Consider the following 144,179-nt stretch of genomic DNA (forward strand, 5'->3'; position numbering starts at 1 on the left):
CTGCGTTTAACAGATGTGGCACTAAGGTTTCTTTATATTGTTTAACTTCACTATCTGTTCCATGTAATAGTACTACCCAGGGGTCTCTCACCACTTCTACTTTAGTGATTTCTTTTATAAAAAATAAGATCTTCGTCCAATAGCTTTTAATTATGGGACAATCCCACCAGAGATGAGCCATTGTACCAACCTCCTTGCAGCCTCGCCAACATTCCACTGATTTACCCCTTTGGAATTTACTGATTTTACCGGGGTTGTGTACCACCCAGTTAAACATTTGTAATTCATTTCCGCTGTGTTGACATCTGCTGCCGAACTATGGGCTAAACCCAAGATTTTCCCTATCGTGTTTTTATCTTTCTGTGTCCCCAATTCCCTCTCCCATTTTTTAATATATGGAGGGACCTCCACCTCGTCCACCATCAGCACCGATTATATATTATATTTATATATCTTAGATATAGTACTTTTTGTGTCATCTGCTAAGCACAGCCTCTCCAATCCTGTCAGGTCATCTCCTGATCTTATTGGCTGGGGTAAATTAGTGACAAAGTGTCCCAACTGAAGGTATCTCCATTCATCCATCACCCATACTTCCTTATTTTGTTTTAATTCTAGATATTGTAATATCTTCCTCTTTTAATAATATCCCTTAATTGTACCCTATCATTTTTAATCCAATTTCCCCCAATACTCTTTTTTCCCGGTGCGAAGTAATAATTTTCTTTTAGCGCTATTAAAGGTGAATTATCTGTCTTATTAATCTGTTTGTACATTGTGTCCCAAATTCTAAGTACCACCCGTGTCAGTATATGTGTGTTTTCGTCTAAAATTCTATATTTAGGGGGATTCCACACCATAGATCCCAGTTGTGATTTACTAAATTCTTTTTCAATATTTACCCATCTTTTCTCCTCATTATCTCTAACCCACTCTATCACTCTTGACAATATTATCGCCTTATGGTAATTTTGTATGTCGGGAACTGCCAACCCCCCTCTATTTTTTTCCTGTTTTAATGTTGAGATGGAGATTCTTGGCTTCCTGTTCTTCCATATGGTATTCATCAATATCGATTTCAGCTTTCTAATATAGAACTGTGGGAGCGCAACTGGCAACATCTGAAACTTGTATGTAATTTTTGTGAGGAGAACCATTTATATGGCATTGATGCGACCTATCCAGGATATAGGTTTATTTACTAATCTTATACTTTCAGTTTTAATTTCGTCTAATGGGGGATATAGTTTACCTTATAGATCTTCTCCAAAGAATTTGCTAACTTTATTCCCAGGTACTTTATTTCTTTCTTCCACGCGAATTGGAATTCCTTTTTCAACTTCCCCACTTCTATTTTGCTAAGGTTTATATTTAAGATTTCCGATTTCGCTAAGTTTATTTTAAAGTTTGATATTTCTCCGTATTGTCTTAAAAGTTTTAATGGGTTGGGCATTGTAATCCTAGGCTTTGTTATATAAAATAATACATAGTCCGCAAACGCTGCGAGCTTGTGTTCCTCTTCCCCTACCTTAAATCCACTAATGTCCGGATTACTCCGGATTGTTGTAAGCAATGGTTCTAAAGATAAAACGAAAAGCAAGGGGGACAGGGGGCAGCCCTGTCTCGTCCCTTTTTTCATTTCAAAGGAGGCAGATGGAAATCCGTTGACTTTTATAGACGCCATGGGATGGTTGTAGAGCGTTTTGATCCACCTGATCATTCTCGGACCCATTCCCATGGTGTCTAATGTCTGTATCATGAACCCCCAGTCTACCCTGTCGAATGCTTTTTCGGCATCTATCGACAGGAGTAGACCTTGGGGTCCCTTTTCTTTTATCTTTTGGAGTAGGAGTAGAGTTCTAACCCCATTATCCTTCCCCTCCCTTCTTGGGGTGAATCCTACCTGATCGGGGTGTACTAATGTGTTCATCAGCCCCTTCATTCGCCTAGCCAATACTTTGGCAAATAATTTAGTATCCGCATTTAGCAATGATATTGGCCTATAGCTGGAACACCGCAGACTATCCTTCCCCTCCTTCGGTATGACTGTAATTGTAGCAGACAAGGCCTCTCTACTCATCTCAAAATCTTTGCCAAGGCCATTCATATATTGACATAGCTTTGGCAACAATATATCTTTAAATTTTTTATAGTATTTATAGTAGGATGTTGTAAACCCGTCCGGTCCAGGGCTCTTTCCCTGAGCTGAGTCTCCTAAAGCTCTATTTATCTCCTCCTCCGTTATGGGACTCTCTAGTGTCTCTTTAATACTTTCAGAGATTTTTGGCAGTCTAGCGTTTTTTAAAAACTCAGTTGTCTTTTTTCTTTTCTCCCTTATCTGCCCCCCTTCTAGTCTACCGAGTATAGTCCTTTAAAATATTTTTTAAAGGTTTCCCCTATTTATTTTGTTGTATATACCATTTCTCCTTCCTTTGTTTGCATTTTATCAATGTAATTTCTGGATTTCTTTTTTCGGAGCATTCTGGCTAAATATTTATTGGTTTTATTCCCCCTTTGGTGTCTTTCTTTAGCTATCCTATAGAATTTTTTTTTTTACTTCTAGTTCAATAAGGTTTTTTAGCTCATCTCTTTTAATAACTAATTTTTGGTATATCTCCTTATTTTGACCTTTATGTTTTTTATGTTCTTGCTCCAGTTTAAAGATTTCTTCAGTAAGATTTTTAATTTTCTCTTTTCTCTCTTTTTTCTTCTTTGCTCCCATTTTTATCAGGATCCCCCTAATGTAGGCCTTATGGGCCTCCCATAGGGAAGACCCCGAGATCCCAGTTGTTTAGTTTGTTGAGAAATAGAGTTCCAATTCCTTTTCTATACTCTTTACTCCTATCTCATCATAAAGAAATTCTTTGTTTAATCTCCAAGTTCTTAGAGACTTGCATCTTCATTCTTACTGGGGCATGATCCGACAGGGTAGTTATCTCAATTTTAGGTTCGACTATCCTGTCTAGAAATCTGTGATCCACTAGAACATAATCGAGCCTGGAGTACGTCCCGTGCACAGGGGAGTAGAACGTGTAGTCTTGAATTCTAGGGTTCATTACCCTCCATGTATCCACCAGTTGGCATGCGTGTAATTTCTGTGTTATCTTTTTTAGTTGTACGTTGTTTGTCACCTGTGCCCGGGACGTACTATCCACACTCGGTTCCATGCAGAAATTCAGGTCACCCATCGCTATCAGTCCCCCGCTTCTAAAGTCCATTAACTTCTCCAAAATACCATTCAGGTATTTTGTCGGATTCTTATTAGGGGCATATGTTAGCATATATTTGCTAATGTACATTCCATTTCCCCCAGTATACCTTTCAAAAAGAGAAATCTTCCCTCCGGGTCAAGTAGCCTTTCCTCTAGTGTAAATTGTACTCCCTTCGTGAACCCCGATCGCCACCCCCCCTAGCTCTTTTCGTAATTGTATCCCCATAATACCAAGTTGGAAAATTATTAGACCATAGTTTAGTATTTGATGTATAAGATAAGTGAATCTCTTGCAGGAACACTACTTCGGCTCCGTACCCCTTGAGTTCTTTTAATATCTTGTGTCTTTTGGTGGGTGTGTTTAGTCCCCTTACGTTATATGTCATAAAGTTTAATTCTATCATCTATATACTAATTCCTGTGGAACTCTTGCTCTACTAATCTGCAACAGGTTTTTTCCACTCTTTTTGTACATTTTGTATGGAACACACAGGGTATCTAATCCTCCCCCTCCCTCCCCCGCCCCCCCATCTCCATCCCCCCCCCCCATCCCACCAGCCCCAATGTGGCCCATGGGTCATTGAGGGCCATGCAAACCATAGACCTCTCTGACTCTCTTTATCTTGAGGTGAGACTACAAGTGTGTCACTCTGCCCCCCTCCACTTGATGGAAAATGTGGAGGGGTAGGCCGGTTGTAGACCGGCACCCTCCCCAGCCCTGCTCTTACCAGCCCCCATCCCCAAACCCCCCCCCCCAGAACCCCCCCACATTATATCTTATATAGAGTCACTAAATTTTACTTCTTTCCCGGCTTTTCCTATTTGGCCTCCTGTTATTTATCCGTCCAGCCAGGTAGTTCAGGTACCTGTAACCCTAGTTTGTCACAAAAATCCTGCACCTCTTCAGGGAAACGGAGTCTAGCGGATCTCCCATCTCTGTAACCAACTAAACATGCTGGAAATCCCCAGCTATATTTTATGTTTTTATTCCTCATCAGTTCCAAGATGGGTTTCTGAAGTCACCTTCTTGCTAGTGATTCTGGTGCCAGGTCGGTGTATACCTGTATCTCTGATCCTTCATATTGCAAATGCGGATTTCCTCAAATTTTTTGCATAATTTCAGCCTTCTCGTCATAAAATCTGAATTTTGCTAATATATCTCGAGGCCTGGTAGGCTCCATATTATACATCCTCCCAACCCGATGCACCCTCTCGATTTTAGGAAATTCTTCTGCTCTTTTATCTAACAGGGGGCCGAATAGTGTAGATATGATAGTCCTTAAATCTTCACCTTTTTTTTCTGGAACAGATCGAATTCTGAGATTTTGCCTTCTGCTTCTATTCTCTTGGTCTTCTAGTCTATATAGAATTTTTTCCTGATTTTGTTGTGTTATTTTTATTTGCTCTTTGAGGTTACATATCTTCTGTGCTTGTTCACCCATCTTCTTTTCCGTCGTTTCTACTCTCTCCAACAGATTACCCAAGTCCCCACTCAACATGCTAATTTCTGATTTTATTGAGTTTTCCAGTCTCTGGAACATTTCCATTATTTCTCCTTTTGTGGGGCTTTGAGCATTGTCTCTCCTCTCATCAATTCTACTTATGTCCGGCTCGCTTTCAATTGTTAAGTCATCCCTCGAGTGGTCAAGCGTTTCTCCTGTTTTCCTTTCCGCTCCCCCCTTCCTCCCCACCTTAGACGACCCCTGTCCCTCCTGGTCTATGTTCCTGGGGCTAGCCCCCTGAGACATATATTGTTTAATCGTACTACCTGTAGTCTTGTCTTTCGGTGTTTTAGGGGGTCCCCCTTTTTCTGATTTGGTTGCGACCTTACTCATATTTCCTCTCTTTTTTTGTCCCTCTTGTTTGCCTCCCCAGTCTTAGTTCTCTCGAGTTCCTCCCTCCCACTCCGTGTGGAGATCGGGACGAAGGAGGACAGAAGAAAGAGAGGGTAAAGGAGGGAGGGGGGGCAAATATTCCCTCTCCAGGTGCGATATAGGATACAATATGATATCCCCCCCCCCTTTTTCTTCCCTCTCTCGCCCCCTTCCTGCTAAGCAATCTTGTCACCGCTTAAGTTAGACCTTCAGTTTACAACTCCAGACCCCCTTACATAGCATCCAGTTGGTATTTTTAACCACTACAATGTCATAGTATCATTGAATAAGCCGCGGGATTACACACACATTTTTACCCCATATGGGTCAGTCTTTATTTTATAAATGCTCAGCTGTTTCAAATGCAGCAATTTATCTAGTGTGATAGATGTTTCTATCTCCGCTGCTATCTGTATCTGCGTTATTTTCTCTTGCTCCTCTTATCTTGTTTCAGGGTACACTTTACTATGGATCAAGCACAGGTTACCAGCATTAATCTACTATGTTGTACCTACATCAATGTCTATTGGGGAGGGATACTTTTGTGTACAATCTCATATTTATCTCTGGACCAGATAATTCATAAATGCACAATCACAGACTCTGTATTTACCAGGTGAGAGACTCTCATTTAACATGCAAAATCCCCAATGGGGGTACCTCCTTTTTCTGCTCTTCCAGACTTTGTTTCAACACTTAGTGCTGTTTCTCTAGACGTCCATGCCTCCTTCTTACGGCTTCTCACTTCATAGACCACCTCCAGGTGATCTGCCATCTTTAGAGTGCCTGGGGATCGAGCTCCTGTGGGGGGGAGAATCAGGGGGGACGAAGGAGAGGGGGCGGGGGGACGGGCTCGCTGCTCACTGTCCCCACACGCCGCCTGCTCACCTACCACCTCAGCCACGCTCCCATCCTCCTTAGTACGGCACCGCTGCTACAGGCGGGTAAGCTCCGCATCAGCCGGCTGAGATGTCTGCAGCGGGTTTGGAGCGGTTCCTTCTCCTAATCTCCTTCCGAGACCGCCACTGCTGGATCCAATGGGACGCCCGCTCCTCCTTCCGACCTACACACTCGCGTCCCTCCCTCCTTGACGAACAGTATGGCATCATGCCTGTATTGATTGACGGTTTCCGAATTTAAGATCTTTCTGGGTCTTTCCCTCCTCATGGGCATAACCAAAAAGAGTGAGTTGCGGTCATATTAGTCCACTGACACAATTCGCCATATGCCCGTGTTCTCTGCTTCCATGGCCAGGGCACGATACGAGCAGATTTTGCGGTTCATGCACTTCAATGACAATGAACTCTGTCGTCTTCGTGGAGACCCTGGATTCGATCGGCTCTACAAAATTCGGCCCCTCGTAAACCACTTCAACCAACGTTTTGCAGACTTGTTTACTCCCCATCAAGTTGTCTGAGTTGATGAGTCCCTGATTAAGTTTTCTGGCCGCTTGTCATTCAAACAGCACCTTCCCAGCAAGCGTGCCAGATACGGGGTCAAGATGTATAAGCTCTGTGACAGGGCCACAGGCTATACATGTAGTTTTATGGTTTACGAGGGAAAAGATAGTCACGTAGAGCCAACAAACTGCCCTGACTACATAGGAAGCGCTGGCAAGATTGTGTGGGACTTGGTGTCACCCTTATTCGGAAAGGGGTACCACTTGTACATGGACAATTATTACACCAGCGTGCCACTTTTTAGTCACCTTTTTGATCATCATATTGGAGTATGTGGCACTGTGCGACCTAATCACCGGGGCTTTCCCCAGCGTCTTGTAGATTCCCGTCTTAGGCTGGGGGAGAGAGCCTGCTTGCAGTGTAATAATTTGCTCACTATGAAGTGGAGGGATAATAAGAATGTTTTCGTTCTTACCTCCCTTCATGCAAACACGACGGTCCAAATTACTATGGCGATCGGTGTTGTGGAGAAACCCCTCTGTGTCCACGAATATAACCTTATAAACGCGTAGGGCGTGGCCTAATCCTACGTTGCAGTATCTCCCAGCAAAGCTAAAGATCACTCTAACGGTTCTACTGAGATTTTTTTCTTGCCTTATATGAGCTACTAATTTGTGAGTACCGCTCTGTTACCTTTTACAATAAAACCTTTTATATGGTATTATGCTATGGATATCTCTTCTCTTCTATGGTTTACATCAATCCGATCCTGATATTGCTGATTATTGCTGCACAGTAGCACAGACTGTGACCGCCTAATACCCCTGCAGGGGTTAAGGAAGTTGGTGAGTGTGTACACATTAAGAGCACGGGATTTTAAACACTGTCACCAAGAAAAAGGATTGGAAGATTGCTTTCAACACACCTGCACTTTGAAATAATCAAGCTACCAGCACTTTTTCATCACTTATGCACTTTATTTGGACTTGAATTATCACAAAAGTTTATTTTTATTATCGGCACTTGTACGCTTTGGGATCATCCACACTTCCCTTGTCCCTTTCCTCCTCACCCTCCCTTCCCCTTTTTCCCCCCACCCCCCCCTCCCCTTTTTCTCCCCCCCCCTCCCCGTCTCAGTGGGTTTGATTACCATTATTTGTATTCATTATGCTAAACCTGGATTGTATTCACACAAGGTAGCAACATTGGGATAGTTTGGCAGCACGTTTTAACCCATTTATTTCTGGGATTTAAACTATATTTTGCTTTATGGTTGAGTACATTTGTATATTTTTTGAGAAAGATCTCTTTTTCACTCATGATCAAACAGATTGCACTATTAAGCCTTGCATATGCCACAGGCACACACATTCCAAATTTCTTTTGAACAGCGCCACACCCACACTTAAATTTTCCCTCATTCCAGCATCTGCCATTTCGGTGGCGCTTGCATCTGTGGGGGCAGCAGTTCAAGCTATAAAACTTTTTCATCAGGTTTTTTGCGTGGGTTCACCATTGTTTTTCTTACTCTCTCTCTATTCTCTCTCTATTGTTCTGCTCTTTTTTACTGTATTCTATTCTGCAATGTTTTATTGTTAATATGTTTTTTCTTTTCAAATTTTTTATTGAAAAGAAGACATAACGTATAACAGGTAATATTTGTGTGACAATAAACAATGATAGTTACACAATTTCTTTTCGTGCGTCTAATGCCGCGTACACACGGTCGGACTTTTTGTCTACAAAAGTCCGACGGACGCCAACAGACTAAAGCTGGCTGACAATCCGATCGTGTGTGGGCTTCCCCGGACTTTCAGCGGACTTTTCCAGCTGCAAATCTGACGGACTTTAGATTTGAAACATGCTTCAAATCTTTACGTCGTAACTACGCCAGACCCAGAAATCCGCTTGTCTGTGTGCTAGTCCGACGGACAAAAACCCACGCTAGGGCAGCTATTGGCTACTGGCTATCAACTTCCTTATTTTAGTCCGGTGTACGTCATCACGTACGAATCCGTCGGACTTTTGTGTGATCGTATGTAGGCAAGTCCGTTCGTTAGAAAGTCTGCCGCAAGTCCGCCAAAAGTCCGCCAAAAGTCCGCCAAAAGTCCGTCGAAAGTCTGTCGGACAGGCTGTCGGACTTTTGTAGCCGAAAAGTCCGACCGGGTGTACGCGGCATAATAAGTAACATAGACAGTAAGATCGTTATCATAACAGAAGATACAGAAGGTAAGCATTAAAGTAGTACGTGCGGATGCATTGAGTTTATCACAGTATGTAAGTAAAGATAAAACAGGAACAATATATCTATACGCTTACATGAAAGGTAAATCAGCAAACATGTAAAAGGTTAAAACCTAGTAGACTATGTGTAATCTCTAGGAAATATTACCAGCGATGTGTCTGTAGGTAGGGTGGTAGTTAGTAAAGAGAGAATAAGAAAAGAGTAGAGAAAAGGAGAGGCAGAGAGAGTCTAGAGAAAGGGAAAGTGGAGAGAGGAGTGGTCGGGGGGTCACATTGAGTATCGAACACCACTGTGTTAATCTGACGTTATTGTGGTCTAACTAGGGCTCTAGAAGGTGTTTGTCGAAGTCCAGGGGTAAAAAATGTTCAGCCCAAGGGTTCTAAATTTTAAGGTGTTGGGGAATTCTATCCAGAATTGTTGCTTCGATTTTACTATGAATCATGGCTTGAGTGAACCTATTCTTAACTTCGGTGAGATTCAGTTTTGGGGTTTTCCAGGCTCTGGCTATCGTCTGTTTAGCCGCTGTAGTAAGTTGAAGGAGGAGACGGGTCTGGGATCTGGTGTAATTTGACGGGATAAGGCTCAGCAATGCAATAGAGGGGTCAGAATCAATGGTATGTTGAAGTAAGGTGGAAGCCATTCGGAATATTGCAACCCAAAATTCTTGTACTATCGGGCATGTCCACCATATATGAACCCCTCTCACCATAGCCACGGAAGCATACTGAGGGGTAATTTGGAAGAAATTTGGAGATCCTGGCTGGAACCAGATACCATCTCATGAGTACCTTATAGTTTGCTTCTTGAGCGATTACATTGTGAGGTTAATTTTTTGTGTTGGACCAGATACCAGACCAGTCCTCCGCGTCAAGATCTAATGAAAGGTCTTTGGACCACTGTGCAGCGTAAGTGGGCAGGTTGACTGGGGGAGAGGTCAAATGAGTGTATAAACGTGAAATAAGACCCGGGGTATGTGGGTCCGAGTTGCAAATTCCTTCAAATATGGAGAAATCATCTAATGAGGAGTGTGAGCCTATAGTTGTGCAAACGAAATGGGCTATCTGTAGGTATCTAAAATATTCTGTCGAGGGTATTTCTGCTTGGTTTTGTAGTGATGAGAACGTCTTTATGGAGGTTCCAGAGGTAAAATCGCATATGCGATATAGTCCTGCTCTCAGCCAGATTTGAAATGATCTTGGATTAACGTGGGCCGGGTAAAATTTCGGGTGATCTAGAAAAGAAAGTAACGGGGAGTGAGCTGATATCAGTTTAAACGGGCCTCGAAGTTTGTCCCATAACTTAAGGGAGTGCCCAGTAATGGGGTTACTTATTGGACCACGGGTTGAGGAGGGTAACCACAATAGATTAGACACAGTGAGGGGGTAAAGGTCAATAGCTTCCAGACTAACCCATAGTGGTATTTCATTTTTTGCATGAAAGAGGGTCATCTGAGCTAGCTGGGCCACGTGAATTGTATCTCAGAAAGTAAGGTAGCCCCAACCCCCCATTGAGCTTACTACAAAGTAGTATGGCCCTAGACACCCTAGGTCTAGTGGAGCCCCACATATATTTGGACACTCGCGTCTGAGTAATTCGGTGGAAGTAAGAAGGAATAGGGATCGGGAGGAATCTATATAAATAGAGAAGTTTTGGAAGCAGAGACATCTTTACGGCCGCAATCCGACCTAGCCATGAGATACATAACGGTCGCCATAATTCTAGTAAGGCTGTTAAATGTTTTAACATAGGAAGGTAGTTGGCTCGAAATAGATGGGCTGGATCGCTAGTTAATTTAATACCAAGATAGGCTATCGAGGATATAGACCAGGTAAAGAGGAAGAATTCTTGTATGTGTTTGAGTTCTGATTGTGGGAGAGACACGTTGAGAGCCTTAGATTTGGACTGGTTAACTTCCAGGCCTAATATTAGAGCAAATTTGTCTAAGAGTTGGATAAGATTTGGGAGAGTAGTGCGTGGCGAGGTGAAAAATAACAGTGCATCGTTGGCGAATAAGCAGAGTTTATGGGATGTAGAGGCTATGTCTAGGCCTTTAATATTTGGGTTTTCCCTAAGCAGAGCCACTAGTGGTTCAATTGCTAGTGCAAACACTAGGGGAGAGAGGGGGCAACACTGTCTCATACCACGTTGTATTTGGAAACAGTCTGATCGAAATTCTGAGTATTTGACGTAGGCCTGCGGTTTATTGTAGAGGGAATTTATCCATTGCAGGAAGTCGGGGCCAAATCCCCAACGTTGTAATATAAAGTGTAGGTAAGACCAAGAAACCGTGTCAAATGCCTTATGTATATCGAGAGAAAGGAGATGCATGGGGAATTTCCGTGTTCGAGCTAGATGTTGGAGTAGGATAACACGACGGATGTTATCGCTGGCTTGACGTCATGGTATGAAGCCAACTTGGTCTTTGTGTATGAGACCACCTATAATTGGGTTAAGGCGTAACGCCATAATCTTGGCCAAGATCTTTATGTCCAAGTTGAGTAAAGAAATGGGCCTGTAGTTAGACCAAAGGGAATTATCCGTGTTGGGCTTGGGTATCATGGAGAGGTGTTAAAGGTGTTGGTAAGAAGGGGAGCCGGGATAGGAGCAAATTTTTTAAAGTAAGAGCTGGAGAATCCCTCGGGGCCTGGTCGCTTATGCGGTTTAAGGGTTTTTATAGCAAGAAGAACCTCTTCGGACGTAACGGGGCATTCCATTGACTCTCGATTGGCCTCTGATAGTTTAGGAATAGAAATATTCTGGAATAGAGTTTCGGCTTGTTTCACCGAGAAGGTGTTTGTTGAAGTGTATAGTTCAGCTAACCTTCTATGGAATTCAGAGAGCACCTTCACAGGATTGCTCGTGTGATTATCCTTGGCCAATTTGAGTCTGATGGGATTATGTACCCTTTCCGGACGGCGAAGTCTTAGTGCTAGAAAAGTATCAGGCTTATTGGCTTTAGTATAAATTGTATGATTGGATCTACGAATGGCTTTGTTCGCAGATTCCGCCAAGAGCAGGTCCAATTCTGTTTTCGTTTTTTCTAGTAAGATTCTGTGGGGTTCAGTTGGGGAGGATTGAAATTGGAGGAAGAGTCGATGTTATTATTTTTTTATCATGTTTGCTTTATAGGTATGCAATTTTTTTATACTTTACTGTTTACTGTGTTTTATTGTTAACCATTTTTTTGTTTTCAGGTACGCCATTCAGCTGCAGAGCGGATTTATTTATCTTGACAGCAACAGCGTTTGCTCCCACGATACATAAAGCCGTGACTCCAGCGCTGTCGGAGGTGATTTCACCACCACAGTTACATACTTCAGCATATATGCCGAAGCGTGGGGGCAGCAGTGGGTGGAGGAGCGATTTGCTCCTACCTTTTGCGGGAGGATGCCCCCATGCTTCGGCATATCTATATTTTAGGAACAGGTTGCGTTAAATGTTTTATTTTTTACTATTTTTTTGTATTTGCTTTGCAGGTATGGTAAGTCTTACTGTTATACTGTAATGTTACTTTGTTTTATTGTTAACCATCATTTGCCTAGCAGGTACGCCATTCAGTTGCAACGCGGATTTATTTATCTTGACAGCAACAGTGTTTGCTCCCACGATACATAAAGCCGTGACTCCAGTGCTGTCGGAGGTGATTTCACCACCACAGTTATATACTTCAGCATATATGCCAAAGCGTGGGGGCAGCAGTGGGTGGAGGAGCAATTTGCTCCTACCTTTTGCAGGAGGATGCCCCCATGCTTCGGCATGTATAAACGGTGCATGTATGCCCATCATTAGAAGTGGGTGGATGAAGGGAGGTATTCTAATGGTAGGCATACCCACCGATTAATATATTTTTTTCGTTCAGCCCACAGGCTGCATAAAAAAAAAGTTTACAATATATGCCCAACAAGGACCAGCAACGTACTGGTATGTTTCTGGACTTTGAGTGGTTATACCAGAATGATGCCTGTGGTTTAGGTATCATCTTGGTATCATTCTTTTCAGCCAGCAGTCAGCTTTCATGTAAAAGCAATCCTAGCAGCTAATTAGCCTCTAGACTGCTTTTACAAGCAGTGGGAGGGAATGCCCCCCCCCACCGTCTTCCATGTTTTTCTCTGGCTCTCCTGTCCCAACAGGGAACCTGAGAATGCAGCTGGTGATTCAGCCAACTGACCATAGAGCTGATCAGAGACCAGAATGGCTCCAAACATCTCTATGGCCTAAGAAACCGGAAGTTACAAGCATTTCATGACTTAGATTTCGCTGGATGTAAACAGCACCATTGGGAAATTGGGAAAGCATTTTATCACACCGATCTTGGTGTGGTCAGATGCTTTGAGGGCAGAGGAGAGATCTAGGGTCTAATAGACCCCAATTTTTTCAAAAAAGATTACCTGTCACTACCTATTGCTATCATAGGGGATATTTACATTCCCTGAGATAACAATAAAAATGATTAAAAAAAATGAAAGGAACAGTTTAAAAATAAGATAAAAACGAAAAACAAATAATAAAGAAAAAAAAAAAGCACCCCAGTCCCCCCCTGCTCTCACGCAAAGGCGAACGCAAGCGTCGGTCTGGCGTCAAATGTAAACAGCAATTGCACCATGCATGTGAGGTATCACCGCGAAGGTCAGATTGAGGGCAGTAATTTTTGCAGTAGACCTCCTCTGTAAATCTAAAGTGGTAACCTGTAAAGGCTTTTAAAGGCTTTTAAAAATGTATTTAGTTTGTCGCCACTGCATGTTTGTGCGCAATTTTAAAGCATGTCATGTTTGGTATCCATGTACTCGGCCTAAGATCATCTTTTTTTATTTCATCAAACATTTGGGCAATATAGTGTGTTTTAGTGCATTAAAATATTGAAAAGTGTGTTTTTTCCCAAAAAATGCGTTTGAAAAATCGCTGCGCAAATACTGTTTGAAAAAAAAAATGAAACACCCACCATTTTAATCTGTAGGGCATTTGCTTTAAAAAATATATAATGTTTGGGGGTTCAAAGTCATTTTCTTGCAAAAAAATAATAATTTTTTCATGTAAACAAAAAGTGTCAGAAAGGGCTTTGTCTTCAAGTGGTTAGAAGAGTGGGTGATGTGTGACATAAGCTTCTAAATGTTGTGCATAAAATGCCAGGACAGTTCAAAACCCCCCCCAAATGGCCCCATTTTGGAAAGTAGACACCCCAAGCTATTTGCTGAGAGGAATGTTGAGTCCATGGAATATTTTATATTGTGACACAAGTTGCGGGAATTAGACACATTTTTTTTTACACAAAGTTGTCACTAAATGATATATTGCTCAAACATGCCATGGGAATATGTGAAATTACACTCCAAAATACATTCTGTTGCTTCTCCTGAGTACGGGGATACCACATGTGTGAGGCTTTTTGAAAGCCTAGCCACGTACGGGACCCCGAAAACAAAGCACCGCCTTCAGGCTTTCTAAGGCCGTAAATTTTTGATTTCACTCTTCACTGCCTATCACACTGCCTTTACGCCCTTAGAAATCTCGAAGGCTGTGCTTGGTTTTCGGGGTCCTGTACGCGGCTAGGCTCCCAAAAAGTCCCACACATGTGGTATCCCCGTGCTCATGTGTGAGCAATATATCATTTAGTGACAACTTTGTGCAAAAAAAAAAAGTTTGTCATTTTCCCACAACTTGTGTCAAAATATAAAATATTCCATGGACTCAACATAACTCTCAGCAAATAGCTTGGGGCGTCTACTTTCCAAAATGGGGTCATTTGGGGGGGTTTTGTGCCATCTTGGCATTTTATGGCCTTCAAAACTGTGATAGGTAGTGAGGAGTGATATCAAAAATTTACGCCCTTAGAAATCCTGAAGGCGGTGCTTAGTTTCGGGGCCCTGTACGTGGCTAGACTCCCAAAAAGTCCCACACATGTGGTATCCCCGTACTCAGGAGAAGCAGCAGAATGTATTTTGGGGTGTAATTCCACATATGCCCATGGCATGTTTGAGCAATATATCATTTAGTGACAACTTTGTGCAAAAAAAAAAAAGTTTGTCATTTTCCCGCAACTTGTGTCAAAATATAAAATATTCCATGGACTCAACATACCTCTCAGCAAATAGCTTGGGGCGTCTACTTTCCAAAATGGGGTCATTTGGGGGGGTTTTGTGCCATCTTGGCATTTTATGGCCTTCAAACTGTGATAGGTAGTGAAGAGTGATATAAAAAATTTACGCCCTTAGAAATCCTGAAGGCGGTGCTTAGTTTCGGGGCCCTGTACGCGGCTAGACTCCCAAAAAGTCCCACACATGTGGTATCCCCGTATTTAGGAAAAGCAGCAGAATGTATTTTGGGGTATAATTCCACATATGCCCATGGCATGTTTGAGCAATATATCATTTAGTGACAACTTTGTACAAAAAAAAAAAGTTTGTAATTTTCCTGCAACTTGTGTCAAAATATAAAATATTCCATGGACTCAACATGCCTCTCAGCAAATAGCTTGGAGTGTCTACTTTCCAAAATGGGGTCATGGGGGGGGGGGTGTTGTGCCATCTTGGCATTTTATGGCCTTCAAAACTGTGACAGGTAGTGAGGAGTGAAATCAAAAATTTTCGCCCTTAGAAATCCTGAAGGCGGTGCTTGGTTTTGGGGCCCCGTACGCGGCTAGGCTCAAAAAAGTCCCACACATGTGGTATCCCCATACTCAGGAGAAGCAGCAGAAAGTATTTTGGGGTGTAATTCCACATATGCCCATGGCATGTTTGAGCAATATATCATTTAGTGACAACTTTGTGCAAAAAAAAAAAAAGTTTGTAATTTTCCCGCAACTTGTGTCAAAATATAAAATATTCCATGGACTCAACATGCCTCTCAGCAAATAGCTTGGGGTGTCTACTTTCCAAAATGGGGTCATTTGGGGGGTTGAGTGAAATCAAAACTTTACGCCCTTAGGAATCCTGAAGGCGGTGCTTGGTTTTCGGGGCCCCGAACGCGGCTAGGCTCCCAAAAAGTTCCACACATGTGGTATCCCCATATTCAAGAGAAGCAGCTAAATGTATTTTGGGGTGCAATTCCACATATGCCCACGGCCTGTGTGAGCAATATATAATTTAGTGAGAACTTTTTGTAAATTTTTTTTTTGTCATTATTCAATCACTTGGGACAAAAAAATAATATTCAATGGGCTCAACATGCCTCTCAGCAATTTCCTTGGGGTGTCTACTTTCAAAAATGGGGTCATTTGGGGGGGGTTTGTACTGCCCTGCCATTTTAGCACCTCAAGAAATGACATAGGCAGTCATAAACTAAAAGTTGTGTAAATTCCAGAAAATGTACCCTAGTTTGTAGACGCTATTTTGCACAAACCAATAAATATACGCTTATTGACATTTTTTTTTACCAAAGACATGTGGCCAAATACATTTTGGCCTAAATGTATGACTAAAATTGAGTTTATTAGATTTAACAAAAAGTAGAAAATATCATCTTTTTTCAAAATTTTCGGTCTTTTTCCGTTTATAGCGCAAAAAATAAAAACCGCAGAGGTTATCAAATACCATCAAAAGAAAGCTCTATTTGTGGGAAGAAAAGGACACAAATTTCGTTTGGGTACAGCATTGCATGACCACGCAATTAGCAGTTAAAGCGACGCAGTGCCAAATTGTAAAAAGTGCTCTGGTCAGGAAGGGGGTAAATCTTTCCGCGGCTGAAGTGGTTAAAACTCCAAAGGGAGGCAACTCCATATTATTGCCCACGATTTCGGAACGTCATGGTCGGGTGTCCACAAACTTGTGTCCATATTGTGTAATTCTGAAGCCTTTCACACGATCTCACATTTACTTTTACTGATCTCTGAACCCCTCTCCTGTTTCAAGTTACTCAGCAAAAAATTCTAAAAAGACATCCCCTAGACTAAGCCCGTATTGTCGATGTGCATGGAACTGTGCTTGTGACTGGCAGCCTCTGGAGTAGTAAGGGGGGCCTGGGCATATTCTCAATGGCCCCTTTGGGGGTGAGCACTACAGCTATGTTAATAGTATTGCTGGGGTGGATAAGTTAAGAGGAAATGAAGATCAGGAATGCGTGCGAATATTCTGTTCGATAAACAATCAATGCTGATCACATGAGCACAAGCGTGGGCAGTTTGGTCTTATGGTTTGTACTGTACCAATATGTGTACCAATATAATCTCTAATGCACTTTTCAGCAGACTTTATGGGATTAATTTACTAAAGGGAAAAAGACTGTGCTCTTTACAAAATGCAGTTGCAACCGCACAGAGTTACAACCCTCTCAGGACTTATCTCCTTCAAGTGGTTTCCCATGGATCACCGCTCAAGTTCTGCAAACCCTGCTGGTGACTCGTGCTTCTTTCTGCCCTATACCCTCTGTACAACTTCCAGGGGTATAGTGCGCTTAGCTGCAAGAGGAGTCGCTCTCAGCATCTTGCCCTCGGAAAGGTACATGACAGTACAATCCAGCCATGTCAGAGGCCGACAGAGCTGGTTCCCCACTCAAAGCTCTGTGCCAGCAGGTCACAGCTCTCATGCAGGCAGTTCAGAGGTTACAAGAGGTTTACATTCAACTCGAAGGACGTCTCCAGCACCTGTTAGTGTCTCCTGTTCCTGCAGAATCAGGTCCATCATCTTACAATGGGGCTTAAGCCTTCTCTTCACAGGTTCGGGCCAGTACAACATGGGCCCATAACCTTCTGGAACAAAAGATTCCCATAGTGAAATCTGTGGATATCCTCTTTGAATCAATGGCGCAACTCTAGGACGATCCACACAATGCACAGTAACCGCTGAAACTATTCTGCACACTCTGTCTCAAGGAAAACGCCCAGTAGAAGACAACACTGTCGAATTTCAAAAATGGTCTGCTGATACCGGGTGGAACGAGGCCACCCTTAAATATCAATACCGCCAGGGTCTTTCAGAGACTCTTAATAACAAGTTGGCACGAGTTGAGACTCCTACTACTCTAGAAAACCTAATCCAGTTCGCCATAAAACTGGATAGACGCCTGTGGGAATGGCGGCCTGAACGTTTTCAGACATCACGACCTACCTGGATGTTACCCACCAGCTCATTCTTCCTTACCGGCTCCCTCTTCTACTGCTGCCTCTGTAGATGAACCCATGCAACTGGGTCTGATCCAGTCCCCACTTACTCCTGACGAAAAGCAACGCCAGTGACAAGCCAATCTGTGTCTATACTGCGGAGGAGCTGGCCACTTCTTGCACAATTGCCATTCCATGAACTTTCAAGTCGCTGTTCCTTCTCTGTTTAACGTTGTCCTCCCTGTCTCCCTACAGGTGGCAGAAGAGGAGATCCGGCTTCTGGCCATCGTTGATTCAGGGGCATGCAGTTGCTTCCTGCACTTGTCCCTGGCCCAAAGACTCCACATTCCTCTTCAGGACAAAAAGCAAAGCCTTCAGATACACTTGGCCGACGGTTCCTTACCTTGATCGGGACCTGTTACTCAAGAGACCAGACCCATCCTCACTATTACAGACTCTGGCCACCAAGAGTTTATGTGCTTCGACATCATATGCTCACCCATGTTTCCCATTATTCTCAGACTTCTGTGGTTACAGGCCCATAACCCACAAATAAACTGGAGCAAGAAAGAAATATCCTTCTCCTCTAACTACTGCTTACAGCATTGCTTCGTTCCAGTCCCCAGTAACCTAATCGGCCTTATGACTGTCCCATCGAATTGTTGCCTGGCTCTAAAATTCCCTTCGGCCGTATATTCCCGCTGTCTGAAACTGACCTGGAAGCCCTACGGTCCTACATCGACGAGAGTCTCAAAAAGGGTTTCATCCACCCTTCCTCTTCTCCGGCTGGAGCAGGTATATTCTTTGTCGAAAAAAAAGATGGCACGTTAAGACCTTGAGTGGACTATAGAGAACTCAACAAGATTACCATTAAAAATCGCTACCCGCTTCCTCTCATCCCTGAATTATTTCAGGGATTCCGAAATGCCCGGATCATCACCAAATGCCTATAATCTTGTTCGGATCCACGCGGGGGAAGAGTGGAAGCCTTCAGATCTAAGTTTGGGCATTTTGAGTCCTGGGTGATGCCATTTGGATTATGCAATGCTCCTGCCACCTTCCAACACCTAGTAAACAATATTTTCTGGGAATTCCTTGACAACTTCGTAATCGTCTATCTGAATGACATCCTCATTTTCTCTGCCACATTGGAACTCCATCAGAGCTATGTAAAAAAAGGTGCTTACAATTCTCAGAGAGCATGGACTTTACGTTAAGGCAGAAAAATGTGACTGTGAAAAAATAGTCATCCAGTTCCTAGGACTCATTATTTCCACTAAAGGAATTGCAATGGTCCCACAAAAAGTAAAAGGAATTTTGGAATGGCCAGCCCCCCTGGATCTGAAAGGAGTCCAGCGATTCGTGGGCTTTGACAATTTCTATCAGAGATTTGTGAAGGGGTTCTCATCAATCATTTCACCCATTACCCAGTTGACTCGCTGGCAAAACCGGTTCCAGTGGCCCCAAGAGGCACAAATAAACTCAAGAACCTGTTCATTTCCGCTCCAATACTATAGCACCCAGACCCGTCCTTGCCCTATGTGTTGGAAGTGGATGCTTCAGAGACAGCTACGGGAGCAATCTCCCAAAGACAAGGACCTAAGGCCCTTCTCCACCCTGTAGCCTTTGCCTCTCAGAAGTTGAGTCCACCAGAGAGGAATTACGATATAGGTGATTGAGAGCTTCTAACTATCAATTTTGCTCTAGAAGAGTGGAGATACTTGCTGGAGGGAGCTGTCCATCCCATTATGATCTTCACGGATGATAAGAACCTGGAGTACAATACCATACCATCGATGGGCATTATTTTTCTCCAGGTTCAACTTCTATATCTCATAATGACCAGGTTCCAAAAATGGAAAAGCGGATGCGCTCTCTCAAATGTTTCCAGATGCCCCCGAGACAACTGAACCTGGTACCATTATGTCTGCACAAAATTTTTTACTTATTCAACCTGGCCTAAAGACTGCCATTAGACAAGTGTCCAGCCAGTGTAGGGAATCAGAGGTGTCTTCCTTGAAGAAGCAGAATGGGCTACTGTGGTTTCAGAATAAGATTTTCATTCCTCAGCAAGTAAGACTTTAAGTCCTAAGGACCTTTCATGATCACAAACTTGCAGGACATTTTGAAGTGCAAAAGACCTCTGAACTTATACAATGCCCTTTTTGGTGGCCAGGTTGGAGACAATACTGTAAGATTTATGTCAATTCATGTATTACTTGCCAACGTAACAAGGGGTCCAACACCAAATCCTGGGGTTTATTAAGACCCTTACCCAGTCCAGAACAGCCCTGGAGGAAAATCTCTATGGATTTCATCATAGAATTGCCCCCTTCTGAGGGGTTCACTACCATTCTGTTGGTGGTAGACCGCCTTTCAAAGATGGCACATTTTCCACCCATGGTTGGCACTCACTCTGCTATTGACACTGTGAATATCTTCATCAAAGAAATCGTCAGGCTCCACGGGGTACCAGATAACATTGTATCCGATAGAGGAGTACAATTTACTACCAGGTTTTGGAGAGACCACTGCAAGTCTTTGGAAATTGAAGTCTGCCTTTCCTTAGCATACCATCTTCAAAGCAATGGGCAGACAGAAAGGACAAATCAAAACTTGGAACAATACCTACGGTGTTTTTGCACCTGCTCTCAAGACAACTGGGCTTCTCTTCTCCCATGTGCAGAGTTAGCTTAAAAATAATTCCATACATACTGCCACTAACCAAACTCCTTTTTGGGCCAATTACGGTTTCCTTCTCGATTCTATCGTCGATTCTAAGCATCGGTCCCTGCGGTGCAGGATCGAATAAATTTCATCCAGACTAACTTACAACCAATCTGGGAAGCTATGCAAAAGGCCCAGAATAACTACAAGAAATACCATTACAGTGAAAGAAGGAGCAACCCGGCTTTCAAAGTAGGAAACAAGGTTTGGCTATCCGCTATAAATCTTAAATTGTCATGCCCATCACGGAAATTAGGCCCAAAATTCTTTGGCCCTTTTAAAGTCAAGAGAATGGTGAATCAGGTGGCTTTTGAATTGGCACTACCTAGCTCCTAGAAGGTGCACCCTGTTTTCCATGTGTCATTACTAAAATCAGCGGTTCCCAGTCCTTTTTCAGGAAGAGAGGAGTTGCCACCCTGTAGAAAGAGGGGGAGACAAGTTCAATATCTCATCAAATGGAAGGCATTCCCTCCAGAAGATAATTCTTGGGAGCACTCAAATAATGTACATGCCCCACGACTGATACAAGCCTTTTACAATAGATACCCAGATACACTGGCTAGGTTGGGCATCTGGAGGCTGCCCCTTGGGGGGGAGCACTGTCAGAGAAATGCCATAAACCTAAATTGCCGTTATCAGCATTTTCCCGCACGTATGCGTGGTAGAATGGCGCTTCGAAGCATGCTGGTGCACGATGGAACGGGATGGTGCGGGCACATGCACGGTGGAGCATGCATAACGTGAATTTAGGAATCCCTCTGCTGGCCTATAAAAGGCTGCTCATGTCCATGCTAAATTGCTGGATTGTCTTTCAGCTTCCCTGTGTTCCTGCGTCTGTATCCTGTTACCAAGCGTTTTCCTGTTGTGACCCAGATTGACCCCGACCTGCTCTGATCTCTCTCCTTTACTTAGACCTTGGCTTGCTTTAAGGACTCTGCCTACCCTGCCTGCTCTCCGTGTATGTCCCTGGCTTGTATTAAGGACTTCCCCATTGCTTCATCTGCCTGATTACCTGTGCATGACCCCGGCTTGCCTTAAGGACTAGTTATCTCCTTTCCAGGCTGATTACCTGTGCATGACCCCGGCTAGTATTTTGGACTTGCTTCTACCTTACCTGCCTGATTACCTGTGCTTAACTCTGGCTCTTTCCATGGACTCTTCTACAGCAGCTACAAGCCTGATCATCTGGGTTAGAGCCTCTTCCTAAACCTGTCATAAGCACTAAACACTGCACAGAGTTACATCCCTTTCAGGACTTATCTCTTTCAAGTGGTTTCCCAGTGATCATCACTCAAGTCCTGAAAACCCTGCTGGTGACTTGTGCTTCTTTGTGCCCTATACCCTCTGTACCACCTCCAGGGGTATAGTGCACTTAGCTGCAAGGGGAGCTGCTCTCAGCATCTTGGCCTCAGAAAGGTACGTGACACTGGTGCACCATTTTGTTCAGGTAAAAGATAACCATGTAATCACTTGTAATATTATATATTTGTCCATTCCAGCAACATTGTTTTAAATAAAAATTTGAGTATAGGTTCACCTAAAATCTGCTCAGATGTACTCTAATTATAGTAGAATCATTCATGTGCTGGAATGCATGTTTACCTCTAGTTGATAAAGGGAGCTTTGGGCTTCCAGCAGACTAGGATTTTAGCAGTCCACGGGTCCCTTTTTCCAATCTGAAATTCAAAAAGATACAACTAAAAAATTGTAAAACACCTGAAAAGTGAATACTCGTATAAAGGAACATGATCCATGGAAGTGAACCCATATTTACCTGGAGGGACCATTAGTGGAATGTAATTACCTTCTCTGCTAGTCCCACCATCCTGGTCTACTATCAGGCCACCCCTTAATGCCCCCTTTTTTTAATAACTCTTATGTTGTCTAGTATTATACTTTACAATGATCATGTCTTTAAAGTTATTTTTATGAATACCGCATGGCTGCCTTTCAAACTTAATATTTATAGTTATATTTTATATTATTTTAATAAGTATTGTGTCATTTTAGGGTTCATGTTCATGTAATAAAGCTGTCATCTTGACATTTATTACATTGCACAAATACAAAAGAGCACCAGCTCCAAAATAATTAATTTACAAGGCTATGAATATAAGGTAAGCCTCGTGTTTTACTAGCAGGTGTAGAAAATAATATAGTCACATTTACATAAATTAGATATTTACTTTCATCAGCTTCCTTACATTGTACTATCCATTTCATAGTCTTACAATATGTGGAAAGGGGGCACAAATGTAGGGTAGTTGACAATGAAAATAAACATATATTTAGCAAATTATTATTAAGAAGATTGTCTATTTTTTTTGCTTAAAATGTTAAAAGTACAACCCAGCCCAAACTTTTTTTTTTTTACTTTTGAATAGTATAAAGAATGATGAAATCCTCTGTCAGTCTTATTTAATTGCTGGTGGTTTCCAGCGAGGAGAATCGGTGTTACAATAGTTAATATTCATTCGCTATTGTCACCCAACTCGGTGGTCTTGGGGCGCAGTGCTCTGTGCCCCAAGCCCACCCTTTTTTGAAGCCTATTAGAGCCTCTGGCTCTAATCATGTGCTTCAAAAAAAAAAAAAAACTCAATTGGAATCCATGCGTCCGGCGCACTGCATGTAGTTCAGTGGGCCAGACGGATGGATGGGGGGCAGCACCCATGTGCCCCCATCCATGGACGGGCCGCCACTGGTAGTTTCCATACTAAGTAAATCTCTTCTCATTTCATGGCACAAAATGTTAGGGGAATTACTCCAACATGGACACAACAGCAATAAAAACATGTTTTTTTTTATGAGTATAGGTAGGCTGAAACTTCTTATCAAGCATCTATTGCTGGAAAGCACCGTAATATAACAAGAGCACCACTCCACAAATCTAGGGGTCAATAAGTATTTATTTATTAAGTCCAGAGATAACTAGCCAAAGATGTTTATTTTTTTTAATTCCCATACGGACTGCAGAGATTGACAAGCAGCACCACCTATCAAACTTGCCCGTTTAAATCAATGGGGCCGCATCACAACTGTGAGAAAAATGATGGCTCACAGTTGTGGCGCTGTTCCACAAAGAAAAATTGCTTTTGGGCAATCTAAAAAAAATGTAAAGGAGAAAAATAAATGCCCTCCGAAAAGCAATCGACCACAGAACATATTACCTTCGGTCTGAAAGATTTTGAAATAACCCAATGTTCTATATCCATTTAGTACTGTTCGGTCTCTGTAGGATATAGTTCAGGTCTGGTTGATGCCAAATTAATAGGCTACACATGTTTTTGTGATGATTTGACTAATTGTGTGGTGCTGACAGGTTATGAGTTCATTACATGAAATTTTATTACAACACGAAAATTATCCTGGGATTATTGCTTTTCTGTTTACACCCTTTGTGGTTTCTATGCACACAACATTAGTAGACTCTGCTTCTCTGATGATTGCACACTAGATTTTACTCCATTCAAAGTAAATTTAAATTAAAACCCAACTCCAGCCAACTCCACCCAAAGCCTGTTTTCAATTTTGGATCAAGTAGGCTGAAAATGTAATGGCACAATTCCCCACAGACCACCACTGTAACAGCACACTTTTTACCAGTCATTATGTTGAAACACTTCTCCACCAACTGCCACTGTACTGACATACGTCTCCATAGAGCACCACTGTACTTACTTCTCCATAGAGCACCATTGTACTAACTCACTTTTCCATAGAGCACCATTGTACTTACTCACTTTTCCATAAAGCACCATTGGACTAACTCACTTCTCCATAGAGCACCACTGTACTAACGCACTTCTCCATCGAGCACCACTGTATTAGCTCACTTGTCCATAGACCACCACTGTACTAACTAAATTCTCCATAGACCACCACTGTACTAAAGCCGCATACACACGAGCGGAATGTCCGACAGAAAAAGCCCCACGGAAGCTGTTCATCGTCTATTCCGATCGTGTGTGTGCCTCTGACAGACCTAGAAATAGAACATGTTCTAAATATTTCCAATGGAACCAATTCCTATCGGGAAAACCGCTCGTCTGTGTGCTGTTCCGACGGACCAAAAACGACGCTTGCTCTGAAGTAAGTACGAGATGGAAGCTATTGGCTACTGGCTATTGAACTTCCTTTCTCTAGTCCCATCGTACGGGCTGTACGTCACCGCGTTCTGGACAGTTGGACTTTGGTTGGACTTTGGGTTGACTGTGTGTAGGCAAGACCGCTTGAATGGAGTTCCGTCAGAGAAACCTTCGGAGTTTATTCCGACGGCAAAACCGGTCGTGTGTACGCGGCATAACTCACTTCTCCATAAACCACCACTGTAAGACCACCACTGTACTAACTCACTTCTCCATAGAGCACTACTGTACTAACCCACTTCTCCATAGAGCACCACTTTATTAACCGACTTCTCCATAGCGCACCACTGTACTAACTCACTTCTCCATAGAGCACCACTGTACTAACTCACTTCTCCATAGAGCACCACTGTACTAACTCACTTCTCCACAGAGCACCACTGTACTAATTCACTTATCCATAGAACACCACTGTACTAAATCACTTCTCCATAGACCACCACTGTACTAACTCACTTCTCCATAGAGCACCACTGTACTAACGCACTTCTCCATCGAGCACCACTGTATTAGCTCACTTGTCCATAGACCACCACTGTACTAACTGAATTATCCATAGACCACCACTGTACTAAAGCCGCATACACACGAGCGGAATGTCCGACAGAAAAAGCCCCACGGAAGCTGTTCATCGTCTATTCCGATCGTGTGTGTGCCTCATCGGACCTTCTGACAGACCTAGAAATAGAACATGTTCTAAATATTTCCAATGGAACCAATTTCTATCTACCTATCTGTACTAACTCACTTCTCCATAGAGCACTACTGTACTAACCCACTTCTCCATAGAGCACCACTTTATTAACCGACTTCTCCATAGCGCACCACTGTACTAACTCACTTCTCCATAGAGCACCACTGTACTAACTCACTTCTCCACAGAGCACCACTGTACTAATTCACTTATCCATAGAACACCACTGTACTAATTCACTTATCCATAGAACACCACTGTACTAAATCACTTCTCCATAGATCACCACTGTACTAACTTTACTGACCACTGTACCAGCTTACTTTTCCTTAGACCATCACTGTACTAACACACTTCACTGCTGACTGCCACTGTACCAACGCACCTCTCTGAAGATAGATAATCTGACACAATTCTTTACAGACCACCACTGTAACAACGCACTTTTCAAAAGACAGTCAATATATTGACACACTTCGCAGACAGCCACTGTACACGATTCTCTACAGATCGCCACTGTACAGACACACTTCTTCATAAACAGCCACTACACTGCACACTTATCCACAGAACACCACTATACCAGCACACTTCTCCACCAATAGGGTGGTGTGGTGCTTTAATTTCCAGTTTGTTTACATTACACTACAAGCCAAGGAGACTGTGGAGATCCCCTGAGGTGTGTAAATCAACCAGCCCAAGAACCAGATCACTTACATCAACATCAACATCAATACTCCAAAGCCCCTTACACACGGGGCAAATGCCCGGTTAAAAAAAAAAAACAGCTGACATTCAGCCCATGTGTATGTCGATCTGGTGGACGTGCATGCTGAAAAACCAGCAGCCGACTGACTCCCAAGCAGCGCTCTCAGCCAATGGCAGAGGGAACTGATCGGAGTGTTCTGGCGGGGGGCTGTTCCCCTGTCGTAACACAACAGCTCAGTGGGGGAGATGGCTGTACTAACCTCGCATGGTTAGTACAGCGGCTCCGACCGGAGCTGTCAGTGTAGTGTGTACCAGGCTTAAGATTTACTAAACTAAGCATTACTAATAAGATAACCTTAGGGGTCCAAAGCTATTTTTCCACTTTCATACCTATTGTAACTTACTAACACACTTCTACACTGAGTGCTACAATGTAACCAAGCATTTTTCCACTGACCACTGCCAATACAAGAGCACACCATGTACCACAGACTACTGCACTATGTACAATGTGCTACAGGGCATTGTACATTAAGGCCCCTTTCACACGGGCACCTCCATTTTGCGGAATCCGCTATCTCAAAGAGAGATCGCTCCGCTGATCCCCGCTGACCAAGCGGATGACAGGTCCATCTCCGCTCACTGTGCAGAAAGGAAACTAACCCAGTCCCACTTTCTCACCCTGCATTATGGATTGGTGCTAATTGGTGGTCAGGCAGTTGGGGTCTACAGAGGCATTCAAAACTTATAGTGATATATCATACCATCTATGGTATGGCGTCCTCTGTTGAATTTGTTACATGTACTGTAGTTATCTGGAAAGAGTTGGGATTGTCCCCGAGCCGGTGTGGTGTCATTATTGTTTCTGTTTTAACCACCTCAGTACCGTGCCTTAGCCGAAATATGCTTGCAGTATGGCTCTCTTGTTCTGAGTGGATGACTATGGATGTCCTCCCAGAACACGCCTCCTGCGCGCCTCCTCGGGTGCACATTGGGTGCGTTCTGTGACCACTGTGTCCTTCGGACTAAGCTGATCACAGATCTAGGTGAAGAGCCAATTACAGTGGCCCTTTACCATGTGATCAGCTGTGTGCAATCACAGCTGTTCACATGTAAACATACATTCCGGTTATTGGAAAGGAGAGCTGATAACCGGCAAGGCTGACAGGGCACATTTACACTAATTATCAGTGCAGCCACATCAGCACCATTCAGTGCCCATCAGTGCAGTTTATCAGTGACCATCAGTGCTGCCTATCAGTACCCATCAGAGCGGTCTATTAGTGCCCATCAGTGCACCTTCTTCAATGCCTTCTTAACAGTGCAGCTTACCAGCGCCCATCAGTGCCACTTCATCAGTGCCGCCTCATCAGTGCAGCCTCATCAGTGCACATCAGTGCGGCCTCACCAGTACCCAACAGTGCAGCCTCATTCAACAACTATGAACATGAATCAAAAACAATTTATTATTTTTATTGCATTTATTTTAATAAAATGTGTTAGTTTTTTTGCTCATTGGCCCGACTGGGAGTATAAATGCTTATATATTTTTTTCTTGAACTCACAATAGTTTACATTGCACAGAGGGTAGCACTCTAGGCCAAATTGCACTGATAGATCCTTTCTTTCATACTAACACCAATCACAATTAATTACACACACCTGCTACCTTTAAGCACCTAACGAGTGACTACCAATGATGCTTAAATACTCCCCATACGCATAAGTTCCATATCCCCATGACTAAGCTTCGGGGGATGGAGTGAAAAGTGTTGGGGGCGTAGCCTGGTCGGAGTCCAGGCTGAGGTTGCCACTCCATTCATTGCAGCAGGATACCATAGATGTGCAACTTTCAGGGGTCACCCTTCCTTCCTTGAACCTTTGCAAGAGCCAGGACAAGCTCCATCCCCTGTCAGCACTCTAGCAGGAGCTGCAGATGCACTGTCTACATATCCCCTCCCTATCGAGCCTGAGCGGCCCAAACTCTTTTTCCGGGTCACAGTGGAGCCTCATTAGTGCATCCTCATCAGGGCACATCAGTGCAGCCTCATCAGTGCCCCTCAGTGCAGCCTCATCTGCACACATCAGTGAAGAAAAATTACTTACTTGCTAAATTTTATTACAGAAACTAAGAAAAAGCATTTTTGTTTTGTTTCCTTTATATGTTTTTTTGACAAAACAATAAAAATACCCAATGGTGTACCACCAAAAGAAAACTCTATACAGTATGTCTAAAACAAAATGCTAAAACAATTGGTACAGTGTTACCGTGTTTGTTGACCGTGCAATTGTCATTCAAAGTGCGACAGCTCTGAAAGCTGAAAATTGGCCTGGGCAGGAAGGGGGTAAAGGGGGTGAAAGTGCCCAGTCTTAAAGTGGTTATGGAATGTTTTATATTTTGGTTGTTTTGTTAATACATGGGCAAAAATTTCACTCCAAAATGGCATTGATCTGATCATTTTAGATAGATCTGGTTGGAAGGATGTGGTGGTATAGCGGTCCGTATGGTGAGTGGCTTATGACATCTGCTTTGCCCTAGTCATGCTGATGCAAGATGTAACAATAGGCTGCATTTGATGCGCTTTGCTTGCAGTGTAAACGTATTTCAGTAGGATACATCCAAAGAAAAGCACCACTGTCATTCACACTGCACCATTGACTAAATGGAAATTTGCAGGAAAATTGCTTACATTAGTCCTTTTACAGTCTAATAAGGTGTATGTTCTTTTTCCTGCACTGCAATCTAGAGGGGGCATGGGGCCAGTGTTCTAGGTTACATGTGATCTTCCTATTTCTATGAGACTGTAGACTGCGACTAAGGTATGGAAAATGTAATACTAATTTGCATTGCTCATTTACTGATGATTGCAGCATTTGTTTGAAAGCACAATCGTGTAACAAGGGACAATTATAAGTTCACTTATCCTTTTTGCCCCCTTCCCAGTGGCAGCTGGTGGGCTTTTCTTTTGGGAGGTGCACTGACAGCACCCCCCCAGGCAGCCCGCGGCGCGGTACTGACACTTCACCCCCCCTGGAGGCCAGCAACGCGCCACTGACGACCCCCTCACACTCCCCAACTCGGCGGCCGGCGGTCAGACACCTACCCAATCTAGGCCTGGTGGGCTGTGGTGTCCTCTCCTCCTCTCCCCGGGTGCGGGCAATGGCTCCGGTGTCCGCTCCTCCCACAGCTTTCTCTTCCGCGTGTCTTCTCTCTGTTTCTCCTAAAGGCTAGGCATCCAATAGGATCGCCTGACGCTTTGGCCAATCATGACCTGCCTCCTGATTGGCGGGGAGGAACTTTAGTGTGAAAATATTGAAAATTAATTCGCTATCGCCACACCACTGGGTGGGCTCCGGGCGCAGTGCTCTCCATCCCAAGCCCACCCTTTTTTGAAGCCTATTAGAGCCTCTGGCTCTAATCAGGTGCTAAGAAACCCCCCCATTGGAAACTACAGTCTGGCGCCCTGATATGTAGATCAGGGGGCCGGATGCATGGATGGGGGGCTGCGCCCATGTGCCCTCTATGGACGGACCACCACTGCCCCTTTCCATGACCTAACCTACACAGCCCCTCCACAGATGCATACTTACCTTGATCCAATGGCCATGGTTCTGCTGTTTGTTTACATCTAGAGCCCCAAATCTTTATAAACCTGTGCAATACATCCCTGTAGACTTCTCTGGGGCCATCCCTGATCGTCTCTCGCCTTGAAACACAGTACCTTAGAACTCTATGGGGCACTAATACGTAGGCACAGCCAGGACGTTGAAGACTTACATGGCTGGATGCAAACAAACTGCAGCCATCAGATTGAGGTAAGTATGCATATGTAGAGGGGAAGGTGGGTTAGGGTGGGTCAGAGAAAGGAGGGAATAAATAATATATGCACTTTGTTTTTTTGTGGACTTATACTTTAAGCTAGTGGTAGCCAACTTGTAGCAATCTTAGTGTGATTTTGCAGGCACACACCTACAATATACTATGCCACTCATAGCTAGTATTTTTTTGTACAAAAGGTGACAACCCAACATAGGCTCAAAATACTGGATTGGATTGTCTGCAGATCTAAGTAAACATGTATCCATTAATGTGGTTGTAAACCTCTGACATGAAATATTAGCAAATCACATTCCTCTATACTTTTCAATTCATACTCTCAATTCAGAACACCAATAGCAGGAATACACGGTTAGAAAATTGATTGATCGATTGACCGCCGACCAGCGAACGCTGAAATTGTCGCCAACATTAACCAATCCAAAAAAATCTTTAAAAGAGTAATTGATTTCATACGTAGTGTTGACGTCTCACGTACAAGTGGGGTCGTCTACTAGTTCTGCTCATGCATGATAATGTTCAAGAGATGTTTTACGGATGACCTTCATACCAACGAATAGAATATTGTTCGTTCGCAAATGATACAACACAATTTTTTAATTTTTTCACTTTTTCAATCTGTCTTTTTTATTCACAATATCAAGATGTTGTATTACTTGCTGGGCATTAACGAGTAGAAAATTGAGCGATCGTTTTCAGAACGGAAATTTTCGCCCAATTTTCTTATCGTGTATTCCTGCCATTAGTTTCATTTCTGCTGTCTCGTTTCTCTGCTTCTGACAGGTTTTCCTGGCACCAATACATAAAAAGTTGATGGGAAGAGAGCTCTAGCACACAGGTTGTGGTTGACAACCACAGCTCTCACTGTTCCTGTGTGCTGTGTGAAGGGGGTGTGACCCTTCCCTCCAATCAGCTCTTACTGAGTTCTGCAGAGTGTAACTTAACCTGAATGTCAACCTGATTCATGAATTTTAAGCTGGGCACATATATCTGCAGTGTTTTCTTATCTCTCTCCAAAGCCCTAGGTCCCGTGGCTTTCTCCTGCTCCGTTCGTCTGTTATCAGCATGATAACTTCTGACAAGTTCTCCGTCAACTGTGATAAAACCAGCCTGAATTTTGTGTCAGGGTGGGTGCTATAAATAGATTAGCAGAGAGCTTGTCTATTCACAGCACAGCTCTCAAAGTCTCTGCCTATGTGGAGGGGGGTATGTGCCTTTCCTCCAGTCAGCTGTCTCACAGTGTTATCCACACCCTCTGGTGAATCAGGAAGAGAAAATTCTAACAGGACGTGCACTTTCTAAATGCTATATATAAAGCAGAAGACAGCAGATATACATGTAAAACTTATGTAGGGAGATTTGTTTCATCTCTGTGTATCATCTGAGGCTGTTCACTTCACTGGGTATATGTGAGGGTTTACATCCACTTTAAGCTCCCCACCCCATGCTTTGTGAAAGCTCATATAAGCTGTTTAAATTCTGCAGTTTGAACAGCTGTAGAGAAGAAAGGGCTGCAGGCAAACAGGTACAATTTATATAGTAAGATTTGTTTCATCTCTGTGTATCATCTTAGGCCAGTCACTTCATTGGGTATATGAAAGAGTTTGCAACCACTTTAAATGTTTGTGTTTCCACTGAGGATATTTTTTAACAGCTTGTAACTGGTGTCTGTGAACAACAGAAGATAAGTTCAGTTCTCTTCCTGTTGAGTACTGTATGTATTGTGTACTGTGTACACCACCAGAAAAGTAGTAGCAACTGCACTAGGGGTGCACGGTGATCTTTTTAGCTTTTTGTAAAGTGGGATTCTTCCCACTAACCACCAAGGTAAGGGGCATTCTTCCAAGTGACCACCACACTAATTTACCATGAGCTGTAGACTAGATATAGTGATTATTAGCAGGGGTTCCCTGAAACTGGAAAGTTATTTTCATTGTTTCTCTATATTAAAGAGGTTAAGAAAATCTTCTCTAGATCTTTGTACAATTGGCTTTGCAAAATTAATATTTTGATTGGGTGCCTTAAAAGCTCCATATACCCATAACATGTTCTCTGGTTATCCACTTCCCACCCACCCTATAGTGGATTGACGTCCGGGAAGTGGTTCTGTTATCCTGACTGGGCGTCATATGACGTCCAGCAGGATAACATGCCGCCGCGCGCCCCCAGGGGCGCGCATCGCGGCGATCGGTGGAGCAGTGTGTCAGCCTGACACACCGCTCCACCGATCTTGGTAAAGAGCGTCCGGCGGAGGCTCTTTACCACGTGATCAGCCGTGTCCAATCACGGCTGATCACGCTGTCAATGGGAAGAGCCGTTGATCGGCTCTTCCTCACTCGCGTCTGACAGACGCAATAAGAGGAGAGCCGATCGGCGGCTCTCCTGGCAGGGGGGGTCTGCGCTGATTGTTTATCAGCGCAGCCCCCCCTCAGATCACCACACTGGACCACCAGGGATCGCCACTAGGACCACCAGGGAATGGGCAACATGTGGATGGCCAGGTATGTACCCCATGGTCATCCACATGTGCCCAATGTGCCCAATCTCTGCCAATCAGTGCCCACAAATGGGCACTGATTGGCACCATTATGTCCAAGATCTGCCCAGCAATGCCTCCAATGTTTTATCAGTGCCACCTGTCATTGCCCATCGGTGCCACCTGTCAGTGCCCATCTGTGCCACCTGTCAGTGCCCATCTGTGCCCATCTGTGCCCATCAGTGCCCACCTATCAGTGCCACAAATCAGTGCCACCCATAAGTACCCATCAGTGCCCGCCATATGTACCAATCAATACCACCCATCAGTGTCACCTACGAGTGCCCATCAGTGTCGCCTATGAGTGCCCGTCGGTGCCACCTATGAGTGCCCATCAGTGCTGCATACCAGTGCCACCTATCAGTGCCCATCAGTGCCACCTATCAGTGCCCATCATCAGTGCCCGTCAGTGCCACCTCATCGGGTGCCCATCAGTGCCGCCGTATCAGTGCCCGTCAGTGCAGCCATATCAGTGCCAATCATTGAAGGAGAAAACGTACTTATTTACAAAAAATTTTAACAGAAACAAATAAAAACTTGTTTTTTTTCAAAAATTTTCGGTCTTTTTTTTTATTTGTTGCGCAAAAAATAAAAACCGCAGAGGTGATCAAATACCACCAAAAGAAAGCTCTATTTGTGGGAACAAAATGATAAAAAATTTGTTTGGGTACAGTGATGGATGACCGCGCAATTGTCATTCAAATTGCGACAGTGCTGAAAGCTGAAAATTGGCCTGGGCGGGAAGGTGTCTAAGTGCCTGGTATTTAAGTGGTTATACATAACTTCCGTAAAGTTAGCACCAATTTCATTCTTAAGTCACACTTAAAGTGTTAAAGCGTTGTTTTTGTTAACCAAAAAAATAAAGATCCTGTTCCCTTAAAGCATGTTATAAAGCACAATGCTTGTGCTGTGTCATTTGGACCCCCGTATTACCTGAAATACCTGGTTGATCCTGCCTGGCTATACCCTCCCCTCTGCAAACAGACCATGATAAACATGGCTGCTGAGCCCCGACATCGTGGTCCGTTTGTGTGCCTTCGTCATCCGCAGCCTGCAATCTGTCTCCCGTGTCCTTCTCCCCCCTCCTCGCCCCTCCCCTCTCTGCCTGTCTTTGCTCTACCAGTGCTCGCCACCCCCCACTCCTGCTGCTCTCATTTCAGCTATTACATGCTCCCATCCTCTCTGAACCATTATAATAATTGTCCCTGTGCCTGTGTTCTGTAAAATAAATAGACGATTATACCTGTATGAGCTTTGCTCCCGGCGCTCGGCTGATTGTCGGCGGCTGGGTGCTCTCTCTCCTCTCTCCTCCTTCTCCCCGGCTGACGTCAGCAGGAGAGCTCGACCCCGCCCACTGCAGCTGTGAGCCGAGAGAGAAGAGAGGAGAGGAATCAGCTGAGCACCTGGAGTGGAGCTCATACAGGTACAATCGTGCAGTTTTTTTTACAGAACACAGGCACAGGGACAATTAATATAATAGTGCAGAGAGGATGGGAGCATGTAATAAAAGTGGGTTAACAACCACTTTAAGGTATTATATATTCTTTGTACCTAAAAATCCCATATCTAATTTGTCTTTAAATTTTAACTGCTGTCTGTGTTTCTGTTGGGGAAGTTTCATTTCCTGTCTCCCTGTCTCTGGATATCTCTCCTGTGGGGCCACAAACAGCAATATAGACAAATTATTTTTACAAGGAGAGTTTCTAACCTCTGTCACGTTTAATTGCTGCCTCTAACTCCCTAAAATGATTTTCCCTTACTTGTCATCCTGGTAAAGCCCTGTATGTTCAGGCCAAAATCCAACACGTCAGTCCTTCTGATAATCTGATGACATTGTAGCACCCACTTTCTGTTGTAAGTATATACTCTATAGTTTTTAACATACTCCTTGGTTGCCAGCTTATGTACAGACTGGGAGATCTGGGAGTACACAGATACCAAAGAAACAGGGTGCCCTGGCCTTGTGAAGCATGAAGAATATTTATTAGCAAAATAAAAAGGATACGTACTCACAAATGATAAAATCCAGCATGTAAATAATAGTGTTGTTGATGACTCATCTACGGTTAGCAGGCATGTAATACATAAACTGTCTCCTACACCCATGACATGGCTAGACACAGCACTAGCTGAAGCCTTCCAGGGGTACCAGCCCTTTCCTTAGAACCCCACAGGCTGTCAAAATACTTAATTGGACGCAGTTTCATTTTTTAACCAACAGTTTTCTGGCCCGGCTTCTTAGATTTTCCAATCGAGGGACGTTGGGCCAACTTGTACAGTGTATGGCCAACTTTACATCCCGTAACAGTGATCACCTCCAGTAAGGGTTAAAAGTTTTGGAGTACCAAAGTAAACTTTTTTTAATGTACCCATATCTCGTCTCTTTCCTGTCTCTTTGCTCTCTTGGAAGATCATCCTTTCTCAACCAGTGTTCCTTCAGAGGCTGTTGGGGCTTCCTTGACCAATGACAAATTTCTACCTCTCAAATAAGTAACCACTGACACCAGTGAACTTTTTAGCTATCTGTAAGGTGGGATTCTTCCCACTGACCACCAATGCAAGGAGCATTCTTCCAACAGACCTCCACAATAATTTACCATGAATTGTAGACTAGATATAGTGATTATTAGCTGGGGTTCCCTGAAACTGGAAAGTTATTTCAAAGGTTTCTCTTTATTAAAGAGGTTAAGAAAGTCTTCTCTAGATCTTTGTAAAATTGGCTTTGCAAAATAATTTTGATTGGTTGCCTTAAATGTCCCATATACCCGTAACATGTTCTCTGGTTATACATAATTTCCGGAATGTTAGCACCAATCTCAGTTTCAAGTCACACTTAAGGTACTATATATTCTTTGTACCTACAAATCCCATATTTAATTCTTCTTTAAATTTGAACTGCTGTCTCTGTTTCTGTTGGGGAGGTTATACTTCCTGTTTCCCCGTTTCTGGATATCTCTCCTACAGGGGCCACAAACAACAATATATACAAATTATTTTTAAAACGAGAATGGCTAATATCTGTCACGTTTATATTGCTGATACTTACCCCCCCCCCCAAATTATTTTCCCTTACCTCTCATCGTGGTAAAGCCCTGTATGTTCAGGCCAAAATACAACACGTCAGTGCTTCTGATAATCTGATGACATTGAAGCACCCACTTTCTGTTATAAGTATATATTGCATAGTTTTCAACGTACTCCTTGGCCAACAGCTCATGTACAGACTGGGAGATCTGGGAGTACACAGAAACCTAAGAAACAAGGTGCTCTGGCTCTGCTCTGGCCTCGTGAAGTATGAAGAATATTTATTAGTAAAATATAAATGATATGTACTCACAAATGATAAAATCCAGCATGTAAATAATAGTGTTGTTGATGACTCATCTACGCTTAGCAGGAATGTAATGCATAATCTCCTACATCCATGACATAGCTAGACACAGCACTAGCTGAAGCCTTCCAGGGGTACCAGCCCTTTCCTCAGAACTCCACTGGCTGACAAAATACTTCATTAGATGCAGGTGCTTTTTGGTCAACAGTTTTCTGCCTGGATTTTTTGATTTTTCAATGGAGGGGCGTTGGGCCATTCTTTAAGCAAATTTCGCCCAGTTTTGATATTTGTACAGTGTATGGCCAACTTTACATCATGTTTCAGTGACCACCTTTCGTAAGGGTGAAACGTTTTGGAGCGCCATAGTAAACTTTTTTTAGGGTCCCCCTTATTGTTATTATTATGTTTTCATAAGTTTAAACAACAGATGTACAGTAATATCATATGTGGAAATACAGTATTTGACGGAATAGAAAATAATAGAAATTACGTTTCATTAGTAATAAACATTAAAATAAGCTATAACGTAAAAATTAGTAAATGATACAAAATTACTTAACGTAACATATATGACTGGAATTAGGATATTTCTTATTTCGGGAATGAGTATGGAGAATAGAAATAATTCAATAGAATATTGTACCTATGGTTTTGAGTGAAGAGCCAGGTGATTAAAATATGTATGAGATGGTACATTAGGAGTGTTACAGGGCAATAGATAGAAATAGGTATGTTTTCCAGGGCCAAGGTCCTACAAATTGGCTTGGCATTATCTGGAAATATGAGTAATATTTCAGATTATCCCGCAAGGCTCCTATTAGAGTAAAAATAACTAGTGTAAAGAGAAGGGGAAGCTTAGATAATGTTATGATGAAGGTCCCCTTATCTCATCTTATTCCTGTCTCTTTGCTCTCTGGAGACTCTGGGCAGGGGCTGGTCGACCTTTGATCATTGCCCCAGGTGCTGTAACCTTGCAATGCACCTGAAGCTGCTAAAAATGTCACAAGTAGCCGAGTCCTCATAAAATCAATCTCATCGTCACCATGATTTATTGGATAGTGAGCATGTAAAAATGTCAAACTGATGTGATAATCTCTGCTGTGTTGTAAAAGCAAAACAGAAATATTATGATCCTGTCACACAATCAATTAGAAAAATGTACTACCATCTGATAGAAGAGAGGGTGTAAAAACTCTAGCAGATAAAACCCTTGTATGACACAGCCCTTAGTTTTAAGTGCTCAAATAAATGTACGGTAATATTTTCTACTCCTTTAGTAGTACATGATTAACTTGAAAACTACTACTTGATTTGAAAAACATACTGTTTGCATAGCTGAAGTTCACCAATCTTAGTAAATAGGATTAAGCTGTGTTTACCTCAATCATCCACTTATGTGCAAAATATTATTTTTTAAATATGATTGGGTGATAAAAGTGGATACACCTTTACCTTAATTGCTAAGGTACTTTGCTAACTGAACAATCTCTACTCCTTTAGGGCCCTCATTAGTCTATGTTGATGTGAATTGTATTAAAGTGCTTGTAAAGCTTCTTTAAAAAAAATTAAAATGACAAACATGTTATACCTACCTGCTCTGTGCAATGGTTTTGTACACCGCAGCCCTGATCCTTCTCTTCTGGGGTCCCCCGCCGGTACTCCTGGCTCCACCACCCCGCCAAGTGCACCCATAGCAAGCCGCTCGATATGGGGGCACTCATGCATGCTCGCTCCCAAGCCCTGCTCCGTGTCTTCATTACACAAAGCAGGGGTTGACCCCGACCCCACTCCCTCATCACTGGATCTGAATGACAGCAGCAGGAACCAATGGCTCGTGCCAAAAGAAAGGAATCATTTAAACAAATCATCAATCATTTCAGTAAAATATTGATAAGGAAGGCAAATTAGAGAGAGATTATAGTGAAGTTCCACCCACTTTTTTCACTCCTTACCATGCAGTTATAATGTGCATCCTTAAAATAAATTGGCAATTTATTTTATTTTTTTTTCTGTTCACTTACCTGATTTATGCCTATATCTAATTTCACTTCCTCCTTTAGCTGCTGCTGCGCCGCACGTCATTTCTGGTTTTACATTGGCTCCTGGGAGATCTTGGCCAGCTTGGCATGGCACTGCTCCCGTAACATTTAACATTGGCGTCTATGGAAATTCTTGGTCAGCATGGCATGGCACTGCTCCAGTAACATTAACATTGGCGTCTATGGAAAATCTTGGTCAGCTTGGCATGGCACGGCTCCAGTAACGTTTAACATTGGCGTTTATGGAAAATCCTGGTCAGCTTGCCATGGCAAGCTGACCAAGATTGCACCGCATTGCACATGCGCGAGATTGGCAGGTGCATGCTGGGTAGACAGCATGCACGGAATACAGGAAGAAGGACACTCTGGCTTCAGATGCCCACACTGGAGATGACCGCGCTGTGCAGGAACTTCACAAAGTAAGAAAACGATGCTGCACAGATCGAAAACTGGGCATAGTTTACAGCATACCTTTGTTACATTGCACGAGGCATGAGTATTCTAGCGGTATTTTTATCTTAAAAGTCATATTTCAGCCAGAACTCCGCTTTAAGCTTCTGTTTTAAGTTTTGGATAGAGTAAAGAATGTTGTTTTATAGCTATTTATTGTATTTCCTCATTTTGGAGGATTTTGCATTTTAGCAGGAGTGCAAACAAGAAGGTTAGATGTTTTGCTGGTTGCAACCCCCAATGGGGAGATATTCTTACTTCCCACCCCCCACCCAGTGGTCTCCAGGACAGCAAGAAACAGTGGAAATCTCCCGAAACAGGGACACAGACATCAGTAAGAAGCTGTCAAGGGTTGTAACATTTCCTCACTTTATCCAAATAAAAAAGTTTTGTATGGAGTCTCTTTGAGGTAGGTTTCCTCAAAGTTGTTAATGGCCTAAGGGCAATTATCCGAGGGTTGAAAAAATGGTTGGGGGTCAAAAGAGGCTCAGTAAATGCCTAGGTGTTGATTAAAGATGCAAGGTCAATAACCGATTGGGATGAAATAATCTTTTGAGGTCTGTCGCTGCTTTAGTCTCTAAGATGACCAGTGGTAAAACAGTGTTATCCAGAATTGGATGGTCAGCTATACACCCCCACCTAACATTCTTGTGCAGATCTATGGCGTACACCCACCTTAAACTTTGTTGGGAAGCCAGTGAGTACACCTACCTCACATTCTGTACCTCCCTCTATAAGGCTAGGTTCATATTCATGCAAGTTGCAGTTGATGATTTTTACCTGCGTGTTTAGCGTTTATGAACATGCATTTTTGATGCATTTTTTTGCTAATAGGAAACTATGACAGTTCTGTTCATGTAGTGCGACTTTACACTCTCTGGCACTCAAGAAGCATCAAAGTTGGATCAAAGCCACATCAAAGTAGTGCAGGTACCTTTTTGTGTCCAAAGTTGCATGTTAGGGTTAGGTTTAAAAGCTAGGGTTAGTGTTAATGGCTAGGGTTAGGATTAAGAGCTAGGGTTAGGGTTAAATGTTAGGGTTAGAGATAGGGCTGGGGAAAAAATCGATTTGAATCTTGAATAGAGTTGAGAGGTCAAATCAATTCAAATTTTCAGCAAATCGATTTTTTACAGGTTTTTTTTTCACCAGGACCGGCGCTGACACCGCATCGGTCCTGAGGAGCTGTGGGCAGGAGTTTTTAGACGAGGCCGCAGCTTCAGCCTAGTCCGCGAGGCCGGATGCCACGGACTAGGCTGAAGCCGCGCAGGGGCGTTGCTCGGTAGCAAAAAGACCAGGGGCTTCAGCCCTTAATCCAAGGCCGGAAACGGAGGGGGGGTGTACACGTGGCGCAGGCCTTTTTTTTTTTTTGGCTGGGCCGTGACCTACCAACACTGACGGTAGTGAACTACCTACACTGACCTACCAACACTGACGGTAGTGAACTACCTACACTGACCTACCTACACTGACTGTAGTGAACTACCTACACTGACCTACCTACACTGACTGTAGTGAACTACCTACACTGACCTACCTACACTGACCTACCTACACTGACGGTAGTGAACTACCTACACTGACCTACCTACACTGATGGTAGTGACCTACCTACACTGACGGTAGTGACCTACCTACACTGACCTACCTACACTGATGGTACTGACCTACCTACACTGACCTACATACACTGATGGTAGTGACCTACCTACACTGACCTACATACACTGACGGTAGTGACCTACCTACACTGACCTACCTACACTGATGGTAGTGACCTACCTACACTGACCTACCTACACTGATGGTAGTTACCTACCTACACTGACCTACCTACACTGACCTACATACACTGACCTACATACACCATACACTGACGGTAGTGACCTACCTACACTGACCTACATACACTGACGGTAGTGACCTACCTACACTGACCTACCTACACTGATGGTAGTGACCTACCTACACTGAAGGTAGTTACCTACCTACACTGACCTACCTACACAGACCTACATACACTGACGGTAGTGACCTACCTACACTGACCTACCTACACTGACAGTAGTGACCTACCTACACTGACCTACCTACACTGACATTTACAGACAGTGACCTACCTACACTGACATTAACATACAGTGACCTACCTACAGTGACCTGCCTGACCCACATACACTGACATTTACATACACTGTCTGACCTACCTCAGCCGTGGTGTACGGTGTCACAGCAGCCAGGCAGTCAGTCAGAGGAGGAGGAGCCGAGGAGGAGAGGAGAGCGGCCCGCCCAAGCACCAAGCGGGGATGTGGCGCGGCAGCCGCATTCTAATTCCCGCCTTCTGGAGCCTGCAGCGCCTATGATGGACGTCACACATCCCACGGTCCCAGCATTGGACCAGGGGGACGTCCATCATAGGCGTTGCAGGCTTCAGAATGCGGGACCTGCTATGGCACTCGGCCAAACTCAGCGGCGCTCGGGATCAGATCGGTCCGGCGCTTGGGGCTTACAATTGTGAGCTGCATGCCTGAGGCTCGGGGCTTTTCGGGGGCACATTCGGGGGTTCTAGCCACCCCCTCCCGACGCCCTGGAAGCCGCGGCCTCACCTAAAAACTCCTGCCTGCAGCTCCCCAGGACCTGCGCGGTGTCCATCAAAAAAAAAAAAAAAACTTGATTCGAATAGTGAATTGAGTTTTTTTTTTTTAATTGCAGTTTTTTTTTTTTTGAGAAAATCGCCCAGCTCTAGTTAGAGACAATCATTAGAATAATGGTTAAGGGTTAGGGTTAGCGATAATCATTAGGGTTAGGGGTAGTGCTAGTCGTTAGGGTTAGCTTAGGATAGTTATAACCCTAACCATTACTGCTAACCTTAACTCTATCTCTAACCCTAGCCCTTAACACTAACATTTAACCCTAACCCTAGCCCTAACATTTAACCCTAATGCTAATATTTAATGCTCACACTAGCTTTTAACCCTAACCCTCGCTCTTAACCCTAACATGCGACTTTGGACACATAAAGGTTCCTGCGCTACTTTAATGCGACTTTGATGCTAATTTAGTGCCAGAGAGTGTAAAGTCACATCAAAGTCACCTCAAAGTTGCACTACCTGAACATAACTGCCTTACTTTCCTATTAGCAAAAACAAAATGCAAAATGCATCTAAAAGGCATAAAAATGCAACACTTGTGTTTTTGGTGCGGGTCTGCTGAAGTCTATTACACACAAAACACAACCTGCTGCGGGAAAAAGTCCCTGACTCTTTTCAAAAACGCAGTGGATGAAAAATGCATAGATGAGAACGCATCCCATAGGAAACCATGTTAAATTGACTGTAGTGCATTCTGAAAAATGCAGAATGCACTAAAACATGCATAGATGTGAACCTAGCCTTAGTCTGTTGGAGAACCAGTGAGTACACCCACCTTAAAGTGGTTGTAAAGACACAAGGTTTTTTACCTTCATGCATTCTATGCATGAAGGTAAAAAACCTTCTGTGTGAAGCAGCCCGGTCCACCTAATATTTACCTGAGCTTCCTCTCGATCCAGCAAAGTCCAAGAGATCATTGCATTTCTGGAGACTCGCACTCCTGATTGGCTTCTGGCAGCTGCGGGAGCCATTGGCCGCTGTCATTAACAGCCAGTGAGCCATTCAGGAGATGGAGGGGGCGGAGCCAGGCCACGGCTCTGTGTGTAAACGGACACACAGAACAGTGGCTCAACTCAGGTGCCCCCATAGCAAGCTGCTTGCTGTGGGGGCACCTGATAGGAGTGAGGGGCCAGGATCATCAGCGTGGGACCCGAGAAGAGGAGGATCGGGGCTGCTCTGTGCAAAACCACTACACAGAGCAGGTAAGTATAACATGTTTGTTATTTTTTCTAAATAAAAAACAAGACTTTAATATCTCTTTAAACTATTGGAGAGCCAGAGAGTACACTCACCTTAAATTTTGCTGGAAAGCCAATGGGTACACTTACCTCAAACTCTGTTGGAAAGCCAGTGAATACAGCCACCTCTAACTCTGCTGGAGAGACAGATGAGTACACCCACCTTAAACTCTGATGGAGATCCATTAGGTACACCCACCTCAAATTTTGTTGGTAATCCAGAGAGTACACTCTAGAGTTTGGGGACACTTGTTTTAGGCCCCTTTCACATGTGTGGATCCGTATTCAGACATCAGCCTGCTCAATAGGGATCGATCCGTTGATCCCCGCTGAGCCGGTGGATGACAAATCCGTCTCCGCTCACTGTGCAGAAATGGACCTGTCAGATCTCCGCTCTCCTCTATGGGGGGATCGGATGAAAACGGACCGACTGTCCGTTTTCATCCGATCCGATCCTCCAAACAGATGGTAAATAGAGTTTCCATCCATCTGGATTTAGCAAAGCGGATCGGATGTCAGCGGACATGTCACCGCTGACATCCGTCACTCCATAGAGATGAAAAAACTGACAGGGGGATCTGAATGGTCCGCACGTGTGAAAGGGCCCTTAGGGGTAAAGTCAGCAGTATGTTTTTTTTGTATCTCATCCTCCTGTACCAGCAAACTCTAGTAAACCATTATAAAAGTTTCCAACTAGGGCACTGGCTCTGTTACTGTAAGAACATTTTATATATTCTACGATTTATAATTTGCTAACAATTTACAGCTCCTCTCAGCACTGGAAGCCAAATACTGTGACATTGCCTGTAACACATTTTAAAGAGCTATCTGCAGAACCAATTTAACATGCTGAACCAGGACAACATTGTTGTTACAATGCAATGCATTTATTTAAAAAAATGCAGCAATGCGGATGGAGCAATAAAAACACCCGTCTGACATTACCCTAAATATCCTGATTAGACTTTTTTTTTTTTTTTTTTAAATTCTCTTATTTTTTTGGTCAAGGCAACACATTACAAAAAAAAAAACAAAATGCAATAAAGGACGTTAGAATTGTTTGGTAATGGCAATTTCAAAAAGATACCTCTAGATAATTTCATTTTTTGCATGCTTTATTTTTCTTTTCCTCTCAATTTTTTCCATGGTGGCCATTTTTACTAAGGGCAGATTATTCCATCTCCCTTTATTTCCTGGAACTCTGTGTAGAACTCTAAAACTTTATACACACAATGAGAATATTGGACGAACGATCATCCATTTTTTTTTGCTTGCTAGCCTCATATCGTAAATTAAGAGGTTACTTAAGTTACGAAAATTCTTGTATGACAGAGTACAGTTTCGGAATTGATGTAATGCCTTGTATTATAATGTATTCTTTCATTTCCAAGCATGCGTAGACTTGGTCTTTTGATTTTTTCAGCCAAATACTGTACTGTTTAAAGAAAATCTTCATTCTGGTATCGTACAAGAAAAAATGTTGTGTTTGTCCCTGCAGATAATATAGCATCAACTGTCATGATTGGCTCTCGAAAGCTGTGTACTAATGATCGGATTATCGTACAATCTTTTCAAAAGTGGTATTTTTCGTATGATTTTTGGATCGTGTGTACTAGGTTTAGGCCTCCTGGAACATGTGACAGTCAGGGCCGGATTTGCCATAAGGCCACCGAGGCCAGGCCTCGGGGCGGCAGTGGTGCAGGGGCGGCGCCGCTCCTGCGGCGACTTCGCGGCCGCCCCCCCTTTCGGGCTGCTCGTTAAAGATGATTAAGGGCACCGGTGCCCTTAGAAAAGATGGCCGCGAGCCGCCCACTACTGCGCATGCGCAGTTCTGAAGCGGCCGGGCTCGGGAAAACTCGTATGCACTCGGCCGGGCGGCGCATGCGCAGTATCGTGATTTCGTCGCCCGGCGCCATTTTTGAAAAGTTTAAGAAGTAATGTCAGCGGTGCGGCGGCGGGGGGAGAGAGATGACATCTCTCATTGCCAGCACCGCTATTCCGCCCTCCTTCCTCTGGTGGCAGACAGGCAGCATGGCAAGTGACATCAACATCTGGTGGCAGCATGGCAAGTGACATCCACATCTGGTGGCAGCGTGGCAAGTGACATCAACATCTGGTGGCAGCGTGGCAAGTGATGTCTCCATCTGGTGGCAGCATGGCAAGTGACATCCCCATCTGGTGGCAGCGTGGCAAGTGACATCAACATCTAGTGGCAGTGTGGCAAGTGATGTCTCCATCTGGTGGCAGCGTGGCAAGTGACATCCCCATCTGGTGGCAGCGTGGCAAGTGACATCCCCATCTGGTGGCAGCGTGGCAAGTGACATCAACATCTGGTGGCAGCGTGGCAAGTGACATCAACATCTGGTGGCAGTGTGGCAAGTGACGTCTCCATCTGGTGGCAGCGTGGCAAGTGACATCAACATCTGGTGGCAGCGTGGCAAGTGACATCAACATCTGGTGGCAGTGTGGCAAGTGACGTCTCCATCTGGTGGCAGTGTGGCAAGTGACATCAATATCTGGTGGCAGCGTGGCAAGTGACGTCTCCATCTGGTGGCAGTGTGGCAAGTGACGTCTCCATCTGGTGGCAGCGTGGCAAGTGACATCCCCATCTGGTGGCAGTGTGGCAAGTGACATCTCCATCTGGTGGCAGTGTGGCAAGTGATGTCTCCATCTGGTGGCAGCATGGCAAGTGACATCCTCATCTGGTGGCAGCGTGGCAAGTGACATCCCCATCTGGTGGCAGCATGGCAAGTGACATCCCCATCTGGTGGCAGCATGGCAAGTGACATCCCCATCTGGTGGCAGCCAGGCAGTGTGGCAAGTGACATCTCCATCTGGTGGCAGCGTGGCAAGTGACATCTCCATCTGGTGGCAGCCAGGCAGTGTGGCAAGTGACATCCCCATCTGGTGGCAGGCAGAGTGGCAAGTGACATCTCCATCTGGTGGCAGCGTGGCAAGTGACATCTCTATCTGGTGGCAGCGTGGCAAGTGACATCCCCATCTGGTGGCAGCGTGGCAAGTGACATCCCCATCTGGTGGCAGCCAGGCAGTGTGGCAGGTGACATCTCCATCTGGTGGCAGCGTGGCAAGTGACATCTCCATCTGGTGGCAGCGTGGCAAGTGACATCCCCATCTGGTGGCAGGCAGGCAGCGTGGCAAGTGACATCTCCATCTGGTGGCAGCGTGGCAAGTGACATCTCCATCTGGTGGCAGGCATAGTGTCAAGTGACAAGCGATGGTGGCAAGTGACACGCTCAGGGCTCCCAATGATTCTGCATTATGGTGAGTTGAACTATTTCATTTTACATTACAATGTAATGATAGAAATAATGTGTTTCAATCTTCCTGACACCATACCAACCATGGTGCCGGGGATGATTGAGGCACTAACACCAGCAATTGCCCTGAAAAATTGCCCGCGAAAAATTGTTACCCCGCGCGCTTACCCTGAAGTACAATTAAAGCCAGTTGTTTTCAGTGTTCTCGTGTGTGGAGATATGTTTTTAATTGATCTATTGTAGCAGTCATCGATAAAGGACGAGAATGGTGATGTGTGTGTGTGGGGGGGCGGCATTGAAGGACCCGGCCTTGGGGCGGCAAAGGGAGTAAATCCGGGCCTGGTGACAGTAAGTTCCCAAGATGCTGCTGTGAAGCCCTGGCTACATCACCAGTGACTTAAGAAACTAGAAAGTGAAAAAACAGAAATTGTAAGTAAAAGCAAAACTAATGAATGTAAGATGGTTGCACAATGCAGAGCTGTATGTTGCTGTTATTTTTAGTGACAGGGGGAAAGGTTTATTTTAAGGTCACATTCACACACAATTTACAGAGTGTTACCACAATGCACGTTATCACATTGATATACAGTATATACAGTATGTTGCAATGTGGTGATATTTATTTGGAATGCCCCCTAACACACTACATTGATCTCCATTGTAACACACCACAAAATACATATGCATTGGGATGTGTTGCATTGGGAAAAAAAGGGGCTGGGATGGTATAACCTGCCTTGGGATACACTGAAATCCAAACAAAATGGATGGGCAGCCTTAATGCATCGTACATCAGTGTGCAAATACACAAGTTTTAACATAGCTCCCAACTGTCCCTGATTTCGGGGGACTGTCCCTGATTTGGAATAATGTCCCTCTGTCCTTCTTTCCTCCTCATTTGTCCTTCATTTTTGTCTGACATATAAAGCTGTATATAAAATGCACTTTTTATCTTTCAAAAAGTGTTTCTCAGTGCTAAACCTTTCATCCAAATTCTAAATTGCTGCATTTGTAAATTTTAAAAGCCAATATAAAGGAATAGTAGTGGTAAAAAAAAGCCCTTGTGGATTTAATTAACCTTTTTTTTGGTTAATTCTCTTTTAAGGGGGTGTGACGGGGGGCGTGTCCTATGCCTACATACGTTTGCTAAAAGGTGTCCCTCATTCAAATCTCAAAATGTTGGGAGGTATAGTTTTCACACTACAACATTGTGGCTCCAGCCTTCGGCAGCAGCATGTAAATGCTTGACGCAAATCCAATGAAATAATAATATAAAAATAACTGTATATTATTAAGGAAAAAAATAGCAACAACAATAAAAGCATCCTTTTTTGGGGGATAAAAGGCATTGCAAGAGGCTCGGAAAGAAGATGACAACTGTGCAATATTAGTGAGGTTTTTCATTTTTGTTCTTGATAGAATACTGAAGGATTAGAACATCTGTTAGTTTCCTTTTGCTCCTAATGTCCCCATTAGATTTATTTTCTCTAACTTTATGTGCTTGTCTCACCAGCAGAGTACCAGCATGATGACACATAAGAAAAAAATCTCCCTAGCAGAGATACATGCAGCAATAAAACCCCCAAAACTATAGGCTAGAAATCACAGCTACAGTTCCTTTAAATGCTGGCCTATTGTCAGACAGGTATGCTCACAGATTTTTATGTAAAAAAACACAAGATGTCATTTTAGAGCCATTATAAAAATGATGGTGGTAGTGGTCATGCCAAAGAGAATATATCATCAACCAACAAATTGCTGGGTGCAAAAGACCAAGAAACCTTTCTAAGCAAACATTATGGAAACCATTCATTAGATTTGTAGGTTTGCGTGTTTATATTAATTGCTGTTCAGGCATCAAGTGTGCACATTTTTAAGATGTACTTAGTTCTTTTAAATTTATGGCATTCTGCTTGTGACACGTGTCTGGTGATAAGTCTGGTCAAGGACTTTTTTGTGCATGTGTTTAGTGCTAGAGAATTGAACCCATAAAGGATCAAAATCACAAGATGCAATTAAACCAAACCAGTACTGTATTTGTCCCATTCAAGGCAAAGGAAAAGGTTGGCCTAAATGCCACTACCTTTGCTGCTGATACCTTCTCTTTATTCCACTCCTCCTATTCACCTGCTGGAGCCCTTTACAATGCAATTTTTCAGTGAAGGACTGGGCTGGGAGGCTGTGGGGCATTTGCCCCCTGAGCTAGTATAAATAATTGGATTGTCTCTGGTGTCTCTGAGTAGAGATACACTATATTGTCAAAAGTATTGGGAGCGTGCCTTTACATGCACATGAACTTTAATGACATTCCAGTCCTAGTATGTAGGACATTCTGGACAATTTCATACTCCCAACTTTGTGGGAACAGTTTGGGGATGGCCCCTTCCTGTTCCAACATGAGTGCGCACCAGTGCACAAAGCAAGGTCCATAAAAACATGGATGAGCAAGTTTGGGGTGCAGGAACTTGACTGGCCTGCACAGAGTCTTTGGTAAAAGTGTCCTTCGCGCTAAGAGGATAATGTAGTGTAAAATGATGATGATAATAAATTGCAGCAAAATCTAAGTGTTCACAACAACACAATATAGTAATGATATCAAAAAAGTGATTTCGCGCAATGATCAATTGTGTAGAAAATGAAATGGGTCCTAATAGTGTACGTGCAGTGCACTATGGATAAAACAATCTGTGAACAACAAATCTGTGAACAACAAAAAAGTGCACTGTGTGATATATGAACGCTCACTATAGGGACATAATAGTCTCACATATAGCAAATGCTAGAAGTCATCACAAAATAAAAATAAAAATAAAAAATGTGCAAAAACTCCCTAAATTGTGATAATAAAAAACAGTGAAGGGTTATATCACAAAAAGATCTATAGGAAAAAAAGGTAGTTTAAATACAAATAAATATAATGTGAAACAATGGAGAAATTAAAGTCCATATAGCATATCCAATACTGCATAAAAAGTCTCTTGTATGTAAAATAATAGCTGATTAAATATTTTCTATTGAATGACTGGCTGTTGATGTAATTGAATTAAATAACCCATAAAGATTCCATATAGTGACTTCTAGGTATAGTCTCTCAGAACTCTCACCTTCCGGCTGGTAAATATTGGATTTAAAGATAACCAATCTAAAGATGTGATTGCTGATGAGTTCTGTCAGTGAAGCCCGTGGGTCTCTCTCTTGAATTCCTCCATCGTAATCTCCTAAAAATACTCCAATATTGCCACCCCATTGGCGGGGGAGAGAAGGGGGGAAGAAAAAGAGAGGCCTCCACTAGTGTGATAACGTTTAAACATTAAGGGGATGTTTATTAAATATCTAAAATTGGACTCTTACATAAGTGATAGATAAAAAGGCAGAGTGAATAAAATGACAGTCTGGCGTTCTCAGCGCCCTCTCACTTGTCTTCCTGATGTGTGTATCGCTCCGGCCACTCCCTATTCGTTACGACACGGTCACGTGTCTTCATCTGGGGAACCGGATTGGATGTTCTATGCTGATTTAAATAACGAAAAAAACTGAAGTTTTAAAGCCGCCATCTTGGTTGTGGTCAATGTTTAGTAGATGAAGCAGCCATTTTGCCTTAGACCCGGAAGTTTTAATGTCGTCCATTTTCTTGTAGATAATGCCTGATTTTTCTTTATTTGGTGTGTATTTATGGACACGGCCATCTTTTTGGTGGAAAGCTCTTAGGATAACATAAAGTCATTTACCAATAGCTTATTTATATTGTAAATATTGTAAGATAGTGATAGAAAACGGGTTAACGTGCTTTGTTATAACTAGTGTTATTAAACATTGCGATATTAAGATATTAGGTAATGTAAACCGAGTAATAATGAACATAGCAATAATTGGATGTCATAATAAAAATACACCGCTGATAATTAAATAATAGTGTGGGATCAATTGTCCCACATACATTAAGAAGGGGCTGGTTTTACCATACACATGAGAAAAAGGTATGAGAGTGCCCTGAAAAGCTACCAATATTACAGTTAAAAATAGAAATATACTATTTAATAAAAATCTACCAAATGCCAAATAAAATACATTCTAAAATGCTAGATATAAAATTGGCAATAGCAGGATTCACCTAAACATAATACAAATATGTGTATGTTTATGGATCCATAGCAGTAAACATCACAAATCAAAGGGGGGTGTAATGTTAAATCCCATTAAATAAGATCAATAAAGGAGGCTAAGATGAATGATGTGGGAGGATATTGGTTAAAATAATTATATTAAAAATTACTCAAAAAACAATTCAAATCGAACTCTACATTCAGGCCTCTAGGTACAAGAGTCCACAAAGTATGAATCCATTTGGATTCCTTTTGCCTAATACTTCTAACCATATGGCTTCCTCTCCAAGATTTTTTGTATTTTTCTATTCCCCAAAATTGGAGATGTGCGGGATCTTTATTATGAACTTGGGAAAAATGTCTCGAGACATTATGTTTAGGGAAGCCGGATTTAATATTTTGGACATGTTCTTGTATTCTTACTTTCAGTGCTCTTTTTTTTTCGGCCTACATATTGAAGGTTACAGCTGCATTGTAGTATATAGACGACTCCCTCAGTGTGGCATCCTATAAAATCCCTAATGCTGTATGTTTGTCCTGCACTAGTGGCTATAAATTCTTTGCGTATTCCTTGGAATTTTTGCGCATGTCTACATGCATAGCAATTTCGACAGGGGTAAAACCCTTTACCAGTAAAAAATGTATATGTGGGTATAGGGGGAGGTTCGACTACAGATTTTACGACTAGATCTCTGATGGTAGGTGCTCTTTTGTAAACTATATTTGGTCTTTCTGGCAAAATTTTTTTAAGGTCTTTATCATTCTTGAGGATGTGCCAATGCCTCTGAATAACCTTAGCTACATCCTTATGCTGTATATTGAAATCCAATAGTATGCAAGGAGCTTCCTGTTGGAATGTCTTTTTGGGATGGTCATGGAGCATTATTGTCCTATCCATTTCATTTACATATTCAATTTGGCTTTCTATCCAATGGTTGTCATATCCTTTCATCTTGAATCTTTCTCCAATCAGTTTGGCTTGGTTCTTGTAGTCCTCTTCTTTGGTACAATTTCTTTTTATTCTTATGAATTGTCCCTTTGGGATGTTGAATAGCCAGGGTTTGTAGTGACAGTTATCTATTGACAGATAGCTGTTGGCATCTACATTTTTAAAGTGAGTTTTAGTCACTATTTTCTGTCCTTCTAGGCTGATGTTCAAATCCAGGAAGTCCACTTCTTTTTCATCTATTTTCCATACCAAGCTGATGTTTTTGTTGTTCTCATTTAATTTATTTAAGAATATTTCCAAGGAGCTTCTGTCTCCATTCCAGACTATAACTAAGTCGTCTATATACCTTTTATATAGGGAGAGTTCAGGGTGGTGTCTGTATATACCGCCGTCTCTTGCCACTGTGCCATAAATGCGTCTGCCACCCCTGGTGCAAATTTAGCACCCATGGCAATTCCTACTGCTTGCTTGTAGTAGGTTTGATTATGCCAAAAGTAGTTGCACTTGAGGCAAAAATCAAGACACTTAATCAAATATTTTCTTTGTTTACACATTAAGGTACTATATTTTCTTAAAAGCCACTTGGTGGCTGAACATGCATCATGGTGTTGGACTATTGTATAGAGTGAAGTGACGTCCGCAGTGGCCAATAAGGTCCTTCCTTCTAATACTGGTATTGTTTCCAAAAGTTGTAATATATGTTTGGTGTCTTTCAAATATGCTTGGGTTTGTTGGACTGCCGGTTGTATAAAAAAGTCTATGTACTGTCCCATTCTAGAAATTACTCAGTATATACTGCAATATATCTAGCATATCTTTGATCTGAGATCAAAGTTTATTGTTATTCAACATGCACATAGTCAGTTATCACACATGGGGTTTAATTCATTTTTAATGAAGATTGATTATAATATCTTATATTTTAAATAAAAAATTTTTTTATGTTAATTTTATATATATATTTTCTATATTGAAATAATTTATTATCCAGCATCTTTCCATATATGTATGTGACTGATGTTTATAGTATATATGTGTATATGGAGTAGGTAGGCACATGTATATAGAAAGATATTTCTTTTTACGAGCCTTATCAAGATAGTTTACGTAGTGTGGATATTCATTTGCTTACACATATACATGTCTTTTATGTGAGAAACATAGGGGACTCAGTAAAAAACATGAGAGCGGCACAGGCAGTTAGTGTCAGTTCACTCCGCGGCTAAGGTTTACAATGTAAGTTTATGTGATTTAGTGATTGATGTAAGTTGTAACCATGTGTGTCATTTAACTACATAGAATGTATTTATTGGTGATAACATCAGTCCATGTCATTACTTTATCTGACCCCTGTTTTGCACCGCCGTCAAGTTCCCAGCTCAATCCATACAGCGGGGACCCGAGATGTGCGCATGCGCGAAGCGTGGCCTGATAGACGTAGGCGGAATATGCATATAAGGGGTGATTGATGGGGAATGCGGCCTATCCCATGAGTAAGTCAACTTGTGACGAAACATGTCGGGGGCGTGGCCGTGAGACGTGACACACAGCGCTGCTATCCTTACGGAGGGAGAGAGGTTGTGATTACACGGAGGCACGGAGGAACATTCAGGGAGGTGGTGAGATTGAACGCTTTGCGCCGACATACCTCGGGTCCGCCGTGACCATTTGTTGCAGTTTGGTTCCACTACACACAGTTTGATGTGATCTGCACCTTAATTTTGGCTGGTTTTTATCGTTTTAAATGTGAGTGAAATATTAGAAGATTGCAGTGATTTTAATAAAAATGTTAAATTGGTTGACACTATTGGAGCACTTATTATTTCTTTCATGTGGGCCTCATGTTTAAACAATCACCGTGGAAACAACGATTGATCCTATTACCCGGGGGTGGTAAATAAGCGATTTTTGCCGTGCATGAGAGTGCTGGCAAAACTAGTCGGTGAGTGTTATTCTTGAGGGAGTGGAAGCACCGTGCACCAAGGGAGAGGTGGAAGATACACGTTATCACCTGGTTGCATCAAGATTGATCACTTGTTTAGGACACTACCCATCACGTGTGATGTCATGTCATTTTTTTGGACTGATTTTTTGAAAGTGTTGTTATTTTGAATTTTATTTAGTGCATGCTTAGCATGAATATTTTGCACTTTATCACTGGAGAGGTATTGATATTTTTATTTAAAAGATCCACTCATTGATTGTGAGTATCATATACGGAGAGGGTCACACCATCACTGTTTTGCAACTATACATTTAGCACATTTAGTGTGTGGTTTTGAACATTTTTTTCTTTTTATAATTTTGTTTTCTTTCATCCTTTTGAATTTATGTAAATACGGTGATACCTTCAGGGGGTCACACCATCACTGGTTTGAAGCACAAGAATACTTGTATTGATTAACAGCGCCTCTTATTTTTTCTGTGGGTGCCTGTGGGTGGTTTATGACTATACAGGCGCACTAGATTAAATATTTTATATTGGATTTATTTTAAAGGGGCAGCTTCACATTAGCTGTGGTGAGTCGGTTCACCACACATTTTTTCATCTTTTTATACAGATATATGGATTTGTAATTACACCTTCATTTTTACTTTTTAGCAGGCGCGGTGGAGATATTATTGGGTGGCAGGGCGGTATCTCATAATATCTTTACATATACATGTTTTATTTTTACCACCCGCAGCCATGGATGCGTTTAGTTTTCTAGCCAATAGACAACTTAACCCTGAGTCAGTGTTTTCTAATGATCAGCCTATGGCTGAATGTGAAGAAGATTTTTCTACAGTATTTAAAACACTTGAAAACCTGCTTGAAAAACAGGTAAAGACATGGTGGGATTTGTTCACATTTGAACACTACCGTAGAGAAAACCTCATATTCAGGAGCCTAAGGTGGGAAGTTCCACCCCAGGATGGATTGAATGACCAGTCATTCATGAATGAATGGCTGGAATTCTTCAATAAGGTAGGTAGGGAATTACAGGGATTAGTCCTGAAAAGGAAACAAATCAAATTGAGCATGTTGAATGAAAAGATTAAAGTATTGCAGGATAAATTGGAACCCATTAAGGACTCCAATCAGATGAATGAGTTTAATACTAACATAAAGAAGAAATTGGATAAAATTGATAGAGAAACGCAGAAAAAGAAGGTAAAAAAATTTTATAGAGATTCTAATGATTTTAAGACTAATAAAATATATGCTTGGCAAACCACAGTGAACAGCAACATTGAAGATCCAGCGGCCAGTAGTAATGCGGCAGGTGGATCTGTTAATCCCCTATTAAAACCAGAGGTTACAAACAATAATAGAAAAGTGGTTAATAGGGGAGTGGCTGCATTGGAATCAAGAGCGAAAGAGAGAGACCAATATGTGGTGGAGGACCACTATACAGGTGGCCGATATCATTCACCCAGACCCCCCTCACGGGGAAGAGGAGGAAGGGGTTACTACCAATCCCCGAGACCACCATCACGGGGAAGAGGAGGTTACCCACTGGGGTATTATGACCACTCATCCCCCCGAAACTACAGAGGTAATACACCCCATGAGTATAGACAATGGCAACAATACCCCCCTCCTCAGAAGTATCCAGGAGAATATGGAGATGTGCCTCTCTATAATAGGTTCTCACCATTAGAGAGGCATGAACAACCGGAGTATGCTCCTTTTTTAGGACAACGGGGGAGGGGAGGAGGGACACCGATGAGGAATCCCAGTGGGGCGTATCAGAAAGGAGGAGGGAGACAGATGCCCCCCCGAGGATACAACAAAGAGAATATGTACCCCCGAGGAGAAGGAGGGGATGTAGGGCCGGAAGATCCAAAAAACCCAAGAAAAAGACCGAGAGATGTATAAATACGGGTATTTATAACCTTAGTAGTGTTGAGCTCAATCACAAGGAGCTCAACATATTAAACCTGGGTCTTAAATGTGCTCCAAAAAAGGAAATGAATAAATTTGATGTCTATATAGACACACATAAATTTATCAGATTCATGAACATCAAAAAATATTTCCTGAGTCATCCGGTGGTCTCTACAATGAAAGCTGTGATACCAACCAATAAAGTGGATACTGGGTTGAGGAATAGATCTATTTTTAATCCTCAGAACCCAAGCAATAATTTTATAGAAGTATTTAAGAATTTAGTATTTAATGACATTGAAAAATTGGCCCCACGCAAAGGAGTAAATCCCCAGTACATCAGGGAAGGCATTAAATCCTTGGAAGAAAAAAAGGACCTTATAATACGACCTGCTGACAAGGGTGGTGGGGTCGTATTATTGGATAAATCATTCTACCTCAATCAACTGTTAGAGCTACTTGGGGACAGTTCCACCTATAGGAGGGTATCCTCCGATCCCACTGAAGCATATAGATCGCAGTTAACAGCCTTGGTGGAATGGGGCTATAGGATGGATACATTAAACCTGAAAGAAAAAAGGTATTTGGTTCTGAGTGCCTGTAGGATCCCAATTATTTATACCTTGCCTAAGGTACATAAAAATGCACAATGTCCCCCTCCACGCCCCATAGTCAATGGGATTGGATCTGTCACTGCCAGATTGGGGGAATAATTGGATAAATTCCTGCAACCAAGTGTGAAGGCTACCAGAGCGTACCTGAAGGACACTGGAGACTTATTGTCCTTGCTCAATAATGTGCATTTAGAGGCTTCTTCAATGGTATATTTAGTAACGGCTGATGTAGCCTCTTTATATACCATTATACAACATGAGGACGCTGCGTTGGCCCTTAATTGGGCATTGAGCAAAAGGGAGGATATCCCGGTGGTCCAGAAACGTTTTTTGGGACATGTTTTAGATTTTTGCATGTCCCATAATTATTTTTGGTGCAATGACCAATTTTATTCCCAGCAGGTTGGCGTGGCTATGGGAGCCAAATTTGCCCCCAGCCTCGCCAACCTGTTTATGGCTGAGTGGGAAGACAGAAAAGTTTTTAGTCAAAGGAGGCCTCAATTATTATTTTATCGGAGATTTATTGATGACCTCCTGTTTATTTAGGAGGGCACAGAGGAATCTGCTATTGACTTTATACAGGAATTGAACACTAATAATAACAATATTAAATTGGAGCATCAAATTAGTAACCATTCGGTGAATTTTCTGGATGTTACGATAACAAGAGAAGGAAGTGGCCTGAAAACAAAGGTATTTTTTAAACCCACCGATCGCAACAGTTACTTGTCAATAAGAAGTGGTCACCACCCGACATGGATAAGAAATGTCCCGAAGGGACAAATGTTGCGAGTACGTAGGAATTGTACAGAGATAGAGGATTTTCTTGAGCAGGCTGGAACCTTGAAAAATAGGTTCATTCAAAAAGGTTATGGTGAAGAAATATTGGATGGGGTCATTCAGGAGGTGGCAGAAATGCCTAGAGAGCAGTGCCTGATTAAAAAGGACACGGTAGTAAAAGATAATCAACATCAGTTCGGATTTATATCTGGTTTTCACTGCCAATACAAGGATATTGAAGACATTTTTAAAAGGTATTGGCATATTCTATGCGGGGACAGACACCTGGGAGAAGTATTACCCAGCCACCCTAAGTTTATATATAGAAGGGCCCCAAGTTTTGGGGACCTGGTGGTTAAGAAAGTTCTAAACCCACCAGGGCAGAATGACCTGAGATTGGACTTCAAGGGATTTTACTGCTGCAGAAGATGTATTTGCTGTAGGACGGTTAAAGTGAAACACAGAGGGATAAAAAGTGTGACTAATAGGGATGGAGAATCCTTTGACATTAAGGAGTTCAGTACATGTAACTCCTCACACGTAGTATATCTTATGTGGTGCCCTTGTGGCCTTTTATATGTGGGGAGAACAAAGAGGCTTTTAAGGATTAGAATCTCAGAACACCTAACGAACATCAAAAACGGTTATAAGTACCATAGTGTTTCTCTTCATTTTAAGGAAAAACACCAACAGGACCCCTCCTTATTGCAATTCTGTGGGATAGATGTAGTTCACCCATCAATAGAGTGAGGAATCTGTCCCAGAGGGAAACTAGGTGGATATTTCTATTGAAGAGTCTGGCCCCGAGGGGGTTGAATATAGAACTAGACTTAAACTGTTTTATTAATGACTTTTAGTGGTATTTTATTCTTAATCATTTGAGGAGTGAATATTCTTAACTTTGGCTAAGGAATATATCCATATGATGTGAAAGTTTAGGGGGCGGATCGACTGGCCGAGAAAGGAGATACATGCATAGATTATTAGGTATTATTATGGATTGGATATGAATCAAATCTGAGATAGATTAGGATCTATGGGTAAATTCCCCTTAATTTTTATATGCGATTTCTTATATGCGATTATTTATTTATTATTTATTCTTTAGAAATTACTCAGTATATACTGCAATATATCTAGCATATCTTTGATCTGAGATCAAAGTTTATTGTTATTCAACATGCACATAGTCAGTTATCACACATGGGGTTTAATTCATTTTTAATGAAGATTGATTATAATATCTTATATTTTAAATAAAAAAAATTTTTATGTTAATTTTATATATATATTTTCTATATTGAAATAATTTATTATCCAGCATCTTTCCATATATGTATGTGACTGATGTTTATAGTATATATGTGTATATGGAGTAGGTAGGCACATGTATATAGAAAGATATTTCTTTTTACGAGCCTTATCAAGATAGTTTACGTAGTGTGGATATTCATTTGCTTACACATATACATGTCTTTTATGTGAGAAACATAGGGGACTCAGTAAAAAACATGAGAGCGGCACAGGTAGTTAGTGTCAGTTCGCTCCGCGGCTAAGGTTTACAATGTAAGTTTATGTGATTTAGTGATTGATGTAAGTTGTAACCATGTGTGTCATTTAACTACATAGAATGTATTTATTGGTGATAACATCAGTCCATGTCATTACTTTATCTGACCCCTGTTTTGCACCGCCGTCAAGTTCCCAGCTCAATCCATACAGCGGGGACCCGAGATGTGCGCATGCACGAAGCGTGGCCTGATAGACGTAGGCGGAATATGCATATAAGGGGTGATTGATGGGGAATGCGGCCTATCCCATGAGTAAGTCAACTTGTGACGAAACATGTCGGGGGCGTGGCCGTGAGACGTGACACACAGCGCTGCTATCCTTACGGAGGGAGAGAGGTTGTGATTACACGGAGGCACGGAGGAACATTCAGGGAGGTGGTGAGATTGAACGCTTTGCGCCGGCACACCTCGGGTCCGCCGTGACCATTTGTTGCAGTTTGGTTCCACTACACACAGTTTGATGTGATCTGCACCTTAATTTTGGCTGGTTTTTATCGTTTTAAATGTGAGTGAAATATTAGAAGATTGCAGTGATTTTAATAAAAATGTTAAATTGGTTTACACTATTGGAGCACTTATTATTTCTTTCATGTGGGCCTCATGTTTAAACAATCACCGTGGAAACAACGATTGATCCTATTACCCGGGGGTGGTAAATAAGCGATTTTTGCCGTGCATGAGAGTGCTGGCAAAACTAGTCGGTGAGTGTTATTCTTGAGGGAGTGGAAGCACCGTGCACCAAGGGAGAGGTGGAAGATACACGTTATCACCTGGTTGCATCAAGATTGATCACTTGTTTAGGACACTACCCATCACGTGTGATGTCATGTCATTTTTTTGGACTGATTTTTTGAAAGTGTTGTTATTTTGAATTTTATTTAGTGCATGCTTAGCATGAATATTTTGCACTTTATCACTGGAGAGGTATTGATATTTTTATTTAAAAGATCCACTCATTGATTGTGAGTATCATATACGGAGAGGGTCACACCATCACTGTTTTGCAACTATACATTTAGCACATTTAGTGTGTGGTTTTGAACATTTTTTTCTTTTTATAATTTTGTTTTCTTTCATCCTTTTGAATTTATGTAGATACGGTGATACCTTCAGGGGGTCACACCATCACTGGTTTGAAGCACAAGAATACTTGTATTGGTTAACAGCGCCTCTTATTTTTTCTGTGGGTGCCTGTGGGTGGTTTATGACTATACAGGCGCACTAGATTAAATATTTTATATAAGTCTGAAACATAGCTGCAACCATTGAAGCAGAATTAAACTGTTGTGTGCTTGATGGACTCTTTCCATGTTGTGCACCATATATTTGCACATTATAGTACACTTACATTACTGGTATGCCCTTCTCTAGCGCTTTGTTCCTCTTTTTTTTCTGCTACTATAAAATTCCTCTTCAGCAATTGGGAGGTCACTGATGATGTAACTCATTGTATGGCCACTGATGACGTTCAGTAACTCCTGTGCATAGAAGCTACATAGTCCCCGATACCTGGCTACATTCTCAACATCTTACAGATGCCAAGAGTGTAAACTGCACAATGCATGCACTCTAAAGTGTACATGGAAAATAAAAAAAATGCTAGGGAAATGAGGAAGGCGTTTTTTGTCAGAAGAGACTTTGCATGTTTCATCTGCCAAAATTCCTTACCTCCTAGCAATATTTAATTTGTAGAGTTTAGTTATGGTTTAACTCATAATGCTAACTTTATAGTCAACTGTCTAAGAGCCAAAAATTTAGCAGCATTAAAATATCAAGCCTATATGATCTACAAAACAACTGACAGACACATTTGAAGGCAAAACTTTTTTATTAATCCAGTTTTATTATTGTTGTATGTGTCCCTCTTGGGGATATTTACCCTCTCTATTTGCCCCGGTGACTGCTATCATTGAATGTGAAACTGAAGGAATATCCCATATTGGTGGATGTCGCCAGAAAAGGAATAGAGGGGAATAGAAGGGTCATCTTCCAATGGGTTCACTAGTTCTGGCAACCTTAGTATCCTCTCTTTGAAGGGATGTCCTCCCACATCCTGTTGTGGCTATAAGACAGGAATTGAAGGCTAATATCCCCAATAAGACACAAACGGCAAAAAAACAACAGGTGTTAAAACTCTTCCTTACGCTATCCAAAATAAAAAAAAGTTTTGGCTTCAGTTCTACTTTAACATTTCTGGATGCATCATCACATACTAAATGAAAATTTCAGGAACACCCAAGATCCCTTCTGAGTCTGGTAGTCACATTTTCTTTGTATCCCCCAGAGGTTTTCATAGGTTTTCATAAAACATGCTGGTGCAATTTCAGGTTTTTTCCACAGTACCACCTGCAGCAGCTGGTAAAATCTGACATTGCAGCAAAAAATGTTCAACTAAAAGCCACTGAAATGTTTTCAGACATCATAGGCTACAGCAAAGGAGTCCTCATTCATTCTATGCATAAACTATTGGTATTGTGCACCCAGAATTTTGCACCTTGTGGAAGGAAATAATTCTGTATCAATAAAAATACTAATGATCATTATTAACTGTAGTAGAAAAAAAATATGAAAAAAGAAAAACATTTTTATATCCCTTGCCCACTGGTGCATTTCCCTTCTGGTGGTATGTTCAAATACGCCGAGACTTGACAGACTCTACCACTCGTTTCGCTTATTCTCGTTCACTGATTTCTATTGAATCTCTTTGTTCTGAATGACACCCTCAGAGAAATGCCATTTGCTTTGTTTACAAATTCCAGTTAGATACAGTACTTATGAAGTCAGGACAGGGAGAGCTTGTGCATCATGGGAGAGGGATTTGGGCCAGAAGTTGTTGGATCGTGATTGGAGGACTGTCAACACTTCAATTCATAAGGGCACACTAGATGTCTTAAATCAAGAAAATGGATACAAGCTAGGGAAACCATGGTACAGGACAACTACTGTACTCCACAAGATGTCACCTTTGCTCTCAAATCGTTGTTGGTGCTGTGAGTAGGACAAAGGTTCCTTACTTCATATCTGGTGGTTCTGCCTGGTGATTCAACATTTTTGGAAGGTAGTTTATTATACAGTGGTTGAATTTTCCAGCCCAAATACCTTCTTCATCTCTCCTCTATGCCAATTTGATTATATCAAGAATCTTTAGCAATGCACATGACTAACGCTGCCGGGATGTGCATCCCAGTCCACTGGCACGCTAAAGTGATCCCATCAACTAAAGACTGGCTTCAGAGAATCAAGGGTATAGCTGGGATAGAGGAACTGATCCACATCACTCAGGACAAGGTTTCAAAATTCACGTCTATTTGGGCCTGTTGGACACACTTTCGAATGACACCTTCTAATCAAGCAATTACTGTGGACACAGGCTGCACTTTCAGTATCTGGTCTGGACATCCAGATGGCCCCCCTGATAATTTGCGTCCTCACAGTGTGTTGCCCTTAAGGCTCCCTCAACCTAGGGACATGCCCGGAGGTATGTATTCTGGCAGGTTTCTTAATGGCCACTTCAATTCATTCTCCATATCCCCCCACTGCTTTGGCCCCCAAGGGGAGAGTTTCTCTTCTCCCCCCGAACCCCCCCCCAGTGTGTTGCCCTTAAGGCTCCCTTGACCTAGGGACATGCGCGGAGGTACCTATTCTGGCAGGTTTTTCAATGGCCACTTCATTCTCCATAAACCCCCCCCCCTCCTACACATATACACACGCACCTTTGGCCCCTAAGGGGAGGTTTTCCCTTCTTCCCGCTCTCGGTTTTTTTCTCTTCTCCTCCTCCCCTCTGTCCCTCTCTTTTTTCAGACCCCTTCTTTCCACTTGTTCCTGCTGTCCTTTTCAGGCCCTTGAGATGGGTTGGTCCAGTTTGAGACCTGGCCTACATACAAGCTCCGTGTCTGGTTCTGGGAAGGTTGTGCCCTACACCCTCTTATGGGGATAGTATAGTTCTGGTAATAGGTGATTTCATTTTTTTATCAAAGGGGCAGATAGCCCTGTCAGATTGGCTGGGTAATTCTGATATGTTGCTGATTTGTTAGCCGAACGCAAACAGCATGCTCTTTTTCCCAACAGGAGCCCTGCTCTGGGAATGCTAGATTTCTTACTGCTATACTTTCTATTGATGGCTGAGTATATTTCACTTTGTACTCTTATTCTGTGTTATTTTGTGTACTCTGTATGTGTATTGATCTTTGATGGTTCTTTTTCTTCTTTTGAGTCTTACCTGCAAACTGCTGCGCATGTAGCAAAAATATATTCAGTGTTCTCGTTATTCTCCATAGCAAATATTTTTAGATGTTTTTCAAATACAGAACACTTACTCAGCATTGCTGTCAAACTGAAGTTCTCTATTGGTTGTCTGTACCCTAAAATCAACTGCCAAACTGCAGCATTTCAGTAATGTAGAGACCTAAGCAATCAAAATGGGTCATGTGACTCCTCTCAGTGAAATAGAAGTGTTTCATGCAACAAATGAAAGTCATTCAATCATCTGTCTGTAATGTGATGTTTAATCTTAGGATCTGTGTTACCTTAAAATGATCTTGTATCTATCTCTCCTGTCTAATAACCTACGCCTAATTAAAGTACTTTGATTCCTTTCCAACGTATTTACATTGTGATTAACTAGTAGGAGGAGAACCGGCTTCAGTTATAAATACAGCTTAAATCTGACCTGCTGTCATTTTGAACGCACATAGTCTGAATCACAGAAGGAATACATCAGAACAATGACAGGTGAGTACTGCAATAAATTCATTTGAAGATGTTTTCCTATATAGATCAATGACAGGTACAGAACCCGGATAAAGATAGACTTGGACTCAATTCTACCTTCAGTTGTGCTATTTCATTGTTTTGTTGATTGAACATTTGTATGTATGTTGAATGTTTATGTTGTAAAATATGTATTGTCTGATTGGAAGTTCATGAAGCTATATTCAGAATATTCATTACTTCCTTATTTATTCAAATTATACAGGAATCAAACGTCCTTTTTAGACGTGAACTGCAGTATACTCTGGAAAACTTTACAGTTTTTGAGCATCTTTTGTTTTATCTTCAGATATGGTTGTTAAGAGTTAGAACCTCTATCAAATGTTTATGGCTGTCTGTATCTCCTTTTGGTGAGCTTCACCCCCATCTATTTGTCCTGTTGACCATTGTCACCAAGACTGAAAGTGAGAAAAAATCCATATTACATAGCAAAAATATGGATACTTGTTCTGGTGACAACTTTTTAAGAGAAGATATGTCTTCATTGAAAGAAAATCCTCACTTCCTGTTGTGTCTTGAGACAGGAAGTGAAGGAAAATCTCCCCAAATGAACACAAGCAGTAAAAAAAGGGGGTTTAACATTTTCCTTTTCTACCTAAAACTTGAAAAAAATGGTTTTAGATGCTTTAAGAAGGACTATACATGTATCTATGGTCATTATGTATAATTTCATTTTTTTTTTACGTAAAGTCTGTTTAATTGCATAAAAAGTGGAAGGATAAGATCCTTTGTTTGTATTTTATTGCTGTCCGTGTCCTGGGTGGCCAATTTCACCTTACTTTCTGTCCTGATGAACAAATGTCGCATACACACAATAGGATTTTCCGACAACAAATGTTGGATTTGAGCTTGTTGGCGGAAAGTCCAACCGTGTGTATGCTCCATTGAACATTTGTTGGCTAGCAGGTTCTCAAATTTTCCGCCAACAAATTTTTGTTGTCGGACTTTCAGTCGTGTGTACACAAGTCCGTCGCACAAAAGTCCATGCGTGCTCGGAATTAAATACGAGCCGGAAGCGCTCGGTCTTGTAAAACTAGCGTTCGTAATGGAAATATAACATGACTATTGAACTTCCTTTTTATCCGCTTGTCATACGTCTTGTACGTCACTACGTTCGTAATTGTTGGCCAACATTTGTGTGACCGTGTGTATGCAAGACAAGTTGGAGCCAACAACCTTCGAACAAATTTCCACGGTTTTGTTGTCGGAAAGTCCGATCGTGTGTACGGGGCATAAGGTTTGTTGGCTGTTCAATCATACAACACAGTGAGCAAGAAGGATCTAAAAAAGAATAATGGTAAGGTGAAGGATAGCGTCATATACCCAGTATTGCAATTACTGTACTTCTAAATAATATTAGTACCAATATAAAATACTATTAATAATAGTAGTGGTAATAATGGTAATAGTAGTGTTAATAGTGGCAAAAACAGTAGCAGAGGTAGTGGTATATTAGTTATAGTTGCTATTGTTTCTTGTATTCAGGGTTTTTTTTCAGCAGGAACACGGGGGAATGCAGTTTCTGCACCTCCAGCACTAAATGTATATAATAGCAAGGGGTGTGCTAGAGGGTCAATTGATGCTGGCTGCTGGGGGATCTATTGTCACTGGGGGATCTGTTTTTGTGTGAGGGTATATTGTTGCTGGTGGAGGATCTATTGTTGCTGGTGGGTCTTATGTTGCTGGTTTGGATATACTATTGAGGGTGAGGTCTATTGTTCATGGCTGTTGGAGGGTCTATTGATTCTGGCTGCTGAAAGATCTGATGTTGCTGCTGGGGAGTCTAATGTTGCTGAGGTGTTGCTGTGTGTGTGTGTGTGGGGGGGGGGTGTCTATTGTCTATTGGCTTGAAGGGGCCTATTGTTGTTAGGGTGGGGTCTATTGTTGCTGGGGGGGAGATATTGTTGCTGGCTCCAGCGTATCTATTTTACTGCTTTTCTTGTTATTGGACAAGAAAGAATTTTATACAAATTGTTTAGCACCACAAAATGATATTTGGGACAGTACTGACAGGTGGGTAGTCGGTAGAGCCAAGGGACGGTGCTTGGAGGTGGGTAGGGCGCAGAGACAAGGGCGCACTCAGAAGGGGGGAGTTCCTGCACCTATTCTCTGAGAAAAAAGCCTTGCCTGTATTTATAAATGTTCCAGCAATTTGTGCATAGTTATACAGTATCTCACAAAAGTGATTACACCCCTTACATTTTTGTAAATATTTTATTATATCTTTTCATGTGGAATACGGCCCTGCGGCCCTGCAGAGACTGGGCCACAGGGCCATATTCCAACATAACGACCCCAAATTCACCTCTAAGACGACCACTGCCATGCTAAAGAAGCTGAGGGTAAAGGTGATGGACTGGCCAAGCATGTCTCCAGACCTAAACCCTATTGAGCATATGTGGGGCATACTCAAATGGAAGGTGAAGGAGCGAAAGGTCTCTAACATCCACCAGCTCCATGATGTTGTCATGTGGTGGAAGAGGACTCCAGTGGCAACCTATGAAGCTCTGGTGAACTTCATGCCCAAGAGGTTTAAGGCAGTGCTGGAAAATAATGGTGGCCACACAAAATTTTGACACTTTGTGCCCAATTTGGACATTTTCACTTAAGGGTGTTATCCCTTTTGTTGCCAGCGGTTTAGACATTAATGGCTGTGTGTTGGGTTATTTTGAGGAAACAACAAATTTACACTGTTATACAAGCTGTTCACTCACTACTTTACATTGTAGCAAAGTGTCATTTCTTCAGTGTTGTCACATGAAAAGATAGAATAAATCGTTTTAAAAAATGTGAGGGGTGTACTCACTTTTGTGAGATACTGTACACTACCTAAAGAATGCTCAAAGGCAAATCTTTGCAAAAAGCAAAGCAGGTTAAATTTATTAGGATGTATAAGGAAATTAATGAGGAATAAAAATCATACTGAAAATTGGATGCTCCATTTCCATAATTAGCTACAGTATCTCACAAAAGTGAGTACACTCCTCACATTTGTGTAAATATTTTATTATATCTTTTCATGTGACAACACTGAAGAAATGTCACTTTGCTACAATGTAAAGTAGTGGGTGTACAGTTTATATAACAGTGTAAATTTGCTGTCCCCTCAAAATAACTCAACACGCAGCCATCAATGTCTAAACCGCTGGCAACAAAAGTGAGTACACCTCAAAGTGAAAATGTCCAAATTGGGCCCAATTAGCCATTTTCCCTCCCCGATGTCTTATGACTCGTTAGTGTTACAAGGTCTCAGGTGTGAATAGGGAGCAGGTGTGTTAAATTTGGTGTTATCACTCTCACTCTGTCATACTGGTCACTGGAAGTTCAACATAGCACCTCATGGCAAAGAACTCTCTGAGGATCTGAAAAAAAGAATTATTGCTCTACTTAAAGATGGCCTAGGCTATAAGAAGATTGTCAAGACCCTGATACTGAGCTGCAGCACGGTGGCCAAGACCATACAGTGGTTTAACAGGACAGGTTCCACTCAGAACAGGCCTCGCCATGGTTGACCAAAGACGTTGAGTGCACGTGCTCAGCGTCATATCCCGAGGTTGTCTTTGGAAAATAGACGTATGAGTGCTGCCAGCATTGCTGCAGAGGTTGAAGGGGTGGGGGGGGTCAGCCTGTCAGTGCGCAGACAATACGCGGCACACTGCATCAAATTGGTCTGCATTGCTGTCATCCCAGAAGGAAGCCTCTTCTAAAGAAGATGCACAAGAAAGCCAGCAAACAGTTTGCTGAAGACACCCAGACTAATGACATGGATCACTGGAACCATGTCCTGTGGTCTGATGAGACCAAGATAAACTTATTTGGTTCAGATGGTGTCAAGCATGCGTGGCGGCAACCAGGTGAGGAGTACAAAGAGTGTCTTGCCTACAGTCAAGTATGATAGTGGGAATGTCATGGTCTGGGGCTGCATGAGTGCTGTTGGCACTGGGAAGCTACAGTTCATTGAGGGAACCATGAATGCCAACATATACTGTGACATACTGAAGCAGAGCATGATCCCCTCCCTTCGGATACTGGGACACATGGCAGTATTCCAACATGATAATGACCCCAAACACACCTCCAAGACGACCACTGCCTTGCTAAAGAAGCTGAGGGTAAAGGTGATGGACTGGCCAAACATGTGTTCAGACCTAAACCCTATTGAGGATCTGTGGAGCATCCTCAAACAGAAGTTGGAGGAGTGCAATGTCTCACATCCACCAGCTCCATGATGTCGTCATGGAGGAGTGGAAGAGGACTCCAGTGGCAACCTGTGAAGCTCTGGTGAACTCCATGCCCAAGAGGGTTAAGCCAGTGCTGGAAAATAATGGTGGCCACACAAAATATTGACACTTTGGGCCCAATTTGGACATTTTCACTTAGGTGTGTACTCACATTTGTTCTCAGCGGTTTAGACATTAATAGCTGTGTATTGAGTTATTTTGAGGGGACAGCAAATTTACACTGTAATACAAGTTGTACACTCACTACTTTGTACATTGTAGCAAAGTGTCATTTCTTCAGCGTTGTCACATCAAAAGATGTAATAAAATATTTACAAAAATGTGAGGGGTGTACTGTATGTGTGCATAATCAGGAAAACCAGCTGTGACGGCTTCATGGAAGCTTCTGTTTTGTAAAAGGGGCACTGGAGAACATAATTCACATACATATTCATAGTTGGATATAGGTGTAATGTGCAATGGTTGGTGATGAAGGGAATCAGTCCTGGACTGGAAATCCAAATTAGTTTATCTCCTGATATTTAAAGCAGACCAAACCATATCTGTGTACTTAAATGTGTTGAACCCTTCAGAGGAATACTATTTTATTTATTAACACTGCTGATGAAAAGTGTGCTGGAGGCCAAGTCAAGGGTTATGGGTTACAGCGAAGTTTCTTCTTGCATTCCATAAGAGATGTTTGAAAATGGGCCACCCAGAGGAGCTTTTTCTTACACAAACATATCCTAAATTTGGCTATAAATGTGGTGAGAGGCACCTAATACAACCATTTTCATATTTGATGGTCGATCAGCAGAAGCCTGTCAGTTGACTGCTCTGGAGTAAATAATTAATTAATTAATCCCTTACGCAGTGCTGGCAGAATCTGGCCCTGCCTTCTTCATCCTTTAGGAATAAACATGATCAAAAAGCCAACATCAATTGTGTTATCTCATGTTACTGTATGTTTATATGAAAACTATGTTGCTTCATGTTATTGTCAATATTGTGAACATTTTTATTTTTTCTGTTAGTCATTTATTCTCATGTTACTGTTCTTAATGAACATGCTTATATATGTTTTCCTTGGATTGTAAAACTTTAAAATCTTTAAATAAAAGAATACATACTTGCATTAGAAAAAAAAGCCAACAAGGGTGTCTAGGCAACTGTCGGTTGTGTCTTTTCCTCTGATGGCAATCAGACTTTGCCTGCATGGCAGAGTAACCTCTCCAATCTGTGGGTAGCTGTTATAGCATCTAGGAGAATATCCACATTACCAATCCAGGGCTGCAGAAGTCCGTACAAAATATATATCCAGCTTTATGGAGGTAGAGTTTTAATTGCCCCAATATCTTAACAAATGTCTTACGTTCATAAAAGGTATAAAGAAGGTAGTATTTTAGTCAAACACATTTTGGATTGGTTGTCATACATGATTTATAACCCTATTATTGAACAAAGAATTAAAGGATTGCATAATAACTGATTGCACAAAATCTGTTTGCATTGCACGATAATCATTAAACAAGCTGGCTGAGTGTTCCACTTATTAGGCAGGAGAATCACAATTATGGGTGGGAACAATAATATCCTAGAGCAATTAAATAGACTGCACACCTGAAAACAAAACTTTTAAAGCACCACATCAGTACACTTAAACAAATTATATATATTAAACGTAAAGTCTAACACGTTACAACTCCTCCCAAAGTGGATTGTTCACTTGTGATTAGGCTGGAAGAATCATTCAGCAAATGCAGACTATGTGAAGACAGAACTCTTGGGCAGTATTCTAATTTTTGTTCTCGTTACCTGTTGCTAGGGATTAGCAAAGCTGAGCATTTTCATTTACACTAAATTTCTGGAAAAATCAAGGAATTTCAGCAATATTTCATATTTTGCCAATACACATTGCTGTCAATGGAAAGGCAAATTCATGGTGGTTTCCAAGGTGCAATGGTCTTTAAATGGCTCTTGGAGTTCATTGAAGTTCCTGGGAAATGTGCATCAATACAGAAGCTTTTTATTCCTTAGGGAGGGCAATGTTATTTACAGATAAGATATAGTGGGAGATAGGGGCAGAGAGTTGACAACCTGCAACACAAAGTTCCCAAACAAGTACTACCAGCTATTAAAGCGTATATGAGCCTTTAGTGGGTGGGTATACATCTAATTTAACAACCTATGCATTAGTCCATTAAATTGCAGTTCTGGGGTACATGTTCTTATGTGCCCTGGTTGCGTGCACAAATATGCACACCCAAAATACTTTTAAAACCAATATTTATACATAACAACTGATTGCTAGCTAGCTTGTCAACACCTTACCTACTTTGCGTCTATTGTAATGTGGTATTTGTCTATTAAATTGGGTATTTTCCCTTTATTTAATTTTTTTTATTATAATTTTGAGCTTGGGGTGATTAGAGTTCATCAGATAATTGTTGCTAATTATATTCTGTTTTTAGTAACACCCAGGATGTGTTGTTTGTCTGTAGTAAATTTGTAGTGCCCTGCCCTAGTTAGGCTAAGTTTAGTTTTTGGATCTGCTGTACTCAGTGGAGTAGTGTTCTATTTCTTAGGTCTGGTCAGGTTTCACTAAGACCCCTTTCACACTGAGGCCCTTTACAGGCACTACAGCGCTAAAAATAGCGCCTGCATAGCGCCTGTAAAGAGCCTCTCCTGTCTCTCCAGTGTGAAAGCCCGAGTGCTTTCACAGTGGAGCGGTGCGCTTGCAGGACGGTAAAAAAAGTCCTGCAAGCAGCGTCTTTGCAGCGCTGTAGGAGTGGTGTATACACAGCTCCAAAAGCGCCCCTGCCCATAGAAAACAATGGGGCAGCGCCGCCAAACCGCTGCTGCAGCGCCGCTTTGCGGGCGGTTTTAACCCTTTTTCGGCCGCTAGTGGGGGTTAAAACTGCCCCACTAGCGGCCGAATAGTGCAGCTAAAACGACGGTAAAGCGCCGCTAAAAATAGCGCCGCTTTACTGCCGATGCCCGTCCGCCTCAGTGTGAAAGGGCTCTTAGCTTAGTGGTTGAATACTCCTGTCTGCCTCTTGAAGAAGCTTCCAGAGAATAGAGCAGAAAGGCCAGTCACTAAAGTTAGGAATATTTTTCCGCTCTTGGCCAGTTCCTGAGAGGGGTACCCAGAAGGTGCCCTCAACCACCTTCTAAGAAGATAAATGATTGGGAGGCTTGCTCAGGGTGTTCTTGTCCTGGGACTGCTGCCCTTGGGGACAGCCTGTGTATTGGAGAGCTGATGTTAGGACTCAGCAGGTGCTTGGCTGAGTGCCTGAAGGAAGGATTTAAAGATATCTGCCAGAGGGCATCACCTAACGAAGCCAACCTAAAGAAGGATCCTTTCATCACAGAAAACCGTTGAATTTAAGATGGTGGGTGACAGGTGTCCTTGGACATTGTGAGTAGGACCCTTGCTTAAGACTCCAGGTGTTCATGTGCTTTAGGGGTTAAATGCCCATATAAATACATAAGTGGTCCATATAGTGAACTTGATGTTGAGTTATTCACTTTAAGGTCATCACAGAAGACAAGGGGCACTCTTTGGAGGAAAATAGATTTAATCTACAAATATGTGAGGTTTCTTCACAGTAAGAGCTGTGAAAATGTGGAATAGACTCCCTCAAGGGCTGGTTCTGTCCAGCTCAGTAGATTACTTTAAAGGCCTGCATTATTTCCTAAATGTACATAATATAACTGGATACTAATATTTATAGGTAAAGTTGATGCAGGGAATATCCAATTTGCCTCTTGGGGAATGGCAGAAAATTGCCTTTTGGGGGAACAAGAAGGATTTTTTTCCCCTGCTGGAGCAAACTGGATTTTCCTTTTTTGGTTGAACTAGATGCTTTGTCATCTGTGACCTCCTAATTATTGTAGTAAAATTCCTGGCTGTACGGTGACAATCCTCCCTAATTAAAAATGTGCAGAGGTCTGTACAGCATGTGCTTTGCATGTGTTCATATGCCCAAGATTGACGGATGTTCTATGCAACTACTGCTAGCAGCCTGTTAAAAATCAATGACAAGAGTGGACGTACCAATCTTCATGCACATCCAAGCATTTACATGCATACAAAGCCCTTTCCTCAAAAAAAAAATAAAAAATTAATGTTTAGCTTCTTGGTTACAAATTCCCCTTGCTGCAGTGAAGGCTTTCTCTGGCATGACACATGCAGCAGGGTAGGCTAGCACCTCAAGCTCATAATGGGCCACTCCAGCCAGTGGTACATTCTTGAAAACCTGTAGTCCGTAGATAAAAAATAATAAAAACTTGAAAAAATTGTGTTGACAGGTGGGAAAATGGGTGGGTCTGGACAAGTGTTTGGCTCTCAGTCATTTTTCTGTTCATTCCACCTTGCTTCTGGCCTCTCACTCTGATCAAGAAGACCTAATTTGGTTCTCTCTGGTGTTGCTTTTTACACTCCCCTACAGGGTGAGATTGCTTGTAGCTATCACCCCTGTGAGGACAGTTCCTGAGCTGGTGAACATTTTTTTTGTTTTTGCATAAAAAGGTGGTGTTTAGGCCTAGGACTTACTTTTACTAACTAGAGCCAGCATAAAAAAGTTCTGCTAAATTCTCGTAGACCGTTGATGCTGCTATGGCAGGATTAACTGAAAAGGAAGAAGAGAAAAAGGGTGCATAAGCAACACTAGATAGGCAAGTGGCTGCTCTGTGCTAATGAGGAGAAGGAGGAGGAAAATACTGTATAAGCAGCACTTTAAAATTACGTGACTGCTCTGTGCCCTTGAGGAGCAAGTAGAAGGAAAAGGGTGCATGAGCAGCACTATAAAGGAAAGTGACTGCTAAGCCCCTTGAGGAGGAGGAGAAAGCAGTGCATTAGCTGCACTATTACTGTAAGTTAAGTGGTTGACACGTACCTGGTGGAGCTTGATCTGTAGATGGGACTTCTCTTGCGCCTCTTATCCAACACCCATGGTAGTGATTACAGGAGGTGAGAGGACACAGAGTGGCACAAGGGCTGGTATAACAGGCAGCACCAGTTGAGGTTTGCAGGATGCAGATGACTGTGGTCACTAGGCAAGAACCAGGAAATGGAATACGGTGAAGCTTGATCAGCTGGCAGATGCATAGCAAGGACAGAAGCCAAAGGTTTATCAACAGCCTGGCAGCGAAGGTACAGGAAAATAAGACAGAAGCAGAGAACAAGCCAAGGTCACAATAGGCAAGCAGGAATCCAGAGATTAGTCAAGGGCAAACCAGGTCAAGCAGGAGTAGGCAGAGATAGCAGGTCAAGGAGCAGGTTAAACAGGAACTAGCTGAAGACCACTCAGCAACCTGTTTATGCCATAGTTCAGCTTAAATAGGCCGTTTGGTGCCAGTACGCGTACGTGTGAATGCACATGTGCGCATGCTCGTGTGCACATTCCTTCTGTGTACGCACTAATACATTTACGTGTGAGTGCTAATGCCCGTTCTGTGTTGAGCCTTTGCTCATAATTTTGAGTATAAACATGTCATGGCCTTATGGTTCCAACTGAGCTTCTTTTACAGTGGTTGCTATGCGCCCTTGAGGAGGAGAAAGTAAAGGGTATTATAGAGTTAGCCAATTTCTATCAAACACATATCCTGAAGTCTGTGTTTAGATTACTTTGGGAATAATCGGGGATACAATGATGTGAACGTGTTGGGGAAATGTGAGGTTGTGTTTTTGAAGTGTTTTCACATTTTATCAAAGGTTTGGCAGTGCAATGTGGTACTGCCAAAAAATAAGTTTTTCAATCTACTATTAAACAGTTATGCCACTGGTAAATTTCTACAAAATGGAGAACTTTAGCTTTATTTTTTTAAGAATAAACTTTTCTGTAGCTTCTAGATGTGTTGTGGCTGCCACTTGTGTTGGTCAATTCAGACCTATTACCGATGGATACAAAATCAAGTGTAGCAGTAAAAATGTAAACTAAAAATAATTAGCCCAAACAATCTTCAGTAAAGTCTAATAACTGCAGCAGGACACTCAAGGCCAAGTACACAACACCTTCAAATAAGTTAATAAATTAAAATAGCGCAGCGCAAAAAATATTCATATATTAAAAAACATATAGATCCTATAAAATATGTAAGAGGAAGTCCAAATAAATTTCCATAAAAAGTAAAAAAAAAAGAGGTGGCGTCTCTAGATTGAACATGCAGGTGTCATATAATATGGAGCACCTCCACCATACACACAGATGGCCTCTCACCTTAGGACCATGACCTCCTGAAGGAACAGGATGGTCAAAAAAGCATTCCCATGAAAATATCTAATAGTCTCCCAATGGTCTGAGTAGATCCGAGGCAGCCAATTTCTCCGTGGGGTCCTGGATATCAATATAAAAGCAAATAGAAAGAATCTCTCTGTTACATAATCATTTATTCAATAAATGTAAAACCACTTACAATTCTGGCACTTGTCACAAGTGCACAAACGAGCGCTCTGTGTATACACATATAATCCAATAAGATCGCAGCAGGTGATGTCATGCGTGGTGCACAGACCGCCTAGGCTCTGAGGAAGGGGGCACACCCCTGAAACGCGCCAGCCGTTTAGCCGTTTGGAGTGCCATCTTATACCTCCCGTCATCAGGTCCTGTCTGCAGGTGCCAAGGGATGCAGTTTGACTGCTAAGAAAAGCCTGTATTCCTGCATGTTTGTGAGTAGTTTCATTGTTTTTATACTATTATTTAAACCTTTTATCAGTAATGCAATAGGTCGGTGCGCCCTCCTTTTTTTCTGTTTTCTCTTCAGTTGTATGAATACCCATTGTTCTGAGGAGGGCTGCAAGATTATAGACTTTGCTTTACATCAAAGAATGGACCACACCACCCGTGTCTAGCAAAACACTGGAGCACAGGAGATTATTGTTTTGTATGAGTCGCTCCTTCCCCATACACGTTACGTCCTGGGCAGGACTTTGTCAGCGCGGTTTTAAATTTATTGAATAAATGATTATATAACAGAGCGCACCAAATTCTTTCTTTTTGCTTTTATATCGATATCCACGATCCCATGGAGGAATTGGCTGCCTCGGATCCACTCAGACCATTTGGAAACTATTAAATCCCTTCATGGGAATGCTTGTTTGACCATCCTGCTGGTTCAGGAGGTCATGGTCCTAAGGTGAGCGGCCATCAGTGTATGGTGCTGCACATTATGACATATATATATATATATATATATATATATATTAGGGGTGCTGAAATTAATCGTTGCATCGATGCATCGCGATTCGGGTGTCCCCGATGCGGCATCGATGCATAAAAACCGGAAAATCGATGTCCGGTGACATCATTAGTAGCCCCGCCCCTCCCGGGAAAGCGATCGAGCATATTTTTAAAATGTCTTTATTTTAATAAATGTGTTACAATTGATGCTGTGCCCCCGCTGTATGTGCTTTTTAAAAAACAATGTCACTTCATACCGAACTTCGCCGGTATACGATCATGTGACTCCCGGCCCGCCCCGCCCCTCTCCGCTCTCCTCTTCGCTCTCCGCTTCCGTCTCCTGAGTCCTGACATCAGCGGGGATTTCTTAGTCCCGCCCGCCTCTCTTCTGATACGATAACTATAGTCAGCGGGCGGGACTGAGAATTCCCCGCTGACGTCAGGACTCAGGAGACACGTGAGCGGAGAGGGAAGAGGAGAGCGGAGAGGGGCGGACGGCCGGGAGTCACATGATCGTATACCGGCGAAATTTGGTATGAAGTGACATCGTTTTTTAAAAGCACATACAGCGGGGGCACAGCATCAATTGTAATATATTTATTAAAAGAAAGTAATTGTGGGGGGTCAGTGATGGCTGCATTTAATGGGCACAGGTGGCTGCATTTGGGCACAAGTGGCTGCGTTTGGGCACAGGTGGCTGCGTTTGGGCACAGGTGGCTGAGTTTGGCGGACACAAGTGGCTGAGTTTGGCAGGCACAAGTGGCTGCGTTTGGGCACAAGTGGCTGTGTTTGGGCACAGTGGCTGAGTTTGGGCACAGGTGGCTGCATTTGATGGGCACAGGTGGCTGCGTTTGACGGGCACAAGTGGCTGCGTTTGACGGGCACAAGTGGCTGCGTTTGACGGGCACGGATGGCTGCGTTTGATGGGGGAGGTGCAGTATTTTTCAGTTTGTTTGTGCCCCCCAAAAAAATTTTGAGCACCAGCCGCCACTGGTCAGCACAGAGACAGTACAGGGAACTTCACAGGGCTGTTTGTCATCTGTGGATTCTGTCCCTTCTGACCTCCCAGCAGCAGTGTGTGTGAATGTCTGTACCCTGTAATGCACCGGAGTGTACTTTTTAAGGGAGTGAGGTTATTTTTAATTCAAAGCGGAGTTCCAGTCAATTTTTGTTTATTAGAAGTCAGCAGCTACAAAAAAGTGCATCTTCTGACTTTTAATAAAAAGATACTCACCTGTCCCACAATCCAGCGACGTGGCCACCCAAACCCTCCCTTCTCTCCCCCGCCTGTCCACAGCGCTGGCAATACTACTGTGGGCATCCGGCTGTGACAGATTGCAGTTTCACAGCCGGGTGCGCATGTCTCTCTGCGCTGTCCTGCATAGCCGGGCAATCTTTTGGGAACTGTGATGTGTCCCAGAAGATTGCAGGGTGGAAGGGCCACCTAGGCGGCCCAAGCAGAAGTGGGAGCTCGTCGGTAATCGTGATGCATCGTGATGCATTGCGGAATCTAATCGAATCGTTGACCAGATAATCGAATCGAATCGAATCGTGAGACCAGTGAAGATGCGCAGCCCTAATATATATATATATATATATATACAGGGCTCAAAATTTCAAGTCCTGAGCTACTAGCCAGGTCTTAAGGGTTACTCGCCACCAGTTGCCCCACTCAACCCTTACCCTGCCCCGCCCCAATCACGGCATCATAAATTATCTCATGAAATGTTTTATGCAGAATTAAGTTACAAAAATAAACAATAACAACAACTTTATCATTTCCCCTCAGTACAGCCTCACCAGTGCCCATCAATGCAGACTCACCTGTGCCCATCATTTCAGCGTGACCTGTGCCTATCATTGCAGCGTGACCTGTGCCCATCATTGCAGCGTGACCTGTGCCCATCATTGCAGCGTGACCGTGCCCATCATTGCAGCCTCACCGTGCATTGCAGCCTCACCGTGCCCAACATTGCAGCCTCACCGTGCCCACCATTGCAGCCCCACCGTGCCCACCATTGCAGCCTCACCGTGCCTACCATTGCAGCCTCACCGTGCCCCCATTGCAACCTCACCGTGCCCCCATTGCAGCCTCACCGTGCCCCACATTGCAGCCTCACTGTGCCCTCATTTCTGCCTCACCGTGCCTACATTGCAGCCTCACCGTGACCCACATCGCAGCCTCACCGTGCCCCACATTGCAGCCTAACTGTGCCCCACGTTGCAGCCTCACTGTGCCCCACATTACAGCCTCACTGTGCCCCCATTGCAGATTAACTGTGCCACCATTGCAGCTTCACTGTGCCTCAAATAGCAGCCTCATTGTGCCCCCATTGCAGCCTCACTGTGCCCCAAATTGCAGTATCACTGTGTCCCACATTGCAGCCTCACTGTGTCCCACATTGCAGCCTCACTGTTACCCAAATTGCAGCCTCACTGTGCCCCACATAGCAGCCTCACTGTGCCCCAAATTGCAGCCTCACTTTGCCCCCATTGCAGCCTCACTGTGCCCCAAATTGCAGCCTCACTGTGCCCCAAATTGCAGCCTCGCTGTATCCCAAATTGCAGCCTCACTGTGCCCCCATTTCAGCCTCACCATGCCCCAAAATGCAGGCTCACTGTTACCCAAATTGCAGCCTCACCGTGCCCCAAATAGCAGCCTTACTGTACCCCCCATTGCAGCCTCACTGTGACCCCATTGCAGCCTCACTGTGCCTCAAATAGCAGCCTCACTGTGCCCCCATTGCAGCCTCACAGTGCCCAAATTGCAGCATCACTGTGCCCCACATTGCAGCCTCACTGTGCCCCACATTGCAGCCTCACTGTTACCCAAATTGCAGCCTCACTGTGCCCCACATAGCAGTCTCACTGTACCCCACATTGCAGCCTCACTTTGCCCCCATTGCAGCCTCACTGTGCCCCAAATTGCAGCCCCACCCCCATTGCAGCCTCACTGTGCCCCAAATTGCAGCCTCACTGTGCCCCAAATTGCAGCCTCACTGTTACCCAAATTGCAGCCTCACTGTGCCCCAAATAGCAGCCTCACTGTGCCCCCATTGCAGCCTCACTGTGACCCCATTGCAGCCTCACTGTGCCCCAAATTGCAGCATCACTGTGCTCCCATTGCAGCCTCACTGTGCCCCCATTGCAGCCTCACTGTTGCCCAAATTGCAGCCTCACTGTGCCCCCATTGTAGCCTCACTGTGCCCCAAATTGCAGCATCACTGTGCCCCCATTGCAGCCTCACTGTGCTCCCATTGCAGCCTCACTGTTACCCACATTGCAGCCTCACTGTGCCCCCATTGTAGCCTCACTGTGCCCCAAATTGCAGCATCACTGTGCCCCCATTGCAGCCTCACTGTGCTCCCATTGCAGCCTCACTGTTACCCACATTGCAGCCTCACTGTGCCCCAAATTGCAGCCTTGCCAGGGCGGAGGAAGTGAGAGGGTGGCCGGATCGTGACTGGAGTTAGAGGAGAGCCAGGATCGCAGATCGGTAAAAGGCGCTGTAACAGCTTACATTGAAACTGTCTCCGCTCTGCTCACTCTCACACAGCCCCACCTCCTCCTAACCCCATGCCTGTACTAGACAAAATGCATCCCAGCATTGGACCCGAGTTCTGTCTATTACAGGTGCGGGGTTAGGAGGAGGCGGGGCTATGTGAGAGTGAGCGGAGACAGTTTTACCGCTCGATGATCCCGCAGCTCTCCTCTAACTCCATGCACTCAATCTCAATCTAGAGACACCACTTTGCACCATCTGGGATATTTTTTATGAAGTTTTTATGGAAATTTATTTAGACTTTCTCTTATATATTTTATAAGATTTATATGTTTTTAATATATAAATATTTCTTGTGCTGTTTTTAATTTATTAGCAGTAAAAATTTACTTAAAAAAGCCTTTTACTGCCTCACATTGGGGTTGCTGTTGTACTTAAGACAAGCTAGAAGTAAAAGTTAAAAAATCAGTTACACATCCAAAAATTTGTTGCAAAAATAAGTTTTCACTGATGTTGTCTGTGTAAAACGCACTGTTATGTGCCAACCACATATAGCTAGCATAAAGGCATCTTCCAAGCATGTTATTGAAAGGATTTCTGTTTTCCCCATGTCACCCTCCAAGTCACATTTAAAAGTGAACACTTTCCTCTCTGTATGTTTTTATTTTTTTAGTTTTGGAATAGTATATGCCCCCTTTGGCCTGCTCAGCTCTTCATGCCCTATGTTGACAATTCCTTGAAATTAGCCTTGAAAATGTCTAGAAATTATTATACCAAATAACCCCTATAGACGTCAATAAAGTTCCGTTTTGGATTCACAATTTTTGGACTTCTGTGCAGGGTTCAAACCTGAAAGTTAGGCCATAGTTGGTTTTTGAAGCTATCCTGCTTGGTTAAGAAGGAAGCTGTGCAAAGTTTGAGAGGTCTGGTAGGATGCACAGAGACACGGGAACAAGGATCGAGAGAAGTCTGCTAACTAGCCAGCGGTACTATCTACAGTGTTACCAGTGTCAGCCTTATAATGTACAAGCTGAAAGCAAATTTGGAAGTTTATAAGTTTTGCTTGGGATATATGCAGCCAAAGGGTAACTGTCACCCAACCTTTTCTTAATCCCCTACTTTTAGCCATGGACTCAGCCCAGTATTGAAAAACGCACAATGCACCTGGAATATGCAAACTGCAACCTAGGGGCCACAAAAGATCCATATATCCAAATCACAAGGGGGGCCATATTAAACCGGAACGCAGGCCGCAATTGGGCCAGACTTTGGACATGCCTGCTTTACAGCATTTCTTCACACCTACCTAAAATTTCTGCACAGCACCCCCTAGCTTCTTCCCACAGTACCTAGGTGAGGATCATGTAATGAACCTTTCAGTGATGTCTCTGGGAATGATTATGTACTGTGCTGCATACTCTGCATTCCCCAGATTATCAAAGGTTGGTGACCTCACCCTCAGCTTGGGTAAGGTAAACATATTTGTAGCGCACTACTGACCCCCCCCCCCCCTTTATTTGCATAACTTGAACTGGGACAGGGAAAGGGTTTCTGAGATGCTCTTTCACTGCTTCATAATCTTTCCTTTGCCTTTCCGTGCAAATACTTAGAGCAATACAGATAATGAAAAGTCCCTCTGAATAACTTCTCATGGGAAGACTGGAGTAGTATGGTCTTTGAGAATAATTGAAGTGAATAGCAAAGAGCCACTTTGAATAACTCTTTGTATATAGGCGTTGGTAGATTTACTTTAGAGAATACATAAGCGGTTGTAGCAAAGAGTCACTCTGAATAACTTCTTCACCCGTAGACCTTTTTTAGAACAATCTATATCTCTATTTATGCTCGGAGCTCTACCTCCGCCTTTTGACCACTACTTCCCGTCTGTACAGTACTTCCAAGTTTGGCTAAAGAAGACATTACTCTGAATAATTCCTACCGCCTGACTGATTGGATTCCCTGGGCTTTGTTGAACCAAAAGTCACAGGCCATCATCACCTGTCTCACTGACTTGCGTACCAACATCCCTCAGCCTCTGGTAGTACTGCTCCCCTGGGCTTTCACTCATTTGATCAACAGTCCATGTGCCACTCACAAACGGTCGATCTCCCAGTCTTCTTCCGCTTAGTTGCTACTTCTTCCTGATGGTTCTTCCATCCCTCCTCTCCGGTCTGGCATGCTCCCCTCCCCGCAGGGGGCATCCAGCGACACCAGCAACTACATGCTGTGCAGTGTCTCTAACTCCTCTCCTCCGCGTGGCCTGGTCCCCCCCCTTCCCCGTGAGGGGGGGGCTCTGCTTCACTCCCTCCCCGCAGGGGGGCTCTTTTTCTGATCTCTCCCTCTCTGGAACTCTCCACCCGGAATGTGACCCCAGCTTATATGAGAGTCCCGCCTCCTACCAAACAAATTAATGATTGGCCAGAACTCCACACATGAGCTGCCTGCCACTCAGATCCCAAGTCCAACCTTTCTTCCAGAACCATTTCCACTGAAAGCACAAGGAGGCATCTTTGGGTCCAAGTACAGGTGGCCACACCCTGCACTATACTGACACTCCCATTTCACAAAATAAACAACCAGGCCTGAGATAAGAATACAGGCCTGCCTAAATTTACCTGAAACTGTACCTTGTCATTTAAACAGAGAAAAATCATCTACCTTAAGGTAGTGACCGCTACACACACCCCCCATTTAAATCACAACTTTCCCCCAGTTGTGGGGAATGAATTTAGAGTACCTCCTTAAGTTTAAGGAGGAAATAGCATCTCGTTAAATCAAGTTGGAATGGGAAAAAGGAAATAAACTTTAAAAATAAAAAGGATAGCATCAGTATCAATGTACAAAATGACACATAACACACTTTCTGTACAATTTACATTACCTTAATGTAGGTCCCTACAGCTAACATTCCATACAAGCAGAATCAGAGCATTGCTCCTGAAGGAGGAATACTCTCCTTACCGCAGGCCTTCATCTGTAAGATAGACAACCGTCACATCTCCAGTTCACCTAAGAGAAGACACAAAATATCTTTAACTACAACTAGCTACACATTACCAAACAGAGGGGGTTATTATCCTCTATTGGGTAATCAATCAAATATACAGATTTTCTTTTTTATGGCATGTATGTTTCTGCCAGGGTCGTCGCTCCCTCAAAAGGAGTCTAACAGACCTCTTGCAGAGCGCACCCTGAACAGACATGCCAAGCAAATGAACACATCTGCCCGTTGGCAAATAAACTTTCTGTTTGGCTCCTAAACAGGATCCTTTTAAAAGTACTTGCGGCAAAGGGATTTAACAGAGACAGCCCATTCTAGTGTCCATAACTTTGTCCATATTAGGCACACTGAATGAAAGTCTCCTGTTGAACAGTCAATTTTGGGAAAACCCACCCTAACCCATCTGCCTTCTCGCAGTCAACATGGGCACTTAAGCACACTTGTGACTACCTCTCGTGTAGTTCTGCTTACAAGTAATACTTTGGGTCAGGTAACCTTTTGCAACTATCCCCTTGTCCTTTCACTGAGATGGAGTAACTGCGAGTGTTTTGCCCTGCTTTTACCACCAACACTTTTTCCTTGTAAATTGCCCTCCCAAGCTTCCATTCACAGTGAATATCTTTGAATCGGACCCACACCTCACTATCAGGTGTCCGCTTGGGTTTAGGAACATGAAGATAGTCCCAAACAAGGTTATCCTCCCACGCTTCCAGGTATTTTCAACAATTTCCATGATCCATTCAGGAACGTAGGGGTAATCCAGGCCCCATTCCAGAGCAACTTTTCTTTGAACTTCCCGCTGGAACCTTGAAAGTCTAGGTAATTCTTTAGCCTTTCCTCGGCCAGGCAAAACACAGGAATCAGAAGCTCTGCTGACCCACTGTTGATATGTGGCTGCCCTAGTAGGAAGGACAGTAGCTGAGACATTGAAGGGGGGTACTGGGGGGTTTAGATGATCTGAGTGACCTTTCTGAAGCTCAAGTGGAAGCCTCCACTAAGGTAGAACTCTCTAAGAACCATTCTTCCTCATTACTAGATTCAGCCTCTTCAGGGAATGACCACTCAAACAAATTGTCCATAGATCCGTATTTCTCCAGAACTTGCGGCAACCCCCAATCTACAGCCCGGCCCTTGTTCACCCTGTCCGGCTCACCCGAGGGATCCCCCTCCTGCAAACTAGGCTCCTTCCGGACGGGCACAACAAGGGACTTACTGCCAGCCGGCTCCTCAGGGGTTTCTTCCAGAGACTGTCCACTGACTCCAACAGTCCCTGGGTCCCTGGCCAGGCTACAGTCTCCTCCATCAGATCCTACCTGGTCCTCCGGTGGCTCCGATTCACCCGAATCAGACGGGAGCTCCTCCACTACTACAGCAGGTGACATACGACCCTCTTCGGCCTTCCGAGTCACTTACATTTGCGGCAGACAAAGTCCGGTTGTAAGACTGGCGGAATAGTATCTGACTTCTTGTTGAACGGGTCCCAGGCGTGTTAGCTGAGCACTGCAATGCCCACACCGAGCCCATGCGACGACTCCAATCGTAGGCTTCCAACATCCGGGACACAACATACAAAATCTCTCTACTCCTTCAATCACTCCTAGTGCCAGTCCTCCGGTGAGCTCCAAATGAACGCCGGTATCAATCAGGACCCAGTCCTGCAACTCAGGTAACCGCTGCATGACGGGTGTATTCCGAACATCTTCCGCCATCTTCCTCCGCCTTTTCGGTCTGGCGCGTGGCGCGCTGAACGCTGACAAACTTTTCCTCTGGGGCGTGGCTCCACCCCCCACTTGTTGGTTCAGCGCGAGGAACTGTAGCTATACATTTTTAAAGTCCTCCCCAGCGACACCTGGCAGCAGGCACTATTAAACTGCAGGCTATCTCGCCAGCAGTCAGTGAAATGCAAACTCCTTTGCTATGGGAGATGACTAGTAGTCAAATGTGAAACAGATATCTCGGTGGGACCTCCATGTAGCGCACTATCCCCGTAGGAGCTGCTATTTTGTGTTCTATCCACCACTTAGCACATCGCAGCCCATAGAAATAGACACAGTCCATATTGTACTTTTTCTCTTGCTTTTATTTGCATAACTTGAACTGGGACAGGGAAAGGCTTTTCTGAGATGCTCTTTCACTGCTTCATAATCTTTCCTTTGCCTTTCCGTGAAAATACTTAGAGCAATGCGGATAATGAAAAGTTCCTCTGAATAACTTCTCATGGGAAGACTGGAGTAGTATGGTCTTTGAGAATAATTGAAGTGAATAGCAAAGAGCCACTTTGAATAACTCTTTGCATATAGGCTTTGGTAGATTTACTTTAGAGAATACAGAAGCGGTTGTAGCAAAGAGTCACTCTGAATAACTTCTTCACCCGTAGACCTTTTTTAGAACACTCTGTATCTCTATTTATGCTCGGAGCTCTACCTCCGCCTTTTGACCACTACTTCCCATCTGTACAGTACTTCCAAGTTTGGCTAAAGAAGACATTACTCTGAATAATTCCTACCGCCTGACTGATTGGATTCCCTGGGCTTTGTTGAACCAAAAGTCACAGGCCATCATCACCTGTCTCACTGACTTGCCTACCAACATCCCTCAGCCTCTGGTAGTACTGCTCCCCTGGGCTTTCACTCACTTGATCAATAGTCCATGTGCCACTCACAAACGGTCGATCGTTCCATCTTCTTCCGCTTAGTTGCCATTTCTTCCTGATGGTTCCTCCATCCCTCCTCTCCGGTCTGGCACGCTCCCCTCCCCGCAGGGGGCATCCATCGACACCAGCGACTACATGCTGTGCGGTGTCTCTAACTCCTCTCCTCCGCGTGGCCTGGTCCCCCCCTTTCCCCGTAGGCGGGGGCTCTGCTTCACTCCCTCCCTGCAGGGGGGGCTTTTTCTCTGATCTCTCCCTCTCTGGAACCTAACACCTGGCATGTGACCCCAGCTTATATGAGAGTCCCGCCTCCTACCAAACAAATTAATGATTGGCCAGAACTCCACACATGAGCTGCCTGCCACTCAGATCCCAAGTCCAACCTTTCTTCCAGAACCATTTCCACTGAAAGCACAAGGAGGCATCTTTGGGTCCAAGTACAGGTGGCCACACCCTGCACTATACTGACACTCCCATTTCACAAAATAAACAACCAGGCCCGAGATAAGAATACAGGCCTGCCTAAATTTACCTGAAACTGTACCCTGTCATTTAAACAGAGAAAAATCACCTACCTTAAAGTAGTGACCGCTACACATTTACAAATCTTTTTCCCCATAGCGTTTTCTTTTCACTTCAATGTGGCCATTTTTTTATGGGTTGGGGCCCTGTTGTATCAAGCAGACCTTGCTCTTTATCACAAGGTTTGTTTTAATAAAAAAATAAAAAATCACAAAAAATGCATTTTTAAGCCCAACTCCATACAAAACTTTAATTGGGGTACCCATAGCGTGTCTGCTAAGCAGCGCATTTCTCTGCATGTCAGGAAATCACGCGATTTTGTGCATGTTCCTGACAGGCATAGATGGGAAACTAGCCCCAACTAATCCATGCGTTTATTTATTTAGGCTCATTATACAGTGTGTAATTATTACTAGTGTGAACTCTGAACACCCTGTCATGCTTAAACTTGAAAATAGAACTGTATTATTATTACTGCTAAATATTATTATTGAAGATTATTATGGTTGTTATATCGGAGCCTAAACATACATGATGGAATATGAGGCATGCCATTAATCCACATAGTATACATTTATAAATCACATCAGATCAGAACATGACGTATTACTTTAGTGATGAATCAGCTTCCAAATTATATGCAGTACAACTGATTTTCCTGACACAACTCATGGATAATGTGCACTGTCGGTATGTGTTATACCTTGTATATGTTTTGAGAAACTTATCAATATACATTTAAAGAGTATGTAAACCCAAATTTTCATATTCCTGATATGTGCCTGCTGTGCCATGCACTTGTGTGTGAAAAAGTATCCTGTTCTCTTTGTTTTGCTTCCTTTGTGTAAAATTCCTGGCTGTACTGCCAGTCCATCTGCTTTCCAATTAAAAACTGACCACACTAAGCAGGAGAACACACTGTGGTTAGTTCTCTAGCTATGCTGAGAACTCAGCCCACTCTCCTCCAATGAACAGACTTGTCCTGACCCCCCTCCACCCCAACAGCCTTTCACTGGAAAGTTCAGTGTACTGCCATTTCTCCTCCCCAAGCTCCTATGAATCTGAAAACAGAGCTTATGTGGTCACTTATAAAAAAAGGTAAAAAGTGTTGATAATGGTGTTTTTTTTTTTATATCTATACACAAATGTGTTGCCTTTCATTTCTATTTTAAAGTGATTCTAAAGGCTAATTTTTCTTTTTTTTTATTAATAACAAACATGTTATACTTACCTCCTCTGTGCAGTTGGTTTTGCACAAAGAAGCCTGGTTCCTCCTCCTCTCGGGTCCCTCTTTGCTGCTCCTGGCCTTTCTCTCCTTTGTGTGCCCCTCAGCCAGCAGCTTGCTACAGGGGGCACCCAAGCCGAGTCAGAGCTCCAGGTATCCATTCAGACATAAAGTGACCTGGCCCCGCCCCCTCTCTCCCCTGATTGGCTGACTGACTTTGATTGACAGCCGCAGGAGCCAATGGTGCCGCTGCTCTGTCTCAGCCAATCAGTGTCCAGGATGGCTGAGGGGATCGTGGACATCGCTGGAGAGAGAAGGGGCTCGGGTAGGTAATTAGGGGGGTGCTGGGGGGGCTGCTACACACAGAAGGTTTTTTATCTTAATTCATAGAATAGAACTCCTTTAAGCCAAATGGGTTGTTTTACAAGGTTTACATATTCTTTGAAGAGATTTATCAGTTTTTGCTCTTTTTTTAATGATTACAAAGTCACATTTTTTTAAAATTAAAATAATAAAGAGGTTTATACAGTACTTACCTACTCTGTGCTATGGTATGGCACAGAACGGCCCCTTACCTCCTCTTCTGGGGTCCTCTGCTTGCACTCTCCACTCCTCCTCTTCTTTGTGTGACCCCATAGCAAGCCCCTTGCTATGGCAGCACGCATGTGGGCTCGCTCCCAAGCCGGGTTATGTGTTTCCAAATACACACACAGCCTGGCTTGGCCTTGCACCCCACACTTCCCCCTCACAGGATTTGATTGACAGCAGCCGGAGCCAGTCTTGACAGTGCAGAGATTGAATATTTGGGTGATGCAGGATGCTTATATAATGAAAGAAATTTCATTCAGATTGCTATTTAGCAATCTTCCCATAAAGGAAATGATGCCCTAAGAGTTTAGAGCAGGCTGTGAAGATTGAGCTAAAACATTGCAGAGTCTCAGGCGCAAACTTTATTACAGCACAGGGGGGGAGCAGTGTGTACGGGGGGGCAGTGTGTACAGGGAAAGGGGAGCAGTGTGTACAGGGAAGGGGGCAGTGTGTACAGGGAAGGGGGAGAAGTGTTTACAGGGAAGGGGGAGCAGTGTTTACAGGGAAGGTGGAGCAGTGTGTACAGGGAAAGGGGGAGCAGTGTGTACAGGGAAGGGGGGGCGGTGTGTACAGGGAAGGGGGGCAGTGTGTACAGGGAAGGGGGGCAGTGTGTACAGGGAAGGGGGAGCAGTGTGTACAGGGAAGGGGGGCAGTGTGTACAGGGAAAGGGGGAGCAGTGTGTACAGGGAAGGGGGCAGTGTGTACAGGGAAGGGGGAGCAGTGTTTACAGGGAAGGGGGAGCAGTGTTTACAGGGAAGGTGGAGCAGTGTGTACAGGGAAAGGGGGAGCAGTGTGTACAGGGAAGGGGGGGCGGTGTGTACAGGGAAGGGGGGCAGTGTGTACAGGGAAGGGGGGCAGTGTGTACAGGGAAGGGGGAGCAGTGTGTACAGGGAAGGGGGGCAGTGTGTACAGGGAACAAGGTAGTTGGAAAAGCGAGTGTGAACAATTTTTAAGCCATGCCCATTATTTAGCATAATTTAAATGTTTTGCCTTGGCGCACTACTCTGCAGGTGGAGATCTAACTAATGTGTCCCTCATTCTCAAATCCAAAAGTTGGGAGGTTTGCAGATATACAACTATGAAGCTGTAGACACAGAAATGCCTAGGCACTGAGGAAGTGCACTTCATGAATCAAAACAAAAGGTGAATTTTTCAGGTTAGTGCTTAGGCAAAAGAAAAATTTTCCCTAGAACATGGCAGATATTCACGTTTGGAATTCAGGTCTTCTTTAGTGGCATTTTAAGTAATGAATTACTTTAAACTCTTAGCGACGGCGCCTCCTGGCCCTTAAAGAGGTTTATGACGCCAAGGACGGGGCTTAATATCACGTGATTGGCGTGATTGGCTGTCACGGCGGACACGTGATCCGATAACTCCCGACTGCTCCTTTCGGTTAGGCAATGACACCAAGGAGTTAAAAAGATTCAACCTTTAGACTGTGCACACTAGACACAACCATAAAATATGAATTCTGATTGATTAACCACATGCCGACCAGCGCACAACAATGTTCGTTGGCACAATGGCACGACTGGGCAAATGGGCGTACAGGTACGTCCTCTTTAAATCACGGGTCCCACAGACTCGATGTCCACCGGGAGCCTGTGATCGTGTCACAGAGCGGCAGAATGGGGAGATGCCTATGTAAACAAGGCATTTCCTTGTTCTGCCTAGTGATATGACAGAGATCTACTGCTCCCTCCCTGTCATCGGGAGCAGTGATTGCTGTCATGTCAGTGGTAGCCCATCCCCCCCACAGTTAGAATCACTCCCTAGGACACACTTAACCCCTTGATCGCCCCCTAGTGTTTAACCCCTTCCCTGTCAGTGTCATTTACACAGCAATCAGTGCATTGTTATAGCACTGATCGCTGTATAAATGACAATGGTCCCAAAATAGTGTCAAAAGTGTCTGATGTGTCCGCCATAATGTCGCAGTCACAATAAAAATCGAAGATTTTTTTTTATTCATTTGTTATCATCTTTATCTTTTAGACTTACAGGTCATCAGCTATGACTCTCAACTCACTGCTAATAAACCAAATCATCACACCAATGCTTATGACTGTGGTGACCCAATCTTCAGACGAGGACAACCATTCACCATGACATTCAACTTTAACCGGCCTCTTCAGTCAGGAGAAAATATCATATTTACCTTTGATATTGGTAAGTCAATACTATCATACTATAAAATAACAACAATCCCAACAACCATTTATATAATGTGGTTGATTTACTAAAGGCAAAAGGGCTGTTCACTTTGCAGGGGAATTTTCCACAGAGCTTAGTGAAGGAGTTGAAGCTCTGCTGACTTCCACCATATGATCTTGGGCAAGCAAAATACTGTTTTATATATTTCCCTTCCATGTGATTGGGTATCTTTTTCCGGCTTAGGCCTTAATGACAAATCATTAGTGCTGCAGTTCGATGTAAGGTTGGAGTCTGACATGGACTCTGATGTAAGGAGGACTGAGCTGGGGACGTCAACCTAAGGGGGACTCTATTGGAGACCCTGATTTGAAGGTCAAGTAAAATGTACGGGTTTTTTTGGTCCACAAATATTGCAATGTGGCCTACATATTGAAAAGTTTGGAGACCCTTTGCTCTAGACATTACAGGTCCTTGCTCTACTTACCAATCCCTTTGATGGACTAGAAGTGATAGTAGTTCTAACAAGCTACACACAGTTCCTTTCTCTAGAGACCAGAAACAGGGATTTACCCATCATAGGATTCAGTCAATGAGCAAAATATGGACACAGTTTGCGACATAAGGTACATCCTCCAAATTCTTATTCCAAAGTGTTTGACAAAACAAAAGGGGTCACCTTGACCAAACATGCTCATATCTCAATGTTTCCCTGGGCAAGATTTCTCAATGCTCTTCCTGTATGTACATACCCTAAGGCACCCTTAACACTTGTGTACACTTATATGAGTCATGCTTGGCTGGTTTACTGCCTGCCTTATGTGGCATGCACGGCTTTTGCAGTTTGGGGGTGGGGGGGAGTGGTGGTTGGGGATGCTAAAGACGCGACTCAACTGTAATTCTAAACGAGCCCTTGAAGGAGAAGTCCAGCCTGAGCTTTTTAGGCTGGGGTTCTCCTAAGGGTCACAGGAGTGCAATTTGTTTTGCACTCCTGTGACCCGTTTTCAACAGAGAGCGGTCTGAAGTCCGCTCTCCGCTGACGTCACCAGGATTAGTCGAGGCAGTATGTCATCCCATCTTCCAAAGTCTGGACCCACTAGCTGCCTTGACTGATGGCAGTCTCAGCGGCTCAGCGCTCCAATGAGCGTGGAGGAGCAGAGTAGGAGAGATGCTAATGGACAGTCAGCAGCTCTCCACTCGGGGAGGTGAGAGAACCGAGCCATCAGCGATGTTCAGTGGCTCGGTTCTCAGTAAAGAGGCGGCGGGGACAGATGCAGCATCGGTCTGATGCTGCATCCACCTAGGCAAGTATGAATAGCAAAAAAAAACAAACTCATTCTTCTCTTTTAAGAGTTGGTCCAAATTAAAAACTTTACACCGATCAGCCATAAAATTATGACCACCCACCATACCATTATGAGCACCCACCATATATTGAGTAGGGGTCCCCTTTGCCACTAAAACAGCCCTTACCCGTTGAGGCATGGACTCCACTAGACCTCTGAAGGTATGCTGTGGTATCTGGCACCAGTAGCAGATCCTTTAAGTCCTACAAGTTGTGAGGTGGGGCCTCCATGGATCAGACTTGCTTTTCCAACACATCCCACAGATGTTTGTTTGGATTTAGGTCTGGAGAATTTGGTGGCCAAGTCACCACCCTGAACAACTTCCATTGCTCCTAGGTCCAGTTTTGATGCTCACATTTGTAGCCACTTTTGGCTGTAGACAAGGGTCGGCATGGGCTCCCTGACCCGTTTGTGCCTATGCAGCCCCACATGCAACAAACTGCAATGCAAGTTTCTGACACCTTTCTATCGGAACCAGCAATAATTTTATGTGAGCTTAATGTGAGCGTTAGTAGCTCTTCTATTGGATTGGACTACATGGGCCAGCCTTTGCTCCCCCGTGCATTAATAAGCCTTTACCAACCATGACCCTATTGCCTGTTAGTAGGTTTTCCTTCCTTGGACCACTTTTGGTAGGTCCTGACCACTGCAGACTGGGAACATCCCACAAGAACTGCAGTTTTGGGGTTGTACTGACCCAGTGGTCTAGTCATTACAATTTGGCTCTTGTCAAAATCTCTCAAATCCTTACGTTTGCCCATTTTTTCTATTTTCAAAGCATCAACTTCAGGGACAACATATTCACTTGCTGCCTTATATATCCCACCCACTTTCAGGTGCCAGTGTCACAAAATAATCAATATTCTTCACTTCACTTGTCAGTGGTCATAATGCTATGGCTGATCGGTGTATATAATTCGTGTTGCATACCAGGAATTATCTATTACATATAGCACCCTCTAGTGTGCTAGAAGTGGTTTTTGCTAGGTGTTTGTTAGTATAGACAAATTTCAGGCTTGGCTGTCAGCCAAGCCTGTCTCTTTGTTTGGTCTGGGTTGGGAGTGACTCAGGCAGAGCTGGGTGACTCACAGGAAGCATCGCTGAGACCTCCCACGTCTTTCCAGAACATTCTGCAATCTTCTGGAAAGGAAAGGGGAGAGGAGAGTTGGAGCTGCCTGGAGGGTTCTGAGGAGCCCTGACCAATCCCCAACCTGGATTGGCAGGGGGCAGGCCTCAAATACTCAGGGTCAGCCCAGCTGGGGAGGAGTAGTTTGGGTGGAAGCTGGAGATGGAGTGCTAGGCTGTCGTGGCCTTTAAGGGAGCTCCCCGGTCTGGGGGGGGGGAGCTTGGGTCTGGGCTCGGGTTCGGACAGGACCCTCTCAAGACACACGGAGGTGTCCTGGACAGGTGGCACAGGAGCAAGGAGAGGACAGCAGGAGAGCACTGCCAAGCAAATCTCCAGGAACTATAAGTCGCAGCCAGGTGGGCTGGTGAGTAACACATAGTCAGGAAGGACTGGGGAGGCACGCCTGAGAGGACTGGGAGACTGCAGTCTGGGATGGGGGCAGAGCCAGTGGAGTGGACTGTGATGGCACGGACAGTGGAAAGAGGCATCTGCAGCCAGGAGGACTGGCAGGACCTGAAGAGGTGGTGCTGGGATCAGTAACCACATGGACAGCTAGCATTGGGACTACCTATATTTTTGCTACACCATACGGGCCTGAAGTCCCTGCCTGCAAAGGGCATTTGCTTTGGGCCTTGGCTGAGCCAGTGTCAAGCCTATAAATCAGCACTAGCTGGTCCTGGAGAGTGAGATCAAGAGCCAAGTAAAGTGCCCCTATTGAGATGGAGATGCAGATATATAGGGCCCAAGGGAGGCAATCACTGTGGAGAATAAATGAAGACCAACTGCAAAACGAAGAAATCTCCAAAAAAATAGAGAGAGAGCTAAAATATTATTTTGAAACAAATGAAACAGGAGATACATCGGGATCGGTGACATGGGAAGCACATAAAGCCTACATAAGGGGAATAATAATAAAAGAGGGAGCAAGGAGAAAGAAGGAAAGGAAAAATAGGATGGGAAATGTTATAAAAGAAATTTTTAATTTAGAACAAGAACATAAAAAACACAGAGGACACCACCAAACAAAATACCTTGCACTGATAAATAAACGGGATGAACTAAAAAAGTTGATGGAACAAGAAACAAAGGAAAAATTTAACCAAATAGCTAAAGAAAGATATTTGTGGGGAAATAAGGCGGGAAAGCATCTAGCCAGAATGCTCAGGAAAAAAAAAGCCCTAAACTTTATAGGAAAGATACAGGATAAACACGGGAAGATGGTGTATGAAACCAAAGAGATTGGGGAAGTATTTAAAAACTACTATAGTGAACTATATACGGAGGAGATAAATGGATACCAGATAAATGAGGAAAGTAAAAACAGGAAGATAGAGGAATTCTTAAAATGTGCCAAATTAACTAAGATTACAAAAAATTCTAGAGAGGCTCTGGAGAAACCAATAACAGAGGAGGAGATATATAGAGCAATAGCAGATAGTACACAGGGGAAAAGTCCGGGTCCGGATGGGTTCACCACATATTACTACAAGAAATTTAAAGACATACTAGTTCCGAAAATGTGTAAGTACATGAACGGGGTGGGAAGTGAGTATGAACTAAGTAGTGAGGCGCTTTTTGCTACAATCACCGTAGTCCCCAAAGAGGCCAAAGATGCGACTCTATGCGCTAGTTACAGACCGATATCATTGATTAACGTAGACACAAAAATATACTCAAAAGTACTGGCCACGAGGATAAAAGAACTGATGAATGGGGTGATTCATCCGGACCAAGTAGGCTTTATAGCAGGAAGGGAGGGAAGAGACAATGGGGTGAGAACCCTATTGCTGCTCCAGAAGAGAAGGGAGGAGGGACTCCCAGGTCTGCTCTTGTCAAGTGATGCCGAAAAGGCATTTGACAGGGTGGCCTGGGAGTTCCTGTTTAGAACCCTAGAAATAATAGGAATCGGCCCAAAGATGATAGGACGGATTAAAGCACTTTACAGGAAACCTAAGGCGGCCATTAAGATCAATGGAACCCTGTCATCACCTTTCGAAATGAAGAGAGGGACAAGACAGGGATGCCCCCTGTCCCCCCTTCTCTTCGTGCTGGCCTTAGAACCCCTCCTGTCAACAATTAGAAATAACCCTGACATTGAAGGATTTAAGGTGGGAGAAGAGGAGCACAAACTGGCCGCTTATGCGGACGATGTGCTCTTCTATATAAGTAACCCCGGAAATACATTACCAAGATTGGTTAAAATATTAAAACAATATGGAGAAATAACAAATTTTAAGATCAATATGGGGAAATCGGAAATTCTAAAGATAAAAGTGAGTAAAATAGAGGAGGAAAAACTGAAGAGAGATTTCCAATTCTGCTGGAAAAAAGAGATCAAATATCTGGGAATAATGCTCTCGAACTCCCTGGAAAAGTTATATAGAAAAAACTACATCCATCTCTTAGAGGAAATAAGGAGGGAAGGGAAAAAACTCCAGATAAAACCTCTTTCATGGATGGGGCGTATTAACGCCATAAAAATGGTCCTCTTGCCTAAGATCACATATAAATTCCAAATGTTACCTATTAGACTCCCACAGGAATATATTAGAAAACTGAAATCAATAATCTCTAACATAATATGGAAGAACAAAAGATCAAGAATATCTCTCAAGACACTAAAACAAGATAAAGACAAAGGGGGCCTTGCGGTCCCAGATATCCTAAAATATTATAAAGCAATAATTATATCAAGAGCAATAGAATGGGCTAGGGATAACCAAGAAAAAAGATGGGTGAACATAGAGAATTATTATAGTAAAACACGTTTAGGATTTATTATTTGGAACCCTCCGAGTCACAGAACGGTAGATGAGGAAACACATGGTTTGACAAAAATAGTTTTAAAGACATGGGATGTAGTATATAAACAGTTAGATAAGATTTATAATTCTCCCCTGATAGAATTAAAGGAGAATGAATATTTTGCACCAGGGAAAAGAGATATAGGGGGGGAACTGGATAAAAAAAGATAAAGTACAGCTTAGAGAAATACTTAAAAAAGGGAAAATTGTCACAATTACTGAATTGAAAGAAAACACTGACACATGGGTGATAGATGAATGGAGGTACATGCAATTAGACCGCTTCGTGAAAAATTTACCTGAACCGATAAGATCTGGAGAAAACTTGACAGCGTTAGAAAAATTATGTTGTTCGGAAAAGACAAAAAACACAATATCTAAGCTATATAAACTAATATTAAAAGAAGAAGAAGCAGAGGTACCCACATTCATCAAAAATTGGGAAAAGCAATTGGGAACACAAAAAGACACGAGCACGATTAATAAAATGCTATTTTTGGCCCATAGCTCAGCGGCAGATATAAAAACGGCCGAGATGAATTATAAATGCATGGCAAGGTGGTACGCAATGCCAGATAGGATGAGTAAATTCCAACATGGGAATTCGGCAGAGTGTTGGCGGGGCTGTGGAGAGATGGGTACTATGGCTCACTTATGGTGGAATTGCCCGGTAATTAAAAAATATTGGAAAAAAATCTTGAGCTTGATAAAGGAGATTACAAAAATAGAGGTGAAAGAGGATCCGTGGGTGGTTCTCTTCCACGGCATAGAAGGGAGTGTGAAACAATATAAAACATCTCTGGTTCCACATCTATTAAACGCAGCAAAAAGATTAATCCCCAAAAATTGGTGGGGAAAAGAAAGTCCGGAGATGTGGGACTGGATAAATGCCGTGGAAGAGACCCACACCATGGAGCAGTTTTCTTTGTACAAAGAGGAAAAGAGAGAAGTAGACAAATGGAAATGTTGGAAGGAGTTTAAAAAAACATGGAGTTATGCAGAAAAAATCAGGATGTAACTACCTACCAAATAAGATCATGGGCATTGCACAAGGGTTAGGGGGGGAGAGGGGAAGGAGGGGGGAGGGAGGGGGGAGGGAGAGGGGAGGGAGGGGGGGGTTATATACACATATACGTATATGGTTTCTTGCCTTTTCTTTTCAATTAGATATGTGAAACAGAGAGATTTATAAATAAAGATAAAATTTTAGAGAAGGGGAACTAAGGGTTGAGTCTTAGCGGGTGAGGTTAAGTTTTATATAATTATTTTTTGTAAACCCCTGTTTTGTCCTCCCGTGGAAAACAAAAATAAATACGCCACAGTGATGAAGAGTTGAGAAGAGACATATATGAGCGAGAAAGCTGAATTAGTCTCTCTAGGAATTTTCTGAAGTAGCAAAAAAAAAAAAAAAAAAAAAAAAGAAAAAAAAAAGAAAAAAAAAAAAAAAAAGAGCCAAGTAAAGTGCTGGAGAGAGAGAGATCAAGAACTGAGTCTGTGCTGGAGGAATTTGTATATACTGGAGATGTATATAGTTCAGTCCCTACATTTTCTGCAATCAACTGGGCATCTCATATCTACCCTATCCCCATCCAAGTTTAATCCCTCAATAAAAATACAAAAACAAAGTGCATGGACTGTTTTCTGTCAGGAAGTGACTGAAAATAGTGTGCCTGTCTAGGCAGGGTGACAGAAGGACCACAACTATCAGCAGCCCTTACGGTGTACCGCTACATACACTTGTGTATTTAACTAAAATGTCTGATGTTCCCTCTCCTCTAGGTCCTTCTCCATCAGAGAGCTACAGAACAAAAGCAGTGTTTCCTCTGTTTGGGGCTGGAAATAGGAGCTCATGGAGTGCGGTCTTGCTATCCAACAGCAATAATACCATTAGTGTGGCTATAAACAGCCCTTCAGATGCTGTGATTGGACATTACATTATGAGTATTACTGGAAACTCTGGCAGGCCACAGCCCATTTGTGGGCTGTATCTCCTCTTTAACCCTTGGATTCGAGGTATAAAGCACACAGCACGTTTTTTACACCATTTTATCCGTATGTTAATGAATAGTTGGTGTTTATGTTTTATCCTAATTTCCAGAGGATGATGTATTTTTACCTGATGAGAATGAGAGACAAGAATATGTTCTGAATGAAAAAGGAGTGATATTTGTGGGAAGTGAACATAGCATCTCACCTCTGTCTTGGAGCTATAATCAGGTATTTAGAGTATAATATAAATATTCATGGCTTACATTGGTGTAAAACTGAAAAGGTAACTTTACTATGTCAGTTTGACAGGAGCATGATTGAGATTTGTCTTACTATAATGGACAAGAGTGTTAACTACAAAAAAGACCCAGTTTTGGATGTTTTCCAAAGAAATGATCCGCTCTATGTATGCAGGGTAGTCCATGGAACGGTGAGTTTTAACCCCTACATTACACATCATTTGCACATAGATATGATGTAACTAAACAAGAAGTCAGGATTGGCCAAGATGGCTGTGGCTAGAAATACTAGGGGGTGTATTTCAAAGTGATTTCTCTACAAAATAAAGCATGGAGACATGGCTAGATGGGTGTTTGCTTTGAACCCTTGGCGCCCTTTAAGGGGATTGCTATGCCAAGAGGCGGGTGGGGTTTATGGCCACGTAATCGCCGTGATTGGCTGTCATGGTGGTAACAAAGTCAGGAAAGGCCCGAAGGCAAGCAGCAATTGGGAGCTTTCCGTGAGCTGCCGATCACTGTGCCGGAAGCGCACAAGGAGAACGCTCTCAGCACAGCGCTGTTGGCGCTATCACATGCAAACATACAGCTGCTCGGAGCCAAGGCCTGGCCGCCAAGAGGCCGCATATTTGCGTGTGCTCTGCGGCAACTGGTTAAGTATTAAAAATGATTTAAATGGCATTTTCAGTCTCAGGTGCTCAGATACAGTTCAGCTCTTGCTGCCAAATCACGTACCTGGTATGTCATTTGACTTCAAGTGGTTCTACCGGAGTGATGCTTGCAGCCGCAGGCATCACCCTGGTACCGTCTTTTAGAGCCAACGGTCGGCTCTCTTGTAATAAGAACCGGAGCAGCTAACCAGCCGCTGAGTTGTTTTACACCGCCTTCCGCGGCTTGCACCCAGAGACCCGAGCCACTAGCCGGCACATTCGTCGGCCAGCAGAAGTGGCGAGCCGGTGGCATGTATGCACCCCCTGCAGGTGGAAATGCCAAATCACGTATCTATATGTGATCTAGCACACAGCTGCTGCCTTGTAGCAGTAAAATTGCTATAGGGCAGTCAGCTAGTAGTTAAAAATAAGTTTAAGGATTTTAATGAATGAACAATGGGGTTGAATATGGGCCTTTTATAGCTGTCTAATGTTATAGTAAGTGAGGAGAAATCTTTGTCATTCAGATAGCAATAAAATCCACAACGTAGTTCTAATCCTTCCCCACTGTATCCAAAACTAAAAAAGTTTTGGCTGGTCTTAGAAAATTAAGTTGGCTAGGAAAGTCTATAAAGTGGGAATACCCTGTTAAATTCTGGGGTTGATTTACTAAAACTGGAGAGTGCAAAATTTGGTGAAGCTGTGCATCGTAGCCAATCTGCTTCTAACTTCTGCTTGTTCAATTAAGATCCCTTGCACACTGGGGCTGCAAAGCGTCAGCGGTAAAGTGCCGCTAGTTTTATTTTTTTTCCTGTCCTGCAAGCGCACCGCCCCAGTGTGAAAGCACTCAGGCTTTCACACTAGGATGGCTTGAGAGGCGCTTTTCGGGCGCTTTACAAGCGTTATTTTTAGCACTAAACTGCCTGAAAAGCGCCTTCAGTGTGAAATGGGTCTAAGCACTGTAAAAAAACAAAAATAAACCGGAAGTGCCTCTTGCTACTTGCCTGACTGTTTAGCTAATGTCTAAATACACCTTAACATTACCTATGAAAACCACAATTTTTCTACATAAATTGAGAGTTTATCTAACTGGCCTCTCTATGTTTTTCACATACTGTTTCTGCAAGTTGAACAGTAAAGATGAAAATGGTGTTCTTATGGAAAACTGGAGCGGGTTCTATGATGATGGGATTTGTCCCACCAGCTGGAATGGAAGCTCTGTCATCCTAAAAGATTGGTATTATAAGGGTTTTAAGCCTGTGAAATATGGACAATGCTGGGTATATGGTGGATTACTCTGCACAGGTAAGAAGATATCTACATACAGTTTTAATTGTAGCATGCTTTCTTTAATCTAATAAATACAGCTTGAGCCTAAATAAATTATCTTTAATAAGCCTTGACATTGAGTCCCAGTACAGAAGCTAGACAGTTGCATTATTGGTACAATCTTGAGAAAGACCTGCCTGTACCTTATGTCTTGATATTTCACTATATTTTGCCTTACTAAAACTGTTCTACCCCTGGCCAATTTTTATACTGCTGTTTCATCCAAAGTTTCTTAATAGACATTGGCAGGACAGTTTTGCATCAGTGAGAACTGGGGAACGCCTTAGTGAACCGCTGGCCAACGTCTATCTGCTGATCAAAGTGGGCCACTTTCTGTTTGATGAAAAAGCACGTATCTCTGCTACAACTGCCTGAAAAAGGTTTTTTTTTAACTGATGAATGAGATTTCGGTGCTGTTGCTCTATGTAAAGCAATCAAATTTTAAAGAGAAAATCAATTCTTTAGCCAAATATGTGCTACCGAATGCTGAGGCTGTCCATGACAAGTATACTTTTCCATTGCACCACATATAGCTTTAAAGCAGGCCAAAAATGGAAAGGTTTTTTTTTTTTTTTTTTTTTTTTTTATTACGTCAACCTCAAAGCTGCATGAAAGAATACTCTATAAGGTATTGAATAAAAAAGATAATTGGCAGTGGTACGTCACACCCATAACAATACCCAGTCACCATTGTTTTTTTTTTTCAAAAAGGATTTGCTGAACCCCCGGCAAATTGAACCCAGGCAGGTTCTCTAACCCATCCTGTCTAGACCTCACCAGTCCAGAACACTACTTACTCAAAATCTAATCTATAAGCAGTCCTCAGAGATTGTCTTACTGGTGTGTCTCACTGTACACCTTATTTGCACACTATTGCCCCTCTCCAGAGGCGTAGCTTAATGCTTGTGGGCCCTGATGCAAAAGTTGACCAGGCCCCCCCCCCGTGTGCAGATACACCCACCACACGCCAAGATACTCAAAGTGGCTTAAGAGTTTATAGTTCCCAGAGTTCCTCCTTTCATTAGAGGACAGGGATCACCCCTGGAGAATCAGAGGACAGGGATCACTGCTGGAGAATCAGAGGATGGGGACCCCTGGCAGGTCATTTGGCAGAGCTCCTTTCCCATTCCAGCACTGTAAACAGCTCCCCCCCCCCCCCACAATACACAGGGCTGAAATCACATTCCTTTACATACAGTCTATCAGCCTTCACAGGGTGTATCTGGCTTTTATGTTGCCGTTCTGACCTGTGAAATCCCCTGGTCGGAACGGCAATGTAGTTGCAGTAGGCAAATACACCCTAGGCAGATCATGGCTGACTGGCTGTGTTGTAAAGGAATGTGATTTCAGCCCTGCGGAGGAGAAGCAGTATAGAGTGCTGTACTGGGAAAGAAGCTCAGCAGTGGGCATAGCATCCAGGGTGGAGGGGGTGGTCGGGGGGCTTTGGGGGGGTGAAACTTAGATCTGGGGGGGCAAAGCCATGTGACATTAAATCTAGAGCCTGCAGCCCCTCAGGGGCCCCTCAGGGGGTGTTAAGGGATTTGTTTTAGCAATTTATGAAGGTTTCTCTGTTAGTGTTGGCAGGTGTTGGGGGAAGGTCACCTCTCGGAGGTGCGTATCTTTTCCCTAGTTTTTAGGGAAGTGGGGTAAGCGGATATCCCCAGGTGGGTGGGGGGGTTACAGAGAATCCCAGCTAGTGACTAGAAGACACTGAGCGGTGTCTTACCTCACCAGTGGCATTGTTCCCATCGTGGCTACAGGACGGCACTCTTCTCCTCTTAACTCACTGAGCTCGGTTACCATTCCATGTTGCCAGCACACAGCACAGACATTTCCCCATCCTGGGCTGTTCTCACCCCATGCTCCTCTCCATTCAGGAAATGGCTCACAGCTTCTCACCAGCCAATGAGAACAGAGGGGTGTGGACCGTGGAAGGCAAAGTGGAAGCCCCATACTGGAGCGTGGCTGTGGGGCCCTAGGGCAGATTGGAGCTGGACTTTGTGGAGGATATGATAATATGACAGGGAGGCTGCAGGGGCCCCCTGGAGCTAGGGATGGGGTTGTACCACCTCCCCCCTCCCTTTAGATTGTAAGCCCTCCCGTCCCTTTTGTATTGAACTATATAGTAATTGTACTGTCCCCCCTCTACATTGTAAAGCGTTGCACAAACTGTTGACGATATATAAATCCTGTATAATAATAATAATCCAAGTGGCTTACTCAGTTCCAATGAGTGTCAGGAACGTACACCAGCATTTATAGTCACAAGGGTCGCTCAGTGTCCTTAATCCAATCACCATGGAATGTGTCAAGGCAGACATTGATTTCCAGGAGCACCATGGAAGTTATGAAAGTATGTGAAACCACCCTGTTCTAAATTTATGATGGAATCACACTGGTGCCACTAGGACATGAGCTAATTGTTACAGTTAACTAAAGGTATAAATGGTAAAATTGCAAGGTTGTTATACGTAGGTAATAAATGGTGTTGAAAGTTGCCGCCCTTGTTTAAGGATGGTTGTACCAGTTTGAAGTAGATGGCCTTTTTCATGCCTTTTGTAGACCAGATGTCTGCTGTCCAAATAGTACACCACATTGTTCCTGAAAGACTGACCCTTTTATTTCAGGTGTAGGAAGACAACAAAGTCCTCCTTTGCTGGTGACTGGATTAAGAGAATTGAGTTCCCAGTGTGGCTATACTGTATATGTAATGTCGCGTATACACGGCCGGACTTCCCGACAGAAAAAGTCAGATGGGAGCTTTCGGTCGGACATTCCGACCATGTGTATTCCCCATCTGACTTTTTCTGTCGGCATTTCCGATGGACTCAGATATGGAACATGTTCTAAATCTTTCCGTCGGAAATGCCGACGGAGTTTAGCATGTTGGCAAGTCCGGCTGTGTGTACACAGCATTAGGGTATGTTTCTGACTCTATATACAACTGAAGAAGGCACTTGGATGAGGGGTGAAAGGTCTTCAATATTACAGAACAAGGCCAAATAAATGCAACATATTACCACTAGCTTTCAGTTTTATACATTTGTATCAAGGGAACCATGGTGTTTTTTTTTTGTGCCATTACTTTTTTATTTTTTATACCAATTGTTTTATATTTGCAGTATTAAGATGCTTAGGCATTCCAACAAGGGTCATCACCAATTTCAACTCTGCCCATGACAAGAATGCAAACCTGTTTCTAGATATGCTTTATGACAGCCATGGAACAAGCAATGAGCAGGATATGATATGGTAAGCACAAGGGTATATGAAATGGAACCTAGATGAATCAAAATGTTTCATTGTAGATAAAATAACTTCCATAACCTGCATTAGTCTAAAGGTCCATTCATACAATACAGTTCTTTGGTAATACATGCATATCAAAAGCTGTAGTGTGCATTAAAATGTACTGCGGTACTGTAGCCCATAATGGGTACTGACAGTGATAGAGGGTTCAATTGCAGAAAAACATGGTCCTGCAGAATCATTCCTCATTGCCGTTGCAACCCACATAATACCTTATATTTCTCTACAGTGCAACGTAGCATAGCCAAATCGCAGGGCAGGTTTAGAACACTGCTGCTAATGGGATGCAGTGGTTTAGTGTTATCAGCCTGCAAAAGGAGGTGCTGGCACTGCCAAAATCTAAGTATAAGAAACTTTTTAACAGATTTACAAAAAATAATTTTTTTAAGAAAACTGTATGCAGAGAGGCATGATGCTATATATAGTGAAAATTGATTGAATTGATTTACATACACTTTATGCTCAATATTACATAATATTCTTATACTTATCCTTGCAGGAATTTCCATGTCTGGAATGAATCCTGGTTCACCCGTAAAGATCTAGGCCCAGCCTATAATGGTTGGCAGGTTATGGATGCAACACCACTGGAGTTAAGTGAAGGTATAAATATTCAGATTGAGATTATTTCTGCAAACCTATGTTTATTTTACAGTTTTACTGTTCCTTATTTTTTAGTTGTATGGAAAATATAATGTGACAAGAGCCAATAAATTAAATAAGAAGATTTACCAATTCAAACAAGACTATCAGCTAAAATATAAATACCAAAAATAAGTATTTAACTATTTGATATTGAATATAGGTGTACACCCTGGCTGGATGACATTTTGATTTACTAAAACTGGAGAGTGCAAAATCTGGTGCAGCTCAGCTTTTATTTTGTCAAAGCTTAAAGGGGTTGTAAAGGTCCATGTTTTTTCACCTTAATGCATCCTATGCATTAGGGTGAAAAAAAAAACGGCAGTCACCGGCCCCCCAGCCACCCCGATTTACTAACCTGAGCTCTCGAACTTGACCCAGCGGGGACAAGCTGTCTCTCTGCCTGGGGTTCTCCGCTCTTGATTGGATGGATTGATAGCAGCGCAGCCATAGGCTCCCGTTGCTGTCAATCAAAGCCAATGACGTGGGCGCCAGGGGGCGGGACCGAGTCCTGCATTCAGCGGCTATGGACGCCGAATGCTGGACTCGGGAGCGTGCCCGCAAAGTAACCCCCTCTGGGAAGTGCTTCTCCGAGGGGGTTATCAGATGTGGGGAGGAGCCGTGAGAGCCGCTGGGGGACCCCAGAAGATGAGGTTCAGGGCCACTCTGTGCAAAACAGGCTGCACAGTGGAGGTAAGTATGATATGTTTGCTATTTAAAAAAAAATATATATACCCTTACAATCACTTTAATCACATGCCGACTGCAGCACGCCGATTTACTTCAGCAAAATGCCATAGATCTATCCTATATTTTGTAGACGCTATAACTTTTAGCCAAAACCAATCAATATACGCTTATTGCGATTTTTTTTTTAACCACAAATATGTAGAAGAATACATATCGGCCTAAACTGTGGAAGAAATACGTTATATTTTTTGGGGATATTTATTATAGCAAAAAGTAAAAAAATATTGCTTTTTTTTCAAAATTGTCGCTCTTTTTTTATTTATAGCGCAAAAAATAAAAACTGCAGAGGTGATCAAATACCACAAAAAGAAAGCTCTATTTGTGGGAAAAAGAGAGCGTCAATTTTGTTTGGGTACAAGGTCGCATGACTGCTCAATTGTCAGCTAAAGCGACGCAGTGCCGAATCGCAAAAAATGCTCTGGTCAGGAAGGGGTTAAATCTTTCCGGGGTTGAAGTGGTTAATAGAGCAAAGTTAAGTGAAAAGGTAATTGGCTACCATTCAGAGCTGCACCAGATTTTGCACTCTCCAGTTTTAGTAAATCAACACTATAGCTTGCTAAAGCACTCTGTATGAAATTGTATTTATATAATATACTTATTTTGACCTTTTTTTAATCCTTTGTTGCACACCGGTGCTGCTGATCATCATTGGTTGTTAGTATGCCAGCAGCTGACCCGCATGGTGCCCAAGGTTGTAATGCTACACAGTAAAAAAACCCGTGGCTTAGTTTATCAAACAAGCATGCTTAAAGCGGAGTTCCACCCATTTAAAAGTCAGCAGCTACAAAAAGTGTAGCTGCTGACTTTTAAAAATCAGACACTCACCTGTCCCATGGTCCAGCGATGTGGGTGCACGAAGCCTCGCTCCTCTCCCCCCCCTCTCAGCGGTGCTGGCAGTCTAACTGTGGGCGCCCGGCTGTGGATTCACAGCCGGGCACGAACTGCGCAAGCGCTAGCCGCGCTGCGTGCTGTGAATGGCTGGGCAATCTTCTGGAACCTGTGACGTGTCCCAGAAGATTGCAGGGGGGGGGGTGATCTTCCTTCCAGCGCCGCGGAGCCAAAGGAGGAAGTGGGAGTTGGGTGCCTGTAAAAACAGGTTACCCGCTCCTCCCTCAAAAAAATGGCATGTCAGGGGGTCACCTGCACTTAAAGCGGAAGTTCCATTTTTGGTTGGAACTATTTTGCCAAGGCACCCCTGGTGAACCCAGAAGGCACACCAGCATACTAGGCACATTGGTTGAAAAATACTGGCGTAGAGCACCCCTACACACATGATTGTATGCTCCAAATACACAGTATCTGCATTCAGAGCATTAGCCTGTACATACACCTAGCACATAGCTCTACACGCTGTGCGGCCCATGTACAGCCATGTTTAGCAGGACTAAAGAGTCTGAATATTGGCATGGCAATCTCTACACACCGTAGGGCTTCAAAAAAATCACCTTGGGTTGTGGTAAGGATGACTAATCGAGAATTGAAGGACCATACCATAATGTTCCATCCCAAGCACAAATACACTATACTACCAAAAGTATTTTGACGCCTGCCTATACACGCACATGAACTTTAATGGCATCCCAGTCTTAGTCTGTAGGGTTCAATATTGAGTTGGCCCACCCTTTGGAGCTATAACAGCTTCAACTCTTCTGGGAAGGCTGTCCACTAGGTTAGGAGTGTGTCTATGGGAATGTTTGACCATTCTTCCAGAAGCGCATTTGGGAGGTCAGGCACTGACTTTCATCCCAAAGATGTTCTATCGGGTTTAGGTCAGGATCAGTCAAGTTCCTACACCCCAAACTCGCTCATCCATGTCTTTATGGACCTTGGAGCAGCAGGGGAATAAAAAAAGTTAAAGTGGTTCTAAAACCAAGACATGTTTTACCCTAATGCATTACTTGCATTAAGGTAAAAAATGTCCCAGTAGTTGTATCGCCCCCCTCACCTCCCTATATACTTATGTGTACGCAGCAGCGTTTATTATTTTACTATAAAAATATAAAATATCCTTTACTACCACTTTATGAATCTGTTGCTGCGAAGGAGGCAATTGAATTGAACTTGTCACTTTGCCCTGTGCTGGCAAAACGAAGATTCACTTTAAGAAAAGCTTTAATATATTTGGCACTTCTGTGGAAGACCTTTTAAAGGGATACTAAACAAACAATGTTTAATTTAAACTGTCCCTTCTATTTCTGTATATGGCAGATTTCACTGTAATTATTTTAATTTAAAAAAATCTAAGTACCTTTTTCCTGATCAATATACAGTGGTCACATGACTCAGCTCTTTCCCAGCCTGTCTACAGGGAAACAAGCAGGAGGAGCTTCTAGTCCACTGCTGCTGGTCACATGTTCAAAATAAATAACAGCCTTTTGAATACAGAGTAAAAGTAATTAATATCAATAAACTGTTTTAAATTGTCCTACAAACATATATTTGAAATTAAATCTTTTTTTGGTAATAACATGGTGTGGGCAGATTTCTGCCAGTCACAGGTTGTGTCATGCCCCTCTAGCCTGTGTCTTAGAATAAGAGGGAGGCGAAGCCTCCATTAATCTACATTTAATATCCCACCCCCATTGTGTTTAGTAGGTTGGTGGGCATGGAGTAGGAGGGAGGGAGTGGGCTGTCATTTACCACTATGTATATACCCATATGTGTGACTCTACAGTCACATGAGCTGCTCAGATGTGATAGGTAGGAAATGCTTAGCATAGAAACTCACTGAGAACTGAGCATGTGCAGAGTTGCCACCACAGATGCAAAATCTCTAGCTGAATTGGGGACATGAACAGAAGGTGGCAATAGAGAGCAGCAGGATCAACCAGGATTTTTACAAAATACAGGAAACTAATTTCATTGTGAGTGAGTATGAAAAATATTTACTGTAATACAGCATTTACTGATATTTTTTTATGTTGTGGGCTTGGTGACACTTTAAGTATAGAGCTTTTAAATGATGTTGCAAATTTTTCTGTATTCGTAATGCTATCTTATTGTAGGATTATATCGCTGTGGGCCTGCACCACTGGTGGCCATTCGGGAAGGAGATGTTGACCTCAAGTATGACGTTGGCTTTATGTTTGCTTCAGTTAATGCTGACCTAACACAATGGATAACATTTAGTGATGGCACTAAAAAAAGACTCTCTAATGACACCAAATACATTGGAAAATATATCAGCACTAAGGCTGTGGGGAGTGAAGACCGTATGGATGTCACACACATGTACAAGTACCCAGAAGGTAGGAGAAGTCTGACAGATCCCAGTACTTATGGTACAGATTAAATCAAATCCAAATGACTGACAGTCACTGCTCTCCGCTCTAAGAAGACCGTGAACTGAGTGATCAAAGATCATGTGATTGCTCGGTTCTCGGTCTTAAAGCCTATGTGGGACTGCAGCAGCATCACACTGATGATGCAGCATAGAGATGAGTATGTCGATTTGTTTATATACCCTGAACTTCTCCTATAAAGTCTTTGTTATGATCTTTGAGAATCTTTAAAGCGGATCCCACCCCATGACAGAAAGCCGGCTTCTTTTTCCTAGTTCTCTTGCGTAACAGATGATGTTAGCATCATCCTCCCTAGATCCCAGAAAACAGAACGTTCAATTTTCTTCCTGAGATTTCACACAATAATGACAAGACCTCTTTGGAAGTTATTGGTGATGTAGCCTTTCCAGGAAGGAGCTGCAAGGCTAGGGCTGTCTTACCAATGTCTCAAGAGACTAGGAAGTAGGATCCAATTAATTGTGACTTCCAGAATTATTATTTGAATAACTTGCAGATGATTTAGGAACAGGTGCATGCACCATGTATTTTTTACAGTCGATGGGAGGGGAATGGACATCTGATTTAAGAATTCATTTCTAGACATTCATTTTGTTCCGAATTGAAATTTGGACACATTTTTCGTTATTTGGAAATTCTGATGCATGCACAATTTCCAAATTAAAATGGTAATGAATTTAAACGAATCCAAAATAACGAATCAAAATTTTGGATGAAATGCGAATTTGAATAGTTTTTCAATCGAATAGTTTTCGAATTTGAATTTCCAAAGAGAATAAAATAGAATAGAAAATAAAGTAATAAAATAGAAAGGAATATAATTTATCAGAATAGAAAATACAAGAATAGAATATAATAGAGTAAAACAGAATACAAAATAAAAGCATAGACAAAAATAGAATTAGAAAAAAAAGGGATAGAATAGAAAATAAAAGACTACAGTAAAACAGAACAAAATAGAATAGGAATGAAAAGAACAGAATAAAATAAAATAGAATAGAAGATAAAGGAATAGAATAGAATAGAAAAATAGAATATAATAAAATAGAATATAACCAGCTCCTGAAATTCAAATTTGAATATAATAAACTTGAATTCAAATTGAATAGAAAAGAATAGAACATAAAATAATAGAATATAATAAACATCAGAAAAGAATAGAATGGAATAGAAAGAATGTAACAATATAACCGAATATAATGCAAATTCAAATATAAAATAGTAGAATATAATAGAAAAGAAAATAACAGAACAGAAAATAAAAAATAAGAAATAAGAAAAAAAAAAAAACAATAGAATCAAATGGAATATGACCATATAACCATCTTCCAAAATTCAAATTTCGAATAGAATAAATTTGATTTTCAATGGAATTCGATTCAAATTCAAATGGAATTTTAAAAATTTAAATTGATTCGAATTTGAATAAACAAAACTAAATCTTGAAAATGAATGAAACACTAACTAACTAACTAAACACATTTATATAAATAACGTTTTAAAATAAAATCAAACTAAACACATTTTTTTGTTCTGCACATGTCTATTAATTTCTTCAAAGTGCATGCAGCAAGAGAGGTCAAGGATGGTTTGTTTTGAAGCACTTTTATTTCTTGTTAAGAAAATGTAAGAAATGTAATGTCCATACATTTCATGATTCATGCATTCTATTTTTGTAGGAGGAAACTGGTTGTTAATGTGGATCTTTACTGCATCTAAGCACCACAAACCAAAAACACTATTTCATTCATTTCTAATATTCAAAGTAAACTCCCCATCCACCCATGCTTTATTTTGTTGATAAATCACTTTGAAAAACACCCCCTAGCATTTCTGACTATGGCCATCTTGAGTAAGGGCAAATGATTAATGTAGAATTTACTTCCTGGAATCCATCTGCCCTTAGCTCATGCATGCATGCAGAAGAGTGTGCTTAGCTAAGAAAAAGCCTCCTCCCCTCCTGAAGACTCCTGGGATGTATGACATCATTTGCCTAGGCAAGAAACCAGGAAGTACCTGAAGAAATGTAAAAAACAAATCTACTCTTTTTCCCGGGCACTTGTGCCTTTGATTCAGTTATCAAAAAACAAATTGTTGTAATAATAAAACTTCTTTAGAGTCATGCTAGGAATCAGCCTCATTCTCTTTACAGGGTCCTTTGAGGAACGGGCGATATTTAACAAGGCGCTTGACAAGTTGTTACAGAGTCCTTCTGTGGATTTTGAGAAAAAATTGCAACTTTTTAGAAGAAAAGAGGAACATCAACCACATCCAGGAACGGGACTGCGTGGAGCATTTTCTTTGTTCCAGAAACCAATGCATGGACAGGACATAAATATGATACTAAGCCTAAAAAACACGACATCAGGAAATATCAAAGTGATTGTGAACATGACCGCATCCAGCATTCTGTATACTGGGAAACACAAGCATGAGATCTGGAAAGATGCAAAGGCTCTTCCTCTGCATTCTAATGAAGGTATGGACGTGGCCACAAGCGTTCAGAATCAATATGGTAGTGATTCTCATAAGACATGTGCGATTTGTTTCGTTCCAAATTGAAATTCGGACACATTTTTTCTTATTTGGAAATTCTGATGTATCCGAATTTCCGAATTACAATAGTAACAAATTTAAAGGAATCTGAAATAATGAAACAAAATTTCGGATGAAATTAGAATTTAAATAATTTTCTAATGCAAATAGTTTTCAAATTCGAATTTCCGAAGAGAATAAAATAGAATACAAAATAAAGAAATAGTATAGAAAATAACAGAATAGAATAGAAAATAATAGAATAGAATAGAGTGAATGAATGAATGAATGAATGATCTGTATAGCGCTGCAAATGCGAACTGAATCGCCTCAAGGTGCTAGAGTAAAACCGAAAAGAATAGAAAATAAAAGAATAGAAAACAAAATAGAATATAAAATAAAGGTAAAGAAAGTAAAAGAAAAGAATAGAAAAGAATAGAGTAAAATAGAACAAAATAGAATAGAAAATAAAGGGATAGAATAGAATAAAATATAACATAAAATAGAAAGAATATTTCCATCTTCCGAAATTCGCATTTCAGATAGCATAAATTTGAGTTCAAATACAATAGAAAAGAATAGAATAGAAAAGATTAGAATAAAAAAGAATAGAATAAAGTAGAAAAATATAATCCTCTTCCAAAATTTGAATTTCAAATAGAATAAATTTAAATTTGAATAGAACAGAAAAGAATAAAATAGAAAATAAAATAATAGAATAGAAAAGAAAAGAACAGAATAAACAAAAGAATAGAATAGAATAGAATAGAAAGAATATAACAATATAATTGTTTTCCAAAGTTCACATTTCGGATAGAATAAATGTGAATTCAAACAGAAAAGAATAGCATATAATAGAAAAGAAAAGAACCGAAAACAAAACAATAGAATAGAATGGAATAGAAAGAATACAACCATTTTCCAAAATTCAAATTTTGAATAAATTTGATTTAGAATGGAATTAGATTTAAATGCAGTTCGAAAGGAATTTGATTCAAATTCAAATGCAATTCAAATGGATTAGAATTTTCAGAATTAGGAAAATTTGAATCTATTTGAATGAAAAAAAATTCAAAGAATTCCAAAAACGAATTAAACAAATTTAAATAAACAAATTTATGTAGCTACCGAATTAAAACGAAATGAAACAAATTTTTTTTTTCTTTCCGTTCTGCACATGTCTAATTCTCATGTACAAGAAAGTCTTAAAGCTAAACTACAGACACACACCTTAATATACAGACCAAATACAGATAAGGGCTTGTTCAGATGTGCAGCCAAGGGATAAAAAGAGTGGCAATTTTACCTTCCATTTAAACAAGGGCATGCAACCGCTCAGGGCTGTACACATGACAAGGCCTCGATGATTTGCTTCATAGTCGTGGAAAAAATGAAGCGGCATGTCGCATTATCCAAATGTGACCCATTCAAGTTGATGGGGCTGCATCATAATCGCCCTGCAACCGAGTGCAATGCACATGGTTGCGGGGAGGAGGGTCAGCACTCTCAGAGTTTATGCAGGCAGTGAGAAGGAGACATATTCCCTCCTCACCTTCTGTCAAACACCTTTGAAAATCCATCCAATGGATTTTTAGAGGAGCGGAAAGGGCTACCACATGCAAGACTGAGCCCTAAGGGAGCTGTTTTACCCGAGATTTACACAGCACTTGGGGGGGTGCATGTGATCAGCAAAGGGCCAATCAGCACTGTCCAGACAGAAGGTCAGGGGTCCTGCAGCCTCATAAGACAATCAGGGGAGAATGAAAACTCCTCCCACAAGCTTTAACCAGACACTGATAGAAGTCACAAGACTGCTATATACTGCTGATGAGAAAAGGTATTTAGCAGTTTATATTTACTAAAATAATTGCATTTCCATGTTCTGTGTACTGTGGGAGACCAGATATAGTGAATGCAGGACCCTGGGTTTTGTAACACTTTAAATGGAAAATGTATAAGTAAAGTTTTTAAAAGCTGAAATTTAGGTATGCATATTTTTGCATAGTTTCATTGGTCCAGCTTGGACATACTGTACCTGAAAGATGCATGTGAAGGCTGGAAATGACTCTAGTAGACACCACTACTACTGTGATTGTTGCTGGCTTCCGGGTCCCGCACCGAATGGCTGCCCTGCTGCTTAATGAACAAAGGAGGTTGCTCGATTGGCCGGAGCACCATTTAGTGAACACTTTGCATTGCTCAATGAATGCAAAGGGGTCGATTTACTAAAGGCAAATAGATTGTACACTTTGCAAGTGCAGTTGCACTTATTTTCCCCAGTGCTTGGTGCATGTGGCAAAGCTCTGCTGATTTCCATCATCCAGTCATGAGCAAGATAAAATGCTGTTTTTTATTTTCCTTGCACCTGATAGGATATTCTTTACAAAGTGAAGCTTTACCACATTGACTAAGCTCTGGGGAAAATGAGTGCAACAGCACTTATAAAGTGCACAGTCTATTTGCATTTAGTAAATCAACCCCAAAGTGTTCTCTGATTGCACAAGGTGAAAACGTGGGATGGTGATGTCATGTTCCTACTTGTTTACTATCCAAAAAAGGTTGTAATTTTGGGGGTATTCACACTGTCCTGGCATTTTTATTTTAACAGATTTTTTGTCAACATGTTTGGTCTTTGTTTGCAGATGCAGACAAACTGGAAACTGAATTACTGGTATATATACGGATCTTGTATTACCTTGGCCCTGCCCCCTCTGTTATTTGAGCCTCTCTATTGGTCCTTTCATATGTGGTAGTAAACTCTTTAAAGGCAAGGCAATATCATAATGTGCTAGTATGCATCACATACTCGCACATTATACACAGTTACATATTCAGGTTGAAAAAAGACACAAGTCCATCTAGTTCAACCATAAAAAAAAAAAAAAAAAAAAAAAAAAAGATAATACAATCACATATACACAACCCTATACCCACAGTTGATGCAGAGGAAGGTAAAAAAACCCCCAGCAAAGCAGGATCCAATTTGCTACAGCAGGGGAAAAAATTCCTTCCTGATCCCCCGAGAGGCGATTGGATATTCCCTGGATAAACTTTACCTATAAATGTTAGCAGGGCTTTTTTTCTCAGAGAATAGGTGCAGGAACCCCCCCTCTTCTGAGTCACTTCTTGTCTCCACCTCGTACCCACTTTTGAGCACCGTTCCTTGGTTTCACCCCCCATCCACCTCCCAGTACTGCCCCTTTTAGAGAACACAGAGCCAAGTATCATTTTGTGGTGCTAAGTAATTTGTATGGAATTTGTTAATGATAGCAAGAAAAGTATTAAAATAGATTCCCCACAGCCAGCATCAATAGACCCCCCAGCAACAATAGATTTGATCAGAAACAATAGACCCCCCAACAACAATGGACCCCCACAACAAAATACCATCCCAGCAGCAACAACAGATGCCACCAACATCAATAGACTCTCCAGCACCAGTAACAATATACCCCTCTTTGTCAATAGTAGATCTCTTCCAGCAATAACTGACACCCAGCAACAATAGACCCCCCACCAGCAACAATAGACCTCCCTAGCAACAATAGACCGCCACCCAAAAATTGATCTGCTCCAGCAACAATAGATCACCCAGCAGCCAGCATTAATAGACCCTTCAGCCCACCCCAGCACCCCTTGCCATTATACACAGTACACAGTGCTGGAGGTGCCGGAACTGCGTTCCGCCTGTAAAAAAGCCCTGAATGTTAGTACCCAGTTATATTATGTACATATAGAAAAGAATCCAGGCCTTTCTTAAAGCAATCTACTGAGCTGGACAGAATCACCTCTGGAGGGAGTCTATTATGAGAGACCTACCTTTAAACAAAGCCCTCCAGCAGTGCACTGTCACTGCTGACAGGGCTTCCATCTTCACCCTGTCTTCCTTCTGGAAGGGATCCGGCCCTCTGACTGGCCGAGCCACAATGACGTCACTTTCGTGGGAGTTTCAGCCAAGGCACACCACTCTGAAGGAACGGTACAAGTATGCTGTTCCTTCAGAGCACATGCATTAGTGAGGTCACCGGCTGCTGGTCACGACAATATCTCCTAAACAGTGCATGTTTAGGAGATATTCATTTTACCTATAGGAAAGCTTTATTATAAGTTTACCTGTAGGTAAGAATAGAAAGCTAGAGTTTTCTACCACTTTAACCACTTCTCCCAGGTTGACTTTGGAGACTTAAAGTGCCGATATCTGAATGATGCCTGCAGCTACAGGCATCATCCAAATATCTTTTTTCACAGCAGGTGACTCCCTGCAATGTAGAAGCCATCATAGCAACTGTTTAGCTGCTTGATTGCTTTTACAGGGGGACGTCTCCTTCCGCCGCCCTCTGGTGCTTCGGTCTCGCCCGTGCAATCAGGGAGCCAGAAAATGAATCCACCAACGGTGGCGGTTTACCATAGGGCTAGCCGTGGACCAGATGGTCCCTGGCCATCTCTATGACCCTCAGAGGCCAGATGTAAACACTGCCATTTTTTTTTTGCTGGAAAGCCTGAGATCAATTTTTTTTAATCTCAGGCTTTCCAGCATAGAGGAGAGATCTGGGGAATTATAGACCCCACATCTCTCTGTAAAGAGGACCTCCCATGCCCTATTCCTATTACAAAGGATGTTTACATTCCTTGTAATAGTTTGGGGGTTGTGAATAATTTTCTAGCAAAAAAATGTATGATATTACAAGTAGGAGAGAAGTGTCATAATTGGCTTTGGTGGCAAGTGGTTAAAATAATACAGGCAGTCCCCGGGTTACGAACGCATTAAGGACTGTAGGTTTGTTTGTAAGTGGAATTTGTTCGTAAGTCGGAACACTGCTTGTAAGTGTAACTTCCGCCTGTGCAGGGATGTAGGATGTTCTGGGCGCTTCTGGGGCTCTTCTGACCATGCGGTACATGAAGTACTGCAGTGTGGAATGTGGCAAGATAGCTGCTCAGAGGTATCCAGGACCAGCGTGGAGCACAAGCAGCCGGCATTGAGGCCGTTCGTAAGTAGGAGTAGTTCGTAAGTCGGGTGTTCGTAAGTCGGGGACTGCCTGTACAATAAAGTATCGCTAAAATTTAGATTTCTAGCTATGCCATACTAGCACTGTGGAATCTGTGAAAAATTGCCATTGTTTTATTTTTTTATTGTTTCCAGAAAAATTCATATCCATCACCCTGACATATGCCATGTATGAGAAATATGTGAGTGAAGACAACGTGATTCGTATGACAGCTTTGTGTGAGGTTGAAGGGACAGAGGAACGTATTTTACTGGAAATGGATGTAAACTTTGCAAGGCCTTCAATCAGCTTCCAGGTAACATGATTGCAAATCCTGCAGTGGAAACGTATTGTATGTGCAAACAATTAAGTTGGTCCAGGAGAGGTAGATGGAATGTTTATGGATCACTGCTAGGATGAACAGGAACACAGAGAAGTGTCTTCATCATCAAAGCTTCACTGGACGGACTGGCAAGCAGGCGATGACACTCGGTGCCCTTATCGTGGAAGCCCAAACTCCTCGTTATGCGCGCGCCTCCAGCGAAGCTTTGATGAAGATTTTTACACTGGCCACACAGCTTCAAGTTGGTTTATTATCCAAGCTTGATCTTGGCATGTTTGTGACAGCCTGATCTTTAGGATATGGACTATTTGTACAGGTAGATCTGAATTTACGGGGGGAAAGCAGAAATGGTCATAGAGTATACAGGAAGATGCAGAGAAAAATAAATACCCAATGGCAAAACACAACTAGTATCATCGCCCCTCTTTGCTGGTTCCTAATTGATGAATTTAATGATTTACAGGTTCCAAAACACATTGTTCTTAACAAAGAGGTCAAAGCAGATATTATAATCATCAACACCTTACCTGAAATACTGAACGTCTGCTCATTGCTCCTTGAAGGAAGTGGACTTGTTAATGGAGTTCTTCAGAAACAGTAAGTCATGTCACCAGCAGACACAGTATTTTTTTTTTTTTTTATTACAACACTAATGTAGGCCATACATGGGTCGAATTCCAAACAAATTTTCTTTTGAAAATCAGAAATTTGTGCATTTTGTGATTCAATGCTGCCACCATTGATTTCAAAATTTGACCAACCAAGCCTTCAATTTCAACTCATGTTGCTATAGAAAATAATTTTTGAGGCCGGGAATCTTCTTTTCTTTCTGGTAATGTTCTTTTCTTGTTCTTCTTGTTTTTCCATTATATTTATCACATGATTCTTGCATCATCGATTGAAAAATCGTACGCTTTTCAAAAAATTTCCATCATGCCCGATAACTAAAATTTGGCTGTTGCTGCTGCCCACTAATGGTGCGAAATTCGAACGAAAATCCTTAGTTACGATTTTCGAAAGAAAATTCTTTCTGAATTCGACCCATCTATGGCCGGCTTAAGATTGTTCAGGTGATTATATTGAAGGCAGAATCACCCACTCACAAATCAGTTTGATGTAGGAAATGGAAAGACAAAGAGCAATTTTCTTTAGAGGAAGATATGAATCTCCATAAAAGTTTGGAAGTTTGGAAACATTTTTGCAGCGTATTTAGATCACCTTGAACAGTAGACATGTGCAGTTTGTTTTGTTACGAGAAATTCGGATGAAATTTTCATTATTCAGAGATTTGGATGTATCTAATAATCTGAATAATAATAGTAACGAATTTCGACAAATGCAAAATAAATTAAAACAAAAAAAAGTAATTATTCCTTTCATTCAGATGTTTGAAGCATCTGAAGTAACAAATGATCCAAATTGATTTGTGAATAGCTGGTTGTTAAGGACCAGGCGGCCGCTGCCTCCTGAAACAGAAACAGCTCAGTTGGTTGTTAAGGAGCAGCTGGCTGTTGCATGCTTAACAACTATTACTCATCTGCTGTGATCTGTTTTTTTTGCCCTTTTATTGGTTGAACTAGATGGTCTTTGGTGTCTTTTTTTCAACCAGATTTACTATGAAGAGCCAGCATTTGAAAATTAAAAAAAACAGTGTGGGGGTCGGCCCCTAATTCATACCAGGCCCTTTGGTATGGATTATGAGGTATACCCCACGCCAAAAAACAAAAATGTGTGCCCCCCCCCCATTCCATACCAGGCCCTTAGGTCTGGTATGGGTTTTAAGGGAAACTCCACGCCCAAAAAAATGGCATGGGGCAAGCATGCAGCCAAGCAGGCCAGGAAAGGGGGGAAGGCAAGCACCCCCCCTCCTGAACCTTACCAAGCCACATGCCCTCAACATTGGGGGGTACATTGTGAGAGGGAGACTCTCCCCCCAAAGCACCTTGTCCTCATGTTGATGAGGACAAGGACCTCTTCCCCACAACCTTGGCCCGAGCATGGGGTACATAGTACCCCTACCCATTCACCCAAAAAATTTGAAAATAAAATAAAAACACAAAGACAGTTTTTGACAAGTCCTTTATTCCAAAAAAAAATAGATAAACATGTCTCCCGATGTAATTTCAACGTCAATCATGATGAACGTCGGCCACTGACCCACGAAAAAAAAAAAACACGCTGTCCACTGAGCACGACTGGTCTCATCTAGAGACACCTGTCGAATAATGGGGAATGCTTCGACCCCTCCGATAAGTAAACATGGGGATGGGGGCCACGCCCCCTATGCCATCATGCACGGGGTCTCCGTGTGATGTCATGGGGGCATGACCACCCAGGAGATCACAAGAAGAAAGTGACTATTGTAACTAGAGCTTTATTTTGAGGAACTGTCTAAAAAAACTGTCATTGGGTAGTAAATAACAATTATGATTCGATTTCTGGATCCAAATTAATCTATGCCATTTCTGTTTTCAGGCTGCCATCTTTAAATCCTGGTGAAAAGACCCAAGTCAGTTTTACACTCAGTCCTTCCAGGATTGGCAACAGGACATTGACAGTGACCCTCAATTCTGACAAGATAAAAAATGTTAAAAGCTCCTATCAGGTCTTCGTGACTGGGGCTCCCTGATTCTATAGATCTTACTGACATATTTTTTTTACCACTAGTTTAGCACTGCCTGGGCAAGGAAAATATTAACATGACAGGAAGACTTGAAGTAAAATTAATGTAGCACCCTTATTCTTGCCAACACTGTGCCTAATACTAGCGTTAATTTTAAAAATGGCCACAAGTGAGCTGTTGCAATAATCTGAATATTTAGAACTAAAGCCCTGCTTCTGGCTCCTAAAAAAAAAAAAATGACCCTTGCAGTGGAGCCTACCCTCACTGTACTGGTGGTTAAATCCTCAATAAATCTAAGAGTAGAGGAATAAGTTATAATACTTACTTTATTCCTATCCATGGAAGGTTTCTTCCACGCAGTACAACCGATCAAGCCCCTGACACTATTGTATACAATGCGTGATCAATAGTCCAGCATTGTACGTGACAATGGTGAGGACCTAAAAACGTAATGAGCATTTGACCCCGAGTGGCCCCACTTCAAGGGTTTTTTTTTTTTTATACATCTTTACATTTTTTAAATAGTACTTATGAAGGATTTATATTTTGCTCTCTTTATTTTATAAGAACTGTCTTTATTATCAGTTTTAAGTAAATGTTTTGTGGGAAACAGACAGAATCCCCCTTTTCAGGACTTTGAGGAGAATGCCTGGCTGGACAGAGTAATGTGTAGCTGCTATAACAAACTTTTAATGTGTGTGTCTGCATTTCTATTCTTACTATGGCATCTATATGGATTGACTCCATCCAGGCCACGCCCCCAATGTGTTTTGCCCCACCCACAAGGCTTAATCATAGAGGTCATACCTCCATGACTAAGGCCTGTGGGAGGGACAAAATGCACCAGGGGCGTGACCTGGATGGAGTCTAGGATGAGGCTGCTTTTACTACTATTATTAATAATATAAACTAAAATTAGTTTTGAAGCTGTGATTTCTCACTGCTAACACTATATACAACTATGTACAACTTTCGTAAGTAAGCAAATACACTTAGGGGTCTATTTATAATTCATTAATTGTGGCTGTCATTTCCTTACTATATTAACCACTTGACTTGAAGATTTAACCCCCCCCCCTTCATAACCAGGCCATTTTCTTAATATATGACACTGCTTTACTATAACTAACAATTGCGCGGTTGTGCGACGCTGTACCCAAATAAAATTGATGTCCTTTTTTTTCCCCTACAAATAGAGCTTTCTTTCTTTTGCACTATACACAAAAAAAGATCAACAATTTTGAATAAAAAACAATATTTTTTACATTCAGCTATAAAACATGTCCAAAAAAAATTGAAAAGACCAAATTTTTTCATCAATTTAGGTCAATGTGTATTTTGCTACATATTTTTGTTAAAAAAAATCCCAATAAGCGTATATTGATTGGTTTGCGCAAAGGTTATAGCGTCTACAAACTATGGGATATTTTTATTAATTTTTCTTTTTTTTCTTTTACTAGTAATGGCGGCGATCAGCGAAATATAGCGAAACTGCAATATTGCGACGAACAGTCAGGACACTAACTGACACTTTTTGGGGACCAGTGACAATAATACAGCGATCAGTACTAAAAATATGCACTGTCACTGTACTAATAACACTGGCAGGGAAGGGGTTAACATCCGGGACGATCAAAGGGTTAAACGTGTGCCTGACCAGTGCTGTGGGGGAGGTGCTTGTACTAGTAGAAGGCATGGATCGGTGCCCCTGCTTAGCAGAGACACATGATCCATGCCTCCTGTAGTGACAGAACGGTGATCTGCCTTGTTTACATGGTTGTTGTTCACAGGTGATTTGCCATATGTGCCAACACATTGGCGGGTGCCGGTGGACATTGAGTCTGCCGTACACGCCGATCAGCTCCTGCTCTGTCTAATCACAGGGGGGACGGCCCACTGGTGGCGCACGTGTGCACCCCAGACCCTAGAGTGCAGGTACTAGATACGTGATCCTGCGCAGGAGAGCTGCCTTGCCATTGTATATATACAGTACACAGTTGGCAAGTGGCTAATTCCTATGATCATTAGTGCCATCTGGTGGCCAAAATGTGGTAGATTTTCTCATTGAGGTATTTCAGCAAACTATACCACATTTTGGCCACCAGATGGAGGTGATGATATAGGAATTAATGTTAGAGAAATTACACCTTGGCACGCACAAATCTGTTTGACATTCGTCCAAGAAATGTTTTATAAATAGACTTCTTAGAATAAGATTGCATAAGCCTAGTCATTAATGATCGGTTCTCAACAAATCTATCTGTACCCTTCAGTTATTGTAATCTTAAAATAGCTTTATGCTCTTTTTCATGGTTGTGCTGCTTTTCATAGAAGGACCTTCTACCTCAGTTGTACTGTAGGACAATCCTTAGGTTACATCAGTATACCTTCAAGGCCTCTAACAGTTTCCAGCCCTTCAGTTCACAAGGATCAGTTCAAAGGATTATTTTAAACTGTGACCAACAACATAGCAGTCCCAGTGCCTGCAAGTGTAGAAAACATCATCTGTTACTGGTCCTTGAGTACAGGTGATGGGAAACATCCATTAAGATTATTGTGAATGTTACTACAATACATATCTACTATGTAACTGAATAAACTGTTTGCACCTTATTGAATATAGTGTGTCATTTTTTAAGCTAGAAATTAATGCTTTACAGCTGACTTCCAGGATCAACTCTCCTCCAACCGAACATTCCTCTCCTTATATTCAGCAACAATGCCAAAATGTTTTTTTTAACACCTTCTGTGGCCTGATAATGGAAAATCTTCATTGCTGTGGGATCGTCACATTCTAATTTGTTTCCTCCAATCTCCAACAATTGGGTTGAAGGCTACCATGTTGAATGACAGATCCAATTCAACCAATCCAGGTAGTGCCTCTGTAAGGACAGCAGAGCTGATTTATGGAGGGGTGATAACAAGGAGAGAGCAGTGGTGATTGGTCTTCATTAACCACTTCAATACAGGGCATTTTCACCCCCTTCCTGCCCAGGCCAATTTTCAGCTTTCAGCACTGTAACATTTTGAATGACAATTGCATGCAACACTGTGCCCATATGAAATTTTGATCATTTTTTCTCCCACAAATAGAGCTTTCTTTTGGTGGTATTTGATCACCTCTGCAGTTTTTATTTTCTGCGCTATAAACAAAAAGAGCGACACTTTTGAGAAAAAAAACACAATATTTTTTACTTTTTGCTATAATAGATATCCCAATTTAAAAAAAAAATGTCTTCCTCAGTTTAGGCCAATATGTATTCTTCTACATATTTTTGGTAAAAAAAATCGCAATAAGTGTATATTGATTGGTTTGCGCAAAAGTTATAGGGTCTACAAAATAAGTTATTGATTTATGGCATTTTTATTATTATTATTATTTTTTTACTAGTAATGGCAGCGATCTGCAATTTTTGTCAGGACTGTGATATTGCGGCGGACATATCGGACACTTTTGACACTATTTTGGGACCACTGACAATTATACAGCGATCAGTGCTATAAAAATGCACTGATTACTGTGTAAATGTCACTGGCAGGGAAGGGGTTAACACTAGGGAGCGATCAAGGGGTTAAATGTGTTACCTAGGGAGTGATTCTAACTGTGGGGGGAGGAGACTGACTGGGGGAGCTGACCGATCGATTTCCCTATATACAAGGAACACACAATCAGTCTCCTCTCCCCTGACAGGACGTGGGTCTGTGTGTTTACACACACAGACCTACGTTCCTGTTCTGTGACCGGCAAACGCGGGCGCCATTGCGGCCGCCAGGCACGCAAATCAGCTCCCGAGTGATGCGGCGGGAGCGCCGGGAAGCCAAGGACATCATATGACAGGCGCCCAGGATAGCAGAGCCACCTTGCGGCCGTCATATGTCTATATGCGGGATGGGAAGTGGTTCATGGAAACCAATGTCCTATAGCACAATCCATTGCAAATTATAGGCTGCTGTTTATTTTAATTACTGCAAGCATAATGATAGCTTCAGGTAAGCAAAGTGTAAGTAAGCTCAACTTCAACTACTTCAAGAAGAAAAAGGCCCATCGAAAACATGAATGGCAGTGACACTCATTGTAATTAGTACTATTGTTTAGAGATGGAGCATTGTATCTTAAAATGAACATCAGGTTTATTTAGTATACCAAAGACGCATTTTGTAACTTAAAGCGGGGGGTTCACCAACACCGCCAAAAAAAAAAAATATTAAAAGCCAGCAGCTACAAATACTGCAGCTGCTGACTTTTAATACATTGCCACTTACCTGTCCCGGGGTCCAGCGATGTCGGCAGGGGACGCCGAGAACCCGCTCGGTTCTCGGCAGCTGCCGCCGCCATCCTAGGTGAGGGAATCAGGAAGTGAAGCGTTGCAGCTTCACTTCCCGGTTCCCTACTGCGCATGCGGAGTCGTGCTGCGCGTCCCTAGTGGTCCCCGCTCTCTGCTGGGAGCTGTGTGTTCCCAGCAGACAGCGCGGTCGGGACGGGAAGAGGCATAGACTCCCATGGGAGTCTATGCCGGAAGTGGGTGCAAATACCTGTCTTTGACAGGTATCTGCACCCCCCTCCCCCCTGAAAGGTGCCAAATGTGACACCGGAGGGGGGGAGGGTTCCGAAAAGCGGAAGTTCCATTTTTGTGTGGAACTCCGCTTTAAATTCACCACTTCCTCAGTTTACAGGAATAGTGGCTTTGCACTCATTGGCGTGAGTCTTTGTGGGCACAGAGCAGAGCAACCAGGAAGCGCTGAATTCCAGTATAACACCACTAACCACTTCCCATCCGTTGGACGTTATATGATGTCCTGAACTTGAAGTGGAAATATCAGAATAATGCCTGCAGTTATCAATTTTTTCAGCCAGCGATTCCCTGTTATGTAAAAGGCATCCTAGTGGCTGATTAGCCGCTGGATTACTTTTACAGGCAGCGGGAGGGGACACTAGTGTTTTTCCAAGCTCTCCAGTGCGATCAGGGAGCCCAGTATTCTGGCGGTGCCATCTCTATGGTCCTGGGAAGATGTCACTTCTGGTTCTGGCCATTTTTTTTCCTGGAAAGCAGAGATCAATGTTTTTTTTTTTTTTTTTTTGTTATCTCATGATTTGTAAGATAAAGTTACCAACCAGCCTGCGACCAACCGAATTAAGCCATTTACCGTGATCCGCGATGCGCTGGGTTTTCCTGACCCGGCGGTCAGGGATATTTCCGGGTGTGCGCTGTAGCCGTCTTTCGGCTGTGGCCCGGTCGGCATGTGGTTAAATTTCTTGTGATAGGAATAAAAGCGATCAAATTTTTTTTTTAAAGTAGTACACCCCTCACCTTTTTGTAAATATTTTATTATATTTTATTATACAGTGGGGATGGAAAGTATTCAGACCCCCTTAAATTTTTCACTCTTTGTTATATTGCAGCCATTTGCTAAAATCATTTAAGTTCATTTTTTTCCTCATTAATGTACACACAGCACCCCATATTGACAGAACAACACAGAATTGTTGACATTTTTGCAGATTTATTAAAAAAGAAAAACTGAAATATCACATGGTCCTAAGTATTCAGACCCTTTGCTCAGTATTTAGTAGAAGCACCCTTTTGATCTAATACAGCCATGAGTCTTTTTGGGAAAGATACAACAAGTTTTTCTCACCTGGATTTGGGGATCCTCTGCCATTCCTCCTTGCAGATCCTCTCCAGTTCTGTCAGGTTGGATGGTAAACGTTGGTGGACAGCCATTTTTAAGTGTTCCCAGAGATGCTCAATTGGGTTTAAGTCAGGGCTCTGGCTGGGCCATTCAAGTTAGACTCGTTAGTGTTACAAGGTCCCAGGTGTGAATGGGGAGCAGGTGTGTTAAATTTGGTGTTATCGCTCTCACGCTTTCATACTGGTCACTGGAAGTTCAACCTCGTGGCAAAGAACTCTCTGAGGATCTGAAAAAAAGAATTGTTGCTCTATATCAAGCTGGCCTAGGCCAGTGATGGCGAACCTTGGCATCCCAGATGTTTTGGAACTACATTTCCCAGGATGCTCTGGCACTCTGCAGTGTAGTGGAGCATCATGGGAAATGTAGTTCCAAAACATCTGGGGTGCTAAGGTTCGCCATCACTGGCCTAGGCTATTAGAAGATTGCCAAGACCCAGAAACTGAGCTGCAGCACATTGGCCAAGACCATACAACGGTTTAACAGGACAGGTTCCACTCAGAACAGGCCTCTTCATGGAAAGAAGTTGAGTGCACATGCTCAGTGTCATATCCAGAGGTTGTCTTTGGGAAATAGACGTATGAGTGCTGCCACCATTGCTGCAGAGGTTGAAGGGGTGGGGGGGTCAGCCTGTTAGTGTTCAGACCATATGCCGCCCACTGCATCAAATTGGTCTGCATGGCTGTCGTCTCAGAAGGAAGCCTCTTCTAAAGATGATGCACAAGAAAGCCTGCAGTTTGCTGAAGACAAGAAGACTAAGACTGTGGTATGATGAGACCAAGATAAACGTATTTAGTTTAGATGGTGTCAAGCATGTGTGGCGGCAACCAGGAGTACAAAAACAAGTGTGTCTTGCCTACAGTCAAGCATGATGGTGGGAGTGTCATGGTCTGGGGCTGCATGAGTCCTGCCGGCACTGGGGAGCTAAAGTTCATTGAGGGAACCATGAATGCCAACATGTACTGTGACATACTGAAGCAGCGCATGATCCCCTCCCTTCAGAGACTGGGCCGCAGGGTAGTATTCCAGCATGATAATGACCCCAAACACACCTCCACGATGACCACTGCTTTTCTAAAGAAGCTGAAGGTAAAGTTGATGGACTGGCCAAGCATGTCTCCAGACTTAAACCTTATTGAGCATCTGTGGGGCATCCTCAAACGGAAGGTGGAGGAGCGCAAGGTCTCTAACATCCACCAGCTCTGTGATGTCATCATGGAGGAGTGGAAGAGGACTCCAGTGGCAACCTGTGAAGTCCTTTGTTGCCAGCGGTTTAGACATTATTTTGAGGGGACAGCAAATTTACACTGTTACACAAGCTATACATTCACTACTTTACATTGTAGCAAAGTGTCATTTCTTCAGTGTTGTCACATGAAAAGATATAATAAAATATTTACAAAAATGTAAGGGGTGTACTCACTTTTGTGAGATACTGTAGGTCGCGCCCCCATATGTAAACAGTGTTCGCACCACACATGTGAGCAAGAGCAATAATTCTAGAGCTAGACCTCCTCTGTAACGCTAAACTGGTAACCTGTAAAAAATTTAGATATTCACCTATGGAGAGTACCGTAGTTTGGCGTTATTCCATGAGCGTGCGCAATTTTAAAGTGTGAAATGTTAGGTATCTATTTATTCGGCGTATCATCATCTTCTATATTTTACCAAAACATTTAACTACATAATGTGTTTTTTTGCATTGAAAGTCATTAATTTTAATTTTTAAGCCTCTGCTTAGAAATATATATATAATGTTTGGGGGTTCTGAGTAATTTTCTAGCAAAAAAAATATGATTTTTAAATGTAGGAGAGAAATGTCAGAATTGGCCTGGGATGGGAGTAGTTAAAGTGAAGAAGTGGCAAATTTAAAGTATTATTAACCTCTTTGCGCCAGCTGTAAGCAAATATGTGGCCTCTCGGCACCTGGTCCTTAGCCGCATATTTGCATGAATTGCTGTGTATACACCTGTGCTGAGAACGAATGCGATGTGCTCTCTCAGCACGGTAACCATCCCCTGATCGAAAGCTCCCAATTCAGGATTGGGAGTTTTCAGGCCACATGACCGCCATGACAGGCAATCATGGCGGTCATGTGATCTTAAGCCGCGCCCCGCCTCCCAACGTCATAAACCTTTTAAAGGGTCGGGAGGCGCTGGCGCTAAGAGGTTAAAAGTTGGGGGGTTTTTTAACTAAAATAATAAACATGTTGCTATGATTGCCACTCCCGATCCTGGGAAGCCGAAAATGGTCCAAAATGACCAAAAACGCACTCCCGGCCCTCGGACACCAAAAATGGTCCCAACAAATCAAAAAAGCACTCTCCGCCCTGAGAGGCCCAAAATGGTCCAAAATTACCAGAAAAGCAATCCCGGCCCTGGGAAGCCGAAAATGGTCCAAAGTGACCAAAAACGTACTCCCGGCACTGGGAAGCCGAAAATGGTCTTAAATGCCCAAAATGCACTCTCAGCCCTGGGAGGACAAAAATAGCCTAAAATGACCAAAAATGCACTCCCGGCCCTGGGAAGCCGAAAATGGTCCAAAATGACCAAAAACGCACTCCTGGCCCTGGGAGACAAAAAAGACCAAAAACAAAGTCCCTGCCCTGGGAGGCCGAAAAAAAGGTCCATAATTACCAAAAACACACTCCCTGCCCTGGGAGACCAAAAATGGTCCAAAATGACAAAAAATGCACTCCCAGCTGTGGGAAGCCAAAAATGGACCTCAGGGACCAAAAACGCACTCCCGGGCTTGGGAGGCTGAAAATGGTCCAAAATTACCAAAAACGTACTCCCGGCCCTGGGAGGCCAAAAATGTCCTTGGAGGCCAAAAATGCACTCCCGCCCCAGGGAAGCCGAAAATGGTCCTCGGAGACCATAAAAGCACTCCCGGCCCCTGGGATGCCGAACATGGTCCTCGGAGGCCAAAAAAGTACTCCCGGCCCTGGGAGGCCGAAAATGGTCATCGGAGGCCAAAAACGCACTCCTGGCCATGGGAGGCCAAAAATTGTCCTTGGAGACCATTAACGCACTACCGGCCCTGGTAGACAGAAAATGGTCCTAGCAGAGCTAAAACGCACTCCCATCCCTGGGAGGCCAAAAATGGTCCTCAGAGGCCAAAAACGCACTCCCGGCCTTAGGAGACCGAAAATGGTCCTCGGAGACCAAAAACTCACTCCTGGCAATGGGAGGCCAAAAATTGTCCTCGGAGTCCGAAAATGCACTCCCGGCCCTGGGAGACCAACAATGGTCCTCACAACCTGAAAACACACACCCGGCCCTGGGAGTGTAGTGACCACCATTCATCTGTACATTTTTGTGAATCTAGTGATAGTTCAGTCAGTGCGAGTGTAGTGAGGGACCATTCATTTTTACTTTAGCGTCACATTAATGTGAATCTAGTAATAGTTCAGTCAGTGCGAGTGTAGTAACCATTTAACACAGTATATTTTATTGCGTTATTGCACATTTACCGCAGTATATTTCAGTGCATTACTGCAAGTTTAACCACTTCAGCCCCGGAAGGATTTACCCCCTTCCTGACCAGAGAACTTTTTACAATTTGGCACTGCGTCGCTTTAACTGCTAATTGCGCGGTCATGCAATGCTGCACCCAAATGAAATTTGCGTCCTTTTCTTCCCACAAATAGAGCTTTCTTTTGATGGTATTTGATCACCTCTGCGGTTTTTATTTTTTGCGCTATAAACGGAAAAAAACGAAAATTTTGAAAACTTTTTGTTATAAAAAAAATACAATAAACTCAATTTTAATCATACATTTAGGCCAAAATGTATTCGGCCACATGTCTTTTGTAAAAAAAAATTTCAATAAGCATATATTTATTGGTTTGCGCAAAAGTTATAGCGTCTGCAAACTAGGGTACATTTTCTGGAATTTACACAGCTTTTAGTTTATGACTGCCTATGTAATTTCTTGAGGTGCTAAAATGGCAGGGCAGTACAAACGCCCCCAAATGACCCCATTTTGGAAAGTAGCCCATTAAATATTACATTTTTTTTGTCCCAAGTGATTGAATAATGATAAAAAAAAAAAAAAAATACTAAAAGTTGTCACTAAATGATATATTGCTTACACATGTCATTGTTATATCTGAAATTGCGCCCCAAAATACATTTAGCTGCTTCTCCTGAGTATAGGGATACCACATGTGTGGGACTTTTTGGGAGCCTAGCCGCGTATGGGGCCCCGAAAACCAAGCACTGCCTTCAGGATTTCTAGGGGCGTAAATTTTTGATTTCACTCCTCACTACCTATCACAGTTTTGAAGGCCATAAAATACCAAGATGGCACCCCCCACCCCCAAATGACCCCATTTTGGAAAGCAGACACCCCAAGCTATTTGCTGAGAGGCATGTTGAGTCCATGGAATATTTTATATTTTGCCACAAGTTGCAGGAATATGACAAACTTTTTTTTTTTGCACAAAGTTGTCACTAAATGATATATTGCTCACACAGGCCATGGGCATATGTGGAATTGCACCCCAAAATACATTCTGCTGATTCTTCTGAGTACGGAGATACCACATGTGTGGGACTTTTTGGGAGCCTGTATGCCCATCATTAGAAGTGGGTGGATGAAGGGAGGTATTCTAATGGTGGGCAAACTAAATAAATTTTTAAAAGCCTTTAAAAGCATTACAGGTTACCACTTTAGATTTACAGAGAAGGTCTACTGCTAAAATTACTGCCCTCGATCTGACCTTTGTGGTGATACCTCACATGCATGGTGCAATTGCTGTTTACATTTGACGCCAGACCGACGCTTGCGTTCGCCTTTGCAAGAGAGCGGGGGGGACAGGGGTGCTTTTTTTTTTTTTTTTTTTTTTTTTTGCTTTTTTATCTTATTTTTAAACTGTTCCTTTCATTTTTTTAAAATAATTTTTATTGTTATCCCAGGGATTGTAAATATCCCCTATGATAGCAATAGGTAGTGACAGGTACTCTTTTTTGAAAAAATTGGGGTCTATTAGACCCTAGATCTCTCCTCTGCCCTGAAAGCATCTGACCACACCAAGATAGGTGTGATAAAATACTTTCCCAATTTCCTAGTGGCGCTGTTTACATCCGGCGAAATCTAAGTCATGAAATGCTCGTAGCTTCCGGTTTCTTAGGCCATAGAGATGTTTGGAGCCATTCTGGTCTCTGATCAGCTCTATGGTCAGCTGGCTGAATCACTGGCTGCATTCTCAAGTTCCCTGTTGGGACAGAAGAGCCAGAGAAAAACATGGAAGACGGGGGGGCATTGCCTCCCACTGCTTGTAAAAGCAGTCTAGAGGTTAATTAGCCGCTAGGATTGCATTTACATGAAAGCTGACCGCTGGCTAAAAAGAATGATACCAAGATGATACCTAAACCTGCAGGCATCATTCTGGTATAACCACTCAAAGTCCAGCAACATACCAGTACGTTGCTGGTCCTTGTTGGGCATATATTGTAATCTTTTTTTTCATGCAGCCTGTGGGCTGAACGAAAAAAAGAGATTGATCGGTGGGTATGCCCACCATTAGAATACCTCCCTTCATCCACCCACTTCTAAAGATGGGCATACATGCACCGTTTATATATGCCGAAGCATGGGGCCATCCGCCCCAAAAGGTAGGAGCAAATCGCTCCTCCACCCCTGCTGCCCCCATGCTTCGGCATATATGCTCTTTTTTTTTTAACTGTGGTGGTGAAATCATCTCCTACAGCGCTGGAGTCACGGCTTTATGTATCGTGGGAGCAAACCCTATTGCTGTCAAAGTGTGCCTAGTCTGTGCAGTGCTGTACCCTACGCTAACACTCAACTAGTGTATGGTAGCGTTCAAAACATTCACCAATGCAAAGACCTGGATTGTCAGGACAGGAGGGACAATAATAGCGGGTGTCACGCCTATATCCGCGCTTGCTGCAGACACAACATCTTTTTGGGGCGTACTGCATTTGGTTGGGGAAGGTGAGGTGGAGCACCGTCTGGAAACAGAAGGGCTCTGACAATCTCTTCCTGGAATTTAAGGAAGGATCCAGTCTGTTCTGAAGCTCTGTATAGCACATAAGCGTTTAGCAAAGCCAATTGAAATAAATAAACAGACTTTCTTGTACCAGCATCTGGCCTTACGGGCAAATAGGTACGGCGCCAACAACTGGTCGTTGAGGTCCACCCCTCCCATATTTTGGTTATATTCGTGGACACAGAGGGGTTTCTCCAGAACACCAGTCGCCGTAGTAATTTGGACCATCGTGTCTGCATGAAGGGAGGTAAAAACAAAAACATTCCTGTTATCCCTCCACTTCATAGCGAGCAAATTATTACACTGCAAGCAGGCTCTCTCCCCCAGCCTAAGATAGGAATCTACAAGCCACTAGGGAAAGCCCTGGCGATTAGGTCGCACGGTGCCACATGCTCCAATCTGCTGATCAAACAAGTGACTAAAAAGTGGCACGCTCGTGTAATAATTGTCCACATATAAGTGGTACCCCTTTCCGAAAAAGGGTGACACCAAGTCCCACACAATCTTGTCAGCACTTCCTATGTAGTCAGGGCAGTTTGTCGGCTCTACGTGACTATCTTTACCCTCGTAAACCATAAATCTACATGTATAGCCTGTGGCCCTGTCACAGAGCTTATACATCTTGACCCCGTATCTGGCACGCTTGTTGGGAAGGTACTGTTTGAATGACAAGCGGCCAGAAAACTTAATCAGGGACTCAACAACGCAGACAACTTGATGGGGAGTAAACAAGTCTGCAAAACGTTGGTTGAAGTGGTTTACGAGGGGCCGAATTTTGTAGAGCCGATCGTATCCAGGGTCTCCACAAGGACGACAGAGTTCATTGTCATTGAAGTGCATGAACCGCAAGATCTGCTCGTATCGTGCCCTGGTCATGGAGGCAGAGAACAAGGGCATATGGTGAATTGGGTCAGTGGACCAATATGACCGCAACTCACTCTTTTTAGTTATGCCCATGTTGAGGGAAAGGCCCAGAAAGAGCTTAAATTGGTTGACCGTATTTTGATCTCCAATCTCTGGCAAAGGAGGACTGGGGAATAGTGGAGATGTGTTGACCAGCGTATAAATTGCTTTGGTCCACAATAGATCTATAGAGATCTTCGGTGAAAGACAGCGAATAAAAATCAAGTGACATAAAATCAACTGTTTCCACCTGAATGCCGGGTTGGCCAGTGAATGGGGGAAGTACGGGTGCTGCAGAAGTGGTGGGTTCCCAATTAGGATTGGCGAATGCAGCAGGAAGGGCACTATAGGCATGACGGGCCTGTGTTCATCTTCTTGGTGGCAGCGGGACACTACTTGTGCTTGCCACCTCACAAGCTTGAACTGCACTTATGGGACTCGCGACGTCACCAAGTGTTACTGCAGTGCTGGATGTACGACCAGGGTGTACTAGGCCGCTGGTGCTTGCCAGTTCACCAGAAGGAATAGTGGCGCTAGTACTGCTCTGTTCCATACGAAAGACACATCAACGACAGAAGAAGAAGTTCGGGGTCTGGTACGCCTAACCTTGGCAGGGACCACAACTCCGTCGTCAGAGCTCGTCAGAGCTATCTGTCATGGAGCCGCTGTCGTCTACAGGATCGTATTCTGAGCCTGAATCTGACAGATGAGTGACTTCCTCTTCACTATCTCTTATGCTCAGAAATGTGTAGGCCTCTTCACTAGTGTACCTTCGATTTGCCATTTTGGGCTCTAAATTTAGTGGTACACTAGTGAGACTCACAGGTAAAAAAGCTCCTGACTGTTAGCGACTGTATCAAAACGCTACCAAAAAAACTGTTAGCAATCGCAGGGATCAGGCCTGACTCTGCGAACGCTGCAGTTATGTGTGTTTAGTGTTTTGTAAGTGACATTGATCGATCAATACTGCACTTGGGTGGGCTGGGCAGGGCTGGGCCGAGGGACAAAACGCAGATGCTAGCAGGTATCTGGGCTGATCCCGCTAACACTGCATTTTTGGGAACCCTAAACTGCTGGGGACGCTAGTATAGATCTGATCAGATCAGATATTGATCCGTTCAGATACTATACCACTAAGGGAGGTGTATGCTGCGTGCGAGGGTGTTAGCGGTACTGGCACTAACCTGACGCTGTCTGGGGCGACGCAGACCCTGAAACCTATATCACCGCCGGGCGAACCATTATTAGGTAATAAACGGCGGGTGCCCTGAAACTATAAAAAACAAACTAACTAACCAGCGTCACCTGTAACAGTTATACGATGATCACTGGTGAAAGGGTTAACTAGGGGGCAATCAGGGGGTTAAAACCTTTATTAGGTAGTATATGGGGGTCCCTGACGCTATAAAATGCTGACGGCGAACCTAAATACTTACCTCCCTAACTAGCGTCACCTGTGACACTAATACAGCGATCAGAAAAACGATCGCTTAGTGACACTGGCGACGGGGGGGTGATCACGGGGTTAAACCTTTATTAGGGGGGGTTAGGGGGGTATCCTAGACCTAAAGGGGGCTAGCACTAACTGCCCTACCACTTATAACTGTCACAAACTGACACCAATGCAATAATCAGTAAAAAAAAAAAAAAAAAAAAAAAAATGCTATTGGTGTCACTGTGACTGGGGGTACAGGGGGGTGATCGGGGGTGAAAAGTGTGCCTAGAGTGTTCTACTGTACGTGTGGTGTTGGTGCACTTACTTGGATGGCTTCTCTCCTCTGCGCCGGAACGAAAAAGACCGACTTTAGGAGAGATGACATCACTTCCTCTGCCGCTGTTTACATTACAGAGGCAGAGGAAGATTGTCATTAGTTTGGAGCGAATGCAAGGGGGTGGCCACGAATGAGTGGCCTCCCCCTCAGCAATGATCTCTCCCCTAACGATGCCGACCGCCTCGGGCACCGAGGGGGCACAATGCGCCCCCCACCCGCGGGAGGCAGATCACGTACCAGGTACGTTATTTTGCCTGCCTGTGCCATTCTGCCGTAGTATATCTGCGTTAGGAGGTCTGCAAGTGGTTAACGCCGTAAATTTCAGTGCGTTGCCTTCCGTTTAACACCGTATATTTCAGTGTGTTACTGCATATTTAGCGCCATATATTTCAGTGTGTTACCTTCCGTTTAATGCAGTATACTTCAGTGCGTTACTGCAAGTTTAACGCTGTATATTTCAGAGCGTTACATGCCGTTTAATGCAGTATTTTTCTGTGCGTTATTGCACGTTTAATGCAGTATATTGCACTGCGTCAGTGCAGTTTTACTGCAGTATATTATAGTGTATCGGTGGAGTGTGTCTGTGTAGTGAGTACTCAAGTTAAAGTGCACCAAACACCATTTTCTATTGATTAAAGTGCATCCACGTACACATTTCCACATCTTTATTACATTTTGTTAATAAGCACCCCCCCCCATCATGTCTGGGAGGACAACAAGGAGAGGCAGACGTTCCCATGGCACTGTGAGGGGGCCAGCAGCGTATGTGTCCACAGGCAAAGGTGGACATGGTCAGTCCTCAGGCAGGGCATCATTTCCGTTTTGTGATGTTGCCCGTGCTATCCAGCCACAGCATGCAGAGGAGGGGGGTGGACTGGCTTACTAAACCATCCTCATCCTCCATCACCCAAGCAGAGACTATTGCGAAGTCCACTGCAGCTGCCTAGAGTAGCTAAACCTGCCCCCTTGTCCACAGCTATTCCTGCCACAGCCCCAGCATCACGCAGAGGTGTCAGCTGAGTTATTTGAACACAGCGTCAGCCACTTGCTCCTTGACGATGCACAGCCATTACTTGATTCAGATATTGGTTCTGAGGTTGAGGAAGGCAGGAACATGAGCCTACAGAGAGGGGAGAACACTGGTACACAAATTGGCAGTCATGTTGCCCCAGCCACAGCGTATCGCCAAGTTGTCTCCAGTGGTAATGAGGATGGAGGAGATGATGATGAGGTCACTGACATGACTTGCGTGCCGGGTAGAGCAGAGGAGGAAAGTGAGAGTGAGGCACATCCCCCAACGAGGCAGCCATCATGTAAGAGTAGAGAGCAGCCACCCTATTCCATCACATTGTGGGGGCAGGCACAGAGGTGGTTCACGCCATGTCAGCTGGAGCAAGGAAGGGTGTTGTGCAATAATAGCACAAACCTCCTCTCAGCCCTTAGACAGGGAAAGTTGATACATGCCATGCCCGGCATATGTCCTCAATTTGGTGGTGCGGAATTTCTGAAATAGGTACCCAGGGTTGGAAGATCTGCTAAAGCAGGTCAGAAGAGTCTGTAGCCATTTCAGGCAGTCATACACAGCCAGTGCTCAGTTGGCTGAAATTCAGTGGGAATTCCACCTGCCCATAAAAAGCCTGATTTGTGAGATTCCCACCAGGTGGAACTCGACTTTGGCAATGCTACAGCAGCTGCACACATGCAGCAGAGGGCCATTCACGAGTACCTGGGTGAGTATGGCACAGCGACAGGCTCAGGCCGGTGTTTCGTCAGATTAGGCGACCCGTCAGATTTTGTAACAGAAGTGACTTTCCGTCGCCGCCATCTTGCTACACCCAGCACTCGTCAACAGTAAGAATATAGTTAGAATCTATTGTGAAAAAAAGAATATAGTTAGAAGGAGGCTCCTCCTTCATTCCCTCCACAAATTTTCCAGACAACTTAAAAGCCAGCTATCTTCCCCATATCCCGCTGTATCTTTCCAACCACTCTTTTATACTTGGTTTTCCTATTTTTGGTATTAATCCCTTTGCGCGGTGTTCAATCGAAATGGAATTAATGTTTTCTTGTATTGTTATTTTTGTCATTTGTACCATGAAACAGACAGGTCCAGGGGTTATTTAAAACCTTCACCCCCGTTATCTCTTCTATATATTCTTGAATTTCCTGCCAATATTCTTTTATTTTTGGGCAATCAAACCAGATATGTATCATTGTGTCGATTTGTTTACATTCCCTCCAGCATTGTGGGAATTTATCTTCTTGATATTTATGGATCTTCTCTGATGTTAGGGACCATCTCACCAAGCACTTATAATTCGCTTCTATTGTATTTATATATGTTGCATAATTATGTGCTGCTCCTATCATTCTCTCTATTTGTGTATCCTCCAATTTTATGCCCATTTCCTGTTCCCATTTTGCTATAAAGGGTAGTGGTCCTCGTCCCTCTAGCTCTGTCAGAATTTCATACACTTGGGATATCCCATGTTTTAACTGTGTTTTTATATTACAAAGTATTTTTAATGGGTTTAACTCCTTTCCGTCCCTAATTGGTTAGGGTAGTGTACTTACAAAGTGTTTTAGTTCCTGGCGTGTCCTTATTCTGCCCAGTGCAATAACATCTTTCATTTGTACGTTTCCCATTTGACTACCAAAAAGTGTCCCTTTCCCAGGGGTAAAGAAAATTTGTACCTGTGGGTGAGATTAAGGGTGAATTATATTTCCATTTTCCCTGACAATATATTGAGTCCCATATTTTAAAGACATTCCTAGTCAGTTCATGTGATTCTGTGTCTAATGTTCTAAATTTCCGTGGTATCCAAATATTTTTTTGCAATAGTGTTATGCTTAAAGTATCTTCCATCCTCACCCACCTCTTTTCACTGTATACATTTGCCCATTCCACCATACGTGCTATTAAAACTGCTTTGTAGTATCTTTTTTACATCAGGTGCTGCTAAACCCCCATATTTTTTATTTCTGCTACGGTAAGTAGTGCAAAATTTACTCTGGGTTTTTTGTTTTGCCATATATATTTTAACATCATTGTTTTTATTATTCTAAAAAAAAACTTTGTGGTCTTGTAATCGGCAACATTTGGTATAATATTTTTGGTAGGATCATAATTTTTAGCATTTTAGCATTTTTAGCATATTTATCCTATCTATCCAGGACAGAGGTCTCATCAAAATTTTCTTAATCTCTGTTTTAATATCATTGAGTAATGGGATGAAATTTGCCTGATATAGATTCTCTAAATTGGGTGTCAGTTTTATTCCTAGGTATGTTAGTTCTTTTTTTGCCCACGTAAATGGGGATTCCATTGTAGTGCATGTTCTTCTTTTTTATGTACTCCTATGTTTATATTTCTGTTATTGGGTTAATCTTGAAGTTCGTGAGTTTCCCATATTTTTTTAATTCTCTCATTACATTGGGCAGTGTCAACCTTGGTTTGGTTACATATAATAAGATGTCATCTGCGTATCCCGCCACCTTATATTCTTCTTCGCCCACTCTCACCCCTCCTATATCCACACTATTCTGTAATATCGCCAAATGCGGTTTGAGTAATAACACATATAGGAGCAGTGAGAGTGGGCATCCCTGTCTTGTTCCGTTGAACATTTCAAAAGGCGGCGACAAACTTCCATTTACCTTTACCATAGCCATAGGGTGGTTATATACGTTTTTAATCCAGCGCATGATTCTTGGACCCATGGAGTGTAACCATCATGAATCCCCAGTCTACCCTGTCAAATGCTTTTTCTGCATCGATTGACAGGAGTAGTGCTGGGGACCCCCTATCTTTTCCATTGTTCTTATGCTATTATCTCTGCCCTCTCTTTCCGGTATGAATCCTGTTTGGTCTACATTTATCAATTCTGGTATCAGATTTTTTAACCTTGTCGCCAGAATTTTTGCATATAGCTTTGTATCTGCGTTTAGCAAACCTATGGGCCGATAGTTGGAACAAATAGTTCTATCCTTTCCCTCCTTAGGTATTATTGTAATATGAGCCAGCAAAGATTCTCTTTTTATTTCTTTGTTCTCCCTTATTTTCTTCAAGTAATCACAGATTTTTTCCACTAATTGTTCTTTACATTTTTTATAGTATTTACTCGTAAATCCATCTGGGTCTGGACTTTTCCCTGATGGTGTTTCCTTTAATGGTATAAAGAAAAGGTCAGCCAGCGCAAAAAACAGCAGCTGGACACCGAAGGTCAATATAAAAAATCCTTAAATGAACAATAAAAACAAAGCGGTGCAGCGCTCAGAAGCAGTATGAATAAAGTCCCAAAGCATGTAATTCCCGTAGAAATAAGTAGATGTCACATCAACAGACAGAGAGGAGACTCCCTAAAGGTGGATAGGGTGCTGTAATGGTACGATGGTAACAATCGTGCATCCAAATCAGTGTATTCCACCACCAGAAGTGCAGGCCGCTCATCTTCATAAATGGACCCACTGAGCTAACAGGTTATTAATGCAGACCCTTCAAATGGGTAATAATAAAGATGAGTAGGTGGTGAGAAATAAGATTCTCTGGTCTGATGAGACCAAGATAGAACTTTTTGGCCCTTATTCTATCCGTTATGTGTGGAGAAAACCAGGCACTGCTCATCACCTGTCCAACACTGTCCCAACAGTGAAGCATGGTGGTGGCAGCATCATGCTGTGGGGGTGTTTTTCAGCTGCAGGGACAGGTGACTGGTTGCAATCGAGGGAAAGATGAATGCGGCCAACTACAGGAATATCCTGGACGAAAACCTTCTCCAGAGTGCTCAGGACCTCAGACTGGGCCGAAGGTTTACCTTCCAAAAAGACAATGACCCTCAGGAAACAGCTAAAATAACGAAGGAGTGGCTTCACAACAACTCCGTGACTGTTCTTGAATGGCCCAGCCAGAGCCCTGACTTAAACCCAATTGAGCATCTCTGGAGAGACCTAAAAATGGCTGTCCACCAACGTTTAACATCCAACCTGACAGAACTGGAGAGGATCTGCAAGGAGGAATGGCAGAGGAGCCCCAAATCCAGGTGTGAAAAACTTGTTGCATCTTTCCCAAAAAGACTCATGGCTGTATTAGATCAAAAGGGTGCTTCTACTAAATACTGAGCAAAGGGTCTGAATACTTAGGACCATGTGATATTTCAGTTTTTCTTTTTTAATAAATCTGCAAAAATGTCAACAATTATGTGTTTTTCTGTCAATATGGGGTGCTGTGTGTACATTAATGAGGAAAAAAATTAACTTAAATGATTTTAGCAAATGGCTGCAATATAACAAAGAGTGAAAAATTTAAGGGGGTCTGAATACTTTCCGCCCCCACTGTATGTCCTCCCCTCAGTCATGCGATATCAAAATAGACGTCATTAGTATCCATGGGCTGTTATGTCACAAGAGGCCCTGTTGAACCTGGTCTGCCAGTCTGACACCCCGCAAGACCGATCTATGTAAAGAGTCTCTGATGGAGACTCTTTACCACATGATTAGCCATGTCCAATCACAGCTGATCACAGTGTAAACAGGAAGAGCTGGTGATCCAGGTATACCACCCTAGACCACCAGGGATGCCAATCAGTGCCCACAATGGATGCCAATCAGTGCCCACAATGGGCATCACTGATTGGCAGGCATTATTGTTTGGCACTGATTGGCATCCATCAGTAACATTCATTACAGTACATCAGTGCAGCCCCATCAGTGCCCATCAGTGAAGGAGAAAATTTACTTATTTACAAAGTTTTGTAAATGAAACAAAAAATCATTTTTTTTCAAAATTTTCAGTCTTTTTTTTATTTGTTTAGCAGAAAATAAAAATCCCAGAGGTGATCAAATACCACCAAAAGAAAGCTCTATTTGTGGGAACAAAATGATAAAAATTTAGTTTGGGTACAGTGTAGCATGAAAGCGCAATTGTCATTCAAAGTGCGACAGCGCTGAAAGCTGAAAATTGGTCTGGGCAGGAAGGTGTATAAGTACCCTGTATTGAAGTGGTTAAAGTTTTTGTTATTTCTTAAGGTTTTTGCAAGATATTTCCCAGGCTTGTTTCCCCATTTATATCTTTCCTTTGCAACACTACTAAATATTTTCTTGTTTCCTGTGCCATTAAATCCTTTAGTTGATCTCTTTTTATAATTAGTTCCTGTTGGACTGTGGTGTCTAATTGCATTTTATGCCTTTGTTCTAATTCATATAATACTTTTATTATTTTTTCCTAATGCTTGCTCTCTCCTTCTTTTTTTCCTGCCCCAATAGAGATCAATTTCCCCCTGATGTATACCTTATGGGCTTCCCATATTGTTGCCTTTGTTAGTTCTGGCGTCTCATTGGTTGTAAAATATTGTTCAATTTTGTTTATTATTATTTTCCCTACTTCCGTGTCTTCTATGAGGTCTTCATTTAACCTCCATGAACCCTTCCTATATTCTGTCTCATTAAACCTCATCTTCATCATTACTGGTGCATGATCTGAAATCAATGTTATTCCAATTGAGGTTTCAACTACATACTCCAATACTCTATGGTCCACGAGCATATAGTCCAACTTGGAGTACGAGTCGTGCACTGCCGAATAATATGAATAATCTTTTGTGCTGGGATGTTGTATTCTCCAAACATCGACAAGCTGGTGATTGTGAATTTTTTTCTTAACCAATTTTGTTTATTTTTCCTGTTCGGTGTACCAGATGTACTATCCAGTTTGTGGTCCATTGAGAAATTTAAATCCCCAGCCAGAATTAGGTAACCTTGTTTGAAATCCATTAAGGCATTCAAGATCCCGTTTAGGTTTTTTTTGGCTGCGCAGTTTTTGTTGGGGCAGTATATATTTGCCAACGTATACTTCATCCATTGTGGTACCCCCCTCAAAAAAAGAAAACGGCCTTCTGGGTCTATCTTCCGCTCTTCCAGGATGAAACTTTTTTCCTATTCCATTGGCTAATCCTTTTGCCCTTTCATTTGGAGAATCCCCATAAAACCATGTTGGGATGGCCTTCGAATATAATTTAGTATATGTATCCTGTGCTATGTGTCTCTTGTAGGAATATTATTTCTACAGAGTATCTTTCCAGTTCCCTTAACACCATATGTCTTTTCTGAGGAGTTCAAGCCTCTTATATGTTAAAAAAGTCATAGCAATCATCATTTTTTTTTCTTCTCATCTCTCTCCTCCTGCCCCCACCCCCCCCCCCCAAGAATAGAGGGGGAGGGGGGCCCCCACAACAGGGGCAGAAGGGGGGTAACCCCTCCCAAGCAGCACCAGAAAGATGGCCAACACATGAAAATCCACAGAACATATCCCCCCCACCCCTTATTTGTTGGTATTTTGACCTCATGGTCTTTGAGCAGAATTCTAATTCTTTCTTTAGGGACTCCCTTGTCCCTCTGCTCTTTTGGGCCTGAGGTGGAATGCTATCTGGCACTGTCGAATCAACCTCCCCTACTGTCGGAGAGGTGATTCAAGGGCCCGCCGAGTGTCCGAGTCTCCATCCCCTCCATGTATATAATTTTCTCCTTTCTTCTATCCTCCTTCCCCCCCCCCCCCCCTTCAGTCCAGACTCCATCACATTTTATTGCGTATTGAGTTCAGGTCATTGTTCTTGCTCTAGTTTTGTTTTTCTCAGGTTTCCTAAGTTTTGCAGAATGACCATTTTTCCTGCCAAAACATGAGGGGAGGCCCCAATTATATTGGATTTCATGTTCCTTTAGTTCCTTCCTCCTTCTTCTTAGAGTTTCTTGTGAAAAGTATTGGAAGATTTGTATAATATTTTCCTCAAATTTAATTGGTGACTTGCCCCTCATGTTTCCCCAGAATCATTTTTTTTCCTCCCAATTATCAAATCTAACTATAATATATCTTTTGCTTTCCATCGGGATTCCTTTCATACTTCGTCTGTGGGCTCTTTTTTTCAATTTCTATTAGGTTTGTTGCCTCTTTACCAAGTAATGGGTTAAATATCTTCTTTATTGTTTCTGGTAAATCTTCTGTCTGGGTGGATTTGGGAAGGCCGCGTATTCTTAGATTCTTCCTTCTATCTCTGTTCTCTTGGTCTTCTAAACTATAAGCCTGTTCCTGTTCTTTTTTTAAAGATTTTATTTCTTCCTTTAGTTCTTTTATTGTGATTGTGTGACAGTCTGTTGTTTTCTCTACTTCCTCTACTCTTGAGAGCATGTGTCCCAGGTCTTTGTGAATTATCGCCATTTCTTAATGGGGAATTTTCAATTTTTAAGGAATTTTACAAGGCCGCAAACATAGTTTCCATATCTATTTTGTTGGCAGTTGAGCTTTCCTCTGTTGTTCCTCATCTTTCCCTGCCTCCAGCTCTAACTCAGTCTTGTTCTATTCTAGATTCTGAAAGTGTACTTGTTTCTGAGGGTATTTTATTCTGGCCTTTTTTCTCTCTTTTTTTTTTTTTTTCTTAGTCTGTTTGGCGGCCTTTAGTGCTTTCTTGTTTTTCTGTTGTTTGCTTATCTCCATTCCCTGCTTGCATTACAAATTTATTCATAGGGCCTGGGCTGGGGCTTAGGCTAGGACTGGGTGATTTTGGAACTGCTCCTTCTCTCGCCGACTCCCCCCTCATATTTTTCCTTGATTTCCCTTTTTTTTTCCCCCTTGAGAGCCCTTACAGATTGTCCAATGGTATGGCAGCATGAGGATCAGAAAGCAACACGGTGGTGGGGTGGTGAGTATTGTGGTCTATTTTTTTAACAAGAAATCACCATAGACCTTTGGTCTCTAGAGTCTTAGTCCTATTCCTCTCAGGGGCCAGTTCACGTCGGCTACTGGGCCCACAAAACACACAGTGCTTTAAGGGCTTGTCAAGCACACAGGTGAGTACAAATTTAATCAGAGCAGGGATATTTAAAGCAATACAACTTCTTCAAGAAATTCCATCCATGTAAACCTTGGTATGCTGTGTGTATAGAACCAACAGTCTATTCAGGAAAGTGCCTCCAAATGCATCTGTATGTCACACATGCTATATATGTCATAGATGCTATATGTGTAAGATGTAGATGTACAGGTTGTACTCACGACTCCCACTTTCTTCTGTATAGTCTCTTTTCCTTCTATGTTTGGTTATTGCTCTACCGCCTCTCAAATTCCTCCACGCTTAACAGTGGAAAAAACAAAAAAAGAGGGGGGCCACGTCTTTGCTCCGCAAGGTCTTCGTGACGGGGCAAGGCCTGGGGAGTTCAGGGCTATTCCATCTAGAGGGGATGAGGGGATGAGAGACCGAACGCTCCTACGGCGTGCTCTGAGCCAGTGCCATTACTCCCTCCTAGCCGTCAGACTGTTTTGATGTTGATTTTTCAAAGCAGCTGTGTTCTGTCAGATTAGCAAACCTGTGAGATCAGCAGGCTTGCCACTGCTTTTAAAATTCAACATCTAAACAGTCAGACGGATTAATAAATACTGTATTTCACTATATAAGCTCAGTTTACTGTTAAAAATAAATGTGAAATGCATGGTGGGTATAACAAGATGTCCACTTGCTGCCTTCTTACTGTATACGAGTGCGGGGTGTAGCAAGATGGCGGTGACCGAACGTCACTTCCGTTACAAAATGTGATGGGTCGCCTAATCTGACGAAACATCGGCTGGGCTTTTTTCCCCCCACACCAATGGCTGCTCATAAAGTTCTATATCTCTGCACACCAATATCACACTAAAAATGGTCACTATTGAAAGAATACTTTTATAGTGTGGGGCGGGACTAAGAGCAATGAGCCATGATTGGAGGCTGCCATGATGACTCTATCCAGTCATGGCTCTGACAGTGCTCTATGCCCTGACTAGGCAGAGTTTTCATTGCTTAAGCCAATTAGGGCTGCACAGTGCATTGTGGTCATTTGGCGGGCCGAACAATCGGTCGAATGCCCCGATAATTCGGGTGTGTCAACAATTCCTTGATGTCAAGAGAAAAAGGGGGTGACAAGCACATTTGACAGCTCTTGTGTACCATCAAATGAAGGAAGATCTGTCAAGTTATGAGACCCAGTATATCACTTGCTCTTTGACAGTCTGCTGAAACCTCTCTGTTGCATTATTGTCTCTTTGTAATATCTTTTTTTTTTGTAAATATTTTATTTGCATCATATTTTGAAAAGTGTTCAAACTCTATTTAATTCAAAGAATCCCCGTCCCTTTAAGGCCCCTTTCACACGATGAGCCCGCTCCGATCTGCCTGTCCGTTTTTCAGGCGGATTCGAGCGGGCCACCCATTGACTCCTATGGGCAGACGGGTGTCAGCGGAGAGGTGTCCTCTGACACCTGCCTGCCATCTGCTCCGCTAAAAACAGACATTTGGCGATACGTTCAGCCATCCGTCTGGCGGATTGGATCAAATGAGATCTGATGAAAACGGACATGCTGTCTGTTTTCATCCAATCTCCCCATAGAAATCAGCGGGGCTCTGACAGGTCCCTCCCCGCTCAGTGAGCTGAGACGGACCCGTCATCCACCGGCTCAGCAGGGATCAACGGAGCGATATCCCACTGAGCTGGCGGACTCCGCAGAGCGGATCTGCCTCACATGGAAGGGGCAGAAGAAGGCACTACCACATGATAAATCTGAATATACTTGTTGGTGATAGTGTGTGTACAGACGTTTATTTTAAAATCATAATTGTTATTGCTAATCTTGTTTTGACTTCTCTGTAAAAGTGGATGGTGATAGTTTAAAGGGTTAATTACTTTGTTAACTTAATCCAGTGACAATTGCTCTGGCACCTAGATTGTGGTCCCGCGAGATGGAGAATCTATGTGCACGGTGAGGCTGAGAGTGTCATTGTTGCCTAACAGATACACACATACTCAAAGTAGACACAAAAGTGGAGAAGGAGAGTTGTCTACCACCCAAGCAAAAAACAGACAACACAAGCATCTTCAACAAAAGGTCACACACATTGACAGATGCAGATACCGAAGGGTTTAAAATTTGTTAAATCATGCAAATTAAATATTAATGCATTCATTCAATGTATAATGTTAGGAAAAAACATTCCTTTAAAAATCCAGGTACATTTAAATGTATTGGGGATGCGCAGTGTACCAAGTTAGGAATAAAATCCAGTTTATGTTAATCCTCACAAGACATTTTTCATAGAACCATGGGTTGTATCCAGGTGATTGTACACAGGCAAAAACTTGTTAGAGCTGCCTCTAATGCACACTTATATAACTCCACCAACTCCATGACATTCCTTTTCTTTTTTTTTTTTTTTTGTTAGTGTCCTTAGATGATGGAGATGTTCTCTGGACAATTATTTTTATTTATGAAAGAGGTAGTAAACCCAAAAGCAAACATTTATTTTTTTGCAGCTCATCAATTCTTAGATTTGAGAGTGACATTCATTTTAAGACTGTCTTTCATTTTCACCTGGTGAGTCAGTAAATATGTTGTTAAACAGAACATGCTCTCCTGCAAATGTAGCAGTTTACCGGGTTGCTGACTTTTAATAAACAAACGACTGGAGCTCCGCTTTAAGGTAACTGCATCACGCCTCCTGGATGATGCCTACTTGCCCACCTTTTCCACTGGCTCCTATATGTGAACATGCACAACCTTTTCAATTTCTCACTCCATAACTGTCAGTACCCCACTAGGGTTCCCCTCGTTGCAATAGCAGATCACAAGAACAAGGGAGCTGGGGTAAAAGGTCCAAATAGCATGAATTCTGCAGACAGCAGGAAACCTTAAATAATGCACAGGGTAATATCTGTTCCATTGTCCCAGAGCAAAGTACTATTTCGACACTGCTCCCATTACCTTACTCTTGCTTTTTGTCAGGTACACAACATGCAGCCTGTCTGACAAAAACAGATTTCCCTGCCACCATGTCTAAATTATTAATTGGAAAACTCTTGCCACTTCTAGAACCTTTGATTTCCAAAAGGCCAAAAATGCTACACGTCCTCAATACCCCGCCCTGCAGCCACTTGGAAAACATCATAGGTTCTTAGGAGACCGTGGGACCATTCACAGCTTGCAATGCCGTTCACGCACGTGCAGCAGGCTATGAAGCCACAAGGAGTCACAGTCGGCTATCCACAGTTAGATGCTACCTGCACCCGAAGACAAAAATCTGGGTCGGGTGAGGACATCACTGGATCCTAAAATAGGTAAGTGTTTTTAAGGCTGCTGACTTTCAAATTTTTTTTTACAGGGAGAAGATCCTCTTTAAAAGGATGTTCCCTATTTTAATGATTCTGTTGATAGTCTTCTGTAAGCCCTCTTAAAAGGTCTTTACCCTTGCCAATTATGCCCCGCAGTCAGCTATTGTCCATTTTCTAGACAGTTGCTAACCAGAGGACACAAACCTGCCTTTGATGACCCCTTAATCTTAGAAAAATTACAGCTGATGCCATCAGCATTGTTTTATTGCTCCAGAGGATGTCGTTCGCCAAGTCTGTAGAATGTCCTCAATCAATGTACATAAGCACAAGATTTTTGTGGCTAAAAGCTTTGGTCTGCTGAACCTGCTTGTAAAAAAGCATGCCTTTTCATGGTGAACACATATTTGAAGAATCCCTTAATCCCAAGTAGAAAAAAAGTCTCTTAATATTTCTTTTCAGGAAAATCATTTTATTCACTCTCCCCAGGCGTGTACTTCCAAAACAAGGATCTTCTTTTGTCGCAAGTCCAATAAAGCCTACCCAGAAGGCCAGCTAACAATGAAGGGGTACTCCCACTCTTAAGGGTGAGTGAACGTCTGTGGGTGTATGCGCCAGCCTGGATTTGAGACATCCCAGATCTTGACTGAATTATTCACAATGTAAATTTAGTAAATCTTACGCATAATCTGTCTCACTTCTCCTGTTTAGCTTTGCTGTGAAAAAATGTCCCCAATTCGATCCCATTTTCCCATTTCCAAATCTGTCACATACCTTGTCAAATCTTCAGTTAGCTGCCTAGGATCCCATGAAGAGAGAGGGGGGAGGTCACAAAAATATGCAGGAGGAAGGAAAATAAAAAGACTGTGGCATGCATATACATCGCTAAAAGAAAAGCAGCTTGAATTGCAACTGGTAACATCACATTGATCTGCCCATTGCCTCCTGAGCATATGTTTACCACATATGCCACTGAATTCAAAGCCAGGCAAACCATTCCACGCATGCACCATCAGTGATAAGAACCCATTACTTATAAATGTATACAACCTTGATCCCTCCTTACATGCAAAACAAGTATTCATAAAACAGACAACAGCAGAAGGGAAAGAAAGGAGCCTTTATTGTATATTTATACACATGTGCAAATCACACAAGAAACCTGAGACCCTTTGGGGAGTCTTTAAGATATCACTCCACATAAGAATCAGACCAAGAAATTCATTATGTACAATTCATAAAAAGTTATTACAAATATAACGAATGTGTAGATACTACACAACAATGTCTAGCTTAAGATGCGCAATAAAATGAGCCTGTCAAGAGGATGAGATTCACTATTACAAAAGCAGAATATAAAACTGGGCAAAGTGTTTGCTGCAGAAGGACTAAAATACTTTGTTTTATTAAAAATATAAAATGGTTTCTTTAAAAAAAAAAAACACACACCTCACATCTATAGCGATTGGATGTACTTGGCAAAGCTACAGTGTCTGGAGAACAGTACATTCTCAATCAACAAGAGAATTATAAAACCATACTACAGACTGCTAAAACCATGTATACACATAAAAACCTTGCATACAATTAGAGATATTGCAATGCAGTATGCTACTTTACTCATCTCATATTATGCAACATTGCATAACTTCAAATGTTATGAATATTTTAAAAAAAACTTAATTGGGGGGGGGGGGGATGTGTCTTTGCAATGCACACATATTCTCTTTTGTTTTGTTTCTTTAGAGAGGTTAAAAGTACTAAACATAGCTCTTGATCCTGCCAGAAAGCCAGTGAGCTTCTACCATCCGGTAATGAGCTGAACTAGCAATGCCTCAGCTGCACTGAAATACCATGTAGTGGTATCAGCCCTTCAACATTCTCCCCGTGGACTGAAACTCTGCAACGGCTTACAACACTACTTCGGTAATGTAGCAATGTGAATCCCATGTACTGTAACATTACAGTTTCCATTTGTCAGTACAAACAGGAAATGTAGAAACTCATTTACTGGCAGATTAACATTTTACTGTACCTGCAGTGATTTTAAAGAAACATATGGACATGTGCTTGTAATGCATATCCCCCCCCCCCCCCCCCCGAGACATACACTTAAAAGTTCACAAGACACACCTTCCCCTAAAGCAAATAATCCACATAAAACTGATCAATTAATTTATTTACCCAGAATTCTATATTGGGTATAAAAAGATCTTGAAACTAAAACAGGTAGACTGACCCTTAAAGTAAAAAAGCCAAGTTTTGTAGATTGTGCAAAGTATAATAAAATTCCCAGTAGTAACTGCTGGGCTTCTTAGGCAGGGTTCACCTGATAAAAATGCAAGGCACTAAGGCAGTACACATTTTGTCATAATGCTTAAAGGGAGCACTTGCTTGCGTTTTAGCACCCAAATTCATATATTAATACTCAATTTCTGTGAGCAGAAAATGCAGAGTCCCCTCTTGACATTTTTACATACAAGGAATTAATGCCATCGACAAAAGATACTAAATGATTAACACTGTGGAGCTCCTTTATAAAAATTTTTAGGACAACAGAAGTAAAAAATGCTGGTCATGGCCACCAAAATACTCGCTACTGTTCCTAAAATAAGCTCTTAAACAT

The 144,179-nt window shown here is 42.7% G+C and overlaps 2 protein-coding genes across 3 annotated transcripts in view; one reads left to right on the forward strand and one right to left on the reverse strand.

Annotated features, from left to right (window-relative positions):
• The first annotated feature begins 61,941 nt into the window (after positions 1 to 61,941).
• On the forward strand, positions 61,942 to 117,668 carry LOC141113287 (protein-glutamine gamma-glutamyltransferase E-like). 2 transcript variants are annotated; one of them, XM_073606321.1, is made up of 14 exons: positions 61,967 to 62,012; positions 85,951 to 86,083; positions 86,936 to 87,109; positions 94,147 to 94,380; positions 94,466 to 94,584; positions 94,658 to 94,786; positions 96,370 to 96,547; positions 99,694 to 99,823; positions 100,380 to 100,483; positions 104,278 to 104,520; positions 106,724 to 107,050; positions 112,247 to 112,407; positions 112,898 to 113,031; positions 114,910 to 117,668. In XM_073606321.1, the coding sequence occupies exons 3-14, from the start codon at positions 87,046 to 87,048 to the stop codon at positions 115,061 to 115,063; spliced, it is 1,977 nt and encodes a 658-aa protein (XP_073462422.1). In that variant the 5' UTR covers positions 61,967 to 62,012; positions 85,951 to 86,083; positions 86,936 to 87,045; the 3' UTR covers positions 115,064 to 117,668. The 2 variants fall into 2 exon arrangements, with proteins under 2 accessions (XP_073462421.1, XP_073462422.1); XM_073606320.1 differs by lacking the exon at positions 85,951 to 86,083 and having other exon boundaries at positions 61,942 to 62,012.
• A 24,986-nt stretch (positions 117,669 to 142,654) lies between these two features.
• The window catches only part of RBL1 (RB transcriptional corepressor like 1), a 99,332-nt gene continuing 97,807 nt past the window's right edge, over positions 142,655 to 144,179 (reverse strand). The window contains exon 22 of the mRNA XM_073606322.1: positions 142,655 to 144,179. This exon is cut by the window's right edge and continues 287 nt beyond it. The gene's annotated coding sequence lies outside the window, so the exon portion shown is untranslated.

The sequence above is a fragment of the Aquarana catesbeiana genome, linkage group LG12 (assembly GCF_042186555.1).
Source record: "Aquarana catesbeiana isolate 2022-GZ linkage group LG12, ASM4218655v1, whole genome shotgun sequence".
Taxonomy (NCBI): Eukaryota; Metazoa; Chordata; class Amphibia; order Anura; family Ranidae; genus Aquarana; species Aquarana catesbeiana.

Coding starts and splice junctions, on each gene's coding strand:
- LOC141113287 (XM_073606320.1), top strand. Junction 94,787..96,369: donor GCAGGGTAGTCCATGGAACG/GTGAGTTTTAAC, acceptor TGTTTCTGCAAG/TTGAACAGTAAAGATGAAAA. Junction 113,032..114,909: donor AATGGAGTTCTTCAGAAACA/GTAAGTCATGTC, acceptor TTCTGTTTTCAG/GCTGCCATCTTTAAATCCTG.